Raw genomic sequence first — 144179 nt, 5'->3', positions numbered from 1 at the left:
TAATAAGTACATATATATATGGTTTGTTATAATATATACTGTTATGAATTCATTTGAAATAGGTCATTTCGATGACGAACATGTGATTTTAATATGGAGTTTGTTAAACGTTTTGTCTTCGGACGTGTTTATAAAGTATGACATGTATATGATATAGTGGATTATATATGTATCGTATAAATGGGAAATAAATACACATATATATATAGTTTGCTATATAATATACTGTTATGATTTTATTGTGATGATGTCATTTTGATGACAAGATTTTATCGAGCATGTGATTTTTGGTGCAATATGATGTGTGATTATTGTACGTGATTTTAACATGGAGATTGTTAAAATGTGAATTGTCTTTGGACTTGATTTTTGGTACAATATGATGTGAGATTATTGTACGTGTTTGGCAAGTCGGAACCTAGCCTTTGGCCGGGTGAAAGTTACGATACAGTTAGAGCTCTAATCTGTCTGCCGGACATCGGGTAGCGAGGAGGTTGCCCGATGTTGGACATAGGGTAGCGAGGAGGTTGTCCTATGTCGGGCGTAGGGTAGCGAGGAGGTTGCCCTATGCCGGGCGTTGGGTAGCGAGAAGGTTACCCAACGTCGGCGGTGTACTATATGAGGGGTAACAGAGGCGTACCAACACTCATTAGTACTCGTATTATAAATGCATTTGGGCAAACAGAAGGGTTGCCCAATTTCTCATGAGTATTTTCATTTTCATATTTTCGGGACAACCAGATGGGCCGTCCATTGACTCATGAGTGCATTTATATTTGTTAATTGTGGATTGACATATATATTGTTATGCGAGTTATATTTGTTTTATTTTACTCATACGAGCTGTAAAGCTTACCGGGTTTGTGTTTACAATCCCAGTGCACCAATTCGATGGTGTAGGGGATACTACTGCATGTGTCGATTAGTGGGAATCGAATGACATCTCTGGTGACTTGAAGTCGTTCATTATCCTGCTTGTGGTGAGGTTCTATTGTGGATTTGTGTGTGAATTTGTGAGGATTTATTTATGGTTTTGTGAGAAATTGTGAGGATTATTACATTTCCATTTTTATATAATATGGATTATAAATTTGGGTTGTAATAATTGGTTTGTCTGAGTTGTATCATTAACTCAGTAATGATCCGCTGTGTGCATTTAAATGATTTCGATTTTATTGGAATTATTTAGTGTTTAACGACTTTGAAATTTGAGTTTTGATGCTCGAAATTTTGGGGTCGTTACAATATGATTGATATATATATATATATATAGTGACCCTGTAAAATTTTTATCCAATTCAGACCTTATTTAACCATCGGAATTTCCGATAAACTGAAAACAACACTAATATGCCATAAGGGAATACCTATTACCAAAATGCGAACACCAAAACTCGTTTGTATATCTAAAAATCACATGATTTTTGTCACTAATTGTGTGCGATCAAACCAAGGAAACTCATTTGACAAAGCCCCGGTCAATGAGGATTTTAATATGTAAAAACGCCTCTTTTTTAGTTGACCGTTGGTACGAACGGTCAAACCATGTCCAAAACGGATGAAATTTTTACGGGGTCCCGAAATATATATACCGATCACATCTGCTGGTGTTGATCGACCATATTTCGAACTAGAGTTGGCGATCGCCTAAATGTCAACTAATGTATTATAACCTTTTATATTAGGTTTAAAATAAAAATATCACATTATGAAGCGGCTATATGAAGGAAACTTCTCGAGATCGATTGACACCAGCCGATCTGATCAGTATATATATTTAGTGACCCTATAAAAATTTCATCCAATTCGGACCTCATTTGATCGTCGGCATTTTCGATAAATCGAAAACACCACTAATATGTCCTAAGGGATGACTTATTACAAATATGTGAACGCCGAAAGCCGTTTGCATATCTGAAATCACCTAAGTTTTGTTAACTATTATGCGCGGGCGCACTGAAAAAATTTATTTGGTAAAGTCCCGGTTAATTGGGTTTCAATATGTCAAAACGCTTTTTTTAGTTAACCGTTGGTATGAACGGTCAAACCATGTCCAAAACGGACGAAATTTTTATGGGGTCCCTAACATCTGCTGGTGTTGATCGACCATATTTTGAACTAAGTTGACGATCGCCGAAGTGCCAACTAATGTATCATAACCTTTATATTAGGTTTAAAATAAAACTATCGCATTATGAAACGGCTATATGAAAGAAACTTCTCGAGATCGATCGACACCAGCCGATCTGATCAGTTTATATATTTAGTGACCCTATAAAAATTTCATCTAATTCGGACCTCATTTGATCGTCGGCATTTTCGATAAATCGAAAACACCACTGATATGTCCTAAGGGATGACTTTTTACAAATATACGAACGCTGAAAGCCGTTTGCATATCTGAAATCACCTAATTTTTGTTAACTATTATGCGGGGCGCACTGAAAAAAATTTATTTGGCAAAGCCCCGGTCAATGGGGTTTCAATATGTCAACACGTCTTTTTTTTAGTTGACCGTTGGTACGAACGGTCAAACCATGTCCCAAACGGACGAAATTTTTACGGGTTCCCTAAATATATATACCGATCACATCTGCTGATGTCGATCGACCATATTTTGAACTGGAGTTGTCGATCGCCAAAGTGTCCACTAATGTATCATAATCTTTATATTAGGTTTATAATAAAACTATCATATTATTATGCGACTATATGAAGGAAACTTCTTAGAATTGATCGACACCATCCGTTGTGATCAATATATATATTTAGTGATCATTTTAAAATTTCATCCAATTCGAACCTCGTTTGACCGTCGGAATTTCCGGTAAACCAAAAACAACACTAATATGCCCTCAGGGGGACCCATTACCAAGATGCGAATGCGGAAATCTGTTTAAATATTTGAAATCACCTAATTTTTGTCATCGATCGTGTGTGGTCGCAATGAGAAAACTCATTTGGCAAAGCTCTGGTCAATGGGGTTTTATTATGTGAAAACACCTATTTTTTTGTTGACCGTTGGTACGGACGGTCAAACCATGTTCAAAACAAATGAAATTTTTACATGGTCCCTAAATATATATATATCGATCACATCTACTGGTGTTGATCGACCATATTTCGAACTGGAGTTGTCGATCGTTGAAGTGTCCACTAATGTATCATAACCTTTTATATTAGGTTTATAATAAAACTATCACATTATGAAGCGAATATATGAATGAAACTTCTCGAAATTGATCGACACCATCCGATGTGATTAGTATATATATTTAGTGATCATTTTAAAATTTCATCCAATTCGGAACTCGTTTGACCGTCAGAATTTTCGGTAAACCAAAAATAACACTAATATGCCCTAAGGGGGACACAATACCAAGATGCGAATGCAGAAAATTGTTTACATATTTGAAATCACATAATTTTTGTCATCGATCATGCGTGGTCGCAACGGGGAAACTCATTTGGAAAAACCCCGGTTAATGAGGTTTTATTATGTGAACCCGAACCGAACCGAATCGAAGTTTAATATCAATTCAGTTTCCAGTTTAAGCCCAAAATTGAACCGTTTGGACTGAATTTCACCCCTATAATCTAGTTTTCATGACTCTAGGTCTTGTTTCTTTAGAAATCACACAGAAATAGTAAAAACCGAGAAAAGCAGTTGTATGGGTATACAAACCAAGACTCAAAGAATACCTTTGTGTTTATGAGTTTACGTTTAGTTTAGCTTCGCATGAGTATATCGAGAAATTATACATTAATTTTTCTTCTTTTGGTATAGTTGTATTGGGTCTCTATGAATCTTTGTAAAATACGTACTACGAGATCATGACAAAGATATATACAGACACTATTACCGGACTGCACTATTAGTCTATTCCCTAGCTTGTCAGCTTAAAAAAGAATTTCAGTCATATGTGACAGTCATCGTGTATGATCAAAGCTAGACTAGCTCAAAAGAAAATTAAGAAGATTACGGCCAACCTGGGTAATCAGTAAAAGATAGGGTAAATTATTGTTTATTACTAAATTAAATTTTAAATTATAAAATTAGAAAAAAAAATCACTTTTAAATATTTTGCTGACTATTTTTGCATTTTTTCACTATTTTCTTCTTCTTATTATTCCGGCCATAACTTTGTCGTCCGGCAATGGATTTGAGCGTGGTTGGTACCGTTGGAAAGATTTTTTTTCTTTATAATTTGATATCATACCCACTCCGAATCGACCACTATATAAAGCGCATAAACCCTCTAAAAGGGGGTGCCTCCGTCCATGGTGGTGCTCTAAGCTTTTCCGGAGAAACCGAAGCCCAAGGTTCCATGATTCTAGCTATTCGCTTCATTCTGAGCATAATCATACCGATCTCCTTTGAATTTTAACATAATTTCGCATATTTACAAATTTCTCTCGGCACCTAAAGAATATAGTCACATCAGGTGTCACACTATTAGTCACACTAGTAGTACAGACATTGTGATTGTTAGTGTGACTACCATTACAAATACTAATGTGACTGTCATTGTGACTGGTAGTGTAATTGTCACACCATGTGTCACACTAGGAGTCACATTTGTAGTTATAATGTTTTCCACTACAAATCACACTTACAGTTACACCACTAGTCACATTAGGTGTCACTTGCAGTCACACTGATTGTTACAATAACAACATTGTGATTGTCATTGTATTTGGTAGTGTGACTACTCGTATATTTGATAGTGTGACTTTCCGTGTATCTAGTAGTGTGACTATGTAGTGACAAGAAGAATAATAATAAAAATAACAAACCTTTGTAACTGTTATGTGATCTTGAATTTCTCAAATTTAATTCATACAATCCAAATATCAATTTGTCACACAAGTAGTCGCACTAGGAGTCACATTGGTAAGCACACCAATAGCCACATTAGGGATCACACCGATAGTCACACTGGTGTATGAAAAAAAAGTGGCGCATAACAATGTTTAGGGTTTAGAATCCTCCAGCGATCAATCTCCATTGCACATTTTCAACTCGAGATCAAATCTATTATTCCTTTTCATATCGCCCAATGTTGCCAACTCAACTTTGCGCCTTCGACCTTGTTCTGTCACTGCGCATGCGTCGCATTCCTGCACCTCCGTAGTGGCCTATCACCGCACCTCAACATCTTTATGTCACCGCGCCTCAGGCGACAAACCTCGTGCCTCCAACCTTATTTTGTCAAGACGCCTTTGTCGTTGTCCCCGTGCCACCGTTGTCGCTTATCCCCTCACCTCCAGTCACGGCGCCTCCGCAGCCATCCAGTCACGGTGCCTCTGGCAACGATCCCCACGCCTCCCAAGTTGTATGTCCCATTGGCTAGATCGTGGCTCTATGTAAATCCGGTTTGTAATCGGTTTTGATTTTTTTTTTAACAAATCAGTTTTGGTTGAGGATAATGGCACAAATTATAAATATGTTCAATATTATGTGCAACGCTTTAAGGGTTTTAAAACAAATATTTTTTTTATAATTTTCAAACAATTGATGACTTTTTTATAATTAAAACACTCTGATGTGATTTTTTTATGATCTACCCAAAAAGATACTATATAGTATCGATCAATTTAATCAATCAGTGCAGACCTCTATAGTTCAGCTCACTGCTCACACAGATTTGAACCTTAAATTTTAGCAACCAAGGATCGATTGGTCTAGTCGTCCAAACCCACCAAATATTCGATAAAAAAATGATTGACCAATAAATACAAAAGTTATGAGTATTTAGTTTGATAGGTTAGATTATCAATTCATATACTAAAGTGGCATGATGCTCCGACGGTCTCAACCATCCCCTTCCCTGGTGTTGGTTACTATTTATGAGTCATCATATCCACCGGCACCAAAAGTTTTTATATTTTTTAATTTTCTTAACTTGCTTTTTTTTTTCTGCCCTAAGAGAGTCAGTGGCTCGTGTGAATAGAACTGTAGGGTGATGGGAGTTGGGAGCACGTACACTTGCCTAGTTAATTTTTGGAGTAGTTGAGTAAATTAGTCCATATAATGTTGTATCTTGATAATTTTTCATGTTAAACGAAACTAATAAGAAGATACTGATATATATTTTGTATGATATAAATTTATAGCACTATAGGCAAAATAGAACATGACTGACCAATGGAATGAGAATTGGTCGGTCATTTTATTAATTTTCTTATAGCGCTATAAATTTCAAAATGAGATTAGGCAGCTTGGCTTAGGGGCAGTGCCTTCGCTCGACCTATGGATGGGGTGAGGTCCCGCTGCCGACAAGGTCGACGCCGGATCCTATGGACTACAATGATGAATGTGGACGACAAGGGACGCTAATCTAGATTGCTAGTGGTTGCTAGTCGAGTTACTGATCGAGTTGTTGTTAACCGATTGGGTGGTCGGGTTGTGGTTCCATCGACTAATCGAGGTCGGTTGATGGAAGCAATAACTGTCGAAAGGAAGCTGATGGCAGTGGAGGGTGGTGGAGACCAAATCAGATATGTTGCTGGGAAGCTAACCTGGATGGGGTCTTGGGCTTTTGGGCTTGAGACTGAGCTTGGGCTTGGTGGGCCTTGGGCTGCTATTGGGTTCAGGCTAGCTACTGGGTCTGATGCTACTACACGCACTCCTATTATGTGGGAGTCGGGGAAGACGTAGATATGCATAGTTCGTCTTTTACCTAAAACTACTGGTCGGGTAGGGATCATTATTCCGTTCTACTTTAGATATTATTTGTTGCACACCAATTGTGGTCCTTATGTGATGGTAGTATCTTCTATAGGAGTTAATGGAATGCTTGGTTTGTGGTTGGTAGCCTTAGATTTTTGCAGTTATTCTATAATGAAAGCGTCTGTCATTAGTTTGGCGTTTGTACCATAACTTATCTTGGTATGAGACCTCTTATAATGTCATTGAAGTTATCCTACCTCTTCTTTTGGAGAATGTTAAGAAAAAACCACATCCAAATCTTAAGAAAAGAAGAAAAACTTGTTGTGCAAAACGAGTTTGTAAGAAAACAGATTATTTCCAATCAGGGTTTAAGTTTCCTTGAAGAGATGTACTCCATAATCCTTTTTCTTCTCAAAAATAAAAAATCTCATTAACATTCTATTCCGGCTAGCCTGGCTTGAAAACTTGGTTCTAAAGCCATTTTTGTTTTCCTTCGAGAGAGAACCCCCCAAAAAAAAGTTGAGAGCTTTTATTCATACTTCTCAAAATGTCACATACACCTCATTTTTTTCATACAATCTTGATAAAGTCGACGCATGTGAAATTAAAAAAACATTAAAAGTACTAATATAAAATAAAATAAAATCAATATAAAATCCTCTTCACGTACGACATAAGTCTTAAATATGAGAAATTTTCTTCCTAACCTAAACATGGATTGGGAAAGAAATGCTCATATAAGAGTTCAACATTTATTCTCTATGTACCGAGACCGCTTTGATTATTTCAACAAAATTTATCCAAGAACAATGTATCTAGAATTATTCACAATCGATGTATAAATAAAATTTTATGTTAGTTTCAAAGGTTATGTAATCTGTAAGCATTGACTCTAATTTAATTTTCGAAAGATGGTGTGCACATTGTATTGATAATAATTCTTATTATTTTTAGTTTATGTTTATAATGACTTTATTTTTCAGTTCCACTATAATTATCATAACCAATAATAATGTTAAAGAACTTGAGATGAACATATTTGGTAATGTACTATAATTTTAAACAAACAAGTTAGGTATGAATCTAAACAAAACTAAGAACTTATTGAACATAAAAAAATATCAGTGTGATGGAGTTATGAATGTCTGATTAAATAAGGTATAATTAACAATTATGGAGGTATGGTACCATTTTATTGATTTAATTGGATAATAGATATTTAAAAAAGATATAGAGGTTTAAATAATATTTTATTATTTTATAAAAACAAATTAGAGGTATATTAACTAGAGGTTATTTTGTGAGGTTAAAGAATAAAAACGAAAAAAAAAAGCTGAAAATTTATAACGGCTTTTATTACCACTCCTACTCCTCCGTCCTCGTAACTCCCTCACTCTCTATTACTCTGCTCTCTCTCTCTCATTTCTTCATTTCACCCCCAAAATTCACCAAGATTTCCAAAAGTGTACTCCCACAACCCGCCATTGATGGCTTTATGAAGCTTCCCCGCCGCCGCTCCACAGATCTGCCATGGCCGCCCTCCTCCTCCCCCTTCTCCTCTTCTCCCTCCTCTCACTGACCTTCAGCGCCACAGACCCAAACGACCTCGCCGTTCTCATCCAGTTCAAGAAAAACATGGCCAACTCCGAACTCCTCAACTGGCCCGACAACAACTCCGACCCCTGCGGCCCTCCCAAGTGGGACCACGTCTTCTGCTCCGGCGCTAGAGTCTCCCAGATTCAAGTCCAAGAACTCGGCCTCATTGGCCCTCTCCCCCCCAACCTCAACCAGCTCTCCCAACTCTCCAACATCGGCCTCCAGCGCAACCACTTCTCTGGGCCCCTCCCCTCCCTCGAAAACCTCTCCGAACTCAAGTACGCCTTCCTCGATTACAACAACTTCTCCTCCATTCCCGGCGACTTCTTCGTCGGCCTAGATTCCCTCGAGGTTTTAGCCCTCGACGGCTTAAACCTCAACGCCTCCACCGGGTGGATGTTCCCGCCGGAGCTCATCGACTCGGCGCAGCTCCAGAATCTCACCTGCGGCAGCTGCAACCTCGCCGGGCCGTTGCCGGAGTTTCTTGGCAATCTTTCTTCCTTGACCGTGCTGGATCTCTCCGGGAATGATTTGAGCGGTGAGATTCCGGCGAGCTTTGCGGAGATGAATGTGCAGAGCTTGAGGCTGAACAACCCGAAAGGCGGCGGGTTGAGCGGTGGGATTGGGGCGGTGGCGAAAATGGTGCAGCTCAACTCGGCCTGGCTTCATGGGAATCAGTTCACAGGTAGTATTCCTGAGAGCATTGGCGATCTGGTTTCGTTGAAGGATCTTAATTTGAATGGGAATAAGCTCAGTGGTGTGATTCCTGATAGTCTGGCTAGTTTGGAGCTTGATTCTTTGAATTTGAATAATAACTTGTTTATGGGTGCCATACCTAAGTTTAAGGCTAAGAATGTGAGCTATGATTCGAATGCGTTTTGTCAAGACACTCCGGGGGTGCCTTGCGCGCCGGAGGTTGATGTGCTTATCGAGTTTCTTGGAGGGTTGGAGTACCCTACTGAGCTTGCTGAGGGTTGGTCTGGTAATGATCCTTGCAAAGGGTGGGTGGGAGTGAGTTGTGGGAATAATGGGAAGGTGTCTGTTATTAATCTGCAGAATCGTGATCTTAATGGTACATTGAGTCCTTCGGTTGCCAAGTTGGAGTCTCTTACTCAGATTAGGCTTCAGAATAACAATTTGACGGGTACGGTTCCGGCTAATTGGACTGGCTTGAGAGCGCTGACGGTGCTGGATCTAACTGGGAATGATATTACCCCTCCATTGCCGAAATTTGGTGACGCTGTTAAAGTGGTCATTGATGGGAATCCTTTGTTTCATAGCGATCCTTCTGACCAGGGCCCTGCGCCGGAGAGTAATGCTACATCAACAAGTTCCCCGACAGGCACAGGTTCTAATGGGAATGGGACTTCTGAACAAAAGGCATCGAAAGGGCCCAACATAGTTTCCATTGTTGCTCCTGTCACAAGTGTTGCTGTTGTTGCTTTGCTTGTCATTCCCTTGTCCATATACTATTGTAAGAAGAGAAGAACCGGCTATCAGGCTCCAAGTTCTCTTGTAATTCACCCGAGGGATCCATCTGATTCAGATAATACGGTTAAAATTGTGGTTGCTAATACCAATGGAAGCACTTCGACCTTGACGGGAAGTGGTTCTGGAAGCAGAAACAGCAGTGGGATAGGTGAGTCTCATGTCATTGAAGCTGGAAATCTTGTCATATCAGTTCAAGTTCTTCGCAATGTGACAAAAAATTTTGCCCCTGAGAATGAGCTTGGTCGTGGTGGTTTTGGGGTTGTATATAAAGGAGAACTGGATGATGGGACAAAAATAGCAGTGAAAAGAATGGAGGCAGGTGTAATTACTAACAAAGCGTTGGATGAATTCCAGTCTGAAATTGCTGTTCTTTCAAAGGTCCGACACCGTCATTTGGTATCGCTGTTGGGTTATTCTGTTGCAGGAAATGAGAGAATGCTTGTGTATGAATATATGCCTCAAGGGGCTCTAAGCAGGCATCTTTTTCATTGGAAAGCCTTTAAACTAGAACCTCTCTCTTGGACGAGAAGGCTAAACATTGCCTTAGACGTTGCAAGGGGGCTGGAGTATCTTCATAATCTGGCACAGCAAAGCTTCATACACAGAGACCTCAAGTCATCAAACATCTTACTTGCTGATGATTTTAAAGCAAAAATATCAGATTTTGGATTGGTGAAACTGGCTCCGAATGGTGAAAAATCTGTTGTGACCAAGCTTGCTGGAACTTTTGGTTACTTAGCACCAGAGTATGCTGGTAAGCTTTCTATGAAATTTCGTTATAGCCACTTAGTATTAAACTTTCATGCACATAGTATATTTATATTTAGAAACCAGAGCATTCAGTTAAGCTGCATTTTCCTAAAAAAATTAAAGAAAAGTAAAATACTCTATGCAGTAGCTAATGGGGTTTGAACCACCAACTTCTTGCATAGGGATAGTGTGAGCTATCAACCAAGTTGTGATTGATTTTCGTGTAGGAAGTATGCAACTGGAAGTAATGTGAAATAATAGACAATTCCAATATAAAAAAAAATCAATTTGAAAAAACTTTTCTAACGTACACACTTGATTTTCTGTTATTTTCCTTTGGAGATCGTGCATACCCTACTAACTCTCAAGTTTCCCACATGTGATTCAGTGACAGGAAAAATTACAACCAAAGTAGATGTGTTCAGTTTTGGGGTTGTGTTGATGGAGCTATTAACCGGAATGATGGCGCTTGATGATGATAGGCCTGAAGAAAGCCAGTACTTGGCTGCATGGTTCTGGCACATTAAATCAAATAAAGAGAAACTGCTGGCCGCTATTGATCCAACCCTTAACATAAAAGACATGAAAGAAGAAACATTTGAGACCATTGCCACAATTGCAGAACTAGCTGGCCACTGCACTGCAAGAGAACCCAGTCAGAGACCAGATATGGGGCATGCTGTGAATGTATTATCCCCGCTTGTTGAAAAATGGAAACCATTTAATGATGAGGATGATGAATATTCTGGCATTGACTATAGCCTCCCTCTCAACCAGATGGTGAAAGGTTGGCAGGAAGCAGAAGGAAAGGACTCCGGTTACTTGGACCTAGAAGACAGTAAGGGCAGTATACCAGCACGGCCAACTGGGTTTGCGGACTCTTTTACTTCAGCTGATGGTCGGTAAAGGAGGTACTTTGTTGCTTTCCTTCTCAGAGGTTGATTTCCTACTTTTGGTAGGTGTGTTCTTTCTGTCTGGGGATTAAATGCCAATACGATTTTTCTGGTGTTAGTGTGTGGTGGTTGGTTGAGTTGCAGATTTCAGTAGAGATCTCAAGTGTAAGCCAATTTATGCTTTATGTTTTAGTACTGTATATAGAGAGGTATTCTGAATGAGAAACTTTTCCCACTTATCTCTTAATTTGTGTATTTTTCAGTCCTATATCTGGATTTCATCAGAATTTTTCTCTACTCGATATGATGAATTAAGTTGTTGATAGACCAAACATTCACCCGCGCCTCTGTTTCTACGTACATTTCCCTGAATTAGCATACTCAGTTCGTCTAGAAAGGAACCATTCTTAGGCTTTCATTTGTTCACTATACCAGAAACTTCAAGCTTATTACAGCAATTCTCATTCCATGTCACCCCTTCCACCTCAAGGATTCCTTCTTCTTTTTTTGGCAACCTTATATTTTAGATGGAGTGATACACCTTGAGGCTACTCGTATCAAAAGTAACATTTTATTTGGACTTGTGGCAGAGGAAGACATGTGATTTCAACTGATATATGATTCTTGAATGAAAATGTGAGGTGGTCTGGGAATCTAGGACATTATCAACAACAAGGCACTATAGTCTGATTAGTCTCAATAGTTCAGGACATGAGATAAAAAAAAGTTCCAAGAGAGACCCAACTGCTATCTTGATATGTTTGAAACAAAATCGAATACCAATTCAATTAATTGAGGCTATAATCAGATGGTCCATACATATAGATACACCCTAGCATAAACAAAACTAATAATTTTGAGTTTTTTATGGAACACTTTGTTATACAGACTCAACAGCTACATTATGACTAATGATATTAACGCAAACAAATTAGATACCACCCGTCCACCAACCTAGATGACAAAGGATGTCATAGTCTTCATCTTCAATTTTGTTTGTCTAAATCTATCCTCAGCTGTTGAACGCCATTTTTCTACCGGATTAGTTGGCAACTATATTTCTTTTTCTTCTTTTGGTGTGGGTTGAGGTTTGTTTAGGGGAGGGCATAAAAAACGGAAATCCAAATCCCATCACGATCCTGTCTCGTTTCATAATAGTGGGATGAGACGTGAGATAAATAATTTCTATCCCGCTTCGTCCCGTCCCGTCTCGTCACACCTTTAATGAAAACTTAAAAATTCTTATATATTTGTATCAAAATGAAACTAATTTATGTTCTTAATAACTTTAAAATTATATCAACTAAAATAATAGTGGTAAATTATAATATTTTGAATATAATAATTTTTTTGTTTAAAATTCATTATTGAATGTTACTTTGTTAATGAAAAAGTAAAAATATAGGTTTTTATTTAACTTCATAGGTGAGATTTGTCCCGTCCCGTCTCGTCCCGATCCCATCCCGTCCCAACCGGGATTAATCTCGAGTGTGATGCATTCTTAAAAACCCTCGTCCCGTCCCGATTCAAAAGAGTGAGATGAGACGTAGGATGAGCCATGTCCCGTCCCATCCCGTCCCGTACCCAATACCCACCCCTAGGTTTGTTAACGACTGACATTATTGAAAATAGTGGTAAATTATAATATTTTGAATATAATAATTTTTTTGTTTAAAATTCATTATTGAATGTTACTTTGTTAATGAAAAAGTAAAAATATAGGTTTTTATTTAACTTCATAGGTGAGATTTGTCCCGTCCCGTCTCGTCCCGATCCCATCCCGTCCCAACCGGGATTAATCTCGAGTGTGATGCATTCTTAAAAACCCTCGTCCCGTCCCGATTCAAAAGAGTGAGATGAGACGTAGGATGAGCCATGTCCCGTCCCATCCCGTCCCGTACCCAGTACCCACCCCTAGGTTTGTTAACGACTGACATTATTGAAAAGATGATAAATCTCGAAACCAACCTACAGTCTCAGTTTTGGACATATTGTTGGGACGCAGTCTTGGGCTCTTGAACACTTCACTTTCTCTACTCTGTCGTAAAATGTAAATGTGTGAGTCTATGACTCTCCATTAGATGCATGTCACTCACTACTGTGTGATCAAATAGCTTCTCCCCAGGAACAGCCTCATCCATCTTAGTTTTCAACTCTTTCTACCTTTCATAGAAGGAAACAGAAGGACCCCTCATGAAGCTGCTCTTCATGTTTGTGGGCTCATGTGTTCTCAATTATGATTAGCTCATATGGGGGGTGTCATGAAGCAATAGTACATTCTCTACATTAGCATATGCAATTATGCTGCGGCCTTTGTTAGATCAAATCCGATTTAATAGTTTACGGTCATATCGGTCCCTAACATTTGAGGAAGATGACATGTTTGAGGGGGTCAGGGTTAACGTGCAGGCCTGATTGAGCCAAAGAGTGGTGAGCATTATTAGTGCTTGTGATCAATCAATGCTAGAGTGAAGGTGTTATGTGATATGATTGTTGATTTGTATAGTGCATAGTCACGACTATTTCCTTTTCTCACAGATGGCCAATTGTGTCTCGTTTTGTTTTGTTTTGTTTTGTTTTGTTTTGTTCTTATTCTTGAACTTGAAACTGCCTTTATGGGAATCAGATCACTGACGGTTGATGCTAAAAGAATCTGTGAAGCTAGACCATTGAACATGAACTGAAGGTTCTTCTTTGATGTGCTGTCTGATGGGTGAAATGGATAGGAATGGAAAATGATGCTTGGAATGGGATTGAAAGGAATTGAGGATAGAAACAGTGCTTTTGTGGGGTGTGAAATTATTGGAATCCATATCCGGGTATCTCATTCCAGAGCCTATCTCAAATTACATGTTGATTTCTATCATGGAAATAAAACAGATTTTAATCAGAAGTCACAATTAAGAGGCAGTCTCTTCAAAATTCTATGGATACACAATTTACATTATCGAAAATCTTCAAAAGGAAAGTAATACTTATACCGTGATATGTTTGAACACATGATAAACTGAAAAGCTCTTGCATGAATGTAGCTGCCTCCCTGTACAGGAATGAAATGAGGCGTCAGGGCAATGCAAATCATCATCTTTTTTTTTTGTAATGCAAATCATCTTTAGGAATAAAGGAAAACAAAAAACTAAAAAGGAAGAAGGGAATATTCATATATGAATAACAAGTTAACAAGTTGCATGTTATCTGAAATCGATGAAAATCTTGAGGTTTATAAGGAGCATGAAGTTATAACAGCTATACAGTTGTGGTCTGTATTTTACACTTGATCAGGATGAAGTTACTCAATTAGGATTTATCATCTAACGTTTTACACTTGTGGTATGTATCTTATAAACAGCTATACAATTGTTAAACAATGACAAACGTGACTCGTTGACCAACTGTACCGATACTGTCTCAACTTAGCCACCTCACAAGTATTGGATTTTAATCACAAAAGGCATAAGTACAATTAAGTATTATTCATCCACTTATAAGCTTTATTTTATTTGTCACTTTTTAGATGTAAGATCTCTCATTTCCAACACACCCCCTCACGTGCAACCTAATTTTTAGGTATGCACTTGATAAATTAACATCTCACACATTGTGACGAAATAAACTAAGGTCCAGTAACCAACGACACTGGGTGACCATCCAATCGAAAACGCTCCGATGACATGATAATAGAACCTAACTCGGGCCCATGACAAAGTGACATCTAACTCGGGCCTACGACAGATTGGAGGCGCGACTGAAGAGAAATCTGCTCTGATATTATGTTAAACAACGACAAGCGTGACTAGTTGACCAACAATACCGATACTGTCCAAACTTAGCTATCTCACATGTGTTGGGTTTTAATAAAAAAAAAACTCGGTACAATTGGGTATTATCCACCAATTTATAAGATTTATTTTATTTGTCATTTCTTAAATATGAGATCTCTCATCTCTAACAACATTATAGTAGAAGAATAATATAACACATCAAGCTAATCTCTCTACTTTAAAAATATATATCAGATTGGAGCAGGATATCCAAATTTCGAATCTCTTTAACTGCAAAGTCTCCTAACCCATACAATGGGCTTAAAAATGAAGATACTAATGTAAGACAAAGCAAAAATGGGGCTGCGTGTAGATATTTTAAGAAACAGACGCGTCCTTGGAATTGGAAGGTAACAATGTTTAAAGCTAATGGTTCAGATTCTTTTGTCTCAGATATGAAAGGTGTTCCCTTTCTTGGAACTCTTTAGTTCATGCCTGGAGACTGAAAATGAAAGGTCGTTGTTAGCATATTAATATCTCTTCTCCAGCTTAATGAAACCAGCAATAACTTTTTTCAAGGAGCTGCTTGTTGTAAGCAAACCAATGGCCTTCTTATTTCTCTCGAAAACTTGATGAACGCCACAATTTGAGACAAATATTCTGTATTGCCTTTTTCTTCCTCAATGCTTCTGTAGTTCATGAACTAGGAGAATAGAGATTGAAGGGATGATGAAGATAGAGATATGACACATCAATGCTCCACGACACTCGTATATTTTCATCCGTTTGAATCCGATTTCTTCACAAGTGAAAGCCATATTTGATAGGGTTTAGACAGCATCTCCTAAGACAGACTTGCAGAAAGACTTGTTACATGAGAGGCCTTGGTGAACATAAGGATATACTTACCCCAAGACTCAACAAGAATATGTAAGACTGTAACTAATGGGATATCGATTTAGTCTCTTGGCCGGGTTCCAGCAAGCAGATATTACTTTTCTAAAGCAGCTGTAGCCACTAGCTAGTGCATGAGAGACTTGCATATTTCTGTTCTAACCATGCGCGGGGCAGCAACTAGCAACTGCACAAGACCTACATGTAAGGAGGGTTGGAGTATAAGATAATTGTTGGCTGAAATCTAAGAGACTAAAATTTCTAAAATAAAAAATCCAAGAAAATAAATTTAATGAACAAGAAGCAGGGGTTTATGAGTTTGTCTTGTTCTAATCCAGATAGTCAGTATCAAGTATGAAGATGTTAAAATTTAGTACCTATAAGTAAATGCAAGGAACAATTACTTGAGCAAGAGACCACTACGGAAAGCCTGAAACAGTGAAACAATATGAAAAGTGAAACCAATGATTAAGAAATAAAATGCATATGCAGGTTACATAGATTACCTCCACTGGAGAGAAGAAAGCTACTGCATCTGGGTCAATAGAACCAGCGGGATGCAAGCATATTATAGTCTATAGCTCTGATAACAGAGTTTAGCTCTGGTTATTTCAATTTAGACACCTTCTTTTTCAAGCTGACTAAAACCTCTGATGGTGTTCTGCAATCTAGTACGTAGCTAATCGTGATTGTGTGCACGTAAAAAAAAATAAGATGGTGAAACACGCAGCGTGAATAAAAGTAGCAAAAAATAAACAAATACATTTGAAACGCATCAATAAGCAGTAACTATATATGTGCAAAGAGAAAATAACTAATCATCTATCGGAAGTAGACTCTCTTGATAGCTCACGCTCTCACACATGCCCTCAACCATACAGAAGCTACATTTGTCATCTTTGTGAAGAATCTTCACCAACGCACGCTCATTCCTGTCGCCAACAAGTATTTTGAAAACAGTACTAGTTTCCATAACCCAGACACCGCGTATGTATCTCCATCGCTCCTTAGGAGGATCCGAAAACTTCAAGTTAAACAACTTAGTCCATGAGTCAGGCATATCATATTCTCTCATGACCCATACATGAATGCCTCGACTGGCTTTATTTAGAAAACGAACAAGAAGCAGGCATTCTCTAGCGGAAAGTTGAATAATGTCGTTGTAATCTCGCCGTTCGTTTTTTTCATACAAACCCTTGGGCGGCAACATTTTCTTGAATTTGTGATCCTTTCGCTGAGCCAAATCGAAAGCCACGATGTCAAGACGATAATCGAGCCAATGAAGTGTCTCTTTCCAAAGAGTCCCCTCAGCAGGTGATATATCCAAATCATTGAACTCGAGTATTTCCCAAGCATTAGCTGTGGACGAGAAAATGGCGGCCTCATAATCATAAGGATCACCATAATAGCCAAAGTATGTAACGAACACTCTGTAGTCGTCGGTAGCCGGCAAATAGCCAACGCCACAAAACATCTCACGATCATGTTTCACACCAGTGTCAGGTAATTTGACTAGTTTCTTAGAAAATCCGGTTGAAGGGTTCCACATATAAAACACTTGCTCATCCGAACCAAGAAACACAAAACCATTGCAAGAGCCCAGTAGAAAGACTTCACCGGCGGCTGGCTCTGGCTCTGGCTTTCCAGCAGCAAAGGAACAGTCTCCCAAATACGGCGTCTCCAGATCAATAGATTCCACCCGAGGAGAACCCTCTATGGAGTATAGGAGTCTACGAGTTAGGGTTTTGCGGTCACGAGCGGCTTGGAAATGGAAATTGGCGAATTTTGCGTCCGAGAGAATGATGGAATGGAAGTGTTTGGAAACGCAGGTGAATCGGATTAAAGATTTTACTGGAAGCCAGCAGAGAATTAGTTCTATCACCTCTTCCCGTAATTCGGGTAGCTTTGCTTCCTCCATGGCACTGTGGCATGTAATCCATATATACAGAACTATGAGATATGTACTATAATTTATAGGTGTCTGTCATTGTAATTCTCTATAAGTATGGAATCCTAATTCTATATAAAATAGAAATTCAATTAAATTACAAACATCACTATGTGCATTATTAGACTAAGGCACGCATGTTGTTCACGTAGTAAGAATGTAAGATTATTTTCTACAACGAAAATCGGCCGGACCCCAAAAACGAACTATATATCATCGGGTTGATACAGAGTAAACGGATGCACTGATTGCTTTCTTACTGGATTTATAAATCATCCATTAAAACCCCGTCAATACTTCTTGTTAAAGAAGAATAAAAACTCAAGTCATTTCATCAGATATGAATGCACATCAGAGAAGTCATATTTTGGATATGATCTTATTCAAACAACGTACATTATCATATTACATGCCACGTACAGAGCACGAGTACGTACGGGTTTATTCCAGTTAATATATAGAGCTTAACTGAGCGGCCAAATAGAAATTGACCGGAACTTGAACTAAGTTTATTTTTTTGCAAAAGTAGCAGACGCATGCACACCGTGCTTTGCAGACTCCCATGTCCTGCATTGCTTGTCACAGTGACGGGTATTGCCACAATTGCCAGACCATGTAAGGCTTGGTTTTTGAACAAGCCGGCATCCCCCTTCTGCAAGTGGCAATGCTGCAAGAAAGATCGAAGAAAAGCTAGAGCGAGTGAATATTGATGGATGAGGGTTATTAGTCTGCAATACATATTAAAAGAAAGGAAATACAGTTTACGTACTCATTATATATGCATGTTTACTTCATATTTTGAGTAGATATATATATTGGAGAAACTAAGAGCGTGATTACTCACCCATTGAAGCAATAAGAAAGAAAACAACTAGAAGAGCTTTGGTGGGACGGAAGGCAGCAATTGCAGGATTTGCAGAAGCCATCTCTCAACGCTTAGTGATAATGAGCTCTGATATCTTCTTTGGACTTTGAACTCTCTATAGCTTGTTGTTCTAATTTGATAGTGCAAGTGGTAATCAGGATAATCATCCAATTTTTATGAGTGTGTTTTTTTTTTCAACTTTTCGTCCATAGTTTATTATGCTCACGGTGGTTTGCAACTTTTCATTTCGCGTTTATTTACCAATTATGTATTTATCGATGAAATATATATTGATCCATATCTGGTACTGGCCAGCTAGCTAGCTAGGACATTTCATACTAATATAAAAAATGGGGACGGTCATTGCTTCTGATGCTGACTCGGGACTTTTCTTGCCATTAGTTACCGTTTAAGTTCTTGCATTACGTGTTTCAAAAGGAAAAAAATATCCGTTCATTTAGGGCGCGTCTCCCAGCCAAATTTTTCTCTCTTTTAAGCTCTTGTTTTTCCCTCTAGCTCATTCTCGACACATAATAGTAATGCGCTGTCAACGATCTTGGATTCCTCGACGTGTAAATAATTATTGGTGGGATTGATATATGATATTCGATCCACAGTTAATTAACGCCCAGATTTTGCGCCTCTGCTTGATGCATGCTGCATGCATACCTGTGGAATGATATGCAGTCAATTAAGACTTATCATTTTGTATGGGGGTTAAGCATTCCTATGTGATCTGTGATCAGGGGGCAATAAATCTGAAAGATAACGTAAATGGCGGAGCGGCCACTATCTAGCTAATGGTCGTCTCTATCTTTTTAAGAAAAAATGTTTTAGAGCCATAATATAACGCCAGATTCGGCGTCATAATCTTACGTAGCATGTCACGTTACCTTGTCATGTCAGCAATTACAATAATCACAAAATGTCATTTTTGAATAAAAAGATAATTATATCCCTATTAATCAAACGACTCTAGATTATTATAAAAAAATTATTTTTGAATCATTTATTTTTTCAAAATCCTTTCAAAATATAATTTAAAAAATGATATATACAAAGTATACTTGAAATATATAAATATATATATATATGTGTGTATGTGTGCGGGCGAGCGATATATATATATATGTGCGTGTGTGTGTGGGGGTGCTTATATGTTAAGATTTATGACTTTCTTATTCAATTAATTTACATTTACCCTATATAAGAAAGTTATGAATCTTGACATATTTGTCACTAGAAGGATTACCATCGAAATAATTGAATTCAATGTGGTATTAATTAAAATATGTATACTCTAGGAAAAATAACATTTGTTACCTTACATATCTGCTTAAATCGATTGTATCATAATAAAAGAATATTATTTTTCAGAAAAAAGCTAAAAGAATCTTACCAAAAGTTTTCATCTAAATATAAATTAATGTTGTAGTTACCTTACATCGTCTGAAATTTTTTAAAAATATATATATTGTGTATATATATATTTTGAAAAAAATATATTTTTATGTATATATATATATTTCGCGCGTGCACACATATTTCAAGCTTATTTTCATAAATTTTAATTTTTAAATTATATTTTAGAAGCATTATTGTGATGAAAAATAAAAAAAGATAAAAAGAATAAAAAAATATTTTTTATAATAATTTAGAACCGTTGGATTTATAAAGATATGATTATCTTTTTATTTAAAATAATATTTTTATATAATTTTAATTGTTGATGTGACAATATGACGTGACATGTCACGTAAGATTGCGGCATTGAATTTGACGTCACACTATGGCGCCCTAGCACTCTTCAAATTTGATTAATTGGAAAACTCCAGGGTTTCCGGTAACCTATTTTATTTTGTGTGTCCATGTTCACGAATCCCGTCTTCTTTAGCTTGTACAAGAAGGATTCATTCAGGCAGTTGTAATAACCCCATTTTTTTCTCCCCCTCCGCACCCGCGCCTTCAGAGGCGAAATTTTTCTTCAGACCCGATTTTTCAGGCCGACTCCGGCGGTTTCAGGTGACCGGGCCAAACCAGATCGCTTCGTCTCCTACTTGCGCGCCTCCCTGTAGTGGTGGGTCGTGGAGTAGCACGTCAGTTTCCACGCATCAAAACCTGGAAGTCGACCCGGAAACCCGACGGTGACCCAGTTGTATTCTTCAATTTTCCGGCGAGCTTCGGCAAGTTTAGGCTTCACCACCGGTCTTAAACTCTTTGCCTCAAAGTCGTCAACAACCCCTGCAAAGGTTTTGAGCTAAATCGAAGGGTAAGAACTCGAACCAAGAAATTTCAATTCTAGGGTTCTTGTTTTGGGATTTTTCGGAAATTCCGAAATTGGAGGTTTTAAGCTTTGATTTAGACTTTGTTGTGAACTAGAAATTTGTTAGGCATGTCATTTAGATTGTGGTGGTGAAATTTGGTGGTCATTGGTGGTGGTCGAAAAATGGTGGCGGCGCGTAAAAAGTAAATGCGAATAGTAACTATGAACATTGTTTATGAACAATGTTTTGTAAACAATGAAACACAAACACTGTTCTATTGAACAGTGAACAGTGTTTTATGAACAACATTTAGCTGTAATGAAATGGTCACTTGATATTTTACGTATCGTTTTCTAAGCATTTTATCATGCTATTAGGTGACCGACGAAACGAGTGAGGGAATCACTTTCGGTGTCGTGGAAGTTTCACGCAGGAAATAAGGTGAGTAAACCTCACAATGATCATCATGATCAAAATAGTATTATAATTATTGAATTTAGTTTGAATTGTCACCATAGTCGTTGCATCACTAGTTTATAAAAATTATTTTAAAAATGTGTTTTAGTTTAAATTACATGAATTTGATCGTTTATGGTTCATGGATAAGTGAAATGCTATTTTAATAAATGATTTTGAAAAAGTTTTTGTGATTATGGACTATGGTGAATGTGAGTAAATCTCACTATAACAAGCTTACCCCTGGTAGTGACTCATATTTACGTTTTCTTAAAAAAATCGAACTATGACATGTATATAATATAGTGGGTTGTGTATGTGTATAAAATGGTAAATACGATACATATATATGGGTTGCTATATTATATACTGTTACGTTCTTATTTCCAAATGAATTATATTGTGACAATTATATTTATTTTATTTGAGCAAGAGTCGCTTTGTTGTAGTACAATAACATGGGTGGCTTGTTATTGTACGTGGTTTTAACATTGAGTCTTGTTAAAATGTTTTCTGTCTTCAGACGTGTTTTCTGTGTTCGGACGTGTTTTTTGTCTTCGAACGTGTTTTTCTGTCTTCAGACGTGTTTTCTGTCTTCGGACGTTTTTCTGTCTTCTGACGTGTTGGCAGTATCAGAACCAAGCCTTGGCTGGGTGACAGTTACGATTCAGTTAGAGCTCTAGTCTGTTTGCCGGTGTACTGCATGAGGGGTAACAGATGGGTTGTCTGGGTCTCATGAGTACTCATATTGTTTTTAGTGACATTGGGTACATATGGGTTGCTCAGTGTCTGTAAATATACTGTATGAGGGGTAACAGATGAGTACATGGGTCTTATGAGTACCCATATTTTACATGATTTTAGGTAACCAGATGGGTTGCCCAGTGCCTGTCGGTGTACATCATGAGGGGTAATAGATGGGTTGCCTGAGTCTAATGAGTACCCATGTTTTTAAATGATTTTGGGTAACAGATGGGTTGTCCAGTGTCACATGAGTACGTTTGTCTTTAAATGTTATTTGACATATTTCCTTTGTATGCGATGTATGTACCTGTTGGTTTACTCATACGGGTAGAAAAACTTACCGGGTTTGTGTTTACAATCCCGGTGCACCCCAATCGATGATGTAGGGGATAGTTCTGCAGGTGGGGATTAGCAGATTCAGAGAGTTTACTCTGAAGATTTCTTTCTTTTGTTTGTGGTGAGGATTGGGTGAATTTTACATTTCCATTGCTTATAATACTGAGGTATAAACTGGTTATGTATTATTCAAGTCGACTGAGTCATGTTGTGGACTTAGTTTCGATACACTGTTATGATAAGATGTTTTCAATATATTTGAGATTGTTTTAGAGTTTTCATGACTTTAAATTTGAATTTTTATCATTTGAGTTTCGGGGCTGTGACATCAGTACTCCTTTTGAATTCAGTAATCTAAGAGCATCCGCACCCATAAAATGGTTTTGCTCAAGCAAAAGGTTGTTCCAGAAGCAAATTTTGTTTCAAGCAAATCTATCTCATATTTTGCTCAAGCAAATCGATTTTTTCACACACCTATTTACAATTTGCTTGAGCAATTCAATTTTGTCTTGTTGTGAAATGATTAATTTTTTTACCAGATATATTTACAACTAATAATAATGTGCCACGTGTCATTATCGACTCGATATTATCCAAAATTTCCAATAAGATTTTCGACTAATAGATAATTGACAGGTGTCACTGCCACGTGTCATTGTCGGTAAAATAATTGGAGCAGATTTCCGATAAGATTTTCGACTAGTAGAGAATTGACATGTGTCACCGTTGGCAAAATAATTGGACCAAATTTCTGATAAGATTTTCGACCAATTTGCTATAAAACGTCTAATATCACTCATTCTATACTCACACCATTGTGAAGAATCCGAGCATATAACTCATCCTTCAATCTAAACACTTAGCAACAATTCCTTGTTCATCACTCTGATGAATCCTTTCAGCTTCCACAATTTTTTCAGGCGAAGACAACGTTAACAAGAAGAGGATGACGGTATGGAACAATCATTCGTGAATCAGGTGGTCATGGCGGAAGCACAACACGATGATGAATCAACACGACCAAGCGGTTCACATCGCGGTAAAAAACCGAATAGGCCACGTCATAGGCTATCTAGGGGACGCAATCTCATGGAAGATTACTTAATCGAACGTCTAATTTTCGACGCTCAAGACTTTCGCCGGAGGTACATGATGAGCAAAGACCGATTCAACATTATCATGACGGACCTCTGCAACCACGACATGTCTTGGCATCAAAGAGAAGACGCCACTGGTTTGCTAGGGCTACTTCCCCAACAAAAGATGACCGGGGCTCTACGAATGCTACCGTACGGGTCAACCACAGATCAGTGTACTGAAATTACAAGGATGGGGGAATCGACTACCCTTGAATGTATGAATGAGTTTTGCAGCCAAGTGGTTCATCTCTATGGTCCAAGATACCTCCGCAATCCAACACCGGTAGATCTCACGTGACTACTAGCTAAAGGCGAATGTCGAGGTTTTCCAGGTATGATTGGAAGCATCGAAGTGCCGCTAGCTACACGTTGACGTGCCGCCGCCAAACATTCGCCCCATTTTTGCAAAACTAGCCTGAACTTGTTGTAGTGAGACGCGAGCGCGACTCGGGTCCTCGGCTCCTTCGGAGGTTTCTCACCTTGTGCTAGCTCCCAATTTTGCATAAAATCGGCATGAATTGTCTCCCACAATTTGTCCCTCTTTTGTTCATTACCATCGTATTTATCAACGCTATGACGGACAAAAGAGATGCACATTTGTAAATCTTCGGAAGGAAGCCAATGGGTGCCCATTGTTTTGGAAAAAAATGCTAAACGAAATGAGAGAGGAGATGGAGGAAGATGTGAAATTTGTTGTGCACAAATTGGTGTGAGTTCATAACAAATTGAAGTAGTATTTATAGGCAATTTTTTTGGAGAGTTTTGAAATTTTTGGGATTTTTTTACAATTTTTTGGGTTTATTTCCGTTCTGATCAAATAGTAGCCGTTGCCAATTAATTATGGCCGTTTGATCGAAATTTATGATTCAAAATGGAAGGCCCAGATCTATTAAACCGTTGGCCCATTCGGTGAGATACGTGTCAGCCATTCATTGGCTCGCAATTTTTTTAAACTGGCGCGTGCATTGCACGCGCCTAACAGAAAAAAAATCGGCCAGTGCCTGACGTCACCCACAGGCGGTGGGCTCCGCCAAGCGGACGAGCAAACGCCAGAGCAAAACTTGCTCGAGCGATCGGGCGAGCAAATCAGCTCGGTTGACTGGGCGAGCACCTCCTCCTGCTCGCCGGTGCGAGCTTCATCTCCTCCTGGTCGAGCTCCTCCGGCCGGTCCCTCCTCCTGGTCGAGCAGCTCGCCTGCAGATGCTCGCCGGTGCAGATGCTCTAATTGTACTGATAATATCATGCAAGGTGATAAATTAGCTAGCAGTACGTATCGAAACCCATTGTTTGTTATTCAGACTACTTACTACCAATTAAAGTTAGACTTGCATGCATGGCCAGCAGGCCGGGGTTCAAACTATTGAGATTATTACGCAAGTACACGAACTTAGTATTGTTCTTGAATCTTGATTCATAAAGGTAAACACTGAATCCCCATGCAACAACTGTATGATTGACTGATCCTTCTAGCTATCAATCCTATCATGGCATGGATGGGTGATTGGGTGAGATTAGTATTAGAAGTTCTTTAGTCTATTGGATATATGGATGTGTTGGTCTACCTTGTTTACTGGTTCTTTAGTTTACCCATACTTTACTTATCAGTAACTAGTAGCCTTATCAGTAACTAGCAACTTTCATAATTTACTTTTATATCTTCCTTGTATATATGAAGTAGATATGTAAAGACTTTTGATCATCAAGAAATATCATAAAAGCTTCTACAAAAATTCTTGTGTCTAATTTTCTTCATGGTATCAGAGCGGGAATTCATGTCCTACCTATGTATTTCTTCTTGATCAAATATTGATGTCTATAATCCCATGGATGATAAATCTTTTGAGAGGTTCTTTGTTCCCTCTTAACTCTTTCCAATATTGGAATCAATCCAAATCGGCTTTCTAGCTCTGTACAGGTGAATGAATCAGGAAGGGAGTCTTATGTGAAACACCTCAGTAATTTTACAAGTTTGTGGCACGAGTTTGCTATTATCCTCAACAAGAAGCAGTCAAATATTGAAAGTGCAGAAACAAGCATACTTGGGACTGAAAGCCACTTTGCTAGCCTTCAGAATTTTGCCAGATTTCTTGTAGAAACTGATTCTGCTCCTCATGAAGAAGCTTTAGGTATTCTAAAATCCTTGTCTACTGCTCTCAAAGTTTGTGTTGTAGATGATTATTAGATTATGGACTCAGGAGTTATAGATTACATGACAAACAAACTCCCAATCTTGCATGATTTTGAAGAATTGTCTTCTAAAGTGTCTGTTGTAAATGGTGTAGGTGTTCCTGTTTTGGGAAAAGGAAAAATTAAGTTGTTTTCTAATCATATAGAGTCAATTACACTTTATGTTCCCTCGTTTCCATTTCAACTACTCTCTGTTGGAAAATTTACAAACACCTTAAAATGTCTTGTTATCTTTTCTCCTTCTAATGTCATATGTGTAGACTTCATCACAATGAAAATAATATGTGAGGGTTTCTTGTTAAATGTTCTTTATTATCTATCAAAAAAGACTTATGTTCCACAATATTTCAGTTGCTAAGATGAGTACTGTGAGGGTTCCTCTTTTAGTTGTAGTAAATAAAGTATGACCTCTATTTCAAATGGACGTAAAAAATGTCTTTCTACATAGTGAACTCGAAGAAGAGGTATACATGAAGTTGCCCCCAGGTCATTCTCAGTCCTCTAATCCTAATATGGTATGCATGCTACACAAAGCTATCTATGGCTTGAAGCAATCTCTTCGGGCATGGTATGCTAAACGTAGTTCAGTGCTTGAGACAATTGGTTTTAAGAGAAGCAACACAGATTCCTCATTGTTTGTTCGAATTGGTGCAACTAGTAAGCTTATGGTGCTTATTTATGTTGATGACTCATTGTGACAGATGATAACCTTGAAGAGATTAATGTTCTCAAGCAATCCTTCGCAGTAAGTTTGCCATTAAAGATTTGGGACCTATCAAGTACTTTCTTGACATAGAAGTTGCTACTTCTCACAAAGGTCTGTTCTTAAATCAAAGAAAATATGTTCTTGATTTGTTGAAGGATGCATATATGTGGGATAACAAACCAGCTAGTATTCCCCTGGATAGTAAGCTTAAACTTGATGCTACAAGTGAATTTTTCTTGGATGTTATTTCGTATCAAAGGTTGGTTAGTAAACTTATTTATCTTACTATTACTCGCCCTGATATTGCTTATGCCTAAGCATAGTTAATCAATATATGCATGCTCCTACTCATGTTCATATTGTCAAGCGTCTTCTTCGCTATTTAAATGACTCTGTTGGCAGAGGTATTGTGATGAAACCTAATGACAACACATACATCATGGGTTACACCGATGCCGAATAGGCGGGTAATTCTCTTGAAAAAAATCAACTACAGGTTTTTGTACTTTTGTAGGTAACAACTTGGTAACATAGAGAAGCAAGAAGCAAACAATTGTTGCTCATTCTAGCATTAAACTTGAATATCGGGTTATGACTTCTACTGCTTGTGAGCTTATTTGGATGAAGGGATTGCTGTTTGATTTGGGATCCTCAACTCGTCAACCAATACCTCTTTATTGTGATAATCAAACTATCATGCATATTGCTTCTAATCTGGTCTTTCATGAGAATACCGAGCATATCAAGGTCGATTGTCACTATATTCGTGCTCAAGTTCAGCCCAAGCTGATTGCAACTCATTACACTCGAAGTCATGATCAGTTAGTCGATATATTCCTAAGTCTCTATCCACAACCAATTTCATCACATTTTGGGCAACCTTGACTCAATGAATCCGCTTGATCCAGCTTGAAAGGGAGTATTAGAAGTTCTTGTGTGTCTATTGGATATATGGCTGTGTTGGTCTACCTTGTTTACTAGTTCTTTAGTCTACCCATACTTTATTTTCATATCAGTAACTAGTAGCCTTATCAGTAACTAGTAACTTTCATACTTTACTTTTATATATTCCTTGTATATATAGAGTAGATATGTAAAGACTTTTGATCATCAAGAAATATCATAAAAGCTTCTGCAAAAGTTTTTGTGTCTAATTTTCTTCAATTAGGTAATGGGATACGCTATATTTGTGAAGGTAAAACCACTTTCTTCTTATAGGAACTTGTCCAGTCCCACATTGGAGAAAAAGAAAGAGTGAGTACCCTTTATAAGGGCTAGTCCATTTACATTAGTAAATAGATAGTATGTGAGATATGAGAATTGTGGGCTATTCTATTGGGTTTCTCATAGAATTGCTCATAAATATATATAAAAATATATATTTAAAAGTTAAAGATGGACTCTTGGGCTTTGTTGATTAAAATCTGATTTTATTTTTTGAACTCATATGGGAGGTTCTATTTGCACCTCCAAAATTACTATTTGTACCTCTTGAATTTTTTTTTTTCGTTTTGACTTTTTCAACTCACCTAAAAAGACAATTAAGAACAAGGAGAAGATTTTTCTTTACTCAGTAAAAAGTTCGTTCAGTCTTCCGACTCTTCTCTTTTTCTTCCTACGACCTCTTGGTCTTCTCTTCTTCGTTGACAACTTTTAACCCAGAAACAAGAACAAGTCACAACCCTAAAATCTTCCATCAAGTCGTTTCATATTTTTAAAATAACATTCTATGGAAGAAACTAAAGATGAAGTAGTGGATAGTCAAATATCGATGGCTCTATCTCAATATAAGGTATGGGTTGATTAAGAAGGTTCGTGTCTACTATTTCTTATTTATATAATTGAATGCCAATATATGATTTGGTTATGCAGGAACAAAATCAAGATTAAGTTGACATTGAATCCTCTCAATATGATAAGGTTGGATTAGAAACAGAAAGCATGAAAGATTATACAAATCTATTCATGTCAAGTCAGGTAATTATTAAGCCAAAATCAAACGTAATGCTATCCATTTAGGTTTTGTTTGCAATTGTCAATCTATATAATATTTCGACCTAGTCTTGTGCCTCTGTTGTTCTACAGGACTTCTAATTTTGTTTGTTTTTGCATGTCTTGCTACTGTTTGTTAGGGTTTGGCATCCTTGTATCTTTACTAGTGTATTGTGTCTTGCATTAAACTTTTACAATTGAATACATCTTGATATTTTCATTTTGTTATTTCTTTCTCTCAGTAATATACTGATTTATGATTAATTAAATGTTCATTGCAAGGCAGGAAGAAATTGGTATATTGTAGGTACTGGAAAGAGGTTGCAAAATAATAATTTTGATTAAATATGCCGATAGAAAGAATCATCACACAAATATTCCAAGTTTATAAGAGATGAGGAAATTTAGTTGTAATCAAAGATAATCAAAATACTTGAGAAACCACAACTTAATAATAATGTGTCCTCAAATTTCTAGAGAGAAGTTGTACTTCTGATTTATTTCTTTCAGTTCTGTTGTAATTTCCCGGTAAGCAGAGCCAAATATATCTCGCTCACATCTCGATCCAAGTCTAGCTTCCTTTGCAGAACATAATCTAGCTGGTTACTAAGAGCAATTTGATTATGTAAATCTGAATATCCTCTTTTGTTTCCTTTAAGTCTGAAAGGTAAAGAGAAGAAGAAAATGGGGAAAAAAAAGAGTGCAAAATTATTTACTGACCAGCTCCCATAATTTTTTAGTCATTTGTTTTGTGTTAAGCAACATGGCTACCTCCATCCTGTTCAGAAACAAACCACATTAGAGTGGCTTGCATTATAGCTTTTTATCCTGCAACTCAAAAGAAAGTCATGTTTAGAGTGCAATTATAGCCACAAAGTTCATAGTTGTTGTAGTGCATAATTGCGGATTACATTCAGCACTGCTCAATCTCATGATTGTGGCACGAGATAGGGAACATAGTTTAACACTATTATCTCATGATTTACAGCATGATATAGTATACAATGTCGTAGTAATATCACCACTAAGACATACGCTACAATATTTAATACTAAATTCACTACTGCAGTTTAAACTCCTAGCAAAAATATATATTAATAACATGGTCACAAACACTTTTCAGATATGACATACTTCAGAAACATTTACATAATAAAAAACTCAACCAAAATAATATCAGTTGGTATCAAATCCAATCCTACAAATGATAACTGCCTTTTGGTAGTATTACAGCTTGGATTAGTGGTCAAATCCAATATGAAATATAGCTTTTTATCACATTGACATGTAGAAACTATTGGAATAGTTTTGGTAGTATTACAACTCAATATAGTGTGTTTTAGTGTTATATTTTCATCAATTAAGTAGTTTTACACTTGTTAGATTTGAGACTTTCTTATATGTTGTCCCAAATATAGATTTGATAGTTTGATACTATTGTGTTGCAGGTCTTCCCAAGTAGAGATGCCCTAATAGAGTGGGTTCATTGTATTGGAAAGAAAAATAATATGGTTATTATTATTCAAAGGTCTAATTCAGGAATGATTGGGAATAAGAAAAAGAGACCAAAAATAAAATTTTGTTGTGAGCGTGGTGGTTATTACAGGCGTATTTTAAAGACTAAAGCTCATTGTAAAAATATATAAGAGCATGCTGATGAAGATAGTAAAAAGAAAAAGCGTCCGAAGGCTAGTGGTACGAAGAGATGTGGGTGTCCATTTGCATTGAGGGGAATCAATGATTTTGGGGATGAATGGACATTGGAGGTAGTATGTGGTATACATAACCACCGTCATGCTCAATCTCTTCATGGTCATTCCTATGCTGGACGTTTATCTAAGGAAGAACATGCAATGTTAGTGGATATGTCAACTAGCTTGATGAAACCCAAGGATATCCTCATTGCTCTGAAGAAACGAGATCGAGAAAACGTAACAACTATGAAGACCATATATAATGTCAAAGCAGCATATCGGACAAAAATTATGGCTGGAAGATCGCAGATACAATGTTTGCTACATAAGTTAAGGGAACACAATTACATTGAGCACCACAGGAGTGAAGGTAATATCATCACTGACTTATTTTGGTGTCATCCAGATTGTCTTAAGATCTTACGTACATTTCCATATGTTCTTATTATGGATTTCACATACAAGACAAACATATATCATTTTCCTCTTTTTGAAATTGTTGGGGTAACATCTATTGAGAAAACCTTCAATGTTGCATTTATTTACATGTCAAGAGAGGCAGAAGACAATTACACATGGGCTTTGAGTAGATTGAAGACTTTTTTGTTTGATAACTATACTCCAAATGTTATTATCACTGATCGAGAACTAGCACTAATGAATAGCATCAACAAAGTATTTCCTCATGCCCGACATCTCTTGTGTAAGTGGCATATTAACAAGAATGTGATGAAAGAGTGCAAGAAGAAGTTTGCAAGAAAGGAAGGGTGGGAATCATTTAATAGTGCTTGGAACACTGTAGTTGGTTCTACAAGCGAATATGAGTATTGGAAAAATCTCAAGGATTTAGAGTCTAAATTCAGTTCATATCCAAGTGCAGTAAACTATGTGAAAAACAGTTGGTTAGACAAGTACAAAGAACGATTTGTGGTTGCATGGACAGACAATTGCATGCACATTGGTACCACTACTTCGAATAGATGATCCTCATGCTCTGATCCATTATTTCTAAATTTTCAAAACATACTTAATCTGTGTCTTATGTCATTAATTTGCATGCTCTTTTTGTTAGGGTGGAGAGTGCGCATTCAAAGTTAAAGAGACAACTTAAATCTAGTCAGGTGGACTTCAATAATTCATGGGATAATATACATTCATTGATGGAGTTGCATCATACCGATATTAAGGCTTCTTTTGAGAAGAGTCGATGTTTCCTGCAAAATAATTTCAAACATGACTATTTGTAAGAATTAATAAGTTATGTATCAATTGAAGCCTTAAACAAAATTGTGTGTGAAGCTGAAAGGTGATTTGAATTTCAATGATTATATATATATAGCCACTATATATTAATGTATTTTATACTTATTTGAATATGTTCATCAAATACAGGATCAAAAATATCAAGGACTTGGCATTTTGTGGTTGTGCTATACAAACGACGAACGTTTTGCCTTGTGCACATGAGATTGTTGAATTCAAACGTTTTGATAAGCCTATTCCTTTTGATGTGATTCATGAGCATTAGAGACAATTGGGTGTTGGTCAAACCATGCATACTAGTGACGGGATTGACGACCAAGAAAAGGTTCCAGTTAAACAACATATGGTTCGATTGGAGAAGTGGGTTGAACAACAAAACAATGAAAGAAGGCGGGAATTTTTGATAAAAGTTGATGAGCTGATGAATCCTGGTAGTACGTTTCTTAAAGAACCTGCAGAACGAGTGAAGACAAAGAGGCGTCCACGTGTTGACACTAGTACTCACCGTTTGCCATTAGCATGGGAGATTGATAATGTTCAAATTGATCAGGTTAATAATTCACCCAGACCCACAGTTTATGAAGTCATGCAAGTTGTTCCTTATGGTCCTGTTGTTTCTATTCATCTTAATACATCAAACCATAAACCGAAGGGTGTTCCAAATAAAATTGAGGTACAAATTTCTTTTATCATACTAATTAATTTAATCATTTTGTAAAATTTTGTTGACTAACTCTTTTACTTTACAGAACCAAAAAAACTCCCAATACACAGTCCTTACAAACAAATATAATTGCCAATTTTCGAGTTGGAATGCAACCATATATTATCGGTGCATATGATGTTGAATCTGATGGTAATTGTGGTTATAGAGTTGTTGCGTCTGAGATGGGATTCGGTCGTAAATCTTGGCGTCGGGTTCGTAAGGATTTATTGTTCGAATTGGATAGTATGCCGCAATTATATGAGATACTCTTTGGTACTGAACATGTTCAGAAGGTTAGAGATGCACTTGGCCATCTTATGTAACGACCCCAAAATTTCGAGCTTAAAAACTCAAAATTCTAAAGTCGTTAAACACCAAATAATCTCAAATAAATCGAAATCATTAAAGCGTAACAGCGGATCACATCTGAGTTTAAAATATGACTCAGTCAAGCCGATTATTACAAACCCAAATGATAATTCAACATATAACAAATGGAATTGTATAATCCTCACAACAACCTCACAAATAAAATCACACACAGAATCCACGCTGGAACCTCACCACGACTGGATGCGATCGACTTCGAGTCTTCGGAGTCGTCACTCAATCACCACTACTCAGCACCTGCGGAAGTATCCCCTACACCATTGAAATTGGTGCACCGGGATTGCAACACAAACCCGGTAAGCTTTACAGCTCGTATGAGTAAAATATTAAAATAACTCTCGTCTCATAAAAGACACAACTCCACATCAACACAGTATAATGAAAATCATGAGAAAACGAGCAACCCATCTGGTTACTCTAATACTTTCACAAAATGGTAACTAATGAGCGCTGGTACACATCCGTTACCCCTCACTTAGTATACCGCTGATGTTGGGTAACCACCCGCCACCCAACATCCAAAACAAGCTGAGTACCCATGAGCAGATAACCACCCGTTACCTCCATGCAGTACTATGGCAGACAGACTAGAGCTCTAACTGTATCGTAACTTTCGCCCGGCTAAAGGCTAGGTTCCGACTTGCCTCACATGTACAATAATCTCACATCATATTGTACCACACATCACGTCCGAAGACAAATCACAATATTTCACATTTTCCGAGATAAAATCATGTACAATAATCACTCATCATATTGTACGTTTTAAAACTTTCACAATATATCATAATAAAAATCATAACAGTATATTATATAGTAAACTATATATATTTGTATTTATTTACCATTTATACAATATATACATAGTCCACTATATCATATACATGTCATATTTCATAAACACCTGAAAAATTACGTACGATAATCTCACATCATATCGTACCATTAAAATCACACATGCACAATTTTTCTGTCACCGAAATGACTATTTTTAATGAATTAATAACAGTATGTAATTTAATGAACTATATATATATATGTATTTATTACCATTATACTATATATATACGTAGTCCACTAAGTTATATACATGTTGTAATTCATTAAATAAACACACTTGCAAAAATGTTGAATCACCGCGAGGGTAGATTCGTAATTCAGTGAGATTTTACTCACCTTATTGACTCGAGCGTAATTCCACAATTCGCGATGCTAATTCCTTTCCTCGATTTAACGATCACCTTAAAAGAATAAGAAAAGAATTTAGAATCGTTTCGTGAACCTTTAAATGCCAAAACAGTAATATACGGTTACTGTTCAGCAATTTTGGTTTATACGAAGTTACTGTTCACTGTTCACTATTCACGGTTACTGTACAATACTCAATTAATACGTATTTCTGTACGTATAAATATTATATACGTATTTATGTACGTATAAATATTATATACGTATTTTTGTACGTATAAATATTAAATATGTACTTCTGTACGTATAAACGTTAATACGTATTTATGTACGTATAAATATTAATACGTATTTCTGTACGTATAAATATTAATACGTATTTATGTACGTATAAATATTAAATACGTATTTCTGTACGTATAAATATTATATACGTATTTCTGTACGTATAAATATTAAATACGTATTTCTGTACGTATAAATATTATATACGTATTCCTGTACGTATAAATATTAATACGTATTTTGTACGTATACGTACGATTTAAATGTAAATACAACTCAGTAAATAAAATTTACTAAATTACCCTTTTACAATTTACTTTTTACATTTACTGAAAGTAAATTATAATTACATTTACCGAAGGTAAAAAAATTAATTACATTTACCGTAGTAATTAAAATTTACATTTACATTTACCATTACACAGTAAATTACCAAAATACCCTTTCAGTCAAAACTATTTACACCGCCTCACACGGCGGCACGTGTGGCACACGCGCCACCTCCGGCCGGCCGCGCGTGGGGCCCACGCGCCGAGGCTAACCACGGCGCGTATAGCGCCACCGCCACCACCAAACCTCTTCTCTCTTCCTCCGCCACCTCCACACGGCATCACACCGTGCTTAGCCCCCCCTTCAACACGCTCCACGCGCCGCCTAAGGCAACCGTACCTCTCCTCCTTCCTCCTCCGTTTCTCCTCTTCCAATCCACCATCAAAACCTCCCAAAACATCAATTAGCCACACCAATCCATCAATATAGTAAAACCCTTACCTCGACGAAGCTCTAGGACCATTGGTGAGTCGCCGGAGATGCACCCATGAAGGAGACGTTTTCTGCCGAATCTCGGGGTAGCTGGTGGAGCTCCGGCGCTGCGTGGGGTGGCGTGTCGAGCTCGGGGTTGACCGCAGGGTGCCGTGCGACGCTCGTGGTGCCGGCGGTGTGCCTCACGGACGTGCGGTGGTGGAGATCGGGGAGGGAGGCCGAAGGTCTCGGGAGAGAGTATCGAGAGGGAGAGAAAACGAGAGGGAAGAGAGAGAAAAGTGAGAGGGAGGCGGAGAAAACTGAGGGTTTCCAAAAGTGGAAACCCTAAACACAAAACATTCTATTTATACTCGTTTCCAAATCGGAAACTAACTTCCGACGTTAATAACTTTTACCTCCGACGTCCGATTCGAATGCGTCACATATCCACGAACTCGTATCGACGAGCTCTACAACTTCCGTGAAGAAAGTTTTCACAACCGAGCAACGGATTAAAAGTCGATATAAACGTTCGGAAATGTAACGTTTTTTGAATTAAACGTTCCGATAACGTATCCGTTACTCGTTTCATAACGTCGTAAACAATCTCATCCATTCTAATTAAATTTCACAACTTAATAAAATTAAATTCAATTTCAAATATTGTTTGAATACGAGGGTTATTACAATCTACCCCCCTTAAAGGAAATTTCGTCCCGAAATTCAAGCTCACTCTACAAACAACTGTGGATATCTGGTCATCATGTCTGACTCTAGCTCCCAAGATGCATCACCCTCGTCATGGTGACTCCACAACACCTTGACTAGCCCAACTTCTCTCCTCCGTAGCTTCTTTGTGGATCTATCCAGGATACGAACCGGTTCGACCACAAATGTAGCATTTTCCTTCACCTCAATGGTGCTATGATCAATCACATGTGACTCATCTGGTACATACTTCCTCAACATGGAAATGTGGAAGACATTGTGAACACCCGACATACTAGTAGGCAAGGCTAGTCGATAAGCTAGTTCGCCCACCTTCTCAAGTATCTCAAAGGGCCCAACGTACCTCGGTGCCAACTTTCCTTTCTTGCCGAATCTCACTACACCTCTCATAGGTGAAACTTTCAAGAACACATGATCACCGACCTCAAATTCCACATGTCTCCTCTTCAAGTCTGCATAGCTCTTCTGTCTACTCTGAGCGGTCCGGATTCTATCTCGAATGATCGAGATCTTCTCCGTGGTTTCCTGAACCACCTCTGGACCCATCAGTGCCTCATCACCAACTTCGGCCCAACAGATCGGAGATCGACATGGTCTACCATAAAGTGCCTCATAAGGTGCCATGCCGATGCTAGAATGGTAGCTGTTGTTGTAGGCAAACTCAATCAATCTCAAATGATCTTCCCAGCTACCCTTGAAATCCAACACACATGCTCTCAACATGTCCTCCATCACCTGATTCACCCTCTCCGTCTGTCCATCCGTCTGAGGGTGAAAAGCTGTACTCATATCCAAGGTAGTGCCCATCGCCTTCTGCAAACCACCCCAGAACTTCGAAGTGAAACGTGCATCTCTATCGGAAACAATAGAAACTGGAGCACCATGAAGTCTCACTACCTCATCCACATATAGTTTCCCAAGCACGTCCACTGAGTACTTCATCGACACTGGGAGAAAATGAGCCGACTTCGTCAATCGGTCGACAATTACCCATATGGCATCGTGACCCTTCCTCGATCTAGGCAACCCGGTCACAAAATCCATAGATATCTGCTCCCACTTCCAAAGAGGAATAGTCAGTGGTTTCAACATGCCAGCTGGTCGTTGATGTTCTGCTTTCACTTGCTGACATGTAAGGCACTTCGATACAAACTCTGCTACATCTTTCTTCATACCGTTCCACCAGAATTGTCTGCATAGGTCCTTGTACATCTTGGTGTTCCCTGGATGGACGGTATAGCGTGAACGATGTGCCGTACGAAGAACCTCCTCCCGAAGATCATCACAATCTGGGACACACAATCTTGCCCCAAACCTCAACCCTCCATCGGGTCCAACTCTCCACTCAGAAGGACACTCATCAAGCGTATCAACTACAAGATCCGCCAACTTAGCTCGTGAGAGTCTATCCTGCGCCTGACCCTGTATGATCCTCGTGATCAATGTGGGTTGCACTGTGACACTACCAAGAAAGACCCTTGGTTCTCCTCCCGATGGTACCAAGTCAAACTCTGATGCAGCTTCTAGCATGAACCATTCCTGGACCATAAGTGAAGCTACTACGCCTCTCGGTTTCCTGCTCAAGGCATCAGCCACCACATTTGCCTTCCCCGGGTGGTACTCTAATGTGAAGTCATAGTCCTTGAGGAGTTCCATCCATCTCCTCTGCCTCATATTCAGCTCCTTCTGTGAGAACAAGTACTTCAAACTCTTATGATCTGAAAAGAGTTGAAATTTCTCACCATACAAGTAATGTCTCCAAATCTTCAGGGCAAATACAACTGCCGCAAGCTCTAGGTCGTGTGTCGGATAATTCTTCTCATGAATCTTCAACTGTCTCGAACCATAAGCAACCACTCCTCCATGCTGCATCAACACACAACCCAAACCTTGGAGCGAAGCATCACTGTAAATGACATAACCACCACCACTAGAAGGAATTGTCAACACTGGAGCTGTGGTCAGTCTAGTCTTTAGTTTGCTGAATGCTTCCTCACATGCATCCGTCCACACGAATGGAGTATCTTTCTTGGTCAACTTGGTCAATGAAGATGCAATACTAGAAAACCCCTCGATAAACCTCCTGTAGTATCCTGCCAAACCGAGGAAACTACGTATCTCTGTAGGGTTCTTTGGACGACTCCAATTCTTTACTGCCTCTACCTTTGCCGGGTCCACTAGTACTCCATCTTTTGAGACAACATGACCAAGGAATTTGACCTCTTCTTTCCAGAACTCACACTTCTCTAGCTTGGCATACAGTCTTGCCTCCTTCAAGGTCTGCAACACTGTTTTCAGATGCACCACATGTTCTTCTTGTGTCTTGGAGTATATCAGAATGTCATCCACAAACACCACAACAAACTCATCCAAGTACGGGCTAAATACTTGGTTCATCAAACTCATGAAGACAGCTGGTGCATTCGTTAGACCAAATGGCATGACGACAAACTCATAATGTCCATACCGGGTCCTGAAGGCTGTCTTCGATATATCTTCTTCCTTCACTCTGAGTTGATGATAACCGGATCTCAAATCAATCTTAGAGAACACCGTAGCACCTTTGAGCTGATCGAACAAGTCATCAATCCTAGGTAAGGGATACCTATTCTTGATGGTCACCTTGTTCAGTTCTCTGTAGTCCACACATAACCGCAGAGAACCATCTTTCTTCTTCACGAACAAAACAGGTGCTCCCCAAGGTGAAACACTAGGTCTAATGAACCCTTGGTCTAATAGCTCATCGATCTGCACCTTCAGCTCCTTAAGTTCATTCTGCCCCATTCTATATGGCGCCTTTGACACAGGTGCTGTACCGGGTACTACATCAATGCAGAAATCTACCACTCTTCGAGGAGGTAGCCCCGGTATCTCTTGGAACACTTCACCAAACTCCGATACTACCACAATGTCTGTGATAGTCACTTCCTGATCCACTGACTCCACATGTGCCAAAACTCCTGATCTCATGGCGTTGTCGGACTTGAGGCAACGATAACGAAACACTGGCTCTCCAGGTCTATGAAAGGACACTACCATGTCGAAACAATCAATCACAGCATGCTGTGGTCTCAACCAATCAATCCCCAAGATCACATCATAAGTGTGGTCCGGAATCACAATCAACGAAGCAGAGAACTCTCTACTCCCAATCAATATAGGACAAGCTTTGCAGATTGTCTCTAACTCGAGTGACACTCCAAGGGGTGAAGTGACACATAAGGCGTCCCCGAGAGGTGTAGGAATCAATCCTAGCATCTCCAATACCGAACTAGCAATGAATGAATGCGATGCTCCCGTATCAAACAACACTCTAGCAAGGTAGTCAAAAAGTGATAATGTACCTTCCACTCCCGTGTCTCGCTGACCCACTGCGAACACTCTAGCTTGGCCTGCTGGTAGCTGTCTCTGCGGCCGTACCTGTCTACCCGGAAGTGGTCGGGTACAATCTCGAGCTATGTGCCCCACCTGCCCGCACCGGTGGCACCCTCCTCTCTTCGGTTTCGGACATGCTGAGGCGTAATGTCCCATCTCATTGCAGCCATAACACCTCACCGCTGTTAATGGTCTGACTGGTGCTGCCCTGATAGCTAAGGGTGGTGCCCTTGTCGGGGCCTGATAGTGGGGTCTTGGCCTCTTCCATGACCTATCCTTCGGTCCTGAGTGCTCGCTGCCTGTATAGACTGCCTTGCCTTTCCCCTTCGCATCTCTGTTCCCCACATCACCTGCTCGAGTCTTCTCTGCTTGCTCCAAACTCATAGCACTCTCAAATATCTGCTCCCGTGAAGTCAGGCAAAGGACTGATATCATGGTCTTGTACTCTTGTTTCAGCCCACGTAGATACTTCTGAGCTAAAGCAGTCGCACCCATAGGCCTGACATACCGATACAGTTGCGAGAATCGAGCATCATACTCTCTAATGGTCATGTCTCCCTGCACCAATGCCAGAAACTCCAACTCTAAGTCCTCCTGTACTGAGGCTGGAAAATACTTCTCTTGGAATATGGTGGTGAAATCTCCCCATGTGAATGTAGACACATCCACAGTCTGTCTCATGCTCTTCCACCAATCTAGAGCATCACCCTTGAGAAAGAATGTAGCTATCTTTCTCTTCTCAATCTCTGTGCACTCCATCAACTCAAAATAAGCCTCCATACCCTCGATCCAATGGTCAGCTACCATGTGATCTAGTCCCCCATGAAATGTCGGAGCTGACAGTGCACTAATATCCTTGATCAGCTTCAACACTCGACCGTCATCTCTAACTGCAGGAGCTGGCTCATCCTGCTCCTCCTGCGGAGCAGCCTCCTCATAGAGGTTCTCCACGTTGCGGACTCGACCTGTGGCCCTACCTCGACCTCGGCCTACCTGCTCTACCTGTGGAGCAGCCTCCTCATAAAGGTTCTCCACGTTGCGGACTCGGCCTGTGGTCCTACCTCGACCTCGGCCTCTCGCCCGTCCTCGGCCCTGTCCTCGGCCCTTGTCACCGTTCATCACCTTCAAAAACAATATACTTAGTCAATACTCAAGAAATCTCGAACTCAGCCAAAACAGATCCAAAACAGATGAATCATCGAAGTATCATCACAATACTCCCTAGAGGACCAAACCGTGAGGTATGGCTCCTAACACTCTCGCGTACCCGACGACATATCAATACCGAGGAGCATGTGATGGGAGCCCGCCTGCAGTCGGATCATCGCTCCTGGATGGTATTGATAATCGCCAAATACGCATTTAGGCTCTGATACCAACTGTAACGACCCCAAAATTTCGAGCTTAAAAACTCAAAATTCTAAAGTCGTTAAACACCAAATAATCTCAAATAAATCGAAATCATTAAAGCGTAACAGCGGATCACATCTGAGTTTAAAATATGACTCAGTCAAGCCGATTATTACAAACCCAAATGATAATTCAACATATAACAAATGGAATTGTATAATCCTCACAACAACCTCACAAATAAAATCACACACAGAATCCACGCTGGAACCTCACCACGACTGGATGCGATCGACTTCGAGTCTTCGGAGTCGTCACTCAATCACCACTACTCAGCACCTGCGGAAGTATCCCCTACACCATTGAAATTGGTGCACCGGGATTGCAACACAAACCCGGTAAGCTTTACAGCTCGTATGAGTAAAATATTAAAATAACTCTCGTCTCATAAAAGACACAACTCCACATCAACACAGTATAATGAAAATCATGAGAAAACGAGCAACCCATCTGGTTACTCTAATACTTTCACAAAATGGTAACTAATGAGCGCTGGTACACATCCGTTACCCCTCACTTAGTATACCGCTGATGTTGGGTAACCACCCGCCACCCAACATCCAAAACAAGCTGAGTACCCATGAGCAGATAACCACCCGTTACCTCCATGCAGTACTATGGCAGACAGACTAGAGCTCTAACTGTATCGTAACTTTCGCCCGGCCAAAGGCTAGGTTCCGACTTGCCTCACATGTACAATAATCTCACATCATATTGTACCACACATCACGTCCGAAGACAAATCACAATATTTCACATTTTCCGAGATAAAATCATGTACAATAATCACTCATCATATTGTACGTTTTAAAACTTTCACAATATATCATAATAAAAATCATAACAGTATATTATATAGCAAACTATATATATTTGTATTTATTTACCATTTATACAATATATACATAGTCCACTATATCATATACATGTCATATTTCATAAACACCTGAAAAATTACGTACGATAATCTCACATCATATCGTACCATTAAAATCACACATGCACAATTTTTCTGTCACCGAAATGACTATTTTTAATGAATTAATAACAGTATGTAATTTAATGAACTATATATATATATATATGTATTTATTACCATTATACTATATATATACGTAGTCCACTAAGTTATATACATGTTGTAATTCATTAAATAAACACACTTGCAAAAATGTTGAATCACCGCGAGGGTAGATTCGTAATTCAGTGAGATTTTACTCACCTTATTGACTCGAGCGTAATTCCACAATTCGCGATGCTAATTCCTTTCCTCGATTTAACGATCACCTTAAAAGAATAAGAAAAGAATTTAGAATCGTTTCGTGAACCTTTAAATGCCAAAACAGTAATATACGGTTACTGTTCAGCAATTTTGGTTTATACGAAGTTACTGTTCACTGTTCACTATTCACGGTTACTGTACAATACTCAATTAATACGTATTTCTGTACGTATAAATATTATATACGTATTTATGTACGTATAAATATTATATACGTATTTTTGTACGTATAAATATTAAATATGTACTTCTGTACGTATAAACGTTAATACGTATTTCTGTACGTATAAATATTAATACGTATTTATGTACGTATAAATATTAAATACGTATTTCTGTACGTATAAATATTATATACGTATTTCTGTACGTATAAATATTAAATACGTATTTCTGTACGTATAAATATTATATACGTATTCCTGTACGTATAAATATTAATACGTATTTTGTACGTATACGTACGATTTAAATGTAAATACAACTCAGTAAATAAAATTTACTAAATTACCCTTTTACAATTTACTTTTTACATTTACTGAAAGTAAATTATAATTACATTTACCGAAGGTAAAAAAATTAATTACATTTACCGTAGTAATTAAAATTTACATTTACATTTACCATTACACAGTAAATTACCAAAATACCCTTTCAGTCAAAACTATTTACACCGCCTCACACGGCGGCACGTGTGGCACACGCGCCACCTCCGGCCGGCCGCGCGTGGGGCCCACGCGCCGAGGCTAACCACGGCGCGTATAGCGCCACCGCCACCACCAAACCTCTTCTCTCTTCCTCCGCCACCTCCACACGGCATCACACCGTGCTTAGCCCCCCCTTCAACACGCTCCACGCGCCGCCTAAGGCAACCGTACCTCTCCTCCTTCCTCCTCCGTTTCTCCTCTTCCAATCCACCATCAAAACCTCCCAAAACATCAATTAGCCACACCAATCCATCAATATAGTAAAACCCTTACCTCGACGAAGCTCTAGGACCATTGGTGAGTCGCCGGAGATGCACCCATGAAGGAGACGTTTTCTGCCGAATCTCGGGGTAGCTGGTGGAGCTCCGGCGCTGCGTGGGGTGGCGTGTCGAGCTCGGGGTTGACCGCAGGGTGCCGTGCGACGCTCGTGGTGCCGGCGGTGTGCCTCACGGACGTGCGGTGGTGGAGATCGGGGAGGGAGGCCGAAGGTCTCGGGAGAGAGTATCGAGAGGGAGAGAAAACGAGAGGGAAGAGAGAGAAAAGTGAGAGGGAGGCGGAGAGAACTGAGGGTTTCCAAAAGTGGAAACCCTAAACACAAAACATTCTATTTATACTCGTTTCCAAATCGGAAACTAACTTCCGACGTTAATAACTTTTACCTCCGACGTCCGATTCGAATGCGTCATATATCCACGAACTCGTATCGACGAGCTCTACAACTTCCGTGAAGAAAGTTTTCACAACCGAGCAACGGATTAAAAGTCGATATAAACGTTCGGAAATGTAACGTTTTTTGAATTAAACGTTCCGATAACGTATCCGTTACTCGTTTCATAACGTCGTAAACAATCTCATCCATTCTAATTAAATTTCACAACTTAATAAAATTAAATTCAATTTCAAATATTGTTTGAATACGAGGGTTATTACATCTTAATTCTGGATTCGCTATTGAAAAATATTGGATGTGCTTCCCAGAAATGGGACATCTAATTGCAACTTGTTATGGTGTGGTGGTGATCAACATATCAGATGAACAATGCATAACGTTTCTCCCATTAGAGGACCACCAGAATGGACATTTGAGTAGCAATGAACTTAAAGAGATTGGAATCGGTCATGTGAATAAAAATCACTATGTACATGTATGTCTTAGAGTCAAATACATGTATTGATGGTTTAAGTTTCCTTCAATAGATGCTAACATGGTGCTTCCTTTTTTTCAGCTTCAATTGTCTCCCGGACATCCACTGCCATATCTTGCACCAAATTGGGAGAGGAATGCAGACCCTAAAGTTATACATCTGTATTCAAAATATCATGACCGTTTGGAGGAATACAAAATATGTTGTCCTACTACCGTAGTTCCAGGAATTTTTATTATTGATGACTAAATATTGTTCAATAGTCATTTTGATTGAAATGTACTTTGACTAAAGATATGTGCATCATACATATTTGTTTATTTATAATATATAAGACAAAGGCATGACATGTGCAATCTATCACATGAGAAGCTTCACTTATTCTCCTAAACCTATCAATGCTTACATCAATGTAACACTGAGGACGCAAACGATAATGAAAAAAAATAGAGTTGTCAGAGTTCATTTGTTTAAGGTTGTCTAAAAACATAGAAAAAAAAATTAGAATAAACAATTACAAGGAGATACAAATAGCAAAAAGTGAGGTACAACTAGAATAAATTAAGGGTGAAATAGATAAAACTTAGTTTAAATGGAGGGAGGGTATAACAGTAAAAAATATGAGGTGTATTTAGTTTTTTGGTTTTGCTAAAAGTAATTGGGAGGTGTTAATATCAATGGAGGTACAAATAGTGATTTTAGAGGTGCAAATAGAATCTCCCAACTCATATTTTTAGATTAAAGAGATAAATTCAAACAGTTGCAATTGTTTGGACAGTTACGTTGTTTGCAACTGTTGCATCTCTTCATCCGACTGTTATATAAGAATGTTGTCACTCACGAAATCTCATTCTTCTTCTTCTTCTTCTTATGTTATTTCTGAAACACAAAGTAAATTCGCCAGAAACAAGTTCTTGTTCTTCTTCTGTTATTTCTGAAACACAAAGTAAATTCGCCAGAAACAAGTTCTTGTGCAAGAACTTATTTAGATTGTTGTATCCTCAAGATAGACGTCCAAAACTACAACACAAATGGGGGCGAATTTCTTTCTTAGGACACTGCTACACGGGCCTCAATCTGTTCAAGTTAGTGAAATTCAATTTCAATTATTTCAATTTCGTTTGAATTGTAGTTTATAAGTATTGATAGTTTTATAATCGTAGGATTTATATATAGAATTTGTATGCCCTATACTGATTGGTTCTAACACTTCTCTGTTAAGTATTTGGAATAGTAAAAAATGGTGGCTTGATGGATGTAGAAACTACAGCAGCAACTTACCTTGTTGCTAAGTATCTTAGTTAATAAGAATACATGAGCTGTAGAGTTTTGGTTAAAAAAACACCTCTGTCACTGCCTCTATCTACTATATATAGAGGTTCTTGGTTGAAGTTGAGGGTACACGCTAGTGTTCTTCATTTAGAGAGAAGGAGCAGAGAGAAAGAGGGAAATATGTTTAGAGAGATTGAGTGAGGTTTCTCCTAAACACATGTGGTCTTTCCTTTGTGAAAGTGCGTGTGTGGTTTCTCCTGTTATTAGAGAGAGGGTTCTGTCATTTGTGCTCTCCTTATTGCAGAGAGATCAGTTGTATCTTTTGCTATCATAGAAGTCTTTTTCTGTTTGCCTAATTTTCTGGTGCTTCATTCACAGATTATTCAATTCTACTTCAGTTGCAATTTAAGTGCCTCATACGGTCATACCACTAATTCTTAACAATCTTATGGCGAACAATGTCCATTAATATGTCCGACTGACTTTCCTCGTTCAACACCGATCATAATCATAAGTTTTCTCCAGGCCGGCAAGACTGGTTTACTGAATTCGATTATCAATTTGGATGTAAAATATTACGTAATTGATCGACTATGTTTACAGACTGCAATGCATTTTGGAAATTCTTTGCGTAGGGCATGCTAGTTAATTATCCAGCTGATCGATAACGCATGAAGTGAGAAATCATCCTTAAACTCGTTATTTAAGTTGAAGCTTTTAAAACAAGGCATATGTAAAGATACGTATATAGTAAACCATGATCTTCCGCAATATGCTGCAACCAGCTGCGAACTTTCTCAATTTGACTTTCAGAAGTTAGCTTTCTCTATCTGAACCTGTACTCGAGCACCATTTGTGTTAAGAGGGCTTATTATACAAAATGAGATTAATTAATATCTCTACATGTAGTGTGATATATCGCCGGCGAATTTTCTAAACTTGCAAGTCTTGGACTGCAATTCTGCAAAATATGACGAGGACTTTCTAGCTAGAGCTATATAGCGAGACTAAAAATACTTGGAAATTGTTAAATGATCACAAGTAAGACTTGATGTATATACCAACAGTTATCTCAGTAAAAGTCTATATGCCGATTGAAATTTCCTTAGAGCAGAGTAACAATTAAAATTCGATCAGGCGGGTCTTCTTAACTAATCCAATCGTTCATTGGTGGAAATGATTTAAGTTTTAGGCACCTTCTTTTCCAAGCTCTATAAACCTCTGACGTTGCGTTTTCAGGAAAAAAAAAATCCTCTGACGGTGTTTTGCCATTTAGTAGACGAGGATGGGAAATAAAAGTACAGTTGAGCAAAAAAATAAACAAAATAGTTTTGAAATGCACGAATGAGGAGTAAGGAAAAGAGCAAAAAAAAAGACCAATCATCTATCCGAAGTAGGCTCTCTTGATAGACGACGTCACGACAGAAGCTGACCTTATAAAACTACAATTGTCTCCGTTATGAAGAATCTTCACCAACACACACTTAAGATCATTCCTGCCGCCAACAATTATCTTGAAAACAATACTAGTTTCCATAACCAGACACTGCTGCCACTGTAATACCATGGCTCCTTGGGGGCATCCGAGAACTTCAATTTAAACAACAGTCCATGAGCAAGGCACATTATATTCTCTCACGACCCATACATGAATGGAATGAGATCCTCTCCTAATAGATTTTTTCCTAATATTACCTAATAAACAGATCTTGGCCATCCATTATCAACCAACAGTCAGGATGAGCCCAATTGTTAAAAATTTATCCTACCATTCTCTCACCTAATTCCCCCTCTCTCTCTCGGCCCCAACTCTTCGTTTTTTTTAATAGAAAGCTTGCAAAGTTGCCATTACATGAAATAAGGTTCAGACATCAAGATAGAGCAAAAATATGAAACTAGTTGTCCAAAAGGATTGAAGTTCAAACATATTGATGTTACTACAGATTCTAACAGCAAACATAATGTATCCAGTTCTTCCAGAGGCTGTATTCCACACGTGCAATTCAATGTCTACTTAATCTTCTTCTTTGGCCTCAGCTGGTTGCTGTGTCCACACTTCTTCTTCCTGCAGTTGACATCACGGGGGTGAAGGCGTGCATAGCACTTGCGGCAGATCATCTTCTCTTGGTTGTACTTCCTAGCCAATGCCATGAGAGAAGGCTCAATAATACCACCACGAAGCCTCAGAACCAAATGCAGAGTTGATTCCTTCAATTCTGGATGTTGTAATCGGCGAGAGTACGGCCATGCTCGAGCTTCCGGCGAAAATGAGCCTCTGCTGGTCCGGCGGGATACCTTCCTTGTCCTGGATCTTGGCCTTGACGTTGTCGATGGTGTCATTGGACTCGACCTCGAGGGTGATGGTCTTCCCGATTAGGGTTTTCACAAAGATCTGCATCTTCTCCGGCTCTGTGTTACCCTCTCTCTCTTTCTCTCTGCGGCCCCAACTCTTCGTCATTTCTCTTCATTTTCTTCAGTAAATTAGATCTGCAAGGATAGAGGTCGGCGAGGTAGATGCGCACGTAGTTGAGCGGCTGGTCGAGAGTAGGAGATCTTGTTCCTCACGAGGTTGCAGTCGAAGTGGTAGAGGCAGAACCGGAGGTAGGGGAAGGTGGCGGTGACGACACAGCGGAGGTCGTCCCGACGAGGGGCGCGCGACGACGAAGTGGAAGACGATGTTCTCGGGACAGGTGGCGTGCTGGAGGATGAAGAAGACGCCGACGATGGAGGTAGGTCATGGTGATGTGGATGATCGAGGGGTTGTGCGACCGGGCGTCGAGTGGGGACCACGCCGTCCGGGGCCAGCCGCAGCCATTCCAGAATGCCGGAGCTTCTCGGAACTTTGGGAGCTCTACGGCGGCAGATGTAAGAGAGAAGAGAATAAAATGAAGATCAACCTGCAGAATGAGAGAATGAGATCAACCTGCAGATATATTTACAACAGAAAATGAAAGTGACGAAGAGTTGGGGCTGAAAGGGGGGAGAGAGAGAGAGAGGGAATTGGGTGAGAGAGGGGGAGGATAAATTTGTAACAATGGGCTCATCCTGACTGTTGGTTGACAATGGAGGGCCAAGATCCGTTTATTAGGTAATATTAGGAAAAAATTTATTAGGAGAGGATCTAACTTAATGCTTTTTTATTGTTGTGTTGGATCCACAATTAATCCTCCGGATCCTTAGGATTGGTGTATTCTTTCTTATACTTAAGAATTTTTATTCTAATTTTAATTAGTCCATACATGAATACACTGAGTGTCTTTGGACAGAAAACCAGCAAGATGCAGACATTCTCCGGCAGAAAGGCTAATATGTTGGTATTCTCGCCAATCGGCATCGTCATTGAAACACTTGGGCGTCAACGTTTTCCTGAATTTGTGATCCTGTTGCTGTGCCAAATCGAAAGCGACAATTTCATCATTACTAATACCGGGCCAATGGAATGCCTCCTTGAATAGAGTACGTTCCATATTAAGGAGTACATGATATAACATCGGTGTCCAACTCAAGTACTGTTATCCAAGCATTAGCATTGGATGAGAAAATGGCAATCTTATCCATGTATTTATGATCAAATCCAAAGCCATCATAGTAAGAGTAGGATACGAATAATCTGTAGTCATCGCTGCCTCGCTGGCCGGCAAATAGCCAACGCCACAAAACATAGCGTGATCATGTTCGAATTCCACGTCAGGTAATTTTTTGGAAAATCCAGTTGCAGGGTTCCACATGTAATATACTTGATCATCAAAAACAAGAAATACAATAGCATTACAGGAGCCCAGTAGCGAGACATTTCTGGCGGCTGGATGATGGGAAGGATACTTAAGCTTTCCAGCAGAGGACAGCGTCTCCAGGTCGATACATTCCGATTGAAGTCCTACGGAGGAGATGAGTTTAGGAGTTAGGGTTTTGCGGTCACGAGAAGTTTGAAATTGGGTTTTGACAAATTCTGGGTCGGAGAGAATCATGGAATGGAATCGTTTGGAAACACAGGTGAATCGTATCAAGGATTTCACGGGAAGCCAGTAGAGGATTAGCACTATCATCTCTTCTGGTAGTTCGGGTAGGAGGAAGCATAGAAAAGCATGCACATATCAAGTACCTTTATTTATAGAGGATTTTAATGTACAATAGGGCAACTGGAGATTCTGAATCCCTAATTTTACGTTAAATATGAATTCTAGATTAGTATACACTCTTGAAAAAGAAGGAATTCTAGATCAGTATTCTTGTTAGATTTAAGGCACACTTTATGTGGCCTAAATAATGACCCAGTCTCTAATGCTCGATGGTACCTACGTTAGCTGTTTGATTATTTAAAAATGGATAGGAACGGAAAATAATACTAGAGATTGAGCATAGAATCTGTGCTTTTGCGTAGATCCTAAGGCTTGTTTTCTGGCTTTGCTGTTTACAGGCCTTTTCAGACCTCTGTGTCACAAAAATTGCAGGCATAGAACGAGTAACTCCAACCAAACTCCTCATCCTTGGTACAATCATGATGAACATTTTCCTTTACGTGGAGTATCTAAATTTACATGTTGATTTCTATAAGCAAATACAATAGATATTAACCGAAAGTCACAATTGAGAACCTACTACTGATCAAAATTATGATCACATACATTAATTCTCTCCAAAAATCTAAGGATACATTTGCAGGAAGGCAGATGTCTTTCTACGAGTCAAAACTAGTTAAGACACAGACGTGCTACGTCCTCTGCCACAACTCATGTGCCCAACTAAAAAGATCACCTGCATCATAGGAAATCACTTAGCATATTGAGGACAAACAAAACTCATCAAATGATGTACAACTGATGAATGAAACAGCAAAAAGGAAAAAAAGAAGAAACAGGAAGCAGAATAATTCAGTTTAAAAAGAGTGATATCTAACCAGTAACATGTTATTTTTGGTACAGAGTCATCACATTTCTCATAATAGTCTGGATGTAAAATGATTAAGCTAATCGTTTTTCTTTTAGGACATGTAAAAGTTAAAAACTGTGACAGTTGTAATTACTTGACGATCTTTACCTACCCATTTGGATAGGACAGTCACAGAGTGGAAAGTGCAAAAGTAACAACCAACACAATCGAGATAATAGTTGAATCTGTATCCAGGAACTTTGAAAGATAGATAAGAGTGGAGTCTTAGCAGTCAAAGTTTCAAACTGAGAGTAGTCATTAAATAAAATCTGTCGGTAAAAGTCTATACTGAGTGGTTTTGATCTCTTTTCATATTTTCATATACCAGAGTAAAATTCAAAATTCAGGAGGAACGTGGAAGCTCTTTCAATGACAAATTAACTTCTGGCTTTCAATTCCATTATGTATGATGATGGAAAATTTACCTTAGTAGTATAGATCATTTCCTCCGTAAAACAACCCACATGGTAAGTCTCCGTAAGATTTGGACCGAAGGATATGTTCGATGTGGAGATTTGCCGGTAAGGACGATTAACCGGAGGTAACAGCAACGCTGATTGACGGTCCATAGATAGCAGTCGCTCACACTTGCTGCGCACAATAGAAGAAATTAGTAGCTCCAAAAATACTAAAGAAAATCAAAGATAAAAGATAAGGTTGTACCTGCAAACTTTTGTAAATAGAGTTTGGTAGCTGCAGATCCAAAGCTGAAGAAACATGTAGAAAGTTAAGACATAATTGTGTAGATTCAGCCGCCATGAAAGTTAGTAAATCCAGTGAGTTAAAATGAACATGATAGAGACTCACCAAAAGGGAATATAGAGCTGTTTCAGCTTGCGCTCCAAGAAAGTACTGCAAAGCCAAACCAGCATGTTCCTGCAGTAATAATTGATGAGTAATTGAGTAGAGGCCCGGCTGCATAAGAAAAATCTTCAAATGAAAAGTAAAGCTTAAACTGTACCGTGATATGTTTAAACACATGATAAACTGAAAAACCTCTGGCATGGATATAGCTGCCTCCCTGTTCAAGAATGAAATGAACAAACACAATCATCAGGGAAATGCGAACTATCTTTAAGAAGAAAAAAAAGAAGAAAAATAGTAGAACAAGAAAAGTGAATATCCATATGAAGTGGAGCGCAGCAAAGTTGCATAATAATTGGGTCTGTATCTAGTGAAAGTCTTACGGCTTGTTAAACAGTACAGAGTAGATCACTCTACTATCCAACCTTAGGCCTGATCAACTAATTATATCTAACATGTTAAATGGGCTCAGTATATCTTTGTTTTGTTCTTCTTTTTTTTTTTTTGGTCTGAAGAGCTCAGTGTGTCGAAGACATGGTTGCTCAACTGAGTCAGGATTCATTAACTGACATTTCATACCTACTTTATGGTATGTATCCCGTAACAGCTAGTACAGTATAGAAGAAGGAACTACACAATACATCAAGCTAAACTTCTCTGCTTTCAGAAATATATCAAATCAGAGAAGGAGATCCAAATTCTGAATCTTTGCAAATCCAAAATCTCCCAAAGAAGTCAAATCTGATAGACAGACTACTGCAGGAAAGCATGAATGCAACTATGGTTAAGCACCAAGAAAGATAGGATCTTAAGAAATATAATAGTTTTGGAAAAATAACCATTATTTTATAGCTGCTGCAATTTACTACAACAATTTTTACAGTTATCAATTCTCCTATAGATAAACAGCTAAAAAGAGACAGTGATTGAGAGAGAACGGCTTGAAATTAGAGAAATATAACACAACGGGTTTATTACATTGAAGATGCGCTTAAAATATGTTGAGCCTTTGCCAATCATGCTCTTCGAGTTCCTTCTGCAATGCGAGAACAAGAGAAAAGCTAGACAATTTTACCCCTAGTCAATACCTTGTTTTCCTTTATTCTGCTTTCTATACAGTAGATGCTACCTATTTTGCCTAAGAGACTCTGTTGGTGTTTCTTTTTTTAGAACTTGTCAGTTAATGCGTAGAGACTGACAATGAATGATCGATGTTAACAATTAACCCTCAAGCAATCCAGCCAGGTGTTTTGTATGCAAACCAGCAATCAATTATTCCAAGGACCTGCTTGCTGTAAACACCTAACCGTGTCCTTATTGCTATTGCAAACTAGACAACACTACAATTTGAGATAAAGATTCTGTAAAACCCCTTTTTTTGTTTTTTAAAGCTTCTGTAGTTTCAGAGAACTAGGAGAAATGGAGAATAGAGAATAACGGGAGGAGGAGAAGATAGGGGCAACGACATAGAAGCTAAAGCCTAATTTTATAAACTTCAGATACATAGGAACTGTTGGTGAACGAAAGACATTACACTTGCTCTAAGACTCAACTAGAATCTTTATAGCTCTAGACTCGTAGATTTTTCTTTGTGAAACTTAATTACTTTTACAATTGAGTCTTGGTTTTATTATATTTTTAATTTGTTATTACTAACTAATACTGACTTGTACAAAAAAATAACAAGTAGACTTCTGATTGGACCAAAGAGGATCTTATCAGATTAATATTGGGTATCCAAAAGCATATTTTTCTTTTTTTAACAAACTTCCTCATACTGCATGAGAGAATACATGTTATTGGGGTTGGAGTGTATGCGCTACATCTTGGCCGAAATGTTAGAGATTAAGATTATAAAAGTAATAATTAACCAACGATTTATTAAATCAGTGGTTATGAGCCTTGACTTGTTTTAATCCAAATAGTCACTATCAATTCTACTACTGGATATCGAGATGTTAAGACCTATGGTCAGCAGTCATGTCATGCTCATATAAGATCCGGAACAACTATGAGAAAACTACTCAAGCAATATGAAAAGTGAATCACATGATTAAGTGATAATAGATTACCTCTTCTGGAGAAAAAAAAGCTACTGCATCTGGGTCAATAGAACCAGCAGGATGCAATGATACTACAGCTCTGAAAACCGAAGGAAACAGCAACTCGATGACAGCAACTTTATCGACCGCAACATCAGCCAGTGGAGTTAATCGTAACTTACTGGAACTATGATAACCATGGTCCTTTACTGTTTCCAGTGGACTCTCATTTACTGGCAGTGAAGATGCTCTTTTCAACCAATCCAACCGTTCATAGGTGGAAATTTTCAAGTTAGGCACCTTCTTTTCCAAGCTAACTAAAACCTCCGACAGTGTTTTGCACTCTAGTAGCTCTTCTTGACTGTGTGTCGATGATGACGGGGAAACACATGGTTTCTTTGAAACCGGTTCCTCACACTGACTGTCCAATCCATCATCCAGGTGAGGGAAAAATCTTCTTTTCTGATCAGTGAAGGCCTTGAGAGCCAACCTGTATATCATCATCATTCAGTAAAAGCCTTCTCAGTCCAATCCTTTTTAATCAAATTATAAAACTAAAAATAAACTAACTATAAGTCTTCTATAATAAACTGCTTAATAATTGAGACAATGTGCAATATGAAGACCATGAATTCAATCAAATTTGAGGTCAACCTGGTCCGGTCCACCGCAGAGGCGCCGGCCTGGCCGGCGAGCTGGCGTTTCCAAGCATAGGCGACGACGGCGCCGTCGGGACAAATCAAGGGCATGTGCAAACCCCACGAGTTACTTCTCGACCGGAGAGAATCATTCAGCACTCCAGACTCCTCCAGCTGCCTTCCTATCAAAACCAAATCAACCGCTGCATTCTCAAACCCTAGCTCATCATCCCTATTCAAAACCCTAAGAAAGAGAAGGTACCTATGGCGCGGAGGTCCTGGAGGTGCTGGCGCATGGAGGCGTCCTCGTTCAGGAACAACTGGAGCGGCCTCGTGCTCTGGTGAGGCTGCGCCGCCATGAACAGAGCTTCCAGTAGGCGGTCGGCGCCGAGCCTTATGTCGGCGATGAGTCGGCCGGCTTCGCCGAGGCGGTCCATCGCCAGTGCCACCTGCTTCGGCGGCGCCTCCGCGGATGTGGATCCTACCGAAGGCGGCGGAGTAGGAGTCGTCGCAGTCGTCTGCGGCGGCGGCTGTTGTTGCATCGTCTGAGAGCCCCGAAAATGTAGCAGACCGGGTCGATCAGATCATATTAAGTCAAGGCACACTCTCCATTTGTGTTTTTTGTAAATACATAAAACGGGTCGACCCGGAGAACCCGAATCGTGCTGCGTTTAATAACAGCCGTTAGATGGGAAAGGGGCTTTCGGCTAATGGACGGTGTAGATTGCCTTAATTAAAACCTAAAGTGAATTCAAAGCCGGAGCAGAAGAGCCACTTTCTTCTAATTTTTACGGTGGTTCTCTTCTCCATAGCAATATCGGAGCCTTCACTTCCAGGTTTCAACTTTTTTTCTTCTTTAATTTTTGTTCTGTGTTTCGGTATTTCATACTGATATGGGATTGGCTCTCTTCTCTTTGCTTTTGCTTAAGTGGGTTTTGTTTTTTTTTTGCAATGGTTTCTTTGATTTTCGAACTGTGCTGCACTTGTGTTTATATAGAACTGAGGGGTTTGATTGGTTTCATAGATGATTTATGTATGGGTTTAATATGCTTCTGGGAGTTCTGGGTGGTAATTAGTTGTGTGAATATAGAGGTATTTGGCTAATTTTAATTGTGTTTTTTGTCGTGTGAGCTGTAGAGATAGAAATGGCACGCTCTAAAAATTCCTCAAAGAAGCAGCAAAAGCGGGGTATCGACTTCAAAGTAAGTTATGAACTATGTGTCAATTTGTGCTGAAAGTTCTACTTAAGAACTATGTTTCGTATTTGTATTTTATGTATTCAATCTTATTTTTTCGTTGCAGAAAATAAAGAGAAAGATTGGCAGAAAGTTGCCACCAGCACAGAATGCTACTAATACTGAAATTAAATCAAAAGGTATAGACTTGTCCGTTTTTGTCTGAGAGTTTGGTAGATATATCCATCAGAGGCAATGTGGCTCCTGAATTTATTTATTTTTATTTTGTTCAAATTGTTGTATTGAATGAGCGTCTAGATTCTGGAATGCGTATTAAAAATCTGGGTGATTATGATCAGCAATTGTCCTCCCCGAGCAGAGTGTGGCATCAGAGAAGTCAGGTTTAGCAGTGAACAAGAAAGGCTTGACTTTAAAAGAACTTCTTCAACAGACATCTCATTACAACTCAAAAGTCCGTAAAGGTAGTTATTTATTATTTTAAGATTTAATTTGATATACTTCAACTCAAACCAATAAAGGCAACAGTTTCCTTATTATCTGTCATTTGGAAAAAAAATATATATCTACTTATTTAAGTAAGGTTAAGAAACCAATAGTGATCCTTTCCAAAAAAAAAAAATACAACCGCGAAAGTTCAATTGAGTTTCTCTCTCAGCATCCAAAGAAGGAGTCAAGCAGATTTAATGTGTATGATTAACGCTGCATATGCCCAATTCTTTACTATTGAAAGTCTTTTTTTTTCTTGCAATTTTTGGATATAGAGCATAAATATGATTTATGATTGCAATCTTTTTCTATGATCATGTGGTCATCTGGGCTGGTGATATTGTTATCAAGGACATTCATTTGGTGATTAGTATATGCTGTGTTCATTTGAACAAGTTACTTTCTTTCTGATTCTTATGTCGTTAGGAAGTATATCTCCCGCATGTTTCTTGTAGTGTATCTACTTGTAATTTTAACATTCTAGGTTTTCTGTAGATGCTTTGTTGGGTATTAAGGATTTATTCCTCAAGCACCCAGAAGAGTTGAGATTGCACAAGTACGCAGTTATTGAAAAACTGCGTGAACGCATTGGTGATGATGATAAACTTGTTCGAGAAACGCTGTATCAACTTTTTAAGTCAGTGATATTCCCTGGATTTAAAGAGGTAATTTATGGTTTTCTAGTTTCTTTGACTGTTTATAAGAAGTAGGTATTAATGTGCTCTGGAAAATGTAAAAAGGTGAACGAAAGACGGTTATATTTGATTGTTCCCAACGGAGAAGCTTTTGGGTGGTCGAGTGTGCTGTTCACTCTAAATTGTTATAAAATATATTTATCAACTCATCGTAAAGCTTTATCCAATTATTGCCATGTACAACGTGTGGGGGTGTACCTCATAAGTATTTATTTCTTTATGAGGCTTATTTTGTCTTTCTTTTATGTTATTGTTATGAATCTTCATACTGTAAAAACTCAATAGCTCAAATTATATGCAGCTCATTTTGTTGGACATACAAGTTATCTTTTTGCTTGTCATCATCACTTTATTGCCTGACACTTTCTGTTCTTTATTTTTCTTATCCAGGATAATCAAGAGCTTTTTGTTTCCTTGATGATGGCATATATATTTAACTCAATGACAAATTTAGCAATTGATGTTCGATTGATGGCTTTCAAATTTTTGGAGCTTGTTATCCAGTACCATCCACCATCCTTTTTCTTGTATGCTGAAAAGGTATGTAAGATTCTGCTGTGACAAGTTTTATGTAGTGCTTTTATTAAGGTATTTGCTAAATGGGTTATTTGGAAGTAAGCAACTTGATAATTACTGGTCCTGTTTTGGTTATTGACTGTAAATTGTTAAAAGTTTTGTTGCTCTCATGCTTATTTCTTGTTCTCGTAGGATGAAAATTTAGTTTATTCTTACTTGTCACTGCTCTCTTGTGTGTTTAGGGATAAGTAATTAAAATTTTTTTGGCCGTCTGTTTGCTTACTGACAGATTCTTCAAAACTTTGAGGATATTTTGCGGAAGAACCAATTCTTTTTAGAGGACAAGAGCAAGCTGAAGACTGCTCTTTCTGGGTTGGAGAGATGCTTGCTACTGCTTCCATGTAACAAGAAAAAAGTTGGCTCATGTGAACAGGTATTTGTTTAGTTTTCTCAAGTTTTGAATGCTACTTTTGTTCGGTCAAAGAATACTGCACTTCTTTAATGTGTTTGTAGATTGTGTGCATCATGCACCGTTTGTTGTCCTGTATGGCGGCATTTCTTCATTCCATGTTGCTTCTCAAAGTACTGCTGGCATGCTTTGTTGCTATTAGTCTTGCTGATTTGCTTCCTCACCATTGTTGATGAACCATTAACCATCATAGTTCTCTGATTTTCTCCTATGTTTGCATTGATGCTTTACTTTCTCGTACGTTTTGAATCATATTTTCCTGTTATGATAAGTCGGGAAGCTTCATGCTTGTTACAAATTTTCACCAATTTCTCCCTTGTGGTTAAACCAAGAGATGGAGGGTAGGCTAGTATCTAATGGTCCCCTTCCCGATATAACTAGTTAAAAGTTATTGATTGTACCGTCGTGAGCATGAATTTTACGTAGTACCTGGAATATGCCCATATATTGTTTTTGAGTCTTAGTATGTGATACTTTTTTAAATGTATTTGGTTGGTAACTGAGACGAACTTGGATATAAAAGGGTTTATTGTGATAGAAATGTCTTATAGTGAAGGTTAATAATTAATTGACAAAAAGGAATTTATTTACAATTGAAGGCTAGTAATAAGATTGTCCAAACGAGAAATATGATTGTTCAAACATGTAAAAAAAATTCTGATGACTTGTGGTAATACCAAAAACAGGTGAGTTTTGAAATTATCTTTTAGACTCATTATGTGTATGTCATGCTTTATACTTGCACTGGTTACAGTCTCTAATGCTGGATGAACAATTTGCATTGGAAAAGAATCTTTAAATTGTGCTTCTTTGTTATGCATATGATTTTGTCAGTGCAATAATATTTGACTATTTACTTAATAGAATGATGCTGGACAAGAGATGCTGCACGCTTTTGAGCCTGATGTGCCTACAGAATCTTCTGGTATGTCAAAACATGTGTGCCTTGTATCTCTAGTGTTATTGATAATGTTTGAGGGGTAGTGTTCTCACAAGACGAGTAATCACAATTCACTTTGGCATTATTACCTAGTAATCTGCTTTTAATTCCTTACATTTTATAAATAAGTTCAGTGAGGGACAAGCATTTAGGGATCCAGTTTATATCTGTTGCTTTTACCCTCTATTGGCCTTCATCATCTCTCTCTTTCTTATTGTAGGGTTTTCTATCATCATCCCAAAACTAAAAGACCTGGTTCCAGTTCTAGTAAATTGTTTCCAAGATTTTATTCCTACAGTACAGACTGGTTCACATCTTGAAGTGCAATCATATGATTGTATGTTGTCTATACTTCACAGTATAAATCATGCAATCCGGTTCTTTGTTTATATGATTGAAGAGGGTATGTCGGACTCACGACGTTCTCATGGGGAGCCTGAAGTGGCTATGTTGGGTGGAACTATCTCCATGACGGTAATGAAGAAGTTACTTGTTCTGTTTCCGCTGAACATGAGAAATCAACTTTCTGAGAAGGTGAACCAATAAATAATTTTTACAACTCATCGTTTAACCTGCCTGCTTTTTGCTAGTGTCTCTTGGTTGGCTGCGTCACTTGCTTATGAATCTGTTTTATGATAAGTGATGGCCTGCCTATTTTTAATGTTTTAAGAAATCTATAATATTCTCAGTATATCTGTGTCTCAGCTACGATGAGTTTCGGAATTGTTCTTCTTTCTTCATTCTATCTAATTTTTTTTCGGAATTGTATGCTGAGATATATTTAATAATACATCTGTATTTTCACTCAGTGTTTTCGTTAACATCAGCCTTTAATAAGTTTCATAGTGTAAGAGTTGGGACAACGATAATACTATATTATCTACTTGACATGTGTACATTTTTATTGATCTGTTTCTTGTGTTTCTTTCAATTTTTGTTTGTATTTTTGGTTCCTATTACAAAACTTGTTCAGGTTTTAGTAGAAGGTCGTATCATATTACAAGATGTCTTGTATTAAGATATGGGAGTATTTTATTTGGTCAACACCTTGGCAACTTTCATTGTCTTGAAATCTATATGTAGGAAGAAATGATCTCTGCTTTGACATTCTTCTCCAGCTCATTTTCCTCTTCGTGAGGAATCTCTCTGTTTCTCTTTACTAGATATATGTCGATTGTTCTTTCTCTATTGCAACTTAAATTCTTTTCTACTTATTGGCAGGATGATGTCAAATATTTTGTGCTGGACAGTGCGATAACAGAAATATTTCTTCACTTAAGCAAATGGATCTGCCCTCCTGGTATTCTGTTGGAGAAATTTTTAGAATTTCTAGAGAACGCGCTGCTTGGAAAGGTTTGATCTTGCTCTGTGAACTTTGATATTATTTTAAGTTCATGCTGTTGGAAAGGCAGGTCTGCTTAATTGTGCAATAATCAGATATATCCATACTTCAATGGTTTTGTGCATACAAGTAATGGTTTGGTTCTTGTCTATGACTATGTTGCCTAACAAAAAAACCTAAATATGACTGCTTTATACTGTAGTAGTGCAACTGATAGAGGTAAACTAATTTTCAGGATCCAAGTTCAATGCTAAATTATTGTTCTATAATTACGCTTCACTAGTTTTGTATTAAAAAAATGCAGACAGTAAGACTAGTAAATCAGATAGACAGTAAGCTAAAATGAGTACACTTTACATGGTTTCTTTAATATAATGGGAAATTGTTGCAGATTTGTGGTGACAGACGCTCTAGTAAAGCAATCCAGGAGAATCATCTAATTTCACTTCTTCCTTTTCTTCCGAAACTTGTTTCACAAGTGCCAATCGACTGGAAGTTTCGTCTTCTTCAGGTGATCTGTCCTCTCATGACTATATTTTGTCAAATAGATTCTTTGTCTGCACAATTTTTGTGTTACGATATTAGATTTTGGTACACAATAAACTTGTTACAATACTGAAAATTTTGATATGATGTTAAGTTATCATCCCTGACTGTGTGCAGGCTTTTACTAAGGCATTCAAGGATTGCAGTCCTGTGTCATCTTTAAAGTTAGCTTGTCTTTCCACTATGGAGGAGATGGTCGTTCCTGTAAGCTTTCCGTACCCTTTGGTTGAATCAATCCAAGTTTGTTTTTTAGTCTATCAGATAGAGTTTCTAATGCACTGGAAATAAATAGATCGGAGTCATTCTTCTTTCTCTGCGCCTCTATTTACCTATGTGATTAATTATGATATTTCTTTCTCTGACAAACTGTAGAGACAAGGCATGGCATACCTGGATCCACGGGATCCTGAGATTTTGAACTTTCAGATTTCCTGGATAAGAGAGCTTCCAATATTGCTAATCCTGCTGGGTGATAAGAACACGTCCCATTCTGAGGTCATTATTTAACCTTGTGAAAGAATTGGCAGTGAAGTTTGAAACAAGAAATTGAATTTTGACAATATTAACTGCCTTATCTTATATCTTTTTGTTTGCATCATATATCTTTATGTCTTGACCGGATCCACAGTATCACCTTTATTATGCTTCCCCGCTAAAAGATCCTGCTCTTACTTAAATGCTTTTGCAGGTTGTGTTACACCTTTTGCTTCGCCTGGGACAGCGTGCTTTCATGAATTATTCCTTTGCATTGGAATATGACAACATGCAATTCTCGCTGCAAGAATTTTTCAGCATACATCAAGATGATGGTAAAGAAATATAACACATAGCTTATTGATTAATCACCCATGTTCTTACAATTAAGCCCTTATGGTACTCTGTTTTGTTCTTGAAGGAAATATGACATATGGTCCCTTTCTAAAGCTACCCAGAGAATGTCAGGAACTCTCTCTTTGTTGCCTTCGTTATATTTCTAAATTGGATTCGCATCTGTTGGGGTCAATAGCGTATTGTTGCCTATGTAAGTATTTCATCTGCCTCGGTTTTATTTAATGCTGTCTAGAATTGTTTGGTTTTTTATGCATTGGGCCATTAAGTCCACTGATGTTCTTGCCTTGTTAACTTATGCATGAACATTCTACTTTTAAAAACAATTGTGTAGCATTACTAGTAGTAGTACCAAATATATTCCTCACTGCATTGGATTTTATTGGATTGTCGAGCTATCCCTTGTAGCAAGAATCAGGAAAAACCGTATTTGAAAGACAACATTCTATTTGAAATCTTATGTCGTCCGGGATATATGAACAGTCTTGAGGTACTGAGGGGTGCTTTCAATATTTAAATTTTTTTTTGTAATTTTTTATACCCATCCATCACAGGTCCAGAACTGGAACAATCTGTAGTAATTCGTGTCGTAGAGATCCTGCATTCAGCTTATAAATCAGGGCATATTCAAATTTCAGATCACTTTAGTTTCTTCATCACTTTGCTCTCTCGCTTCAGTGTTTTCCCAGGTACCTATTATCTATCTCCTAATTATGTTATAGGTGGCCATTCTTTGATTTCTAAACCTATGCTGCCTTATCTTTGCAGAAACTGTAAATGTCGTAGAGAAAGAGGTGAATATCTCGAATAAGGGGACTTTCAAATCAATCACCAACATTGTTTGCTCATGCCTGTCACAGATGGGCGATAGTTCTCTTGTTCTTACAGTACTAGAAAAGATGGTACTAGATCAAATGGTGAGTTGACTATTGCTGTACATCAATATCCTCTGTTTATTTCCCCATTTGTTGACTCTTGTTGACAGTTCGTTCAAAGTTATGCTTTTTTTGTTGACTCTTGTTTGTATTTGTGCTTCAGTTACAAAACCTGCCGATAGACAATGTCTGTGCTATGCTTAGGATGCTTGTTGCCCTGGGCTCTGAAGATACGAAACTTTCTGAACAAGCTATCGTCAGTTTAGTTGAAATTCTTCCGCGATATCTTATTGACATTGTGCTTGTAAGTTTCCTTCTTTTTTTTTTGTAAAAATACACGCAACTTGCCGATAAAAAGAAACAACACTTGCTTATTATTAGTTTCATACTTGGTTTTTGTCGCTTAAATGTTGCAAATATTATTCATTTTCATTTGCATTGTAGTCAAATGCTCCTTTATCTACATCAACTGTTCCATGAAAGCATTCACATAGATGATTCTTTACTTAAAATGAAATTTATTAATGCTATCTTTCTTTTCTTCCCTTTGATCAAGTTTAACTGCAAATGGGCAATATCTGAATTTAGTTTCATAATTATTTTATTTATTTATTTTGATAAGAATCGAGACTCTTAATAAGTGGTATTGCACAAAAGATTTATGTTGTAGGTGATTCTAGAACACAAACTGTATAGAAACCACAGCAATCTAATCTGAAAACACAGCAGGTATTGAACTCTCAATAAACTAGGACAACAGTTCAACCCAAAGAGAAGCTCTGAATGGAATCCAAAAGATGACATGCGTAACTGTTAATAAATAGGTTTGGATTTAGCAATATATTTTTATTGCACCATGTGGTGCTAAATTATTTCTTTATGTTTCTTATGTGACGTGCTACATGTTGTGCCATCATGCATGCTTCTCCTTTGAGTCTATTCTATAAAACTTTGGGTCCTTTTTCCCTGTTGGCGTCATAATTCTGTCAATTTTTTGCCTAATGATGCAGTTCATTGCTGATGATGATGAGAAGGCCACTGGGTCTGTTTCTTCAAGTGCACGCTGTTATTATCTTGTTCCTTGCTTTATCTTATTTGTGAAAAGTCACAAACTTCTGGGTCTTGTGTTGAAGATATTGGGGTCATGGATTGAAGAAAGTATGTCGATTATACCTGGTGGTCATGCCCACTACGAAAGAGACAGTTCCAGCAGGGTTGAACTGATCGTTTCGGTTCTTCTATTATTGCATAAGGATCATAAACTTCGGCAAATCATGTCTTCATTTGAGGCAGAGATTGACTGTATTTTGCAAAGCATCATCTCTGTACAGGTATTTGAGTTTCCACCCTTCACATAACCTCTATGTTCTAATAATCTTGACGATTTCGTTTGGGCACATGAAAGTGGGTCTTCAAGTGTCAACACTATTAAATAGCATGAGGGAAAAAGTATCTCAAATGTAATCTGCTCATATTTATGTATATGTTGCGCACACAGGTGATGGGACCCAATTTCTAATTGTTGTACTGAGATCTTTATTATCTGTTTATGCAGTCCTCGGAGAATATCAGCATGACCCTTCAAGAAAAGCACAAATTGAAATGCGCACATGATAGATTAAAGAACACCATGAGTTCGCAAACAGTTTAGAAGAATCTCCCTAACCTTTACCTAACTGTAAGTCCTCTATTTTATAACTATCATCAATTTTCATATGCTTGTTAGAATTCACATTACTGTTTAGTTTATTCATTTTGGACATTTATGATTAGGAATTTGGAAGAGGACAGCTGATCAATGTTCTCCTGGGAGTAGTTTTGGTCATCTCAATCTGCGTAGCTTAGCTACTTGAAGGCACGAAATGGATGCATGTCTCTGTGATGCACTTTATTTCCACACTACTGGAAGAACAGCATACAAGGTGTATGTTTTGGGGTTTGTGGGTAGGAGGCTAAACCAGAGTCTCACATCTCATTGTACATTATTTTGTTATAGAACAGCAGACTTATACATATAGTTGGTTTAGTTTGCAATATCTTTCTGAACCCCCCGCTTGGAGGTTTTGATCTGAACATTTTGTATCAGCTTTTATTTTTATTAGCTCTACTTTGAATCCAAAGATAATATTATTATTACGATCTCAGTAGATATCAGTTGCTTGACTCTAACAAATGGTTGGTTTAACATTTTGGAATTTTACGTAAACTAAAAGGAGTTTTGGGTAAATCACTCCATCTTTAGTCTTCAAGAAATTTTGATTGTCTAACCAAAAGAAGAAGAATAAGCGTGAAAGTATAATTGTAGAGAAGTCCCCATATTGAAACTATTTGAGTATTTGATAACGAAACTAGCTTACTTGATTGAATTTCTTCAATCAAGTCTACAAAATTTGCAAATTGCTGCGATAGGAAGCTTAGGTCAAATACTTGGAGATGGTACTTGAACCATGTCCGCCTGGTAGGATCAAATTCCATCAAGGAAAAACCAGTAAATTAAAGAGAAATAAGCTAAATGAGATACATATTTTTCAAAGAGTTATTACAATGGACGAAAGTTTAAAATGTAAATATTCCGGTGGCTATACAACCCGGGCTACCCATTAACATATGCTCCACTCGATCTCATAATAATAATAATTAAAAGGATAAATAGCTCATTGGAGAGTTAACCATGGTGGTGGTTTTTAGGGCTAATTGCTGCTTCCATTTTTGAATTACACTTGAACCTCAATAAATTAATATTCAATAAATTAATAATTTTCACCGGTCCCTATTTGGGACCAGTGTTATTACTAGAAACATCGCTAAATGTATAAGATAATAATTTTTTTTTAATCTCTTTACGTCTCATTAAACATATAAAGTACTAATAAATTTAATAAAATTTAAAAACATTAAAAAAATTAATAATTGATCAAATATTTAAAAGAAATACTGAAGAAATTCTCATAATACAAATTAAGGAAAGTAATTATTTAAACTTTATAAGAGAGTGTTTTTGCGGTGCGACTAGGCCCAAAATCAATCGAGAAAATGATCCAAAAACGATTTTGGTGTGATTGGTTTGACTGTAACATCAGCGATTCACTTGTAACAATAAAGATTTGCTTGATTGTAACTTGATTTAATAAAATTTAAAAAAAATAATTAAAATGATTAATAATTGATCAAATATTTAAAATAAATTCTCATAATACAAATTAAGGATAGTAATTATTTAAACTTTTGTAAGAGAGTGTTTTGCGGTGCGACTAGTCCCAAATCAATAGAGGAAAGGATCCAAGAACGATTTTGTTGTGATTGGTTTGACTATAACAGTAGTGATTCACTTGTAACAGCAAATATTTGCTTAACTGTAACAACATCTATTTTCTATGCTTAACAAGAGTAACGAAGCTTAGAAAAGGGGTGTGGTGAGGGAGCTGGATGCGTGAGAGTTTAGTAGAGAGAGTATTGCATGGTTTTGGGTAACAACTAAAGCAAATTGGATAAAGTTGGGTTTGAAGAGATGAAGCATGATCTCTTCCTTGAGGTTTTTGGGTTTCTGTCCCTTCTGTTTGTTGGTCCTATAACAAGAGTAAACATCCCTTTTTATATTGGAGTTGGGGAGAAGAGAACCCTTAAGGACTGATGGTTTGGGGTGTACCTCTTCAGTATTGAGGGAAAAGACTTCAAATGGTGGAATCAGATTCGTGAAAGACTATGGATGTTAGGGGCGGTGACACAGGAATAGCTAGGACGGTGATATTGCAGAGCTTAGGTTATTGTGCCTATGAAGGAATCTGATTCCTTAAACGTGCTCAAAGGAGGTCACAAAAGATTGGAAATTGAAGAGATTTTGGAAGATATGGGATGGTTTTCCTTTTCATGAATTCAAGAATGTTTATTGGAATTGACCGAACACAATCCCAGCAACAATCTAACCAAAATGTGGTATTTGTTTAGGGGAATGAGATGACTAGCTGGTGGATTTTGGGCTGTTTTTTCTAATGGGTATTGGGCCTTGGAATAGCTTAGTGGGATTTGGGCTTGATTTGGCTCGTTCCTCATTCCTCTACTAACCCATGTAGAGACTTAGGTTTCATAAAGTATGAATTTTGGCTCCCAAACCCAAAATTGTTGACGAACCTTGTCTAAACGATGGGCCTCATAGGCACTGTTACCTTCCACACCACATCCCTTTGTGTAAACCCCAAAACGTAATTTGGGTCTACCAGAATTGCATGACCTTCTTAAACTATGCTTGGCTTGATATTAAACTTGGCGTGATTTTAAGACCATGGACTCAGATCTCTGCATGTCAGGCTTTGTGGAAAAAGAGGCATCAACATTAGCCCCCTTGATTATATGGGCCGTGAAAGCATGAGAATAGACCATATAATCAACACTAAATATTAGACCCATAATTTAGATGAGTGCAACTCACTAGCATGTAGCGTCATCTCTTAGTCAAACTTAGCGGACATGTTTCTTCGTCTCTTTGACGCTGGTAATAGTCTTTCCTGGAACAGCTCGACTCTCTGCTCCACGGAATTACTTTGATGGGCTTCTAGTAGTTTGATTGCGTCAAGCCTTTGGTAAAGTAACTAAATACTGATTAGAATATTCGCCCGAGATCGAGAAAGAAATAAGATGGAGATTGTTCAATATGCATGCCGAGTCGGGCTCTCTGTTGCTTGGTATATGCATCTCTTTCTATTTTAGATGTGATAATAGCATGGGTCATCATTAGCTCCTTCTTGTGTTGTAGTGCATATTTTAGTTTTCGACATCTTTAATTTGCTGCTGTGATTGGAATCATTGGATATCATTTCTGCAACATTGATTAGTTGCAGGAAATATGAATGATAAGTTAAATTGATGCATTGAGATCGATTATGATATCCAGGTGAGCATCATTTCAACAATGAAGTATGCTTGCTTTTGATTCTTTAAAGTTGTGATCTTGAATACAAATTGAAGCATCTTATTGGTCTTTTCTTTTGGTTGAAACCATGCTTACTGGTGGGATTCGATTTTTGCTCAATCACTTTTGCTTGGCATGGATTTGCATTGGTTTATGTGGCTTAATCTTGCTTGATTAGTTTTGATGTTGCAAGAAATTACTTTTGTTTGGCTTGGCCTTGTTTGGGCATGTTCTAAAGCATGAGGTTCTAAAGAGAGATGTGTTTCATAGTTCTCTCTTATAATTTGCTTGGCCTATGAATTAGGTCTTCTAGCATTAGTTTGGCATGATGATTGTTTAAAGGGACAAAGTATTTGTTGCTTGATAGGGAGATGTATTTAAAAAAAAAACATGTATTCATAGACCACAATAATTTTTGCTTGTCTAACAGAGTAGTAAATTAACATGAGGCCTTGTTATTATTGCAAAGAACATGATGTACGTATGACATCATCAATTTCACTCTAGAAACAAAAGTCATCTTGTTGCAAAGCTTTGCTGTCATTTATAGATTCTTGTCTCCAAATAGCATGGCTGAAACCTATACTCTCAAATTGAATATGAAATTGTACAAAATGATCAAAACTAACAAGGAAGCCTGAGCTAGTTACATTCAACATAAACTCCTTAAGTTGGATTGTAGGACTGCATATATGAACTTATTTGTAAATCACCTAGTCTCCCCAGCAGAGTCGTCAAATGTAAGAAGGTGTTTTTGCGGTGCGAGTAGGCCCAAAATCGATCGAGGAAATAATCCAAGAATGATTTTATTGTGAATGGTTTGACTGTAACAACATTGGTTCACTTGTAACAGCAGAGATTTGTTTGACTGTAACAACAACTATTTTCTATGCTTAACAAGAGTAACGAAGCTTACAAAAGGGGTGTGGTGAGGGAGCTGGATGCCTGAGAGTTTAGTAAAGAGAGTATTGCATGATTTTTGGTAACAACTAAAGCAAATTGGATAACGTTAGGTTTGAAGAGATGAAGCATGATCTCTTCCTTGTGGTTTCTAGGTTTTTGTCCCTTTTGTTTGTTGGTACTGCAACAAGAGTGAACATGTCTTTTTATATTGGAAATGGGAGGAGAAGAGGGCCCTTAAGGACTAATGGTTTTGGGGTGTAGCTCTTCATTATTGAGGGAAGAGACTTCAAAAGATGGAATCAGATTCGTGAAAGGCTGGTTAGGGGCGATGACACAGGGATAGCTAGGACAGTGATATTGCAGAGCTTAGGTTGTTGTGTCTATGAAGGAATCTGATTCCTTAAACGTGCTCTGAAAAGGTCACAAAAGATTGGTAATTAAAGAGATCTTGAAAGATATGGGATGGTTTGCCTTTTCATGAATTCAAGAATGTTTACTGGAATTGGCCGAACACCAATCCTAGCAGTAATTTGACCAAAACATGGTTATGTTTAGGGGAAGGAGGTGACTACCTTGGTAGATTTTGTGTTGTTTCTAATGGGTATTGGTCCTTGGAATAACTTAGTGGGATTTAAACTTGATTTGGCTCATTCCTCATTCCTCTACTAACCCATGTAGAGACTTAGGTTTCGTAAAGTGTGATTTTTGACTCCCAAACCCAAAATTATTGACAAACCTTGTCTAAATGATGAGCCTCATAGGCACCATTACCTTCCGCACCACATCCCTTCGTATAAGCCCCAAAACGTAGCTTGAGTCTACAAGAACTGCATAACATGCTTAAACTATGTTTGTCTTGATATTAAACTTGGCGTGATTTTAAGACCATGAACTCGGATCTTTGCATGTCGGGCCTTGTGGAAAAAGAGGCATCAACAAACTTACCATTCTAAAGTTACTTTTAGGCATGAAATTATACCAAATTTGGAAAGGAGTTTCTATTCATACCTTTAAAAACAGTCTTTTGACCTCCTCACTTAGTAGACTTCCCTTTTATTTTTACAAATACTTAAATGTTATTTAGATCTCCGTACTTTTTCGAAAATTCTCATAATCAATATATCATTATTAGATATCAAATCAATATACTATCTATTAATTTCTTTCCAATTCTACTTTTATTCATTATTATAAACAACTCAAAAAATTCTTAATAATTACATAATCTATCTTCTCAAATTAATTTTCTCTTTCACTCCTAAATTCATGATTAATAATATTGTTATTTTTTTATTCATTGATTTGAAACTCACCAAATCAATAAAATCAAGATGAAATTTTTTAGCATCAATTGAACAATTTTTTCTCTTAGATCCTAACCGACGTTTATCAAAAAAATTATGTATCTTTTCAATTAATACATAAAGATTAATAATGTTATGTATTGTGTTTTTTTTAATAATAAAAAATGAATTTTTTGTAAATGTATTTTTCCATTCTTAAATGTATTTTTCGTAATTTCACATGCATTGAAAAAGTCAAAATGAACTTAAGAAAAAAATGAGGTCTAAGTACCGTTTTAGGAGGTATGAATATAAGCTCCCAATTTGGAAAGTAAATAAATATAGTCCTTACTAAAAATAAACGTAGTAGTTAAACTAAATGTATCATCAATTCAGCTAGAATAATAACAAAATTCTCTATAAAATAGTAATTTAATTTGTCGATAAATAAATAAATTATTCATTAATCGATAATATAATAATCTCACTGCAATAATAATTTTTTATGGTTCTGACATTATTCATATATAGAGGTTTTTTTGTAGTAGAAGCAGGGCCGAAACCGTAGCCCCTAACCTTTTACTATTACTGAAAACACATAATACAAGGGGGGGACATAAAACCTTAACCCTAAATTACAACAATTCAAGAGAGAAAACCCTAAAATCACAGCAAAAATCTCGACTAAATAACTTATGTATTTCATTAGACAGCTCTATTTGCTTTAAAAGTTTGGCAACATACCAGGAAGATGCTACTCACATGGAGCCATAAGTTCCTATTCAAATAGTTTTCCCATTATATTGCCCCTGAATATAAAATTCGATGATCCTATCACTAGGAGGAAACGACCAATTGACAATGCAAGGTACTCGTTGTCTTCCCAGGATAAACTCGGCACCGAGGGTGCTCAATCCGAGACTACACTCACCCCTACTTCTCAAGAAAATGAAAAATACAAGACCAAGAAAAGTAAATTGCAAGAAACATAAACCAAAGAACTTCGGATACGATCCAAGTTCAACTTATTTGCAAGCAAATCCCAGCAGCTGCCAGCCAACATTTGCATCGAGACAACACACGTACAGTGGTCATTATCCAGATTCTCACCATATACTATAAAATAAAAATAACTAAATAACCAGCTAAGAACAAAAACCCACTAAAGAAGACCCAATAGCCTAGGACACTAGACCACCAATCCGGCAAGATTACCCGACTCAGAGATGCACCGCTAGTGTTGCCAGAATTATCTCATAGATACCATAAGAGCTTGTCACATCATTGCACCAAAATTCCCCACATATCTTGGCGGCTAAATCTCCCTCATCTCCGATCCCAATAAGGAACCTGATACACTACAAGATCGAATAGCCCGGCCACCCTCAGCCCCATAGGGGAAACACAACAAAGTTCCACCCAAGGAACAAAATTTCCCCGATATTTCCGATATATCCTCCGATATCTCCCTTTTTCAAAAAAAAAAAACGATATATCTTAGGGGTAAATATCTTATTTTTTCCCATATCTGCGATATTTCTCCGATAATATAAAATATCTCCAATATTTCTCCGATATTTACGATATATCCGATATATCTTCGATATTTTAGAGAAATATTTGAAAATTTTCACTTAAAAAAATTAAACTCAATTTAAGGATGTCTCAGACTCTCCTTGACCTGGATTTTTTGATTAATTAATCAGCTCGAACCTCGAGGGATATAAAAAATAAGACTAGAAGAGTAGTCATTCAATCGGCTAATTTTCAATTTTTCGTAAAAGATATCGAGAAGATGAGTGAAAGTTCAAGTCTTAACTCTTAAAAGTCAAGCCATATCAATGACCAGTGCTCTCATTGACCTTGAGAGAATCCAAAATAAAGGGCCACAACATAGTCTCACACTATCATGACGATCATAAGATAATATCCAAAATTTTAGTAACAAATGTTATCCTCGAGAAATATAGAAAGAGTAGTAATATTTATCTCCTTGACGTCCTCTCAAAGGATATCTAGATAAGGAGTGTTCGCCTTGAGCACTATTGGGGAAAGTAAGAAAACATGAGTCACATTGTAGTCTTTGTCTCCTAGAAGTTCCCTCATACCTTCATAGATTGCTAGCAACCTGTGAACCCATCATGGAAGGATGATAATACTGAAATTTAACATGCATATTTTAGCACAAACGGCTTTCTCTTCTGCTTGTGAAAGAAAATGAAGTACTTTTTCTCTTATTCATACAAAGAAAAGGAACCGTCGTGCATATCAAAAGTTGGAAAAACTCGTATACTACTACTATAACACGAAGTTACGACTACGTGATAAACAAGCAAAGGATAATGTGATCAATGAAAACAACTATATCGATCTACTTCATGTTGTTATGAACCACTTCAGAATGACATTGATCCTCTTCATGATTGGATTATGCATGCACACCTCAATGATGAAAATGGCAACCCTCCTCCACATGTCGTAGGAAAGACAACTGATTTTGGAATTGATGTAAACAAGGTATTATCTGATGAAGTTGGAGACCCGGGAGATGGTTCTGATAATGCTAGTGTGTGGGGCGGTGTAGCAACACCAGATAGTTCAAATAGTGATGATGATGGTGGTGGTGGTGGTGGTGGTGGTAATGGTGATGGTAGTGGTGGAAGTCGACAAGGTGGTGGAGATACAAGGTTTGAATATGGACAATTTTATGTAGGTGGATAATTTGAGCAGTTTACTTGTGAAAGTAATTTTGATCATGTTACCCAAGATGAGAATCATGGATCTAGAGCAGGCGGTCATGGTGCGCAACAGAAAAATAGGTGCAGGAGGAGGACAAGAGGAGTCATTGATGATCAAAATATTTCATCTGATGTTAGTTCAGTTGCCTTAAGTTTTGATTCTATCAGTTTAGGCACATAGCACAGTGGGATGTCAAACGAATCACATGAAGGTAACTATCAATCTGGTCATCCTATTTACAATTATGGTCAGTTTGGAGACGTTTATGATCAATTATTAAGTTGGGTTCATTCTTACTATCACATTTTCGGAGAAACTATTAGTAGCTTAAAAGAGGTATATGACTATCATGTTAACCATTACAATTCGTACTATATGGTTCGTATGTCTTGGGCAAAGTATTGTAGTTTTGTTGACCAACGTGCATCTTTTTAAGCACCTAGAGCTTCTTTCTAGTACTAGATAAAATTAATAATTGTATTTGTTTGTATGTAATTCAATAATAAATAAATAAATAATTTCGGAAGAAGAACGATATTTTTTTTCCAATATATCTGATATCTCTATTTTTCAAAAAAACGATATATCCCCCGATACCGATATTTTGAACCTTGGTTCCACCTAAGCACCTATGAGAAGTCCTTCCAAACACCATCACCGCCGCAAAGCCTCTCCTCATCCCACCATCCAAATCGATTTTGATATGAGATGGATCTTGGAAGAATCATGTCGCTCACATTTCTTTGGATTATTCTACATCTTTTGGAACATGTGCTCAAACGTTGAGCAACCATAGACCACGAGGCCCGTTCGACCATGCTCGTCGCACGCCGGTGAGACGAAGGGAGAGAGCGGCGGAGAATAAAATATCTTTTTATCAAACCAGGTTTTATTGTAGTCTATTTTAACCCAATTTTTTTAAATAATGTACCCGGACCCATGACCCGACCTGACTTGTTTCCGGGTAATGAAGCTAAAAGCGGGAAAATAGATTTGACGGACCTTCCCAAAAGTTTGGGCGCCAAATCAAAGTAAGCCAACTGATAATGACTGTAACCCAAAACTTTCCCAAAACCCACAATAACAAATCGTCTCCTTCATTTGATGCGATGCAATCAAGGATCAGCACCTTCTTCAAACCCTCTTCTTCTTCTATTCCACCCAAACCTGCCGACCCACCTCCCATTTCCGACACCGATGACGACGAACTGAGCATATGGGAAGAGAAGCAACACCAACAGCTCTCCACCTACAAGCGAAGAACTCCAAACCCACAAAGGTATCTATCTGCACAACCCACTTGTAATCTCACCTTAATTCCTCATTTGTCTACTTGGGCTTGCTATTATCTTGTCGTTTTAACCAACCCTTTTGATTCCAGTTGGGATAAGCAATTGGCAAACACACCCATTTCAGTTGTCGGCTCTCCGAAGCCGGAATCCAATGTACCGGGAATGACAGTGGTCAAGAACAAGAAGAGAAGCTATGCGCAGTACCACTTAGACTTGGGGCAGTCTGATTTTCTTCTCAAGACTTGTGCCGAGTGCGGGGTCATGTATGTGACTGGAGATGAGGGGGATGAGAAGGCTCACAAGGGATTTCACAATGACTATACTCGCGGAATTCAATTCAAGGTGCGAATGCTACATATACAATTGTGTGTTGGTTTCAGCTATTGTTTGGGTGCTTGTTATATTGAGTTGATGATTCGGGTTTTGCAGGGTTGGAGCAATGAGAGGATTGTGCAAGAGCCTACAGTTGGAGGAGGTCGGATACTAATGGTGTTGGATGGTGATCCTCCTGCTCAGAGGAACAAGGTTCAAATTCTTTTTGTTGATCTAGGTTTAGGATGCTTTGGGATTGTTAGAACCTTAGATAAGTAGGATTGCAGGAAGGAAGCTTGAGAATTTGCTTAAGAGGACTACCATTATGTTGTGGCAGGTTGAGAAAGTTGTGACCATGATGGAGATTGAGCTTGGCAGTGGGTGGATTCTGCCCAAGTTATTTAAGGTGACTGTGAATTACTCTGATATAGTAATGAGAGGTTTTCTTACACAAAATGACTTGAAGTGTTTGAAGTGCTATTAATATCTGCATTAGTTGTTGAAATTTGAGTATTCTTCTATCTTTGAATGATTACAAAATTAGTGATGACCTGTTATTTTAAAACAATGCAAATCTCTGTAGTTCCTATATACTTTGCATTCCTCGACCAGGTAATTTGAGTCTTTCGGTTTCTAATGCATATTTCGCATTTATATCGGTAAAGAATTTCTTTTGACATATTTAGTTGAATAAGAATGGTGCGGTATCTCTTTCTGTACGACATGATTTAGTAGATATCATTTCCATCACAACTCTATCTCCAACCTTATGTTTGCAGGTGTATCTGTTTATCTTGTCCGCAAGAATCGTAGGCTGCCTGGTTACTGAACCTATAACAAAGGCACACAAAGTTCTGTCATGTGCAGTTGATGGAAGATCAAGTTCTACTAGTGTAACGACAAATAGAACAAAGTTAACTTCTCTCCAGTTTGGGGAAATCAAATTTCACAGGGAATTCATAAGAAAAGCTCCTTCTGCTCCTGAACCGTTGAATGAGTACTTCACTGGTGCTATCATTTGTGAAAACGAAGTAGTACCTGCTGTCTGCGGCATTAGAGCCATTTGGGTTACTCCAGCGAACAGAAGGAAACGCATAGCCACCCAGTTATTGGATGCCCTGAGGTGACCTATACACTCTGAATCCTTGATCTTTATTCTCATGTGTTATTTTAAAGGGACTTCTTTAACTTTTTTCTTTTAGGATCTCATCAAGTGTATGGTATCTAAAACTCCAGGAAACAAGGATTTTAGGAAATATGATACAATATATTTGTCTTCAATACTGTTGGTGTATTAGTCTATCTCTACCCTTTACAACATATAACCAAAAGATTGATATACTAGCTCAATGCATGTTCCATTAGCATTTGGTTAAACTCTTATTCTTTTTCAAACGCAGGAAAAGTTTCTGCACGGGACTTGTCCTTGAGCACTCTCAGTTGGCATTCTCTCAACTAGCATCGGCTGGAAACGCATTGGTATCAAATTACATTGGCGGTGAACAATTTTTGGTGTACAACGCCAACAATGTGGCCTCATGAAACGTAGAAATGGTTGTAGTGATTGTAGTCTGCGCTGAACAGTATTGCCTGAAGATCTACCCACAGTCAGATGCTACTAAATATTGTAATCAAAATTCCTTCAGACATACACATTTGTTAAATGGTTACTGTTGAATGAAAAGAAGTCCTGCTCTCCAAGTTTGCATTCTCACTTTTCAGTCTGACTCCAATCGATCAAGTTCATTTCTTATTTTGTTGAAGCAAATACAAGCTATAATCACTCTTCAAGCACCTGAATGGTTTAGCAGGGTGTATAACCAAGTTGAGTGGATTTTATGACGTGAATAAGATGAAACTTCTGTCTTAGTTAATTTCAAATTAGTAAAAACTTTCATTAGTGTCAAAGTTCCAGCGACACAAACAAGAACTCTACTGCAAAACTCAACAACAAAACGTGCATCAGTAGTGAAGATGAACCAAACTCGCTAAAAGCTAAGAGCACGATCTCTTTCTCATTCTATAAGGAATCTATAGAAGTGGAACTGTGGAAAAGAATCAAGAGATATCTCTTAAAGTTGTTCCAGGAACCCTAATTTTGGAGATATTGAATAAAAGGTAAAGGCTAGTAGAGAAGTCAGTAGGAATGAAAAATCACAAGAGGCACTGTTTCATTAAGTTTCTCTTCTGTTTCCCTGGGACTTGCAGCCTCTAGTTAATTTTCTCCATCATGCGCACCGGTATAGTAGTATAGTACCCTCCACAGTCCACACCACTCTAATTCTGAATCATTGAATTGGGCGCCGGAACAACTCAATGATGGGAGAATCAACTTTATGGTGTGAATAATGAATATGACGAGGATGATCGATGGGCTGGAAATTGCCATGCACCTAAGCACCTTCGGTGTTAGCTGCAAAGGATCATAAAAGGACGGGAAAATAGTAGACTTTAAAGTACGTGTACTTTTAAGTTTATAGTTTCCCTCCTTTTAAAAAGGATATAGTGATCCCACTCATAGCTCCTCATTTAGCACCAAGACCTCCCCAAGCATAGTAGAAATTGAATTTGTATAAGTACCAGGGATGTCAAGTTATAAACGAGGAGGAGGTATGAATAGAAACACACATTTAATAAAAACAATAATATGGTCTTATCTTCCCTCATGCACATGTACGAGTGTGAAATGACCTAACTCGAGCGTATTCGATTCTATCCAAGCACTTCTATCCAATTTTATCTATATTTTCTGTTGTGTTTTTACCATTAGCAGTTGCTTATGCAATATGTTGCTTTTTATATTAAACCAGTTTGACTAAAGAAGGATAATTGATAACTATACTAATGGTACTAAAAGTGTTGTGGACAAGCATCAGAAAAAAATATCAGCATAGTTTTCCTACTGTAATGCTACACAAAAACATATCTAGCGACTTTATGTTTCATCTTATCATTAGGAGGTTGCGACCATTAGATGAAGTAAGGAACTTTCCGTCTCATTATGACAAACCAAGCACACAAAGTGCCAACACCGGGACAACGCCCACTTCTTCTTAATTAAAAGTAGTAAATCATTAAGATCTATACAAATAAAGAATAAGAAAACAAAAAAACATTATTTTCTAGATGGGCTTATTGCCTTGATTAACCCATGCCAGACCTAATAAGAAGACCCCCAAGCCCAAGCCAAGGGAAGAGAGACCACGGATTTCCATAATTGGCTGACCCAAACCCATGACCACCAAAGCTGTCGGACCATTCGTTGCACCACCATACCAGAGATGTCTAACCTTTGCCATCAGTCCTCCATTCTCAACACGGAAAGCTTGAGAACCGTATATCATATCCAAAAAATCGCAACCTCTCAGGACCAAAACATGATATTGATAGAGGAGATCCACCGCACAATACCCATACAGGGTTGAAAAGCCATGTTTGACGGCGGCAAAAAGGTTAGTTCGCCGCCGAACAAGAGAGATACTAGAGGAGTTTTGCTAGGTTTTGCCGTTCTCGTTATGTAAGTCAAATTTACTTAATTAATAAATCTAAAGATAAGACATAATTTGCCAAAGCTTTACATAAAATAAAGTTTCTTTATTACTGAGTTTATAGCGGTAGTGATATAAATCGAATTATTATTAAAAAAATATATAGAATTATGTATCTTTTTACTAAACACATTAGTTTTCTTTCAATGCCCTAATTACAGTACATTTTCACCTTATTGTTTTAGCATTTGATTTAGAAGTCTGTTCCTCACAATGTCACATACACACACAATGAACAATTGCATTGGTGCCTTCATTTTCTCTCGGCCTTGGGTTGTTGCCATTCTTGCCAAGGCTGTCTTAGGGCGCGACGATACTTCAAATCAATAACAGAGTTTGTACTCTGATCTATTACAACATTGCTCCTTCACTAGTTGCATATGGCATACCCTTGCCATATATCTCGAAGAAATTACAAGAAAATGGGGTTTTGAATGTTTTTCTTCAACCAATTAAAATTTAACTAAGAGTTACCTATTTTTTGTTAGAGGAAAATTCACCAATGATCTCTGAACTTTTGTGACATAGTCAGTTTGATTCATGACCTTTAAATTTGATTAGAATGGTCTCTCAACTCGTGTTTTTTTATCAACTAGATTTATCCTCTAATTTATGTCATTGTTCTGTTAATTGTATGACGTGGATCATGTGTGACCCCCACAAAAGGGGTAAATGACGTTTGTACCCATAATCTCGATCATAATCAACTTCCCGCCAAATTTTGAGTTGACCAAATGAGTTTAGGATTGAGAAAATGAGGACCTGATTAGTAGGGATATTGAGTGAAAACGAGTTTATGCTTTAATTTTCAGTAAAATGTCTCATTTGCCCCTTTTTGTGAGGGTCACGCATGATCCACGTCATAAAATTAACAAAACAATGACGGAAATTGAATGAATACATCTGGTTAATAGCAAAACATGAGTTGAGAGAACATTATAATTAATTTTAAAGATAAGATATTAAATTGACCATGCCACAAAAATTCATAAACCGTCAGTTACTTGTTCTCAAAGACTTTTTTCTTGGGAGTATGTGACATAATTTTACTCAGCTTGCCTGCCAAGCTTCGCATATTTTTCCTATTTTCGCTATTTTCTATCTCTCACAATTGGCATAATGACAATAATAACCATGACGCAACAAGAGCGACAGAGATAGAAGAATTACCTACAAAGGGTGATATAGGTATTTACAATTATTTAGTTTCAATTTTTCATAAAACGAAAATATAATTTTTTTGAAGTTGCTTGGTCCCCAAGTTTTTCATTCACCAAAAAGGCATGCGCTCTGCCAGATACGACCGGATTTCTCCAAAGCCTGGCCTTTTCCAACTCTTATTCCTCAAATACCCTCACCACCATACCGAATTTATCGTTCTACCTAAACCCCCCACACCTCCTCTATATAAACCTCTCCTTGACCCTGTTCAGTTCTCTCCTTGACCAACCCCAAACCATCAACTCGCCCTCTGGATTATTCAACAACCTCCCAAACACTCATCCAGAATCTGACGTCATCACGATGATGGAGGCCATAGGAGGCATCGCTTTTCCGGTCGTGTTCTGCGACGGCGAGAGCGAGTCGGAAATCGGGAGCATCGCGGTCTACCCGACAATGGAGTTCAAGAGGTTCCAGGCGGTGCTGAGCCAGAAGATCGGAATCTCGCCGAACCAGTTCTCCATCTTCATCTCCTCGCCGGAATCCCGCCGGAGAATCCCCGTCACGAGCAAGGTCAACTTCAGCGTGATCTCTCGCGAGACCAACTGCTTCTTCCTCGTCGTCCTCAAGCGTACCAAGAGCGACCGTCGCCGGAGAAACAGCCACCTCGAGACGGCGTCGTATTACTCCCCCAACAACCAAGTCAAGAACCCTCTGGAGAATGCCGTGTTCCTGAGGCGCGGCGCCGGGACCAGCCACGGCGTGCTGGGCCTGCCGTACGCGGGTCGGGTTGAGTGGGAGAATCGGGTCAGGGAGCTTCAGATTGAGAAGGAGAGGTACTTGATGAACATGGGCCTGGCGAGGGCTTCCGGGTTTGGGCTGGCCCAGAGCGGCGGAGGATACGGCGGAGGCGTGGTGGTGTGTGAGGAATGTTCCAGAGCTGAAGAGATGGGGACGGAGGTTGGGTTCCATTGGTGCGCTTACGACCCCGTTGTGACTTTCGGGTTCAGATCGCCCGCGGGTCCAATTTCCCGACCCACGACCCCTAAAAAGGATCCGAATTGATACAGATAGGACCTTTCGGGTTCTTCTTGATTTCCTGGTTAATTAATGACAAATGTTTGGGAGATGCTAAATCCTAATGATGTGAATACTACGCCCGTCTACGCGGTTTGGTATACGGTAGGGATTGTGTACCTTACCATGGCTTAGTTTACAGCAAAGGCAACCCTTGTGGAGGAGGATGCTAGACTACTCGACGGCGTCGTTTAGGAGGTGAAACTGTGAAAGTGTGGTTTTTGGTGTGACTTGGTTCCTACCAGAGTCCTTTTGTGTAAAGGTTTGCAAGTGAGGAATTGGCAGGTTGAACCAAACCAGTAGTGGAAAGAGTGTAGGGTCTTTTGGAGTTAGTTTGGCCTCTTCTTAATTTGTAGGTTTGAATTAGTCTTTTGAGCTTTGCTTTCAATGTGATTCTCCAAGCTCGAATTGAATCACTGTGTTGCTACCTGAGTTGGAAAAAATATTTTCTTTGCCTTTTTCTTGGATGAGTTCCTATCCATCTATATCTAATTAAATGTTAAAGCATGCAGGTTCCTAGCTGGATGACTTTTGTTTGAGATTATTATCTATATTGACTCATTGAGCTTGTCTCTTTCTACTTTGCAGATTTTACTTCGTGTTTATACTTTGATTGAAATTTTATTTTCATGAGAATTCTATTTTCATTAATATAAATTTTAAAAATTGAGAATTATTTTGTTTAGAAACTATTTTCTAGAATTTGAAATATGATTAGAATTACATAGAAAAGATTGGGAATTAAAGAATGACTCATCTTTTTCATAAAAATTAATAAGGGAAAACAAAGTTTAAATTCTTTATCTTTTCCCGTATAATTTGCATTATTCTAGGAATTTCACCTTAAATAGGATAGATTATCAAATTTATAAAATTTAATTAAATTTCTCATTATTTTCTCTATCCAAACACAACATAATCGAAAGTTGGACATTTGGTTGGATATAACATTTCTCTCATGAGCTAGGATAACTTCCTTAACCAGTGGCACATAAACAACCTTAACCAAATAGGCGTTAGTGAAAAGAACGTTGGGACCGTATCCAGTGACCATCTGGTATGCACTAAACGCTTGGCAAGTTGTGGGTTTGAAACGAATAAGTGTCGCTGCATGCAACATCATTACATATCCCCATGCAAAAATCGGCAGGTTAGTACCCATAACCAAGTCCGAGCTCTGCTAGATCGTGCAGTGAATGAACATGAGGAATAATATGTTCAACGATGATCCCAGTAGACATGCAAAATGAAATCATCAAAGTCGTGGGGGTGAACTCTCCAACGGTATCCATTCAAATAGATTTGAGAGGATAGGAAGGGTGGTGAGCCCTTAGGATGATGATCATAGCTAAAAACTTTAGCGAATGCAGCGTTTCTTGTGGAAAGCAAAGCGACGTGTGACTAACGCGTCGATGCTCTTAACGTATACCATAAAAATACCGAAAAATGTCCGCATTCGGTTGGATAGGGTCCACTAATGTCACCTTAAATACTTTTGTAAGAATGGAATGTTCTCGGTTGGAGCCTTAGCAAATAAGGACTTCCTTGAAATCTAGCAAAAGAATAAGCTTTGCAAAATGAGCGATGGGCATCAAAGATTGCCATGGAGGCATTAGAAAACACGAGAGGCATCACAAGCTCCTATGAAGGAAGGGATGCCGCCACCGACGGCCTTAATGCCATGGAGCCGACGAAACTTGGCCTCACCGTGTGGAGCATGGGTGAGGTGGTCCTCTAATCGCTTCGTGAATATGAAAAATAGATGATCATGTGAATTGCAAAGAACTCGAATCATCATATCTTGTTCAAAATAACAAAAAATGATCTTGTCAAAACCGATAAGACAGCAAAACTGAACCCATGATTCAAAGAATCTTGAGTTACATAAAGCTACTGATGCAGGCAAGCAAATCTATGTCTGCAGGCTAACAAAGCTACTGTCTAAGTTTGAAAAAGCTAATGTCAGTGAAATCTGACAGATTTATTCCTCTCCATTCCTAACACAAATATCAAGATGAAAATCCATCATTGGCATGTATGGCCTTTAAAACTTAGCAAGGCACAAAGATATAGAACACAATCTCCGCACGAGATCTGTAAAACAACTACCTGCGCCATAGGACAGTGTGGGTGGTTACGTAATTAGCAAGACACTCGATTTCACGGCGGGACATTCTCAAAATGAAGATTAAGAGAGTCAACGACGCGGTGAACTTCTTTAGACAATACGCCGTAGGATATTGTAAGAGGGGGGATTGAAACAAATGACAATCCCATCGAATGTATCACATGGCAATAGAACTACATTCTTCAACTTTAGAGTTGGAAAAATATGGTATTGGAGCAGTTGAATACCAAACAATTTGGGTGGTAAAAACCATCCAATTGGTGTGGGTGGTCACCAATAATAATAAAATCGTTTGAGCTATGAAACGACTTGGAGAAAACCGGAAAATTAACAGGAAAGCCATGTCAAAATAACTCAAAACCGGATGAAATTTGGACTAGGAAAACGTGGCAGCAAGGACTGCTAAAATATGCCGGAAAAAATGACGAGAAACGACGAAACAAATCGTCGGAAAAACTTGTCGGAAGCCGGCGGCGGCCGGAGCTGGCCGGTATGGAGGCCGTAACTTCAGGTCCGACAGGGAACGCCGTCCGAAACCGGATGGCGGTGCCGGAAACGCCGGCAAATGGCCGGAAGGCGGCGAATACGTCGGCAAAACGTCGGTAAAAGTTCCGAAAACGCTGGAACAGTAACCGGGAAAAACGACGTCAATTTTGACGTTCCGAGTTCTGTTTTCCAAATTTTAAGGTCCAAAATCACAATGTAGTAATATTGGGGTCCCATGTAACCCAAAAGCGGCCAATTTTAAAAACCACGTGAGTTGTAAACGTTGACCATGCATGCTAAGCTAAAACAAATAAAATTCTCACAAGTTTATCTTGTAAACAAGAAATACGAGAAATTTTATTGAATATGCCAATATTTAATACAACACAAGCAAGCTTTCAATTCCAATAGACGACTTAAGCTAAAGTCGAGCAATAATCATGACAATGCCAACGTCATGCTTGAAAAATAGTAAGCAGAAGACATAGTCAAAATAGAGTGACTAATCAAAAGTCCGTAGCAACAACAATCTTGCATATCGGATTCGGCGGAGCCTTAGCCTGAGGCTCAAAAATGTGTTTACTTGAGAATGGAAGAATGTTACGTTTCCATCTCCAAAATGCCCTCAAGAAATAGATACAGGTGCCAAAAATGACATGTGTTTCTCGGATGTGGAGCATGTTTCAAGGTCAACTCTGGTAATACAACGTCATAGACATTTATTGAATCACTTTAAGTGTGTCCCATAAAATGTGTTATTTTTGGGATCTTTTGTCAGCAAATAGTACTGCTTCAGAGTAATGAATTTCAACTCAAATAAATGAGTACGTAGACCTTGAGATTATCATTTATAGACATGAGTTTAAGAAAACTCAAACATTCAAATAACAGTCGCAATGGCGACGCATCCATAAGAAACGAGGGTTGTATAGGTTTCGAATAATCGAAATATTCAAGTATGTAACCGGAATTAGGAGGGTTGTGATGTATATGGTCACAAAATAATCGATGCATATCGGCGATTCTCATGATCACACCCAAAACAGCGGTGTACTCAGACAACCACACGAAATCGATTTCTTTCCTTTAAATAATAACATGACTCCCCCAGGACCGCCACACGAAAAACGTCGACCAAGAGGGGAATCATATCCCTTTTTGGTCTCATCGGCGTAATAAGAAGGCCGGAAAAGAAGACATAAAAAAGGCTAATAGCGCCCGATAATTTATATATATATGTTAAAAAGCACCAACTTTAAGAAAAACATACTTGTTGGTTTGCCAAATAGACCGAATATAAGTAAATTGCTCTGCAAATCGATCGTCATGCATGAAGTTGCTTGATGAAGTCCTTTTCGATCTTCGTCCGATGACATAAAAATTTTGGGAGGATACGATCAAAATCGTATGTAGATGACAAAAGTATCGTCCATCTCGGCATGAATATCATCACCATAGTACGACGAGCAATGATTTTACCTATACGAGCACGTGAAATATCGTTAGAAATAAAAACGTGCAAATGAACATTTAAATAATGAAATAAGAAAAAGGAAAAGGAAAAAAAAATATAGTATGAAGCCCAAATGGCTATTGTGCTCGGCAGGACATAGGCCCAAAAGGATAGAGAAAACGAGAGTGGCTTCTCTTGAGCGAAGAGTTTGCTTGTGCAGTTCGTGTTTCTTGCGTAGATATGCGGGAGGAGCAATTTTGAATCCTTTAATGCGGGGTCCTGCGGGGAAAAAAAATATTTGTGCGGAGCGAATGCGGAAGAGACCCTGCGGGGCTGCGTGCAGGGGCTGTAGGGGCTACGTGCAGGGGCAGCAGGGGGGGTCGCAGGGGCTGCAGGAGCTGCGTTGCGGGGCTACAGAGGTAGCAGCGGGGGGGGGGGGGGGGCTGCAGCGACGGCGAGCAGGGGCTGCGCCGACGGGAAGATGTCGGAGGCCGGAGACGACGGCGGCCGGCGGTGGAAAAGAGAAAAAATTTATAGGGCTCTAAAAGTTCAGGGTTTTAGGGCAAAGTGCGTGATAACGTGTTTCAGGATGAAATAATTGTGTATTATTGAATGATATGGGGGCCTATATATAGGCATTACAAAACCACAATCCCGTAGGATTCGAAGTTCTAATCTATTACGGAGATGCTAATCTATCTCCTAACAAGAAACCTATTAGGCTAAGACACACACAAGGGTAGAATAGTAATTCTCCCGGAACAAGAATTATTTTGTTTAGAAACTATTTTCTAGAATTTGAAATATGGTTAGAATTACATAGAAAAGATTGGGAATTAAAGAATGACTCATCTTTTTCATAAAAATTAATAAGGGAAAACAAAGTTCAAATTCTTTATCTTTTCCCGTATAATTTGCATTATTCTAGGAATTTCACCTTAAACAGGATATATTATCAAATTTATAGAATTTAATTAAATTTCTCATTGTTTTTCTCTATCCAAACACAACATAATCGAAAATTGGACATTTGGTTGGATATAACATTTCTCTCATGAGCTAGGATAACTTCCTTTAAAGTTAGAAATTTGTTTAGAGCAAATCATGGAGTCATTAAATATTTTAAACTCCCTTAATTTTGTTTACAGAAAATAGTCAAAGTGATAACATATGGTCTTACTTATAAATTTTAAATTAATAAATAAGTAGCGACCATTTAACACGTGACCTGAAACTGTGACTGATAATTTAACGATTGTTTTGTATTTCACACAAACTTACAAATCAACACCGGTCATTTGATTCATGAAAAGTTAGAACAAATGACCTAAATATTGAGTCAGGCTAAAAGTTAGAAATTTGTTTCGAGCAAATTGTGGAGTCATAATTGTCGTGAAAATATTTTGGATGTACTAATAATTGAGTTACCAAAACAGTCAAAGTGTCTAAATTGACAGCGTATACTTTACATTTGAATTTCAAACAAACGCCAACCGTTTAACATGTGACTCTAAACCGACAGTAATAATTTACCGTTCGGTCTATGAACAAACACAATTTATTTTACACGTGAACTCTCTAAACTGACACATATCGTTTAACTCGTGAACCATTTACCGTCCGACGACTAGTTTCTCCGAATTCCGACTCTAGGATCATGGCATGTTGAGAGCCCTATGCTTCAAGTAACGAAAAATAGAGCAAAAAGGTGACAAATAGGATTGGGGAAAGAGGTACAGCTTGAATAAGCTGAAGCCAACATCACCATACCTCTTCTCCAGTTCTCCCCCTCATGACACTTATCAGTCTCATCAGGAAGTCGTAGCAGTCCTACTCTAAATAGCAGATACAGATAGAGAGCATCCCTTTGCGTCGATTTGGTGCCTGCAACTCCTGCAAACGTATCAGCCTTTCTTTTGGTACACCTCTCACTCTCTCCCCGCCTAACCCTTCCCACCTCCCCTCTAATCCACTGCCACGTGTCAAATCGTCCAAATGTCAAGATCATAAACGCGAGTAGCTTCCACTCTCCTGCTTCGGAGAGTGTAAAATAATAGAGCAGCGACGGGGCTATACGGCCCGAGTAGTGGAGGCACGACGAGCTGAGCAATACGGAGTGGCGCGTGCGGAGTGGTCACGGGTCGTGGAGCGGGAGGCCCAAACAGATACAAAGGCCTTGTTTGGTCCCACAATATCCTCTCTAGCCAAAACAGAGCGATTAACTTCTGAATTAAACTACCCAAAATAAACATTTTCATTGGGAAGCCAAACAGGCCGCTAGTAACTCATTCTCCCACTCTCCTTTATTAGATGAGAGGGAGAGCAACACAGTATTACAAAACTCGGAAAAAAAAAAACCATCCCGCTTTTCTGAAATTCTCCAGCTTTGAAACCCAGAAAAGCCTTCTGGTTTTTTCTTGTGGTCTCTGAGATTTTCAGCCATGGCCGAGTTTCCTCCTAATGTTTACGACGCTCAACTGTGGCTTCCTTCTGAGACTTTCTTCAACGACGTCGTCCCGTCGTCTCCACTCCCACCGCTGCTGCAGAGCCGTGTCTCCTCCACCACCACCGACGACATCGCTCGTCGCCTTGCCGCTCTCACTCTCCTCAAACAACGTCGCTGTCTCGGCCTGCACCTTCAGGTCAGCCTCTGTTTTGATTCTCTTTCGCACACGCGCCTTTACTAGCTTCTTTCTTCTGCATGATCAACTGAAACATGCTTCGTCTTTGTCCTCCCAGCGGTTCAGACCCCCGGTTCGGACCGGCCAGCTTGATTGCCAGTACTGCCAGAGTTATCTTCCCGGCCTCGGCAACGCCAGTGGAGCCTACCTTCCCGGGACTGAGCTCTATCACCACAACCCGTTCCCGAACCCGGTCCAGCTTCCGGTACTATACTGAGCCGGAAATTTAATTTAATTTTTTTCTTGTTTTTCAAAATGGCTCTTGGTCTCGTCTTTTCAAAGCTTTTTCGCTCTTTACATCTTTTTATGAGTAAATGAAGGAGTTGTTACAAAATCTGATGATGAAATTTCGATTAATTACAGGTTAGTGATGTTGGCCTTGTGGAACCTAGACCTAGGGCTTTGAGCAGGCTTCATAACCAAGTTCAAATCCGAAACCAAAACCAAAACCAAAACCGCATTCTCCAATTTCAGGGAAATGGGATTGCCCCAATGCCTGGTGTCAAGAGAGTTTCCGGCGGCACCGGTGTTTTCCATCCCCGGGTTGTGGGCTCAACCACAACCATGGTGGCTCCTGAGGTCAAGAAGAAGCCTGGTGAGTGATTTCATGGCATTGTAGTATATTTGGTAGTGCCATGTATTTGGGTGTGTTTGTCATTATATGATTATATTTGTCAAGACATGTGAGGATATGTATAGTACTGTGTTTTAAGGTAATTTTGTTGAGCATTTGGGAGTAATTGCATAATGCAGATTATTTTTGTGCTAATTTACCAAGTTCTGTGTTTTATTTTATTTTATTTTTTATGGCTGTTCTATATTTTTGATAAAGGTGAAACTTCATCATTTGCTTTCCTAGTTCAGAAAGGTTGTTGAGTGTGGTGTTCATGAGGTAGAAGCGAACCCTTTATTAAATTCTTTGCAGAAGTGAGCCCATTATTGTGTAGTATTGGCTGGACTTCATTGATGGTTGTTTCTGTTTCTGTTTATGGACTGGTGGGGAATATGGGTTTTCTTGTCAATGTATTTTCAAGTTTCAACTCATCATAACTCTGTTAGCTGAGAATTGCAGGTTGTATGTTTGTCTGCCCTTCTTGCTACTGAAACTTCTTGTTATAGGTAACAATGAAAAGTCCATTTAAAACATTCCTTGAATATGTTCCATTGTTGCTATAGTTCCTTGAAGTTTCAAATCCAATCCTAGAAATAGTCCGAGAGCCAATTCAAGCCATTATGTCTATTACTTGGAAATGGTTGTTTTTCTTAGCAGTTACTTGGAAATCATCGATGATTGAGAATTTAATCTTCTCTTGTAATTTTTGTTGATCAACGGTTAATGATCATTCATGTTGGTATTCGTAGTCCATTTATGATGAAAGTATTGAGAGAATAAATTTGTAATTGATATCACTCGCATGAATTATGTCTTACAGTTTTGTTTTGGTTAATGTTTGAATTACAGGGTCAAAAAATAGGCCAGAGAACAGAGGCATTCAGCAAAGGAACTCAATGAATAAATGCGTTAATATGGGCGAAGAAAATCACCAGCTATGTCCTGATGTTATATTACCTCAAGAGTGGACGTACTGAGCTCAATTAGTACCTTCCTGTTGTGCAAAGTGTTGTTGTAGTCTCTTAATAGAATAAAGTTCCATCAAACTAGAATAGAAGGTCAATTATCTGTTGGGTTTTGTGAAGCAGGAATTGAAAGAAGTGTAAGGGTGGAGTTGAATAAGTTTAAGGGCCTAGAGAGTTGTTCCTCCTCGCTCTGTGTTGTGTGTGCTTAGTCTAGGAGCGTTGTAAAAATAAATAAAGGCAGGGACTCAATGTTAGAACTTAGAAATATGGAGATTGATCTGCTAATTTTCTGTTTCTCAATATGGTCCATGACTCCATTTTCATTACCAACATCATTAGTCTTGTATATGTTTTCACTGTTACCCCTTCACGTCCCATTTGGATCAGTCGATCAGAGATTTTTTTGAATACTTTTTTTGAAATTCTTGTATGCACGGCATGCAATTATATTATACAATGTTAGCTGTTGTTGGCAATATACCGTGTGTATATAAAAGTCATCGTTGAATTTAACTATTAACAGTGGGTCGTGTATATACAAGCCGTGAACCGAAGGCTTTGTGTGTAATGTTGGGTCGAGGTACTCATGTATATACAAGTCGTGGATGTATATAAAAGATATCGAATTTAAGTATTTATTTGAATCCGCGGCCGTTTAAGTGCTAGAAAATAGTTGTTCGTCTACATACCGTCTAATATTTTTTCGAACCTTGATATTTAACCATTCAATTTGTGTATTTGCAGTTTTACAGTTAAACCGTAAATATACATGGTGTAAAACTATCTAACACATGGTGCACCGAAGACTTTGAGTAACTTTGTCAACAAATCCGTGATATAAAAGGCGATTGTTTGTTTCTTGGGTCCGTGTCCGTCCTCTTCTTATTTTCCGACGAAGGACGAGAATGAAGAAAGCGATCGAACTTCATCTCCACCACCACCAGTGATATCAGCGCATTCTCTCTCTCTCTCTCTCTCTCTCTCTCAGACTCAGGTCTAACACGACGATGGGGGTTCCACAAGCAATGGAGGCCGTGGCCGCCAGAGCAGAGCTCATACGTGAGACTCTCCAGAAGAGCCAGACCGTCACCGACAGCATGGTCGCCATTCTCGGCTCCTTCGACCACCGCCTCTCCGCCCTTGAAACCGCCATGCGTCCCACCCAGGTCTCACCCTCTCCCTCTTTCCTTTTTCCTTCACAACAATGCCATGATCTAACTGCCAACAAAACGCCGCCGTTTTGCCAAAATTTTATTTCTGTCTCAAATTGGGACTACAAATTTAGGATTCTGATTCAAATGTGTGCATGGTAGATAAGAACGCATTCCATTCGGAGAGCGCATGAGAACATTGACAAGACATTGAAGCGAGCAGAGATCATTATGGGCCAATTTGACCATACACGCAAGGTTAGCCAGCCTCTTCATCTTCTCAAATTATATAGAATTCAGAATGTGATTCGTAAAATTGTGTTTTGTTGGTTTCAGGCAGAGGCGAAAATACTGAGAGGGCCACACGAGGACCTCGAAAGCTATTTGGAAGCCATTGCTCAGTTGAGGAGCACCATCAACTTTTTCAAGGTCAATAAAACACTCAAGAGTAGTGAGGGTGTCATTAACCATGCCAATAACTTGCTCAACAAGGCAATCTCCAAGCTCGAAGACGAATTTCGACAGCTTCTCGCAAACTACAGGTTGCTTATTTTTTGAACTCCAAGATCTTGCATTGCTTAAATACGGTATCAATTATTGAACTGAACTTTATCTCTTTTTGTGTTTCAGCAAGCCGGTGGAGCCTGACCGTCTGTTTGACTGTCTTCCCGACTCGCTAAGACCATCCGCAGATCAGTCGGGGAAAGATGGTAATGGGAAGTCTGAGCAACAGCAGAGGAGGTTACAACCTGTCATTTACACGCCGCTGACTCTTATCCCCCCGAGGGTTCTGCCATTGCTGCATGATTTAGCACAACAAATGGCTCTAGCTGGCCATCAGCAACAGCTGTTTAAGATTTACAGGTAACTTAACTCATGTTGCAGCATTGCAGCTCTTTTTTGTACTATTGTTTTCTTATAGCAGTTTTCATGTCATACATGTATTAGGGACACTCGTTCTTCAGCTTTGGAGCAGAGCTTGAGGAAACTAGGTGTGGAAAGACTTAGCAAAGAGGATGTCCAGAAAATGCAGTGGGAAGTTTTAGAGGCTAAGATTGGGAACTGGATACATTACATGCGGATAGCTGTAAGTAATTGCCACTTTTTTTTAGCTCATTTGGTTGTTATTTTGTTTGTATGTGGTAGTTTCTGTTGTAGTTGCTAAATAGTGCGACTGGTTTGAACAGGTAAAACTACTGTTTTCTGGGGAAAAGAAAATATGTGATCAAATATTTGAAGGTGCTGAGTCGCTCAGGGAACCATGTTTTGCTGAAGTTACTGGAAACAGTGTCTCTGTGCTTCTTAGTTTTGGGGAGGCTATCGCAAGAAGCAAGAGGTCACCTGAAAAATTATTTGTTCTTTTAGACATGTATGAGATAATGCGAGAACTTCAGTCAGAGGTATGCAACTTTTTGGTGGAGAACTAGACCATGCAGAATATACCACTATGTCTAGAACACTTTCAGGGTTGCTTGAAGTATATCCTGTACGCTAATTCATAGGGATAGAAATCCGGTTGGATACCTAAATACAAGCAATTGTTTTCTAGTTTCTGAGGACACACACAGAGGCACAATTAGTTGCTTTCACACTCAAAAAGCGATCACATTATGGGCTGCTTTCCGGCCATTCCAAGTCATTATGTTTAGTTTCTTTCTTGTGGCCTCAGTTTCCAGTGGGTTATATAGGTGGAGTTTCCTTAAGTTTTAGTGAAATCGGGGTTGTGGCTTAACATATGTAGATAAGATGGTCAGTGGGGTAAACTAAACCCAGGATCTAGGAAACTATATACACGGGATCAAGTGTAACAGTAGCAGAGAAAATTATATGGATATTTTTATTACGCAAGGATACGTAGAAGAAGATATAGGTTTGGCCTAATTTTTGTTATTAATGCTGATCTTATGTCGGCAGAGTAGTAGTAGAAATTAAAACAATTGATGGTTTGTTACGAAAATTTATAGATTTTTATTTTTTCAGATTGAACTTCTATTTGGAAGTAAACCGTCCATAGAAATGCGGGATGCTGCATTGAGTTTGACGAAGCGCCTAGCTCAGACAGCCCAGGAAACCTTTGGTGATTTTGAAGAAGCAGTTGAAAAGGACGCCACAAAAACTGCTGTTCTTGATGGAACTGTCCACCCATTAACAAGCTATGTGATAAACTATGTGAAGTTCCTTTTTGAGTAAGTAGTTATACATTTACTTTTTTTTTTCTGCGATTGATTCGCTGTTTCATGAGCTTGAATGTTTTCAGTTACTTTTGATGAATGTTACTTGGATTGTACGCATGGTGAATGTCTATGAGGACATCATTTAACTTTCGAGTTCATGATTGCATATGTGTATAGTAGTTAAAACATCTGTTGGCTGAGTTATTCACTTGTTGGCTTTGTTTTATTTTCTTATATAACTTCTTTTCTCCCCTTTCAAATGTATGGGCCTTGTCGACATTACTGTGTGATCGAACATTTGGCAAAGTTTCATTGTTCACACATATATCTGACAAATTTTCATCTTCCACAGTTACCAGTCTACACTTACACAACTCTTTCAAGAGTTCGCTGATGGTGATGGTGATGGCCAGTTAACTACTGTAACTACAAGAATTATGACGGCTCTTCAGAATAACCTGGATGGAAAATCTAAGCAGTATAAGGATCCTGCTTTGACTCAACTATTTCTCATGAACAATATTCACTATATAGTGAGATCTGTACGGAGGTTTGTTTCCTATTTAAATATCTTTCAGTTTGAAAGATGATGATTCTGTTTGCACGCTAGTATGCCATTTGAATGAATTATATAAATAAATACAACAGGTCGGAAGCAAAGGAATTGTTGGGGGATGACTGGGTGCAGATACACCGAAGGATTGTGCAACAGCATGCGAATCAGTATAAGAGGGTTTCTTGGGCAAAGGTTCTATTTCTTTGTTTTCTGTCCTGTACTTTCATAAGCTTCTGTCCTACTACTGGTAACAGGAGTGAACATGCTCCGTCATCAAATGATGTTTTCTGTGCATAGTCATCGTACGTGGGTTGTTTTATTCCCTGCCGCTGGGAATTTAGTGAATTCATAAGCTGTGTGCTTCTCTAATATATTTTTATTTCTGTTTTCTTATCAATTGTGCAGATTCTGCAGTGTCTTACTGTCCAGGGCACAAGTGGTGCATCTGATAGTGGACTTTCTAGAGCAACGGTTAAAGAGCGGTTCAAGACCTTTAACATCCAATTCGAGGAGCTTCATCAAAGGCAATCACAGTGGACAATTCCCGACAGCGAGTTGCGAGAGTCTTTGAGGCTGGCTGTAGCTGAAGTTCTTTTGCCTGCTTACAGATCATTTGTTAAACGTTTCGGGTATGTTTCTTATATCTGAATTTTATTATTTAAGAAATATAATATCTTTGTGGTATTTACCTTGATGGGAATCGTGTGGCAGACCGATGATCGACAATGGAAAAAACCCGGGGAAGTATATAAAGTTCAGTCCTGAGGCTATTGAGTCCATGTTGAATGAATTTTTTGAGAGCAAGACCTGGAGTGATCAAAACCGTAGATAGTCTGTTTCCAACGCCAGGCGCTAACACTAATTCAGTTTATTGTCATTTGTAATGTATAGTTCATCAAAGTTCTTGTACTGTATATGAAAGACAAAATTTTCAAAAAATATATTTTCTGCTACCAAATGAGGGAAGTTGAATTTGTGAAAAATTCTTGACAAGAATTTCTTCTTTTAAATTTGTTTTTGTTATGATGAATTTACAACTGAATGGAAAGGAAGGACCACTCATTTCTTGGTGTGAAGTAGAGCTTTTTCTCTTCACAAGCTTTGTGTTCAGGTTGGCAAAAGCGAGTGGGTTTGGTCAAGGTGAGCCCGCTTGTACTATTTTCTCCTCTTATAAGTTTGATGGTGCAGAAGATCTTCTACAGAACCATTACAGTCTCAGTACTTGCAGAGTGAAGTAGTTTGACAGATTGATAGTTTAACAGTTGTTACCATAATTGATTGACTATGCGAAAAAGTTAGTGAACAAGACTAATTGCGATTACTCTGAATAGAGGTAAGTAAATTAGAATCGCAAGATTCTGTGTCCAATGCAGAAATCAATAATACATGTTACAGAAATATTGATTTTAATACTGCAAATTCCGGGGGGATGTTACACAAAACACTCAAACAAGGGTGAATTCTGGAATCAACCGCCGCTTCGTCTAACCACCCATGTCGTGGACAGGTGTTGCACTTACGGTTGATTTCTTTTAACGTCAAAAAATAATAATTTTGTTTGGAATTAGCACGACCCGGCGATCAAATTCTTTTTGACAGATACGGTAAGATGGAGTAAGGTTAATTGAAAATTGAGGTGGGTAGAATGGGGGTATCTCTGATCTCTCCACCTCATGCGAAGCACACCCGATTCAATTTAGAATCGCGCTCGGAGCACAGGGCACGTCGGAGTAGATCCCATCCGAAAGTAGAAGACAGGTATTCAGATCTTGGACCTCATATTTTGCATTATTTCCCATAATCGAGTAATTGATTAATCTCGTTCTTTGAAATCCAAGTTTTAGGTTCATTATCAGAATCTGGGCACGCTGTTTAGTGTTTACTGTCATTGTACTTGGTATTAGGCCAGTCGGTTTTGCTTGAATGTTCACCGATTGATACAGCATAATCACTTAATCACATAATGTGATTAGATATCCATTTGTTATTCTGTCTATTACGATCTGTGCTTGTTGCTGATATGACATTGTCGATCGGCGTGTGGATTCTGTGTGAACAAGTCTCGATTTGATATGAAGTTTTGAATATGTATCTGATTTTGTGGAATTCTACAACAATTTTCATGTATACGATATTGGTTGTAATAATCTTGCATATGAGGCACTGGACGACGAAAACAGCGGTCTGCGATTCAGTGACAAATTGTATCCGCAAAACCTCAAATGGCTTTCCACCACTGCCATCAAGCCCCGAGAGCCAGTTGGTCTCAGCACACGTGTCGTGCCTGAGGATCGCCATGCCGGTCGACCAGCTGCCGAAGATCGACTAGCAGCTCCGTGCAGTCACAGCGCATGGTGGACAAATACTTTGCGATGAGGGCCAGCAGTGATTTTCAAGTCATGGATGAGAAAGAACTGGACTTGTTCATGGTTAGACTCAAAAACTTCAAACTGTTTCCTCTTGTAAGATTAAAATAAATTATAACAAGTTAAGCCTTCCATTTTGGCAGTAATAAAAGACACCTCTACAGAAAGCATGATAAGCATTGCTGTAATTGGTAAGTGTTCAAAAACATAGAAGTTGGAAGCATTGATGTAATCACAGGTATTGCAGAAGCATGTCGTAGAGGACTGTACAATTTCCTAAACTTACATGGATACCGAACGCTCATGCATTTTACTAAACGTACAAAAGTGATCCAACTATATGAAAGAAATCTGAGCCAACCATATATCAGAGTTAACGATGTGGTATATCAATCAATCAATGCATATATTATAGCCACAGTTTATGAAATATCTACTCTAAAGCCTAATATTAGTTGATGGGATGAAAATAAAACATGAATGAAAACTAAATGATTGAAGCTTGAATGTAGAAGAAGGACAAAAAACATAATTAAGCCCTCCATAATTTCGTGGCATGATTAATACAAAATTAATTGACAAAGTACTGACATGAATGAATACTTAACTAGCAGAGAAGAGTTTGAAAGGATTGGTTCCTACCAATTTCAGACTCCACAAAAGTTTCTCAGATGAGAGTTCTAAGGATCTACATAAATCAAAACACCAAACATACCAAGCGAGCCCAATATTCAAGACAAAATTTATCAATTGACATTTGGACGAGTTCAACCAAGATCTCAGACACAGAAGAAATCTATGATTGATACAAGCCACAATCAAATGATCACATATTATCAATGCCCTGACCATAAACATCAAAATTCAAACTCCCGAGCAATTTCAGCTTTAGAGCCAAACACCCACTAGTAATTAAACTCAGATTAATAGAAGTAACATTAGAGTCAGAAAACAAACTTGTTCCCAATTTCAGTTACTACTCTAAATTAACTCTAGAATTAGAAAAAGGTAAGTAAACTCATATCAACAGAAATTAATTCATATGATTCAAAAACCAAACTGTATTCAAGTTCCAATAGCTCTACGACCATCAGTCCACATCTATAGAAAGCACTGTAAACAAGGCTTTCACTAAAGAATGTTCAAGCAGGAGTTGGAGAAAGATTTTACAACAGATTGGCTCAAGTAATAGATCTTAGATTTCATGGTAAACACTTGAAAAGACTGCGAGATAAAAAAGCAGTAACCTGTTTACAGTGCACGATAATTTTGTTAAGAGGAATGATCTGATATTCCCACTAAAGCAGCTAATACTATTGAGACCTATTTTCCCACTACGAATTCTACTCTAAGTTATACTAAAAACTATGTGAATTCTACTTCATATTGGGACCATTATGAACTCTGGCAACTCAATATATCCCAGCAGACAAGTAAAACTAGGGTTATATAGGCACCGTATCCAATGTAGTGGTTCATTGACAGGCAAGGTCATTCCTTTTGCTCCCATGACATACAGAACACACTACATAGAGCAATACAACCTACAAAATAACACACTCTATGAACCTTGAAACAACTATGAATTACCACAAGTCCCACTACATATCTCAGAAGACAAGTAAGACATTCACTGTAGTGTTTCATTTATCTCTTTACAAAAATCACTAGGGAAAGTTTTCCATTGAATTCTCAAATGGAGAGCCAAAAGTATAAGCACAAAGTGATGGCGGGGTAAAGGTTTGAGCTTTTTGATTGGTTTAGTTGGAAGAGGGTATTGAATTTGGAATAGGAAGGACGGCCATAGATGGAGGAGGATTTGGGGGTTTTAGTGGCTGTGTCTGGAATGGAGTGAGATGAGTGAGTGCAACCTTATCTTTCGATCCCCAGTTCTGAATATCATCATGTGTTTCGCACGAGATCCACTGGGCGGTAACGGAAATTGTTTTACCGCCGTTACTGTTCATAGCTCACCGTCAGTTCTGGTCAAGGAGACAAAGGTGGTTAGACGAAGCGATGGTTGATTCTAGCCGAACCCCTCAAACAGATAGCATACGTGCTTTGTTACAGTAGCAGTACTTGCCGATTAAAGAATACAATGTTCAAAAGCTTCGGTCAGAAGCTTGAAGAGTTGAATTTTTTTTCAATCCCTCTTCGAAAAACCATGTGTCAATGTCCAGGTCTTCCTTACCTGTTATATTTTGAATTGATGTTCTCTGTGTATGTTCTCCTTAGATGTTTTACATATGTTAGTATTTAACAGAGAAGCTGCAGCTAAAGGAAACAGAGATGGCATCTATATTGGATACTGAAATTTGGGCATCACAGTTAACTTAGTACATGATCCAGAAAGTGGTAGGAAGGTTTGGATGATATGGATGTATGGAAGTTTAGTGCAAGGCCATGGTTTGTTGTGGGTGATATGAATGAAACTATGAGTCCGAGTGAAAAGGAAGGAGGGGCTGCTTGGAATCCGAGCAGACATCAGTATTTGGAGGAGTTCTTGAACTCGAATGATCTAACGGATATTGGGTACTAGGGCCAGAAATTTACCTGGGTTAGAAAAGAAAATGGCGTGGTGGTACTTCAAGAGCGGTTGGATTGTGCTCTGATCAGTATGGATTGGCCACTTCTTTGGCCAGATACTTCTCTAATTCATCTCCTACGATTAGGATCAGACCATAACCCTCTACTTCTCTGCTGCATTGGAGAAAAAGTTTGTCCTCTTGGGCCGATGAGCAGAAGGTCGTGAGAAATGATGGGCCAGTCAAAGTCTGGAATAAGAATCTGGGTCGTTGCTGTGCAAAACTTAAGGAGTGGAGCAGGAAGAGTTTTCAGTGAACTAACAGTGAGTTGATAAAGGAATGCCTATTGGAACTTGATGACCTCTAATGCAATCAACCATTAACCAGTGCAGACAAGCAGAATGAGGTGAGCTCTAAATTGAACGAATTATGGGTTAATGAGGAGAAATATTGGCACCAGCGATTAGATCAAGGGATTCTAACTCCCGATTCTTTCATCTTACCACTCTCTAGCGCCGCCAAAGGAACAGGATATTGAGGATCAAGAACTCCGACGCAACTGGCTATTGGGGGAGGCTATGATTAGGAGGGAGTTTGAAACCCAATTCTAGTGTCTTTTCACCAGTTCGGGCTTGAGGGATTGGGGTCAAGCACTGAGTGGAGTTAAGAGGGGTATTACAGCTGAGATGAACTCTACTCTCCTTGCTCCTATGACTGGATAAGGTGAAATGTTCCATTGATCAACTGGGGGTTCTGAAGACACCAGGGCCCAATGGGTTTCCGGGTTTATTCTATCAAAAATACTAGAGGATTGTCAATGATGTAGTTTTCAAGTCTACTACTGATTCCTAAAGGGTAGGGTTGATCTCCAGTCTTTGAATGTGACAAACATCGTCTTGATTCCAAAGGTGGAGAATCCTAAAACTACTTCCCAATTTAGACCCATCAGCCCATGCAATAATTCATATAAGATTCTCTCCAAGTTTCTTGCCAATCGCTTACAGGTGGTATTGCCAACCCTCATCTCCCCAAACTAGAATGCTTTTGTTCCGGACAGGCAGATATAAGACAACCTCTTACTTGCCCATGAATCATATCACTATTTGAAGTCTAAGAATGAGGGAGGTAAGCGTGAGTTAGGACTCAAGCTTGATATGAATAAGGCCTATGATAGGGTTGAATGGGATTTTCTAGAAGGGGTTCTTCTTCGATTTAGGTTTGATAGGAGATGGGTTGATCTTATCATGTCTTGCGTTTCTAATGTTTCATTTTCTATAGTTCTAAATGGCAGGCCAGGGAAGATCCACTATCTCCTTATTTATTCATGTTGGTTAGTGAAGTCCTATCTTTGAGGATTACACATGCCGTTAAGGAGAAGTTTGTGGTGGGAATGAGAATTTGTAGGGGCAATCCTATTATTTCTCATATGTTCTTTGCAGATGGTCCTCTACATTGGGAAATATAATGCAGCTCTCTCTGATTTTCAAAGAATATTGCCTTGCATCTGGTCAAGAGATTAATGGGTCTAAATCAAGTGTTTACTTTTCTCCCATACCCCTAAGCAAATGGCCTACCTTTTCTGTGAGCTACTTGGCTTTATGGAAGTACAAGATCCTGGGACCTATCTTGGACTTCCCACTATTTGGGGGAGGTAAAAAAAGACTGCCCTAAATTACATCTCTGATAAAGTGAAGTGCAAGATGAGGGGTGGAAGGAAAAATCTCTTTCCTTAGCGGGTAAAGAGGTTCTCATTAAGTCTGTGGATATGTTTATGCATGTTTATCCTATGACATGTTTCAAACTACCTAAAGGATTTTGTGATAGTTTAAACTTTATGATTAGAAACTTTTGGTAGGGCAGTACTGAGAAAGGTAACAAGATTCACTGGAAGGCATGGAACCATTTGGGGAAGGCCAAATGTGATGGGGGAATATGTTTCAAGGACCTCCACCATTTTAATATGGCTCTATTAGCAAATCAATGTTGGAGACTCATGACTGAGCCATCTTCACTTTGGCCTAAAGTTCTTAAAGCTCGTTACTTCCCTAAGTGTGGATTTATGCAAGCTGTCAAAGGTAAAAGACCTTCTTGGAGTTGGACTAGTCTACTTGAAGCAAGAAATGCTCTTATGATGGATATCAATTGGTTAATTGGCAGTGGTAAGTTAGTTAGCTTCTGGAATGATCAATGGCTTCCTCCTCCGGCCAAATGTCCTATACAGACCGTGTCTACTGTTGTTGCCCCTCAGAGCAGTACGATTAACTCTATGATGAATTGCGAGAACAGAACTTAGAATCTATCTAGTGTTGCTAGTGTTTTACAACCTGAGATGATGCATATCATCTCTAATACTAGATTTGGTCAAACTAGTGATGAGGACAAGCTAGTTTGGTAAAGATGGAGTTTATTCAGTCAAAGCAGGGTACTATTGGCACCATAACAGAAATGCTTTTGTAGAGACTTTGAATCCGGGTCCCTCCCACAAATAGATAAGAAAGTGTGGAAGTTTATGTGGCATCTGAACTCTACCCCCAGAGTTAGACATTTCATCTGGAAGGTTATGAACAACATATGGCCTAATTTTAAGAACCTATTCCACCGGAAACTTGCTATATCTCCACTATGCCCTATATGTCAGTGCGAGGAGGAAACATTTACTCACATACTACTACTTTGCCCTTGGACTCAAGCTGTTTGGTTTGGAGACTTTATTGGTTTACGAATCAATAAATAAGCCATATCTACATTTGATCAATGGTTCATCAACTGCTACAATGCTATTCCTAGTTCCAGAAATAAACAAGAAGTCATTACCTTAGTTTGCTACTTGCTATGGTTGATCTGGAAGTCAAGATGCAGCTTTGTGTATAGTGGAACACCAATATCCCCAGCTTATGTCATCTCCACTGCAACCAACCAGGTCAGGGAATTTCTGGTTGCTCAGGTGGTTACTCCTCAGGTTCATGCTCTTGCATCGGAGCCTCAGATTGAGAAGTGGTCTCCTCCTGCCACTTCTGTCTTCAAAGTTAACTGTGACGCCTCATGGAAGCCACCTGACTCCGCCGGATTGGGAGTTGTGATTTGTAATGATCGGAGAGATTGTGTAGCTGGGCTATCCAAGCCAATGCAGATTAGGGATGCTGATTCGGCTGAAGCTATGGCCTTGTTGGAGGCATTTCCCTTGCTGGGTCGTTGTGATTGACAAGTGTAGTCCTGGAATCAGATTCAAAGCTTACATTCTCGGATCTGAAGAGTAAAACATGTTCTAACTGGAATGCATTCCATATTTACAGTCAGATTCAAAAAGAATTCACTGGATTTGACTCTCACCTGGAATTGGATTCCTAGAAAAGCCAATGGTGCAGCGCATGTTGCTGGTCGGCTTCACCTTCGGAGCGAGGGTCCTCTTACTTGGACATCACAATCTCCTCTGTCTCTTTTTTTTGTCCTGCGCAACGACGGCCTCACGGGCCCTCCTCCGCCAGAATTTGCATTTTACATTTCTTAGCTATGTATTGCATGATGATTGATTCTCTGTGTTCTAGATCGGTTTGAGTTAGTGGAGAGCATTGACTTTTCACTTTTGGGTTGTATGCTGGCCATTGCTCACTTTGGGCTTGTTCCTAATGAATTATTCATTTCCAAAACAAAAAAAAGGTACAAGCTCCACTTGATATCCATAATATAGCATTCTTCATATCAATAGAAATATTGTTAACTAAGTAGCACAGACACGGACACGATTCGATACGTAGACACGGCATGTAGAATTTTTTTGGACACGGACACGTTAATTAAATATTATTTTAATATATATATATTTATTAAAAAAATTAATTTATAAATTTGAAAGTATTTAGAATTTTTAGATATATATTAGTATATATATGTCAAAATGTGCATTAAATTAATGAAAACATAACTTGTTAGAATGACTAATGACTTGATAAGTACCTTGGATAACCAAGGTTCAAATCCCACCACAAACATTCTTATTTTTATCACGAATTTCTCTCCTTATATATATATATATATTAAAGTGTGTATAGATATAACAAAAATTGAATCTGTTGGAATGACTGAGGAGTTATTGAGTGCCTTGGATGCCCAAATTTCGATTCTCACCATAAGCATTTTCACTTTTATTATGAGGTAGTACGTGTCCGAGCCGTGTCCAAAGTCAGTCCGTGCTTCATAAATTGTTACCCTTTCATTAGATGTAAACAAAGCAGGACTGATTTTTTTATCTTCCTCTTTCTAGCAATACAATGAGGGAGCTAAAATTTGCACTCCTTGGCTACCCCTTCAGCTCCACATTGTTACCCTTATTAAATTCCTATGAAACAGAGCAGGAGAAAAGGTACATATGCCCCCGATGCCAACAATAACCTGCACCACAAAGATTGTGAAGCAAGTACTCTGCCCAGCCGCTCTATTTCACACAACAAATTTCTTGGTCCATTTCTTCGTCATCAGAGAACCAATCCAGTACTCAGAGCACCAAAGCTTGCATGCATGTGCTGAAGTTTTGACTGAAATGTTCCTAATCTTTCTAGGTATCTCTAATTACCAAGTTCTTGACTACTTGTCATGATTTTATACATCTCCCTCACCGGAATTTACTCCCCATGTTTAGTATGTATTACCGAATTGAAATTCTGCAATACATAGTTACATATGTATGTTTATCCTTATGTAACTATGTATTCAGAATTTCCCTCAAATATTTACATAAGGATAAACAGTCTTTGAGTAACACATGACAATATATTGTCAAATAATAAGGAATTATAGAAAATTAGTCCAAAGGCTAAGAGGAATTACTTGTTAGAAGAGCTTCAATATATAGTTCTATTCCAAGTACTAGTAGCATATGGGGTTCCTCTTCATACTTGGATTAGGTTCCCGACTCTTATAAATTCATCGATCTCCTTGATCTTGAAATCGTAAATTAGATATAGACGGGCTGATTAATCTTCGGAAGTCAATCTAATCTCTCATTAAACAAGAATCAAATCATGCAAAACAGTTTCAGCGTCCGAGTAGGCAAGACCTTCGACTCTCTACCTGGTTCATGGACCCTTGAAGATGAGAAAATCGACGGTTGGGAATGTAACAGAGACAAGGACAGCCCTGAACACGAATCTGAGCTCAACCAACAACACGACACTATTTCAACGGATGACTTCGGTAACGAGCTAAAGAATGACCTCCTCGACTTGTTTGACGACGAGTATTTAGTAAAGGAAGAAGAGGAACAGCTACATGGTCAATCTGCTGAGTCTGTTTCTAACCCTAAGACTAAGCCAGATGATTATGATGACGAGCAGTGGGAAATTAAAACCTCAATTGGATTAGACCTCACACTCGAGTACGAGGACGAGGAAGATGGATATGACAGATTTGCTGTTGGATTGAAAGGCTCTATAGATCCATCTGATCTCTATGAGTACGACGATGACAGTCATGAGACGGACATTGATGAGGTCCCCAACATGCTCAATGGTTTTTCTGAAGACTCACTTGAATATGGCATAAAAACGCTTTTGAAGAGGATGAGCATTGATGACGATTTAATCTCATCTACAAGAGAAAAACGTGTTCGATTTCACCACGAAGGGGACCATGAAGTATCAAAAGATCATCGATCTGCAGCAGTTCCAGATTACATACGTAATCCATCAAGATATACACATTATACGTTTGATTCATCTAATGACATGGATGATATATCTAACAATCAAGCCTTTTTGAACTTCCGTATGCAACTATTAAGATTGATGAAGTCAGATACTGTAGAAGCCGGAGATGATACTTCTGTTGGTGATTCAGAACCGTTAGCATTGGTACTAAGAAAGAAATCAACTGGTGCTAGTAAAGAACTTGCTCCTGCAAGAATCAGACCAATTGCTTTTCTAGACAGTACGTAATGATTGTGAAATGGAGGAAGAAGAACCGGTGACAGGATCGAACTGCGGAATAGCCCGCGTGCCGAGAACTAGCCGCCGGCAGCTTCGTAAAAACACCAGCTTAGAGTTGGATGAGTAGCATCTATCATTGTTACGTAGAATTTTGCATGCTAATTTCTAGCTTCTTGTTTAGCGTTTAATAACATATTTTTCTAGGACCAATCTTGTTTAGCGTTTATGCATGCTAATTTAGTGTTTATTTTGTTGAACAACGTATTCGCAAATCTAAGTAATTAAGGGACTCATATTCACTTTTGATTTTTGAACTAATTAATTTGTTTTCAAGATCGCAGACTAGTTTAATAAATAGACATGTGAATTAGCGAATAGTCCTTTTACTTTGAGTATCTCTCAACGTATATGTAGGACAGGCAAAATGGGGGCTAGGTATATATGTGATCTACAAGCATGCATAATGCATGCAGATCGACTGCTACATTATGCATGCAGACCAGCTGCACATCAACAACAACAAGAAGCTAGCTGTTTACGCTGTAATAATCCATCGTATGTCTACGGTCTACCTCTACTAGCTGCATATTAACTCATTTCCCAACCTCTTATCGGCTATCGTCGACAGATAACATATTTTGACATATTCAAATTATAATTAAATTATATGATATGAGTACAAAACCAAATATCATATGTATAGCAACCGATCGTTACTTTAGTGAATGAGATTAACTTACCATCATCATGAACAACAATACCGTGATCCATTGTGCCTTAATCCAAAGTCGCAAGGTGTTAGGCAATGTCTTCTGTTAATCACTACTCTCTGCTTTCTCAATGAACAGAAACTTACGCAAATAACTCGTAGTGATAAAAGAGACGTTTACCATCTATATATAGAAAATCTTTAACCCTTAAGAGTCCTTCCATTAAAGACATCTTGTAAGTTAAGTCATCTTATTTAGATTCCTGATTCAATACTGATTTGTAATCTTGCTTCTAGACTTAAATTATGATTCCTTACCATAATGATATAATACGAACTAGATTTGATACTATCTTTGTTTCCATGTAGAAATAGATTATGACATTAAACATGATAATCATATAATATGTGATATGTCCAAAATTGATCTAACAATCTCCCACTTGGACAATCACTTCCGGTTTATGAAAATCAAGTCCCTTTAATGTCAGAAACTATACTACCTACTGTAGTGCGCGTCAGAAACAATTGAATCAAAAATCCCATCACAACATGGTCACCTTGCAGTTACTTATGCAAAACAAGAAACAAGTTACACTTTAACAAAAATGCAGAGTTTCTTTGCTACAACATAAGCTCCTGCAAAATACATATGTCCAAATCCTCAATATTGAGATATATATATAATGTGTATTAACAAGTATAGAATACATATATATCAAGTCCTACCGTATGTTCGAAAACCATAACTTCAAGCAATAAACTGGACACCAATGACTTTATAACTTGCTTGAACCATATCATCATGTTAAACATGATTAAAGTCATCTGATATGCAAGTATATATACAACTGTAACTTATTTGTATAAGTTTTCAGAAACTAATGTAAAGCTACAGCATGACATAACAATTCTGAAATATCTCAAGACTTTATTTAAAACAAAAAAAACTCTTATCACAAGGGTAATTAAAATAAGAACTCGAAACTTGTAAATTTTTAGTTTGCTCCTACTGGACTTAGCTCCCACTGACCTCAAGCATCTAAGTTAGGCAAAATGCCTATGCTCTCTATGTGTTTCTTGAACACTTTAACTGGTAATGCTTTTGTGAAAGGATCAGCTAGTTGTGAGTTTGTATCTATGCTTAGAACCGCTAACTCACCCCTTTTAACCCTCTCCCTAACACTGTAATACTTTAAATCTATATGCTTGGAATTACTAGATCTCTTATTGTTCTTGCAGAAGTACACAGCTGCCTCATTGTCACAAAAAACTTCCAATTTGTCTTCCACAATGTGACTGAGTACTTGAGTCTGCTGTAGAAAATTTCTTATCCATACCCCTTCACACACTGCTTCATATACTGCTATGTACTCAGCTTGCATGGTTGAGGTTGTGATCAATGTCTGCTTCATGGTTTTCCAAGCAATAGCTCCTCCTACTAGCATGTACACGTATCCACAAGTGGACTTATTTGAATCAGGGTAATTCCCTGCAAAATCAGAATCTGAAATAACCTTCAAATCCCTGACTTGTCTGTAAACTAGCATGTGATTCTTTGTCTTCTGTAGATACCTTAACACCTTTTTCCCTGCAACCCAGTGTTCATAATCTGGATTAGATTGAAACCTTAATAACATCCCAACTGCAAAAGCTAAGTCAGGTCTTGTGCAAACTTGAGCATACATGAGGCTTCCAACTAATCTTGCATAAGGCTTTGACTTCATGTTCTCCTTCTCAGTTTCAGTTTGTGGCTGTTGACCTTTTGTGAGCTTGTCAACTTTAGACATTGGAACTTCTCCTCCAGATCACTGTTCCATACTAAATCTCTTCAGAATTTTAGAAATGTAATTTTCTTGGGACAATCCCAACAGTTTCTGTGCTCTATCTCTTTTAATCTCAATCCCTAGTACATATGATGCTTAACCTAGATCTTTCATGTCAAAATTCTTTGACATAAAGCTTTTGGTATCTTTTAGCAGTTTTAGATTGCTGCTAGCCAAAAGTATATCATCAACATATAGTAATAATAAAATAAATTGATCTCCAACTGTTTTTAAATAAACACACTCATCAACTAGATTTTCAGTGAAGCCAAAAGAGGAAATCACTGAGTCAAATATCTTGTACCACTTTCTGGAAGCTTGCTTGAGTCCATAAATTGATTTCTTTAGCTTGCAGACTAAATTCTCATTCACTGCTTCAATAAATCCTTCTGGTTGTTTCATGTAGATCACTTCATCAAGCTCTCCATTTAAGAAGGATGTCTTGACATCCATCTGGTGCAGCTCCATATCATAGTGTGCAACTAATGCCATGATGATCCTAAAAGAATCTTTACAAGAAACTGGAGAAAAAGTCTCAGTGTAGTCTATGCATTCTTTCTGCGTAAAATCCTTTTGCAACTAACCTTGCCTTGTGTCTTTCAATGTTTCTTGTTGCATCTTTCTTGGTTTTGTAAACCCACTTGCAGCCAATTGCTTTTTGTCTTGGATCAGCTTCAACTAATTCCTAATCTCCATTTTTCCCCATTGACTCAATTTCAGATTTCATAGCTTCTTGCCACTTCTCTGACTCAACACATTCTGTAGCTTGAACAAAATTTGTTGGATCATTGTCTTCTGCAAAATCTTCTACTACGACTTCCTCAGTTAGATAACTGACAATGTAAGGACAATCCCCCCCCCCCCAAATTTTGCTTTTCTAGCTCTTTCGGATCTTCTAAACATAGGATTTTGAGGAGGAGCTGGAATTTGATTATTTTGAGGTTGTGGAATTAGATTAGGTTCTGCTAGAGGTGCAACTGCAGCAATGAGAAGATTCTGAACAACTATATTGTTTTCTGGATTGTCAATATGCATTCCTTGATCAATTTCATGATCATCTGCATCTTGATTTTCCCTAATGATGTCATCTGCTAATTCATTATCATTATCAAAAGGTAATGTATTTGCTAAATCCTCATCCATCACAAGTTCTTCAAAGTCTGAGGATAAATCCTCATAAATTGTATTGTGAATTTTCTCATTTATGAATTTTACTTGATGAGTTTCAAAAATTCTGGGTGGGTGTTTAGCAGAATATAGCTTGTAACCTTTAGATTTATTTGGATAACCTATGAAATAGCAGCTAACAGACTTTTCATCAAGCTTGCTCATTTTTGGATTATAAATCCGAGCTTCTGCTTGACAACCCCATACATGACAATGAAAAAAAAAGACTTGGTTTTCTACCACACCATAATTCAAAAGAAGTTTTCTCTATGGCTTTACTTGGTATTCTGTTGCAAGTATAATTTACAGTTTTTAAAGCCTCTCCCCATAAGAATTTTGGCAACCCAGTAGTACACATCATACACCTAACCATATAGGGGTGGCACTTAAGACCGAAAAACCGAAAACCGAACCGAAAAAACCGGACCGAAACCGAAAAAAACCGAACCGAACACAAACCGAACCGAACACACGAAAAACCGAACCGAACCGAATTAATCGGTTTGGTTTCAGTTTGGGCACATAAGAAACCGAACCGAACCGAAAAACCGAATTATTTATAAAATAATGTCGTTTTACGTTTATCTTACCGAATATTTGTTTTGATTAATGTGATTTTAGGTTTATATTATATGTTTCTCTTTTGTAGTGTTATATATGTATATATAATCATCTATGTTTATATGTATGCTCATATATGTATGTTTCAAATAAGTTTGCTAAAACAAACACACACATATATATACAAGCGGATGTGTAATTACTAAATCCGCCTCAATATGAAACAACTATATGAAGGAAACTTCTCAAGATCGATCGACACCAGTCGATATGATTGATATGTATATATAGTCACCTTGTCAAAATTTCATCCAATTCGGACCTCGTTTAACCGTCGGAATTTTCGGTAAACCGAAAACAACACTAATATACCCTAAGAGAGGACCCATTACCAAGATACGAATGAGAAAAGTTGTTTACATATTTGAAGTCAGATAATTTTTGTCATCGATCGTGCGTGGTCGAAACAAGGAAACTCATTTGGCAAAGTCCCGGTCAATGGGGGTTTTATTATGTGAAAACGCATGTTTTTTTGGTTGACCGTTGGTACGGACGGTCAAACCATGTTCAAAACGGATGAAATTTTTACGGGTTCCCTAAATATATATACCGATCACATCTACTGGTGTCGATTGACCATATTTCAAACTGGAGTTGTTGATCGCTGAAGTGTTCACTAATGTACCATAACCTTTATAGTAGGGTTATAATAAAACTATCACATTATGAAGCGACTATATGAAGGAAACTTATCGGAATTGATCGACATCATCCGATGTGATCAGTATATATATTTAGTGACCATTTTAAAATTTCATCCAATTCGGACCTCGTTTGACCGTCGGAATTTCCGGTAAACCGAAAACAACACTAATATACCCTAAGGGAGGACCCATTACCAAGATGCGAATGATAAAAGTTGTTTACATATTTGAAGTCACATAATTTTTGTCATCGATCGTGCGTGGTCGAAACAAGGAAACTCAGTTGGCAAAGCCCCGGTCAATGGGGTTTTATTATGTGAAAACGCCTCTTTTTTTGGTTAATCGTTAGTATGGACGATCAAACTATGTTCAAAACGGACGAAATTTTTACGGGTTCCCTAAATATATATACCGATCACATCTACTGGTGTCGATCGACCATATTTCAAACTGGAGTTGTCGATCGCCGAAGTGTCCACTAATGTACCATAACCTTTTATATTAAGGTTATAATAAAACTATCACATTATGAAGCGACTATATGAAGGAAACTTATTGGAATTAATCGACACCATCCGATGTGATCAGTATATATATTTAGTGACCATTTTAAAATTTCATCCAATTCGGACCTCGTTTGACCGTCGGAATTTCCGGTAAACCAAAAACAACACTAATATACCCTAAGGGAGGACCCATTACCAATATGCAAATGAGAAAAGTTGTTTACATATTTGAAGTCACATAATTTTTGTCATCGATCGTGCGTGGTCGAAACAAGGAAACTCATTTGGCAAAGCCCCGGTCAATGGGGTTTTATTATGTGAAAACGCCTCTTTTTTGGTTAATCGTTAGTATGGACGATCAAACTATGTTCAAAATGGATGAAATTTTTACATGGTCCCTAAATATATATGTTGATTACATCTATTGGTGTCGATCGACAATATTTTGAAACTAGAATTTTTTTAAAATCAAAAAATAAAATTTTTTTTTTAAAAAAAAAAAAAAACCGAAAAAAACCGAACCGAACCGAACCGTTCGGTTCGGTTTTCAGTTTGCAATATTGAAAAACCGAATAGTAAACCGAACCGAACCGAACCGAAGTTAAATTTCAGTTTGGTTTACGGTTTGACCCCAAAACCGAACCGTTTAAACCGAATGCCACCCCTATAACCATATTTAGAAGGGTTCTATTCTTTCTCTCTGCAACACCATTTTGTTGGGGATTATTGGGTGTTGTATATTGAGCTTTAATTCTATGCTATTGCAGATACAAGGCAAAATGACCCTTTTGTTGACATTTTTCTGTATATTTTCCATAAAATTCCCCACCTCTATCTGATCTTACTGTTTTGATCTTTCTCTATAGTTGATTCTCTACCTCAGCCTTAAAGATTTGAAAAGCTTTAAGTGCCTATGATTTTTCTAAGAGTAGAGATATCTAGAGAAATCATCAATGAATGTAATGAAATACACGTTTCTACATATAGTTTGGTGTTTAAATGGACCACAAATATCAATGTGTATGAGTTCCAACAACTCTTTACTTCTTACTGCAGTCTTTTTTCGTTTGTTTGTCATCTTACCCTTAAAACATTCAATACAATCATGAAGGTCTGAAAAGTCTAACTCGTTTAAAATGTTGTTCCTTACTAATAGTTTCAGTCTCTCTTTGGATACATGGCCTAATCTTCTATGCCATAAATATGCAGATCTTTCATTGTTCCTGGTTCTCTTAACACGAGTTAAGGTGCTAGTACTTTTAGTGTTATTTGTTTCAACAAAAGAAATATCTTGTTGAGATATTGAACAATTTAACTTAATATGATCATCCAATATCATACCAGAACTAATTTGCTATTTATTTCGAAAAATAAGAATTCATTTATTTTCAATCAAAAAGCTACATCCAGCTTTAACCAATTGAGAAACTGAAACTAAATTCCTTCTCATGGAAGGTACATAATAAACGTTATTCAAAACTAGAAATTTTCCAGATCCTAAATCAAGCCTAAGACATCCTGCAGCTTTTACTGCCACCTTCATCCCGTTTCCAACACGCAAGCTAACATCCTCACTTCTTGGAGTCATGGTCTTTTTGAACGCCTGTAAGAAATTAGTTATGTGAATAGGTGACCCGGAATCAATTCACCAAGATTGTGGATTGATATTAATAAGATTAACTTCTAAAGAAAAAACTGTATTAGAAATAATCTTACCCTTTTTAGCTAGCCAAGCATTATAGCCAGTACAATCTTTTTTCATGTGACCTACTTTCTTACAAAAGTAGCACTTGAATTTGAATGGTTTGTTATCCTTTGGCCATGTGGTTGCTGATGTCTTAGAGATGATCTTGTTAGGCTCAAGCTTGTTCTGTGGATGTGACTTCTTTTTCTTAGGCTTTTCAAGCAGGTAAATAGTTGGGGTTTGTTTCTTAATCCTCTCCTCCTCATCAGAACAGATGGCTATTAGTTCATCTAGAGTCCAGTTTTCCTTTTGAGCATTATAGCTAGTCTTGAGATGGTCAAAACTGCTTGGGAGTGTGTCCAGTGCATGATGCACTGGCAATGTGTCTTGTACTCCCACCATCATCTCTTTAAGCCTATTGTTGATATTAATCAACTTTAATAAATGCTCCCTAACTCCTCCAGTTCCTGAGTATTGCAGGCTATAATATTCCTTGTTTAGCCTAGCTATCTCAGCTTTCTCACTCTCCTTGAACTTAGCTGACACGGCCTCCAGAAAATCAGTAGCAAATTCCGGCTCAGCCACATATCCTCTAATGCTTTTAGACATAGACTGCCTAATAACATTCTTAGCCATCATGTTTGAATGCATCCACTTCTTATAGTTAGCTTTTACTGTAGTTTTATCATCTTCTGCTGGAATTTCTGGTCTATCCTCTTGAAAACAATAGCCGATCTTGTCATTCATGGTGATATAGGTTTCTACAAAATCCTTCCAAGCTCTAAAGTTTGACCCAGTAAGCATTAAAACACTGTTGAAGGTGAGGTAGGTGCTACCTAAAGAACAAAAGAAAATTTTGTGAGTTCTTAGCTTTCAGTGTTTTCTGTTTTGTCATACAATGCCAATCAAGACAAGCATAAAACAAAAACACCATAAAACAACACAGTCATATACTTGCATGTAATTCAATCCATAACTTTAATCAACACTAAGCAATACTTTTGAGCAATTACTTAACATTATGTAATTTTTTTCAATAAGCCACACAAGATAAAAACATGTTATCCAAAGAATCAAATCAACATCTTTAGACAGAAGATCTAATTCCAAGTATCTGAATTTATTTTCATCAAATATGCTTACTGTTGTCTGTATTCTAAAATCATATTTTAACCACTTCTTTGGAAGAATAAAACATGAATTTAAAAACACAAAACACAACTTTTCAGTTTGTTATCTTGAAAATTTCCTGCAGATATCAAAGAATAATGCTTTGTGCAATATGTTCAATTATACCAACAGGAAACCACAAACCAATTTTGAGCTTACAACTTTGTTTTCTACCCAGATAATCTTTATAAGAAAACTAAGCTCTGTGTCATGTAAACCTTTTACAATGTATAAAATTGGGAGATTTTAAACTTCTGTATACATTGTCCATCAATTACAATACACACATAGAATGCAATCATTCAATTCATTCAATTCAACCTTAGAGTATATATTTGTATAGAAAATTAAATTTCCCAGCCATACAAGAACCACACGTCAACCACAATTCAAGTCTCTAAGCTACTCTTATATGCACGCTGGGTGTGCTCTAGGTTTCTTATTTATATTCATATACATATATATATATATATATACTTCATATAATCTGCCTAAATTGAAATCAGAAAACCTTTAAGAAAAACCTGTTTTGCTTTTTCCCCAAATTTGCTGCAGTTTTTGTAGCGGAAGCATAGAACAAAATGTTTTTTGTTTTTTTTAATAAGCAGCAATTCCCTTTGATCTTCTTATCCGTAGCAATTTGGGTTATGAATCCCGTAAGAGACGTAAAGGTTTCAATCTCTTTCGATCCAGTCGTCTTCCCATATCCAGAAGCTTAACGTTGTGAAAAACACAACGGCTAAAATTTTTTCTGGGTTGTTGTTCTTGAGTTCGGATTTGGTTGAGACCGGATTCGCGTGTTTGCAACCGGTTCGACCCGTAAAGCAAAAATCCTCAATAGTAACGCTCGCGACTAGCAGTAACGCTCGCGACCCTTCGTAACGCTCGCGATCCTCAGTGACGCTCGCGATCATCAAGTACATGATTTTTTTTATTAAAATCTAAAAATGATTTTTAGCTATGCAAAACTGAAAATTTTTGTGCTCATAATCGCTATGATACCATATGTAAATTAAATTACATGATATGAGTACAAAACCAAAGATCATATGCATAACAACCAATCGTTACTTTAGTGAATGAGACTAACTTACCATCATCATGAACAACAATACCGTGATCCATTGTGCCTTAATCCGAAGTCGCAAGGTTTTAGGCAAGGTCTTCTGTTAGTCACTACTCTCTGCTTTCTCAATGGACAGAAATTGATAGAGCGTTTTGTTAGAACGTCTATAAAATACCTTGAAAGACATCATCGTTAGTATAGAATAAGCAGGGATCGTTCAGTCCAGGGAATCAAAAGGGCCTCAACACTTATCATGTTATTGGGGGATTTGATTTGGATTCTAAAACTACAACTTAAACTAAATCCTAAATTACCTATATACAATTGATCAACCATTCATCACATAACCAAAACACGAATTCTACTCAAGAAACATGTATAACACGTATAGAACAACATATAAGTAGCAAGTATTTTCGATTCTTTTTAGTCCATTTCAATTCCAATTCTAATTAGAGTCCGAAGCGGTTCATCTAATCGTTAAGACTTCTTAATTATTTAGAATCAACGAAGCGTTCAATCCTAAACATATGCTAAAAAGAGTTCAACATAACGAAACGTTCTAATTAAACAACAAAGTAGCACATAAGCACAATAAGTCGAATTGGAGACATGTAAGCAAGCATGGCGTCACTCATCTTGATTAAGCATGAAAATTCCTAGAACTATCACAACCCTAAACAAGTATCAATAATTGAAACATGAAGCGCATATTCAATCAATGAACACTTTGGTGAATTAAATCGCAACCCTAGGAGAACCATGGCCTTGGCTTCCTCAAGCATTGATTTAGATGTACGAATTCAAGGAATTAATTGAAATAAAACCTAAATTAATTTCGAAAATCCTACTGCCCATAGATGCTACACACGGCATAAACACATATTCAAGAGTTCATACAATTAAAACATAAAACCAAAGAAGTCTGAATTTATGTTCTTCATATATGGAACCGAAAACAACATTCAAGAATTCATACAATAAATTCGAAAATTGCAGAAAACCTAAATAAAAATTACAAGCCATAGATGAATCACACATTAGAAACCTTCTAGGATGAAGCAAGGATGAATTCGAATTGGAAGAGGAGGAAGATGAGCACGGTTTTGTGGTGATGGATGAAGGTTTTTGGCTTGAATTTCCTGGATGTATTTGGGCAGCAATTCGGCTGTGTTTGTGAGAGAATGGTGATGCATTTTATGAAGGGAGGCCGTGCCTTATATAGAGGAAGGAGGAAGAGAGGGGCTGCTAGGGTTTTTGATGGGCTGATCCTCTATTTCTTTTTTTTCTTTTTTTTTCCTTCTTTTCTTCTTCTTTCCTTTTAATTGCCGGATGTACCTTCCCTCATTTGAGGCTGCATACTTCTTCCTTTTCATCACATTCAGAAACTAAATTACTTCTTTCCTTTTTCTCCTTTTGTTTCCTTCTTCTCCTCTTTCTTTCCTTAATTTCCAAGCCATTATCTCTCATTTAATTCTGAAATAAAGAAAGAAAATAATAAATATAAATCACAAATGTTACAGAAATGTCGAATAATAAAAATCATAACCCAACTAGGTTTTTTAGTTCGACAAGGAATACTACTCTATAATACTCTCGACAATTTATGCGTTTTACACCAATTTTAGCACCAAAATGCAACTAACGCCACCCTAGACTCCTAACTCGACTCAATGACTCAATACTACAATAATAAGGGCTAGTAAAGTACAAATGGAGGTAAAAACATGTTAAGAACGTCGCACAAAGTGCTCCTATCAGAAACTTACGCAAATAACTCGTAGTGATAACATGGACGTTTACCATATATATATAGAGAATCTTTAACCCTTAAGAGTCATTCCATTAAAGACATCTTGTAAGTTAAGTCATCTTATTTAGATTCCTGATTCAATACTGATTTGTAGTCTTGCTTCTAGACTTAAATTAGGATTCCTTACCATAATGATATAATACACGAAATCATTAAGAACTATATTTGATACTATCTTTGTTTCCATGTAGAAATAGATTATGATATTAAACATGATAATCATATAATATGTGATATGTCTAAAATTAATCTAACAAGTCGTAATATGCATCATGCATCCTGTTACTCTTTTTTTTACAAGAATACGCACTGTTACATATTCGGTAGTTAATTAATTTGTTTTAACTATAGTAGCCTTCTCTCAGGCGCATACACACACACGGGGAAGGCAACTGGGATTTATCTTCTGCCTTGAGAGAGTGATGTGCTTTTGATCGATTCAGTAGCATTATTCAGTGTGTGCTTAGTGATTGGTGATATTTTTGCTTTCTTAAGTATGATTTCTGTGATAGAGTTTCGATCAGCTTTGTGATATTTGTCAAAATTTTAGTCGGACCACTGCACAGTTCAGACTAATCCTTTTGTTGTTTTCTGTGACTTGGCTTCAATCAATGAAACTTGACTGGTTTTCAAAAGAATTAATTTTTCTTTAGAAAAGAAAAAAAGAAAAAATTAGTGCCTTCAAAATCTCCAAACGTCGCATTGGTTGTCCCCCAATTAACGTCTAAGTTTTTAACCGCCTTTGCATATATATATTTTCCCGAACACTTGATTGTATTACATTTCCTAAAATACTTGCTTCTAACCGCTGCTTCTTCCTCATCTGTTTCTTCTCCCTGGCCATCTCCATCTCTCTATCTGCAAACCAACAACAGAGTTACCATTAAACTATATCAATTTCTGTACACACTCATCAACAACGTACTAAATCCGTTGATCTCTAACCGAGAAAGTATCCCTTCAGAAGGTATATAGATCATCCCATATTCAAAATTTTCTATTTAAGTTCTCTTAGTGAGAGTAATTTCTTACGTAATATATATATATATATATATATATATATATATATATATATCTGTGAAATTCAAGTCTTTGTTGCCGTCAGTATATAGAACATGATCAGGCCTTGGTATATAGCCTCTTTTTCATAGTTTATTAGAAATTAATGTATTTGAGAAGTGCATGAAGAAAAAGTTTTTTTTTTATATCAAATAAGAATCACTAAAAATTCTATATGCCTTTCAGGACTAATTCTTCTGTTATCTTTCTTCAGTGAGATTTATTTATGGCTGTTTCATGGTGCAAAGATTCTCCAATATTCAATAAGATTCGTGGATGTATCCTGCTTGTTGTGATAGTAGCGACTCTTGCAACAGCCATCGGATTTACTCTTTGGTTCATAGGAAGCTATGTGGACTCGAAGTCCGGTCCGCAGACACAACCTCTTGTGCTGCGTTTAGATGTTTTTTCTTTATCGAATTTTGAGGTTTCCAATTCATCGTTATCTGCCGAATGGGATGCCAAAATGACATTTGGGAACCAAAATAGTGGCCTAACTGTTACAATATACCCTTTTGAGACTTTCGTGTATTACAAAGAAAGTGAAGACGCTCTATCATGTGCTTCAGTGGATGCAATGCATATTCCTCCGCGAAAACAGAAGACGGTGCAGATCAAATTTGATTCAACAGGCTGTGAAGGGAACCAGCCATTTATCGAGGATCGTGTGCTGAAGGAGCTAAGTGAAGATCATCGAAAGAGTGGTTACTTGAATTTCAGTTTGAAGATGCGTATAGATGCTTCGTATACCATGAGGGAGCTCTTGGGAATGGGAACACAAGTGACTATAAATCCTAATTGTACGGATTTGAAGATCGAGATTGCGCAGCCGCAAGGTGAGGGAGAGATCATTGGGGGAAGAAAGTGCACTGTTCCATTGCCTAATTGATCTTGTATTGTTGATGTACATGTTTATAATGTTTGAACCTTGTTATATATCCTTTATATATACTTTTAAATATCATGTTGGAATTTAAGGAAGGCATTGATCTAGACATGATCGATTCCAGTTAAAAACTTACCTTTAGATTAGGGCTCGTCAACGGACCGGGCTGGGCTTTATAAACATTTTCTTTAAATAGCGGGCCGAGCTTTTACAAAAAGTCTAAAATCCAAACCCGCCTATATAAAGCGGGCCTTGAGGGCTTTTACCTAAATAGCACGGACACGGTTGTTTGGTCGATTGCTTTCTTCTTATGTTCTTCTTCTTCTTCTTCTTTAATCTCCGGTGGGTCTCACGGTTCTTATTGTTGTGGAAAGAATCGGGTACATATCAAAGGGTTTTTTACCTCTGTGATTGGGTATAGCTATAGTATGAAGGTTTGATCTTGGGTGGCGGCGGTGGTTATGGTGCTGAGAATGAAACGATGGCACGAGGGTTATGGGAAATGAAGGGTTAGTGGACATTCTTGATTTGTATTCATCACGTGCCTTTAGGTCAAGTTGTGTCCTATTTCAAAGGAAAACAACTTTGAATTCCAACTACCTTGTAACTTTGATCTAGTAAATTCAAAAACTATTATATGAACACAAGTTTTAAGGTTCTTTCTTTTGATTAATAATTATATTGATTGTATATTAATTAAGTGTAATACAATTTTTTTATTATACATATAAATATTAAAATTAATATTTTATTAACGTGTCTATTACGTGTCAGTGTCTAATTTTTTTTTCATTTCACGAGTCCACGTGTCGAATCGTGTCCAATTCGGACACTCGTGTCCGTGTACGTGCTACATAGGCTTTTACAAACCGGGCCGAATAGCCCATCATGAATTCGAACGGGTCGGACTTTGTTTATAAATATATTTATGATCATACTAATTTATTTATTTTTGGGTTTGGAACCCGGAAAGTCCGGGAGGCTCATCCCCACGCCTAAATGAGTTCATTGAAATAAAAAATGCAAAATACAAACTATAGGTAATGAGACCATGAGGGCACCATATAAGCCAATATCAGTTCAAAGTCATTCCTAATTACTACATAGATGTTTGAACAAAATATTTTAACAAGTTTCCAATTACATACTAGTACTACTAAGAAGTCATCTATTTATGCATGCTTGATGCTTCCATGATATATTAGAGAAGTGTTTATGTGTGTATTGAAATGAAAGAAAGGTCAAGATTATATAGGAGTGGAAGATTGTAACTCATAAAGATAATAATAACATCATAGTGTTACAAACAAATTAATAATTTATAACTACTATAACCCCCATATATATTATGAACATGATATATATATATAATATTTAGTAATTCATTAGTTTGTAATACTCACTGAATGCTTTGAAATTGAAACGTATGTTCAACTTCAAAATTTAAAATTACTCAATATAATATTGTATTTTAAAATTCAACAAAGATTTTAATAAATTTAGATGCATGTTAATATGCTATACATGTAAGGTACCAAACATCCTTAATCGATATATTAGATCTATCTTATTGCATATTCTATATATATCGTGTGCTTAATTTATATATATATATATATATATATATATATATATATGTTGTGTACCTAATTGGCATCACACACAAGATTATTCTCTTTTTGAGAAAAAAAAATATTGTAATCACTGCAAATATGTATGTATTCTAAATGTGCATAAGTTTCATTCGTCACTACTTTGAAATTTATATTCTTATTTTTTCTTTTTTACTCTTTTAAGTACGGAAAATTTACTTGATTAATAGAGATATGTACTGATATTTATTATTGCAGTATTATTTGTATATATAAATATTTATTATTCAGCATATTGACATAATATATGATGATATTATTTGTATATAACTATATATATCATATATTTATGGGCTTTCATGGGCCGGGCTCGGCGGGCTTTTACGAGCCAGGCTCGATGGGCTTTTGGCGGGCTGGGTTTTTCACCCAAAAACCAAGTTCGGTCTCTATCCACGGACCGGACCTATAACAGACTTTTATGCGGGCTGGGCCAGGCTTTAGGCCCATCGGGCTTGCAGTCCTTTATCGGCACACTTGATCTACGGGTTTAATGATGAGGCTTAAGTCATCTACTATAAATTTTCCATTGGCTCCATTCATAGATGAGGTGTGTGGATAACGAAAAAGGGTGTATGAATAATACTATCATAAAGTTATATCCAACATAAATGGTCATATAAACCTTGACCTATTTGAGACAGAACTTAAATTTCATATCATTTTCTAAAAAACATAACATTAATAATTTTATAATCCCATTGTATAACCCTTTCTGCTACTCAAAGATAGAAAAAATAATAAATAGGAGACTCCTTTAGCTTCCGACCTCTTCACCTTCTATCAGCCGATCGACGAATGGTGAAACTAGTCTCCATGTACTCGATCCCATGATCAATGTCCATCGACATCTTCGGGTTCTCTTTAACTATCGTATATTTCTTCTCCTCCGGATCATATACGAGTAAGCCGCCCAACCTAGCTATCAAAATCTTGCCGTTCTCAAAAATATTCAGCGTCCAAAACCCGTACCACTGAGGAAGACTCTCGAATGAAATTTCTGCAAAATTGGTCCAAGACTCCTCAATCCCATACTCGGTCATCTCCCAAATTGTGAGTTTAGTCTCTCCATATTGCAACAGCTAACAAAGATAGAGTCTCTAGAAGTCCAAACATGAGTCAATATATCATGGTTTACAAGACAGGGTAAAGACACCCTATGAAGCATGGATACGTCATAATTGGGGTATGTCCGTATCTTACCCGTGTCGGATACGGGTATGGTCTTGATACGCCATATACACGTATCCATGGATGAAAAAAGTATCCTAACTATGTAGTTCAAAGTCAACTCAGCAGATACGGTCCGGATACGATTTGGATATGTTTAAGGATACAATTGTCATTTTATAGTTGATAAAACCTAATTGCTTCAGCCTTTTTGTTGCTTCGAAGAGAGAGTTGATACCGAGAGTTGATCCGGCTTCACTCCATAAAGAAATCCCTTCCCTCGCATATCTTCGATTCTGAGCAAAACCCCATATTCTCTCTCTCTTCTCGTCACCTGAAAAAGGTACAACTCTAGTACATGTTATGTACTATAGGACAGATAGGAACATGTTTGTTATGTACTTGTAGGACACATCAGAACATGTTTGTTACCAGAAAATCATTTTTACTGTTTGTTATGTTCATGTAGGACAAATCGAAACTTGTTCAGGATATCGGGCTTTGCGATCTAGTGCCTGTATACTGATCTGGCTTCACTTCATCTGCAATCATCGAACGAGTACTTTATAAGACCCTCATTGAATAATCTGACAGTTGTTCGGGTACTACTCTAAGTCAATTTTACTTGCCAAGTTTAAATTGAATTAACTGTGATTGGAATCGAAATGAGGACGTGAATGAAAAAGCAAAGATTTTGAGATTGTTGAATTCACTCTTTATTGAGACGTTTATTTTACTTTTTGAAACTTTCTTGTTCATCTATGAACTTGCTCTACAAAATTATTCCTTAATGCTTTTTCTCCATTTCGAGGTTTATATAATATTATTTGTCTTCAAAGCTTTCTTATTCTAGCCATTGTTTACTTATATGGAGGCTTGTTAGGCTATGTTGGCACATGTTAGCATTTCACATAGCATTTCAAGAATTCAAGCATCTGGTTCTATTTAGCTTTCTTTGCAGCTTGCACAAACATCAATTTCAATTTACAATGAAGTCCTGCTTTGCTGAAATTATAGTTGATTTCTAGTTATGTTTCTGGTAGGATATACGATTCGGGCATTCTGAATAGAATTGTGACAACTTGGAGGGTCATAGTTCATAGACATGTATTGATTGTACCATCAACATTAGGGTATGCTACATCTTTACAAGTTTAAGCAACAGGGTAACTAATCTGATATACTAGCAAGCCACTACTAATTCAGTTAAATCAAAATTAATTACGTGTTAGCTTGTTGAGAGTTCATAGCTAGTCTCTTACTCACTTTGACACCTAAGTCTCTAAACCTCTAACCAGTAGTATAATCAATTTAGTAGCAAATTTGTGTAGCATATTAGTGTATCCATCTTGAGCTACAGAAATGAGTTTCCTTTGATTGAGTGGATAGCTACTAGCTAGGATATTTGTCGATCAGGAAATTGGTTCTGGTATGCGTTTTATTTTTAATGGGGAAAAATAATATTATATGTCTACATCCTTGTGCACTTTCATAAGACTTCTCATCTACCTATGGCTCTGATTTTATAGTGAGACTGACATTATTATGAAATGTGAGATTTAGGTGTTTTAAATTTCTAATTGCTTTTGATCAAATTCTAGAATTTATGATATATATATATATTAAATATTAATTTATAAAACGTATTCAAAACACTACATACTAGAAAAAATGTATCATTGTATCATATCGTACATGTATCCGTACGTACTGGTGCATCATAGAAGACACCAGCTTCTGAAATTTCTCCTTTGCCAAATCAAAGGAGATTATACTCAATCTTGATGGGCCATGGTCGAACTCAATCCAATCGCCGTCATCCTTGAAGGGATTCCGCTAGTAGAGACGCTCTATCCAATGCAGGGCTCCATTTAGTAAGCATATCCCCCGCCACATATATTTTTATGAGTTTGAACGTCATTAAAAGTCCTCCATGATTTTGAAAATAATGCAGTATGGGCTACACATTTAGAAAATTCTTGTATCCACCCCGTGAATATGAGCATGTCATTAAAACTGATGACGTGGCATAACATGAGCGACAATTTTAGTTAAATATAAAAAAATTTGATTGACTCTGTTGTAAGTGTGTAACACTTGCCTTTAGCAAATATGAGGTAAATCTCCACTGGGTGGATGGAAGAACCTCCTTACAAGTTTTGCCTTAGGCTTAATGAAATAAGCTAGAATGATCTTGTACCTTTCTGTGCTTGAATCATAGCCGAAGCCGGAAAACATTATTTTCTTAACATGAGCTTGCTTTGGTAATTTGTTAACCACTTAACCCTTCCAGTACAAGGGTTCCATAAGACAACGTAACCCCATTGTAACAGAATACATATCAAGCCATTGCAAGAACCCACAATTGTCGCAACCATAGATTGTCTGGAACGGCCCTGTATTTGTAGCCTCGTAGGTGCTTTTACTGTTCATAACGATCTGCTAATTTTAGATTTCTGCCCTCAACAGGATCAGGCCGGCCAACTTTCAATAAAGCTTTGCAGTCTATGGAGAGGGGAGGCATCAATGAAAAAAGGATACTCCTCTCGGCATAACTGAGATGCTTCCTACTAAAACTAGAAGAATCAGATATGAAAGCACACCATGACTTGCACACAGCACGAAATCGCAACATGGACTTAGCTGGTAGCCTTTTCAGTATCTCGATGATGATATTGGTTTTTAAGGAACCAGAATCAAGCGACAGGTAGTAGTGGTCGTCATCTAAAAGAGGACGCGTACATTTGAGCACACCGCCACTGCCAGCAGGGGCAACGAGTTTGCAGTAACGCACTTTCGTGGCCATAGATCGAGCTCAATGGGAAAACCCTAATTTTTTTTTGCCACCGTCTCTATGAAATACGCAGCGGGCAGCCCTAGACTTCTCTATTTTATATAGAATTATTGATATGAGAATTAGAGTTGTATCCGTATTAACTGATATTAGAGTTTCTGTTTCAGGATGAAATAATTGTATATTATTGAATGATATGGGGCCTATATATAGGCATTACAAAACCACAATCCCGTAGGATTCAGAGTCCTAATCTATTACGGAGATGCTAATCTATCTCCTAACAGGAAACCTATTAGGCTAAGACACACACAAGGGTAGAATAGTAATTCTCCCGGAACACTCTCCCTTGTGTCGCATGCTTAGGTTGCATGGTGCACAACGTTGCCTCGGTAAAAACCTTGTCAAGCAAAACAAAAACCGCTTGGGTAAAACAAAAGCTTGATCGAAGGGAAAAAGAGCACAACGCACCAACTACTTAAGGATCTTAACATGTGATGTAGACTCCCCCTGAAGTCTACCGAACTTTAGAGTTCCGATAAACGACGCATGCCAATGCTCTTCACATGTTTTACAAAAGTAGATTTAGGCAAAGACTTGGTGAACAAATCCACAACATTGGATTCTGAACTCACTTGATTGATCTGGACATTCAAGAACTTCTGTTGTTGAACGTTGTAGAAGAACTTGGGCGAAATATGCTTGGTGTTGTCTCCCTTGATGAAACCTAACTTTGTCTGCTCTATGCAAGCAACATTATCTTCATAAATACACGTAGGTTGATCAGTTGTAGAGACTAATCCACAAGAATCACGGATATGGCGAACGAGTGATCGTAGCCAAACATATTCTTTAACTGCTTCATGGAGAGCGATGATCTCCGCGTGATTCGAAGAAGTAGCAACAAGAGTTTGCTTTCTGGATCTCTAACATATCGCCGTATTCCCAAAGGTAAACACATAACCGGTTTGAGAACGAGCCTTGTGCGGGTCAGAGAGGTACCATGCGTCGGCATAACCAACTAACAAGTTGTTTGGAGTCTTTGCATCGGGGGAAGGAGCTGCCGGGGACCGGTTGCTGCTCTCGGCACCGTGCACGGTCTCCACACCATGGCGGCCGGCGGCGTTGCTGCGGCGTACGGCAGCAAGGCCGGGGTTGGCGACGGCGGTGGTGTGGGGAGATACCGTGGCGGTGTTCTCTCTGTAATAGGGATAGAACAATCCCATGTCAAGGGAACTTTTCAAGTACCGAAACAAATGCTTGATTCCATTCAACTGACGTAGCGTAGGCGCGGAGCTAAATCTAGCTAATAAGTTCACTGCGAAAGATACGTCCGGTCTAGTGCATTGAGCAAGATACAATAGTGCCCCAATAGCACTAAGGTATGGAACTTTAGGACCAAGAACGTCATCATCATCCTCTTTAGGACGGAAGGGATCCTTCTTGATATCTAGACTTCGGACGACCATGGGAGTAGACAATGGATTGCATAGATCCATATTGAAACGTCGAAGCATCTTCTGCGTGTAATTTGACTGATGCACAAGCTCAAGGCCGAGACATAATTTCGTCCTCCATAGGTCTTTCATCTCAAATTCCGACTTCAAATAAGATACGGTCTCTTCAATCTCATCAAGAGTACCGATTATGTTCATGTCATCAACGTAGACCGTAACGATGACGAATCCGGAATTTGTCTTTCGTATGAACACGCATGGCCATAGTTCATCATTCTTATATCCCCTTCTCACCAAGTATTGATGCAACCGATTGTACCACATTCTTCCGGATTGCTTTAACCCGTACAATGAACGACGTAATCTGATTGCATGAGCACTCCGTGGTCTGGAGGCACTTGATGGAGGTAAAGGTAGTCCCTCTGGAGCTTTCATGTACATCTCTGCGTCAAGATCCCCATAGAGATAAGTTGTGACCACATCCATAAGCTGCATGTTTAGTCTTTCGGACACTACCAGACTAATAAGGTAGCAGAAGGTAATGATGTCCATAACAGGATAATAAGTTTCTTCATAGTCAATGCCAGGTCGTTGTGAGAATCCTTGCGCCATGAGTCTTGCCTTATAACGCACGATCTCATTCATCTCATTACGCTTACGAACGAAGACCCATTTATGTCCAACTGGTTTGACATCTCTTGGAGTCAATTCAACCTTTCTGAAGACTTATCTCTTCGCTAATGAGTCAAGTTCTGCCTGGATTGCTTCCTTCCACTTCGGCCAATCTGCTATGCGTTCGCATTCAGCTACGGAGCGAGGTTCAACGTCGTCTTCAGATATGATCTCATGTGCGACGGAATAAGCGAAAACGTCATCAATGTATGTAGTGGCTCGGTTTTGGACCGATTGCTCACTTGTGTAGTTCACTGAGATTTCGTTGTTCTCTGGCATCAAACAAGGTTCCATAGCGTCCCACGGTAACACTTGAGTTGATTCATGGACATAGCTGTAATCAGAGACAACTTCATACGATGGTGATTCATCGTTGATGACGCGTTGTGCCTTAGTCGTTCGCTTCTTTCTAAGTTTTGAATCCCTAGAGTTTATCGGTCTCCCCCTTTTCCTTTGAGGAGCCGAGGCCGAAGCTGCTCCATGCTGGGCCATCTCAGCATTGTCGCCACAAGGGGCGCCGGCAACACCACGGCGTACGGTGGTGCCGCCGCCGGCCGCCGTCCCACTGTCAGTGGCGGTGCCAACGTTTCTAGGTCCAGGAGCTTGTTTTCCACGCCCGTATTTTGGGACATCCAACCGTGCCGGTACATTTGCAGCGGGTATGTTCGTTCTCGTCACTTTAGCAATATCTACAAAGCCGTCGGGCATCGAATCCGCGACTTTCTGGAGGTCGATAATGCGTTGCACTTCTAATTCACTTTGAGCAGTGCGGGGATCATAATGAGACATAGTGGGGACACACCACGTCAATTCCTGACGTTCATTTGGAATGATTACATTCCCATCTCCGGTGGTTGGTTCTAAGTAGCGGATAATCGTTGGGGAATTATAGCCAACATAGATACCTAATCGTCTCTGAGGACCCATCTTAGTACGTAGCGGAGGCGTAATAGGCACATAGACAGCGCAACCAAAGATGCGTAAGTGTGAAATATTGGATTCATAACCAGTGACCATCTGGTACGCACTAAACGCTTCGTTAGCCGCGGGTCGAAAACGAATAAGTGTTGCTGCATGCAACACTACATATCCCCACGCAGAGACCGGCAGGTTAGTACCCATAACCATTGCCCGAGCAACAAGCTGAATACGCTTGATAGTAGCCTCTGCTAGACCGTTCTGTGAATGAACATGAGGAACGAGATGTTCAACTTCGATCCCAATAGACATGCAGTAATCATCAAAAGTTTTGGAGGTGAATTCTCCAGCATTATCCAAACGAATGGATTTAATAGGATAGTCGGGGTGGTGAGCCCGAAATTTGATGATCTTAGCTAATAACTTAGCAAATGCAGCATTCCTTGTGGATAGCAAAGCGACGTGTGACCAACGCGTCGATGCATCAACCAATACCATAGAATATCGAAAAGGTCCGCATTCTGGTTGAATAGGTCCACAAATGTCACCTTGCATACGTTGTAAGAATGGAATGTTCTCGGTCGAAGCCTTAGCAAAAGAAGGACTTCCTTGAAATTTAGCAAGAGAACAAGCTTTGCAAAACGAGCGATGGGCATCAGAAATTGCCATGGAGGCATTAGAAAGCACGGGAGGCATCACAAGCTCCAGTGAATGAGGGGATGCCGCCACCGACGGCATGAACGCCGTGGAGCTGCCGAGTGAGGCATGCTCGGCCACACCGTGCGGTGCACGGTAGGCACGGCCTCACCGTGCGGGGCACGGGTGAGGTGATCCTCCAATCGCTTTCGGGACTTGAAAAATGGATGACCATGTGAATTCTTAAGAATTCTAATCATCATATCACGTCCAAGGTGCCCGAGACGGGCATGCCAAAGCATATAAGAGTCTGAATCACAAAAGTTGCGTTCAACCGCATATGATTCAAAGATTCGAATGGAACTAAGATACAAACCATTGCCAAGACTCTTCATCTTCTCTAAGATGCGGCATTGGCCTGCTTTCTCAGAGGTAACACAAAGATATTCCTCTCCATTCTCAACATAAGTATCGAGGTGAAAACCATTGGCACGTATGTCCTTAAAACTTAGCAAGGTGCGGGGAGACTTCGGCGCATAAAGAGCGTCTACGACATTGAGAGTCGTACCATTAGGCAACATGAAAGAAGCATTGCCTCTTCCTTGAATGATGGATTTCGAGCCAATCATTGTAGTCATCGAAGAAGTCGAAAACACTAGATCCGTGATCAACTGCATGTGCCGTAGGACAGTGGGTGGTTCCGCAATCAGCTAGATATTCGATTTCGCCGCGGGACATCTACAAAATGACAATTAAGAGAGTCAGCGACACGGGAACAATTCTATACAATACGCCGTAGGATTTTGTAAGAAAGGGAATCGGAACAAAGTGCGATCCCATCGAATGTATCACATGCCAATAGTACTACATTCTTCAACTAAAGAGTTGGAAATCATGGTATTGAAGCAGTGAAATACCAAACAGTAAACTAGGGTGGTAGAAACCATCCAAAAATAGTGTGGATACACACACAAAGAGTGCCGGTGAGTGCATATAACAGACTTGGAGAAAACCAGAAAACAAACCGGAAAACCATGTCATGAGGACTCAAAACCGGGTGAATTTTGGACGAGGAAAACATGGCAGCAGGGACTGCTGAAATATGCCGGAAAAATGACGAGAAACGACGAAAAAATCGTCGGAAAACCGGTGGCACCGATTGCCGGAAAACCGGCCGGCGGCTGCAGGAATTGGCCAGTATGGAGGCCGGAACTTCAGGTCCGACAGGGGACGCCGGCAGGAACCGGGTGGCGGTGCTTGAAACACCGGGATTTGGCCGAAAAGTGGCGAATATGTCGGTAAAACGTGCCAGAAACGTTGAACAGTAACCGGGTCCGGCCAAGGGCAAAACGACGTCGTTTTTTGACGTTCCGAGGTTCGTTTTCCAAATTTTAAGTTCCAAATTCACAATGTAGTGCTATTGGGGTCCCATGTAACCCAAAAGCGTCTAATTTAAAAACCACGTGAGTTGCACACGTTGATCATCATGCTAAGTATAAGGTAAATAAAATTCTCAAAGAGATCGTCATGTAAGCAAGAGAATGAGAAATTTTATTGAATGTCAATCTTTAATACATCACGCATGAACTTCTAATTCCAAAATCAAAAGACTATTACAAAGTCAATGAATATAACAATGGCGGTCGGCCATAATAATACTTGAATCATAAAGCTAAATAAGCTAAAACGACTAGTCAAAGTCGGGAGTGTCCATGGTAGCGGCCGGAGGCCTAGCCTTAGAGGCAAGGGGCTCGGACTGCATGGAGATATGGTGAGTCTCGATCTCATGGTCCTCATCCACATGATTCGATTCGGGTTGTAGAAACTTCTTGTAGGCGGAGTAAGCCTTGATCATATCTTTGCTAGCGCGACAATCGCGATTAAAGTGCTTAAAGGAGCCACATTTGAAGCATGGAAACTTGCCATTACCGGAAGTGGAGGCATGAGGAGGCGCACGGCCTCCTTGAATTTTGGGACGGGGACGGCCTCCTCAGAGGGTGCGGCGCCGCCACCATCACGGGTCCAAGTATTGGATCGAGGCCGAGACCGGCCTTGTTGCCTCCCACCACGAGAGTTGTTGTTTTGGTGCTGGTATGGAGCGTTCCTTGATTGATTCTTTTGTTTATGAGCTTTCCCATAGTTAGACTGTGGCGTAGAAATTCTTTTAGTGCCAACAGGTCTATTGTCGCTGTTGAGGAGGATCTCAGAATGTCTCTCCTTCTTAGCCAAGAGCGCCATTAAGTCGGCGAAAGACCGGATCTTCCCTTCCTCTACATGAGTGCGATACGTATGAGCTTGAACCTCATAGTTGATTGGAAACGTGTTCAATGTCTTATTGAGAAGATCTAGGTCGGTCTTGATGACACCAACGGTGCCAAGATCGGATTGCAAGCATAGCATATCCTGATTGAAATCATCCACTCTCTTATAGTCCAATAGACGGATGTTATCCCATCTAACGGTCAATTCAGGAAGAAGCTTATCATGAACGTTGTTGTACCGCAAGCGTAGTTTGTCCCATAATTCTTTAGGATCTTTTATGTTCAAGTATTGCCTCTTGAGAGTTGCATGGATGTGACGTCTCATGAAGATGAGAGTCTGAGTTTGAGCCATGGGTGGGAAATCAGCAAGAGGGTCAGCAAATATGCCTTCGATCCCTCGGCTCTCGAAAGCGAGCTCCATGTCGGAAACCCAACGGTGGTATTCCTTTCCTTCTAGGTCAAGAAGGCCAAATTCCGGTCGAGATGGCGATGACATCTACAAAACAAATACGGAATCGATTAGATTCAAGTATAATAGGAATTAGAAGGGGTGACGTATATGGTCACAAGAAAAATCGATGCAAATGGCGATACTCATGATCGCACCCAAAAACAGCGGTGCACTCAGGCGACCACACGAAAATCGATTAACTTCTCTTTCAAAACAATCGTGACTCCCCCTGGACCGTCACACAGAAAATATCGACCAAGAGGGGAAACCCATCCCTCGATAGTCTCATCGTCGTTATAAGAAATGCCGGAATTAAGACAAGAAGAAGGCTAATAGCGCCCGATATAATATATATATACGTTCAAAAGCGGGAACGTTTATGAAAAATTTACCTTTGAAGGTTTGTAGTATACGGGAGTAGCTTCTCTTGAGTGAAGTCCTTGCTTGTGAATTTCGCGTTTCTTGCGTGAATATGCGGGAGGAGCAATTTTGAATGTTTTGATGCGGGGACTTGCGGGGCAAAAAGATGTTTTTGCGGAGCGAATGCGGAGGAGACCCTGCGGGGCTGCGTCGCGTGCAGGGCTGCGGGTGCTGCGTGCGGGGCTACGTGCAGAGCGGCAGGGGGAGCTGCAGGGGCTGTGTACGTGGCTGGGAGCAGGGGCTGCGATGCGGCGGTGAGCAGGAGGTGCGCCGGCGAGGAGATGCAAAACTATCAATTCGGCAAAGATCCAAAAATCTAATAAAACAATCTGAAAATTTTGATTCTTAATACAACACAATAATCCCACACAAACATCATACTACAATTTTTATAGACAAAGTATTGTAAAAAAAATTAAAAACGAACAAAACCGTGGAGATGAGTTGCGAGAATTACACGTTGTAGGAACCTTGGAGGTGTGTCTTCAATGATGATTTCGGTGGAGATGGAATTTGTATATGGGGGAGAATGTATTGTTGTTTTGGTGAAGGATGTTTGAGGTAGTATTTTGGTAGAGTTTTGGCTCTTGAATGCAAAGGAGAAGTGATTTTATTTGAGAGATGAAGCCATGTATATATAGAGAAAAGAATGATGGTAGTTGCATCTTTCCTTATATTATAATGCAATGCTTTAATCCCTTAAATCATGTCATGTTTTGTTCCCTAAAACATGTCATACTTTAATTCCTAAAACATGAAATGCCTTTAATGATCATCTTCTATTTAATTGTTGCATGACATGGCTCCATCTTTTTTTCTTTAATTATCTCTTCAATCAAATCTCAAAATAAGAAAATAAAATCATAAGTAAGAGATAATTAGTTTCAAAACCTAACAAGGATTCCTAGTCAAACTAGGACTCTAGACCAATTATGCGTTTTAAACTCATGTAAGCACAAAAATGCATCCAATACCGCCCAAGACTCTTATTACGAATCAATGACTCAATAGTACAACAATAAGGGTTAAGCAAAGTACAAATTGAGGTAAAAACATGTTAAGAACGTCGCACAAAGTGCTCCTATCAACTACCCCACACTTGGCTTTTGCTAGTCCATTAGCAAAATAAAACTAAATAAGACACTATTGCCCCTAAATGATTCCCTCAGAATCTCAAAACACATAGTTTTCAAGTTTAAGCATTTGAATATAAGCACATAAATTATAAGTTTCATAAACATGCTTCATAGTATGAATAAGTCAGATACGAGACAATAAGCATTTAAAATGTTTAGTCAATCCAATCCTCCTCACAAGGCATACTCTCTTCTTTTCACTCAGATTCATGGTTATCATTCAAACACAAGTATATGCAAGAGAAAGGATATTAAGACATCAAATGACTTGCATATTTCAACAAATGAAAGCACTTTGTGAATAACATAGGAAAACCTCATTTAACAACTAAGTGCACAAATGGACCAAAACCATATGCTTAACTATTGTGATCATTTCCACAAACCAAGATTTGCTCATTTTAAGAGTCATTAGGATCATTAAATAAGGTAAATATTTAGGCGTAGCTAAAGGCATGGAATATCAAGGAATTACAAAAGTAATCCTATAGACTTAGCAGAGTAAACATCATCCTCATGACACCACACACCATCAGGGGCCGAATATAACAAGTTGGGCAGAATCATCATTCTAACCACAAAGTGAACATGAACAAAGGTCAAGTAAAAAATTTTAGACCTTCAATTACAACTCAACTCCAAATCACAAATGGAAGATAACATAACTTTTTTTCTTTTCTTGCCGAGTTCATCATTCTTTTTTTTTTTTTTCGGCAATACTTGCTTAAAAGCTTGTTGATTTTTTTTTTCAAATGTCTTCCACCCCACACTTATTTCATGCATCATCACAACATCATCTCAATAAGAATTCTGCCAAGTCTATAGGACAAGGTAGATGTAACTATACTAAGCATGGAGATAACATAGGTGATGAAGAAAATGCTCAATGTAGGTTCAAATGTGATTCAACTAAGGGGTCCCCAAACATGGCACATATAGGGATACATGATTGTTTGGCTAAAGTGGTGGTATTCCTAGAAATGATCCATAAATCATTTTCAAAATCAGAGCATTTTATGACTTAAAAGTTTCAACAATCACAAAAGTGAGTTCTAGTAAATTCTAGAGTCCATTAAAAGCTATGACACATAGTTATTGAATATGCAAAGAATAGTGATGTTCATGAATAACTACAAAATTTCAAATTACATCTCATGAAAAAAAAAATTACATATAGGCTCAAAAACTCACAGGTTGTTATGCACTTTAAACTGACCAAAACATGTATGTCATAATCAATCAATCCAAATCTCACATGTTCATACCAAATCCAAATCATCAATGAAACTTATAATTCAATTCGTATGAAATACAAAACCATCATCTATGTATTTTAGAAACATAATCATCCTAGACTTTAGGGGCATCCTAAGACTCAATAAAGCAATAATTTTTTCTAATTCATTTTTTTGGATTATTATTTTTATATCATGACACAAACAATCAATGAACTTGCAACTCTACCCCACACTTCGAAAATTATATTGTCTTCAATGTAAGCTAAATAGTAAGAATGTAATTCACAAGCATAGAATAAGATCACATATCAACACATATACAATTCAACCATAAGAGTGAAGGGATTAGAAAATTTAAACTCTCGTAGACGACTCCTCCACATATACGGTTGAAATGGGTTGCCTCCCATGCAGCGCTTGAGTTTTATAGTCTCTCAGCCTAGACTCTCTTATGTTCATTCTCCGTTAGGCGCATCTCTCACAATTGTCTCATCATACGTGTGTTCATCAAATGGCTCATAGTAGGGCTTAAGTCGATGCCCATTCACCTTGAATGTCTTCCATGTTGTATCACTTTTAATCTCAACTGCACCATGAGAAAACACGTTAGTAACAACAAATGGGCCAACCCAACGCGAACGAAGTTTCCCTGGAAACAACATAAGCCTCAAATGGAATAATAGAACTTTCTGGCCCACTTGGAACTTCTTTCCTCTAATTATTTTGTCATGGTAAGCACGAGTTTTCTCCTTGTAAATCCACGAAGCATCGTAAACCTCATTCCTAATCTCCTCAAGCACATTGAGCTGCAACTTTCGATGTAGACCTGCTTCATCCACGCTCATGTTGAACTTCTTCACCGCCCACCATGCTCTGTGCTCTAACTCCATTAGAAGGTAACATGTCTTCCCATACACCAATCTGAATGGTGACATCCCAATAGGCGTCTTGTACGCAGTCATGTAGGCCCATAATGCATCATCCAACCGATCACTCTAATCCTTCCATGTTGGACCTACAGTTTTCTCCAGAATTCCCTTGATTTCTCTGTTGGACACTTCTGTCATGCCACTTGTCTGAGGATGATATGGTGTCGAAACTTTGTGGGTTACTCCATACTTCTTGAGCAATGCCTCAATTATCTGGTTGCAGAAATGAGAACCTCCATCACTTATCAAAACAAGTGGTACTCCAAACCTGCAAAATATGTTAGTTCTCAAGAAACCTGCAACCACTTTTGAATCATTAGTCTTGGTGGCATTTGCCTCCACCCACTTTGACACATAATCAACAGCCAATAAGATATACAAGAATCCTCTAGATGAAGGAAATGGACCCATGAAATCTATACCCCATACATCAAAAATTTCGACATTAATGATAGGAGTAAGGGGCATTTGATCTCTTGGACCAATCTTACCTGTCCGTTGACACCTATCACAAGAAACACAAAACATGTATGCATCTTTGAAAATAGTAGGCCAATAAAATCCACATTCAAACACCTTCAAAACTGTTCTACGAGGCCCAAAATGACCTCCACATGCCTCATTATGACAAAAGTTAAGAATTGACCTATGCTCATTTTCTGGGACACATATCCTAATGACTTGATCACTACATTGTTTCCATAAATACGGTTCATCCCACATATAATGTCTAGCCATTTTCTTCAATTTAGCCTTATTAGCATGCGAAAGTGTACTAGGAAAAGTCTTAGTAACTAAATAATTGACAATGTCTGCATACCAAGGCACACTTACCTCCATCCCAAAGAGTTGCTCATATGGGAAAGTCTCACGTAGTGGCTCTCTTTCCTCATCTCGCACGATCCTACTCAAATGATCAGCCACCACATTCCCACTTCCCTTCTTATCTTGAATCTCAAGGTCAAATTCTTGAATCAATAGTATCCACCGGATCAACCTGGGCTTAGCATATTTTTTAGTCATCAAATATCCTAAGGCTGCATGGTGAGAATACACAATAACCTTAGAATGCAAAAGATATGATCGAAATTTTTCTAAAGTAAAGATTACAGCCAAAAGCTCATTTTTAGTAGTCGAGTAATTTATCTGGGCCTCATTAAGAGTCCTAGACGCATAGTAAATCACTGCAGGCTTCTTTTCTCTTCTTTGGCCCAACACTGCTCCAATTGCATAGTCTGAAGCATCGCACATCAATTCGAAGGGCAGGTTCCAATGCAGAGGACAAATGATGGGTGCACTAGTCAATAACTCTTTCAATTTCACAAATGCTTTCTCACATGCATCATCCTATATGAACGACACCTCCTTTTGCAATAGGGTACACATAGGTCTCGCCACCATGGAAAAATCCTTGATGAATCTCCTATAAAATCCTGCATGAGCAAGAAAAGAACGAACCTCTCTCACTGTTGTGAGAGAGGGTAAGTGATGCACAATATCAACCTTAGCCTTGTCTATCTCAATACCCTTAGCAGATATAATATGTCCCAAAACTATCCCTTGATTCACCATGAAATGACATTTTTCACAATTAAGAACTAGGTTAGTTTCTACACACCTTCTCAAGATTAACTCTAAGTTCTCTAAACAAGCATCAAAGTCTTTACCATAAACACTAAAATCATCCATAAAGACCTCAATGATATTTTCGATAAAGTCAGAGAAAATAACAAGCATACATCGTTGAAATGTACATGGTGCATTGCACAAACCAAAAGGCATGCGTCGATAGGCAAAAGTGCCAAATGGACATGTAAATGTTGTCTTCTCTTGATCCTCCGGATGAATGCATATCTGGTTGTACCCACTGCACCCATCTAGAAAACAATAGAACTCGTGTCCAGCTAATCTCTCCAACATCTGGTCTATGAACGACAAAGGAATGTGATCCTTGTGTGTTGTAGCATTCAACTTCCTATAATCAATGCACATCCTATGACCGGTCACCAACCTCTGGGGTACCAACTCATTCGCCTCATTTTTCACAACAGTCATCCCATTCTTCTTAGGCACAATTTGCACTGGTGAAATCCACCGACTGTCCGAGATATGATAGATCACTCCACAATCAAGCAGCTTGATCACCTCATCTTTCACGATTTTCATCATTGGTGGGTGCAATCTCCTCTGAGCATCACGTGTAGGCTTGGCGCCATCCTCCAAAAGTATCCTATGAACACAAGTTGGAGGGCTGATCCCCTTGATATCCGCCAAAGTCCATCCAATAGCGGTATTGTTCCTCTTAAGCACATCAATTAATCTAGTTTCTTGCTGCTTACTCAGTGTTGATGACACAATAACTGGTAGAGTATCATTCTTTCCAAGGTACACATACTTCAAATGATTTGGAAGCTCCTTCAAATCTAACTTTGGGGCTTGTACCACAGATTGTAACAATTTATTAGTGGAAATGGGAATTGACAAGAAAGAGGGATACCTTTTGTATGGTTGAGCTTCAAGCTCATTCACTATTTCAAAAATTTTGGGCTCAAAGTCAGCCCACTCCTCTCTTGGGACACGGTCCCCATGCTTGTTAAATTCGGCCCCTTGCTCCATAGCTAATTGCTATGCTTCCAATGTCTCTGACATAACCTTTGCAATAGAATCATCCACAGAAAAACACGAGTTAATGTCAGAAACTGGGTACTTCATTACCTCAAAAATGTTGAAGCTGATAACATTTCCATCAAACTCCATCGTCAAACTCCCATTTGCAACATCGATGCATGTCCTTACAGTTCTCATGAACGGTCTCCCCAAAAGTAGTGGAGTTATCTCCAAGGGTGATACCTCCATGTCTATTACATAGAAATCTGCAGGAAAAATCAAGTGTCTGACCTGCACAAGGACATCCTCAACATACCTCTTAGGGTACTTGTTAGATCGATCTGCTAATTGGATAATCACATTATCATTCTTCAAATGTCCTAATCCTAGTGATTGATAAACATTATATGGCATGACATTTATCGAAGTACCTAGATCAAGCATAACATTATCAAATAATGTGTTACCGATTTTACATGGGACAGAGAAACCTCCCGGATCCTTCATCTTAGGGGGTAGCTTCCTTTGTATGACAGCTGAAACTGTCTCATTCATCTTCACTACTTTTTTTTCCCTAATTTTTCTTCTTGAAGTGCAAAGTTCCTTAAGAAATTTCGCATATTTAGGGATCTGCTTGATACACTCTAACAATGGAAGGTTAACTTGCACCTTCCTAAAGACCTCTAACACCTTCTCATTAGATTTACCCTTCTTGCTCTTTGCAAACCTAGAAGGGAAAGGTATATACGAAATAGGATTAGTTTTAACTAATTCATTTGAGTTAGCATTTGTACCTTTGTGTGTTTCATGGATCAGCACACTCTCCTTCTTGGAGGTAGCTGGATCTTTCTCCAAGACATTCATCATAGCCATCTCGTCACCCTCCTCAAGAACATGGGCTGTTTGGGCCTTCCTAGAAATACTAGGCTGCTCCTTTAGCTCGAGCCCATTCCTTGTCATGATAGCTTGGGCTTGCTCATTCTTTGGGTTAGGTATGACACCACTTGACAACTTTTCTTGCTCAGAAAAACGGCCCATGAAGTCTACTACCTGGCCCATATGCGTTTTTAGCTCCGCAATGTCCTTGCTATTCACTTGTTGACCCACCACCAAAGTTTGAGTCACGGTATTCAATTGACTTTGTCCAGCAACTAAAGATTTCAACATCTCATCATAATTAGGAGTACTAGCCATGTTGGGAGGTGGAACATTGAGTAGTGGAGCTTGTGGCCTAAACAAACCAGCCGGACGAGGCCCAAATTGCATAGCATTCTGTTGTGGCCTTAGTACATTCTCATTATTAGACCACCGAAAGTTTGGATGATCACGTAGGCCAGGGTTGTAGGTATTCGAAAATGGATTGTACCTCTGACCTCCTTGATAACCAAGGGCATTGACTTCCTCATACCCTCTACTATAAGCAACTTGAGGACACTGATCAGTAGGGTGCCCATCCGTACAGATTCCACAAACTTGAGCTCCACTAGTCTTCATGAAATGACTCCTCATCTTGGACAACTTATCAACCTTGTCCTCTAGAGTAGAGCTTGAACTCGAGTTGGTCTCATGTACCTACCGTGTAGAACTAGCAGATGTTCCAAATTGTTGGTTGTTCATAGCTCTCTTCTCCAAAAGATCTTTTGCTACTACATTGCTCTTGTCCAAAAATGATCCACCAGCAGCTGAATCAAGGAACTCTCTTTCCATTTGTAGCAATCCTTCATAGAAATACTGAAGCAACATACCTTCTCTAATCCCATGGGCTGGGCATGATGCTACAAGAGATTTGAACCTCTCATAGTAATTGTAGAATGACTCATCTGGTCCTTGCTTGATTCCTGTTATCTGCTTCCTGATGTGTGTCACCCTTGATGAGGGAAAATACTTCGACAAAAACTCATTAACCATTGTTGTCCATGAAGTAATCCTACCAGCAGATACCTCAAACAACCACTTTTGAGCACGATCCTCCAATGAGTAAGGAAACACTCTCATCTTCACAATTTGAATGTCTGCTCCTCTAAGGGACATAGTCTCACAGTTAAACTGGAATAGAGTGAGATGTTGATTGGGGTTATCTCCTAAGAGTCCATGGAACTTAGGCAAATGATGCAGGAACCCACTATTCAACTCAAAATCACTCGTCTTGCCCTCCTCTGGAACAAGGTACGCTATGTTAGAGGATGATGTCCCCCCAATTGCTCCTTCTACTTGGCCATTCTGCTCTCTGATCGATGCCATTTCTGGTTTTGGAACTAGGTTTTCCTTTGTTCGGCTTTGAACTGTGGGCACTGGATTAGGTAAATCGAAATTCAATTGGCCCAAAGGACACGGACTTGTCAACAATTCTAACTCTGGATCCTCAAAGAACAATGGATTGAGCCGACTGCAACTTAATGAACCTGGAAATGGCGAAATGAACCCAAAGTCTCTTTCTTCGTGAAATGAATCTGACTCAATGGAAACGTTATCAAACTGAGTTTGAGGCTGAATTCTTTTCAGGCGTGCACTAAATTCTTCGGACCAACCGCTAATCTTGGACATTCATGAGCCTGAAAAGAACAATTTTTAGTAACTTTACAAAGTATGAAATACAAGTATAAGTAAATACAAACTTTTTTTTTTCACTTTCATTTTCTTTTCTTTGTTTGTTACGGATTGATTGTTTTTTTTAACGAAATCTACAATTGTAAAGTATTACTAAGTCTAATTGATTTTATTCACACACAATCCTAACATTTAACGTACGTGGAGCAGAGGAGTTAACTGTGCAATGGACTGAAATAGTCTCAGGTAAGGGTCTTGCTTTATCCGATATACCTTAAAAGTTACAATATCATTTTCTTTTGAAACTATATACATCTATTTATATAAAGTTATTTTCTAAGTTATAAAGTGAGGTGGACGTGCGGCCTAAGTACGTCGTCTAGACACAAACTCATTCCTTTGTTTCAGAATGCTGGATAGCTATAATCAGAGATAGTCACAAGGCATGACTCATTTGTTGAACACCACGGGAGCCACATCCTTGAAATGATGCTTTCCCAATCGACTCCATTACTGAGATGTATGTCAGTCTTTGGGCCTCTGAGATTCAATTTTGTAAACCTTGAAACAGGATAATGAAAATAACATGCCCCTTACTCAGCTCGGAATAACTTTGTGTGTTAGATTGACCTCAAAGTGTTAATAAAAGTCGCCCTCAATCCCAAGTGATTTTAGCAAGGTACAAATGGAGGGTTAAGGCTAATATTAACAAAATGGACTTTACATATTCCGTTCACTTTATAACTTACAATAAACTAAACATAAATAAACATTTTAGCTTCCTTAAAAATTTATCTAAGTGTAACAAGTATCATATATGCATACTATAACAAAATTAAAACATTTATCACAAAAATATAGAAAAAACAATTTAATTAATTTTTTTACTGTGCATACTTTACTGTTACTTATTACTATTCACATACATATATTTTTTTAATTTATATTTTTTCGATTTACTATTTACTGTACACAAAATTTATTTTTACAAATATAAAGTGTTTTTTTACAATTTATAAGTATTTTTACACTTTACAAAAAAAAGTAAAAAAAAATTACAAAGATTTACTTTTTTTTAGATGTAAAAAAAACTTATAATTGTTTTTACTGAATGTTACTGTTCACCGTATTATTCACAGGAATTTATTTTTACAAATATACAATATAGTACAAAATTAATACTTCAAAGAATTGAGATTTTCTCAATTCCCCGGCAACGGCGCCAAAATGATAGAGCGTTAATTAAAACGTCTATAATAAACCATGTAAAACATCATCGTTAGTATAGAATAAGCATGGATTGTTCTTTCCGGGGAATTGGAGGGAACTCTAAACTTTTAGTGTTAACAAATAATGAGGGGTTTAAGATTGATTATTAACTGCTAAAATAAAACCTAAATTACTATTTACATGATCGACTTCTCTTTAACAAACTTAAATCAAATTTACCATTACACCACATAATTATAAGTTCGAACCTATCATGCATTCTAATTTGACCAATTACATACTTTTTAGACACCAATACAATTAGAGCCTTAGAGGATCATCTAATCGTGCAAGATTTTAATTAACATTTAGATTGACTTAGGGCCTAATCTAAATTTGCATGCAATCAAATTCAATAACAGTTAGAGTAGAAATCAAACCAGATTACATTTAAGCACCAAATCTTTGTTGGAGACATGTTTCATGTATGGCGTCACCCACCATGGTTTCACATGCAAATTTCCAGAATTTTTACCACTTTTAATCAACACAAATCGAACCTACTTAGGGCATGATTCGATTTGTGTCAATATGGTTGATGAATCTAGCACTCAAACACAATCTTAGGGAATGCATCGAAGCACTAAATTCATATGCACATATCTGAAAATAATCTAAAAGTATGAGAAAGATGATTAGAACACAACAATAGAAATACAAACTCATTAATTATGGAAAACCATCAATTCGGCAAAGATCCAAAAATCTAATAAAACAATCTGAAAATTTCGATTCTTAATACAACACAATAATCTCACACAAACATCATACTACAATCTTTATAGACAAAGTATTGTAAAAACATTCAAAAGCGAACAAACCCGTGGAGATGAGTTGCGAGAATCACACGTTGTAGGAACCTTGGAGGTGTGTCTTCAATGGTGATTTCGGTGGAGATGGAATTTGTATATGGGGGAGAATGGCTTGTTGTTTTGGTGAAGGATGTTTGAGGTAGTATTTTGGTAGAGTTTTGGCTCTTGAATGCAAAGGAGAAGTTATTTTATTTGAGAGATGAAGCCATGTATATATAGAGGAAAGAATGATGGTAGTTGCATCTTTCCTCATATTATAATGCAATGCTTTAATCCCTTAAATCATGCCATGTTTTGTTCCCTAAAACATGTCATACTTTAATCCCTAAAACATGCCATGTTTTATGTCTTTAATGATCATCTTCTATGTAATTGTTGCATGACTTGGCTCCATCTCTTTTTCTTTAATTATCTCTTCAATCAAATCTCAAAATAAGAAAATAAAATCATAAGTAAGAGATAATTAGTTTCAAAACCTAACAAAGATTCCTAGTCAAACTAGGACTCTAGACCAATTATGCGTTTTTAACTCATGTAAGCACAAAAATGCATCCAATACCGCCCAAGACTCTTACTACGACTCAATGACTCAATAGTACAACAATAAGGGCTAAGAAAAGTACAAATTGAGGTAAAAACATGTTAAGAACGTCGCACAAAGTGCTATTATCAGAACTTTTGGCATGAGTATAAAGTACGTACCAGATTCTTTTATATTTCTTCTCTATGACTAGGAGATGTAGGCGAGAAGTACCATATATGCATGATTGCCTTCGTCTTGCATCTTTCATTCTCTCATCATTATGCGGTAATATTTGGTCTCATTGAAAAAAAATTGTATGAAATTCTGTGAGACTACCTACATATAAGAAATATAAGAGCTACATATTTGTAATGAGCATATATATAGAATGTGTAATGTGTATTCATGTCAGCAACATAAAATAAGGATTATTTAAGAAAACAAAATTGCTTAGTCATAACTACTTCTCTAGAAGTTGTTTTCCTTTTTCAACTAGAAGGGTAAAAAAGTGAAGCTAGCTAAAAAGAAAATTTAATTTATAGAAATAAAACCTATAAAGAATGTTGAAATAATTCATTTGGGTATAGATTTAAAAATTATTTGGCTGTGAGGTTAACTTCAAATGAGGCTCCAAAGATGGGTTTATATCTAATTTTCTCTAAATTCATCCCTCATATTTCACATAGATTCAATTTACTTACCTGCTAATGATTGATAGATCAAGGGTGAAGCCTTAGCATCAAAACTCAAAAGGTTCTTTCCCCATATCGGAAAATAAAATTTACTTATTACTAGCTCAAAGTTTGGAAAATTGTAGCGCTAGCTCTAAGAGATGATGGTTTCACGATAGTTCAAAAGAAGGACCGGAGTTGGTCCACACTCCACACTGACATTGCTGATCGATCGATGGTTTCTATTAATTTCACTATTTCTAAATTCAATTTCTTCCTTCCCATTCGGCAAACGACCCAAGATTGGACTTGAGATTTTGAAACCTAAGGCGAGTTTCATAAATAGTGACTCTAAAAACAACTTTTAAAGTTGTTGTTGGGTTTTAATCTTGTTTTATTATTGACCAAATACCAAATATGTAGATAATATATTCCAAGCGTTTGAAATTCTTCCACAATGAAATGTTTTGTATAGTACAATGCAGACACGCTCACTTCAATGACGTTGTCTCACGCGATGAAAGAGATCGATCAGCAACGTTGCGGAATCTTGCGTTCCATGTAGGTGATAGGATATATTAGATCGATCAACAAAAACGTTGCAAAATCTAGTCTTGCGTTTCATGTAGGTGATAGGATATATTGGTACTTACAATCTGTGGACAAGTATAAGACTTAGGGAGCATTCTATTCTGGTCCAGTACAACCGTGGTCTAACGTTCAAGTAAAAAAAAATAAACAGTGACTAACCTTTTGGTCCAAATAAAATGTTGACACGTGTCCTCCGACAGGTTTATACCACGATGGTCTTAGACCATTCCAAAACACACCTAAGACTTAGACTACGTATATTTTAGTTTTGGAAGAGTGCCCTACGCCATAATATAACGCCAATTCAGGTGCCGTAATCCTAACTGGCATGTCACGTCACATTGCCACGTTTTAACAATTAAAATTATATAAAAATATCATTTTAATGAAAAGAAAATCATATCTTTGTTAATTCAACAGTTCTAAATTATTATAAAAATATTTCTTTTATTTTTTTATATCATTTCTTCTTTTTCATCACAATAATGTATCTAAAATACAATTTAAAATTTTGAAAATTACGAAAATATGCTTGAAATATGCGTGTGCACGCGCGAAATACATATATATATATATATATGCACAAAATATATTTATTTTAAAATTTCAGACGATGTAAGATAACTACACATTTATATTTAGATGAAAACTTTTCGTAAGATTATTTTGGTTTTTTTTTATGAAAGGGAATATTCTTTTCTTAGGGTATAATCGATTTAAAATGATATGTAAGGTAACAAATGTTATTTTTCCTAGAGTATATATATCTTAATTAATACCATATTTAATACAATTAAGTCGATGGTAATCTTTCTAGTTACAAATATGTCAAGATTCATGACTTTCTTATTTATTTAATTTAGATTTATGATTAATTAAAGGTTATAATTAATTAATACAATTACCATATAGACACCTCACACACACACGTAGATATATATATATATATATATATATATATGTTCCCGCGCGCACACACACACACACATATATTTATATATTTCAAGCATACTTGGTATATATCATATTTTTATTATATTTTGAGAGGATTTTGAAAAATAAATGATAAAAAAACTACAATTTTTTTTATAATAATCTAGAGTCATTGGATTAACAAATATATGATTGTCTTTTCATTCAAAAATGACATTTTAAAATTATTGTAATTACTGACATTGCAAGGTGATGTGGTATGCCACATGAGATTGCAGGACCGGATTTGGCGCCATATTATGGGGAAGCAAATTTGCCGATCACCATTCTTATGCCACCTTTTTAAATTCAAGACATGTGTCCAAATTGCTCAATTATTATCTAAATATGAGTTGGGAAAACACATGTCATGAGTTTAAAAAGGTGTGCACAAAAATGGTGGTCGGCAAATTTGCTTCTCATATTATGGCACCAAAACATTTTCCTTAGTTTTAGATGTCTTATGAATGGTGTATTACTGAGATGACTAATGCAAATTTCTTTCTTGTTTTAACTTTCATGGTGAAAGATTTATAGCTTACTAGCTAGTTGTGCCCCATCAGCATTTTTTTTTCTACAAATTAGTTAATTAGCTAGAGAGATATTCCATATTGGAACATGTTAACATGCATGATCATCATCGTAGCGAATGTTCACTACAAATTCAGGAGCTAAATTCGTGGGATCGAGCTTCTCGTAGTCTTGTATTCCGGTGTGTTTGTTCAGTGGGACCTACACACAACAAGCTAAAGTCAAAGGGTCAGCGGTGCGCCGGCCTTCGACCATTCGAAACTTAAGTTAATATCTAGAACGGAATAAATTCGAGAGTTAAGGACTTACAAATATGTTACTTCTTTTAAGTGATTTCGACAGCCTATTTATAAGTGCACTGGGGAATGTATCTGACCCTTCCCTCCATGTGGGAATGTGTGCCAGTACATTGTATCTAGCGCTGAAGGCGAGCCACTGTGGGTGACGTTAATGGCGATGCCCGAGCGAGCAGATGGGTTGCCGGATCGACATTTCTGCTAGTTGGGTTTCCCAGGTCTCCGACCACCGGTCTAGTGACCGGAGCAGAAGGAGATTAAGCCGGAGATCACTCCATTCATGGGGTGGCGTTAACAGTCCTCAATCATTTACTTAACATAGAAATGCTAATTGTAATCACATTGATCCCACGCTCTTTACGCGTACTTCGTATCTCACCTGCCTATTTTTGTAGTCCCTCCTCCGTTCTTCTCCCTTCAATTCACATTTCCAAATTACTCCTGTATCTTCTCTCTCCAAGGATTTACTTCTTGAGAGAGGGAGAAACCATATATACCCGGCCGGCCATATATATATGGCTTCTGGAGCAGAAAATAATCAGCCCAGAAACCAAGAACAACATTCCGGCCGACTCTCCGAAAACGACCAACCTCCTGCCGTATCCAACTACCCCCCATCAGGGGGTACCAACTACCCTCCTTCAACAATGAGCTACCCTCAGCAACCTTATTCAGGGGCTCCCCCTCAAGGCTACCCGGGCTACGGCTATAGCCCTTACCCCCCTGCGACCTACGCACAGGACCCTGCTGTGGCCTATTACGCTACGCATCAATATTCACAGGCAGATGAAGGAGGCAACGCCTGCTTCCGCTGCATCTGTATGATCATGATTTTATCACTCATGTTAACCGTCATCGCAAGCATCATCTTCTTCTTCGTCGCCAAACCCGAACATACTTCCTTCAAGGTGGACAGCCTTACCGTCTCCGACTTCAACGTAAACCCGGCAAACAAAGTCGTTACAGGAAAATGGGACGCCAAAGTGTCCGTGGAAAACAGCAGGACGAGACTCAGAATCGAAAAGCCGGAGGCGAACCTGTACCAAAAGGAAACCTGGTTAGCCGGCGGGTCGTCCCCTATGCCGCTCTCCCCCTATTGGGACGACTATAGTTGGGGGAATGCTAGTGATGAGCTGGAGTTTAAGTTCGAAGTCAACAATGGCTCGGCGCCGGCGGCAGACATGGACAAGGAGATCAGAGAAGCGGGAGGCGTGACTTTCAATTTGATTTTTAATTTGAATTATGAGGAGAGGTCATCTGGGTTATGGTGGCATATAAAAAGTGGGAACATGAAAGTTACGTGCAAAGATTTGAAGATTGGTTTGGCGGTCGGTGCAAACAGTGGAACGCTTACCGGTGGTAAAAAAGATTGTGATGTTTCCGGTTGAGAGAGATAAAAATTAAAATGGCCGGGTTTGAGTTTTATACAATCAAGAATGGTTTTCTTCCTTAATTCATGACCCTGCAGAGGCTAGATCTAGAGGGATGGGGAGTTGGGAGTTGGGATTTGGTAACTAAAGATGAACTAAGTGGCCCTTTTTTTTCTTTGGTTTTTTAATTTTGTAAATCTTGGAATCTGTTAATTTGTTGTAACTTTTCCCTAGCTTCTAGAAACATATATATATATATATATATATTTGATACATTACGATGAGAAAACGCATACAGTCGCTTAATATGTCACGAACTCACGTTGTTATCTTGTTTTCTTACATGAGTAGTTTTCTAATATTTTTAACCATTAACAAGAAAAAGGAAACAAAAATATTTAAGCCATACATCCGGCCAACAAATTGATACTTACATTTTTTAGCATTCTCATGATTTCGTTATGTTTATTTGTTGATACAACTAAAGAAAGATATGTTCACATAAAATCGTTCATGAAAAAGATGATGTCTGGTTATCGCATGGCCGGCCCTAGGGAGGGCAAGCAGTACTTCCGCACTGGGCCCAAAATTTTTTTTTTTTCCTATTTGCTTACATTTGTCGATTAATCTGCATCTCCTCTTCTTTGACCTTCACAATTGCATTGTTTCTAAGAAAACCTCACTTTTTTCATCATTTCGCCCTCTTCTTATCTCTTAAATTCTTAATCTTCTCATTTTATTATGAAGAAGACTAATTGCATGAATTAAAGAGTTCGGCTGCCAATTGTTGTTCTCCTAAACCAAATTTTTTTTCTCTACTATCTCTATAAATGGATAGACTTAATGGTGATCCTTCACAATTACTTTGATATTCTGAATTTGACGGTTTCGGTGTTCAGAGCTTCATATAATCCCCTATTCTTCTTTCTAATTTTGCCAATAAAGAAGGTTTTTTGTTTTTTGAATAAAAGGTTTTTGTACCAGGGCCCTTTTTTCACACGGGGCTTCGATTCCCTCAATTTGAGCCCTGAGTTATCGATTCAAAATTTCAAAACGGTTGATTCCTGGACCAAGATACCGAATGAATACTAATGAAATAAAAACTAGTGTCATTTCCAGCTAGCCATACCATTATACGTGAACCTAATTATGTTAAAAGCTTGAAACCGACTAAATACACCACGCTTTACCATCACTAACGATTATTTTAATAATGAGCTACAATCTTAGCCTTAGATTCATCATGCTCAACCACATATCAATTAAGCACGTGGCTTCTCACACATTTCTATTCAATCTATACTTTTATAATCCAAATTAACTAGGCTGGCTAGCTAAAACAGAAAAAATGTACCATTTTTTGAAATGAAAATGTATCATTTCAACCGTAAAATATTAACAAAATTGATATTGAGAAAATTAATAGGGATAAAATAGTTAATTATAAAACATCACATAATAATAAATAATAATAAATAATTTTAAGATGACTACCACTTATATGTTCATTAATTACCCACACATATCTTCAATAACTACCCACGTGAAAAAACCTTATCTCCACTGTGTGTAAAAGGTACTTGCATTAATCCCTATTTATTTATTAAAGTTTTAAATATTTTATAAAATAAATTTACCCCACACCCAATGGGTGTGTGTTCATTCTAGTTTTTATTGAAC

The 144179-nt window shown here is 38.2% G+C and overlaps 11 protein-coding genes and 1 pseudogene across 12 annotated transcripts; 8 read left to right on the top strand and 4 right to left on the bottom strand.

Moving 5' to 3' along the window:
* The first annotated feature begins 8087 nt into the window (after positions 1-8087).
* Positions 8088-11650, top strand: LOC126801216 (receptor-like kinase TMK3). The gene is made up of 2 exons (XM_050528694.1): positions 8088-10514; positions 10899-11650. The coding sequence occupies exons 1-2, from the start codon at positions 8204-8206 to the stop codon at positions 11414-11416; spliced, it is 2829 nt and encodes a 942-aa protein (XP_050384651.1). The 5' UTR covers positions 8088-8203; the 3' UTR covers positions 11417-11650.
* A 5222-nt stretch (positions 11651-16872) lies between these two features.
* Positions 16873-17976, bottom strand: LOC126796905 (F-box protein CPR1-like). Its single transcript, XM_050523617.1, has one exon. It carries the CDS (start codon positions 17974-17976, stop codon positions 16873-16875), a length of 1104 nt encoding a protein of 367 aa, XP_050379574.1.
* Positions 17977-46698: 28722 nt separating this feature from the next.
* Positions 46699-47318, bottom strand: LOC126797642 (ubiquitin-60S ribosomal protein L40-like; annotated as a pseudogene).
* Positions 47319-49369: 2051 nt separating this feature from the next.
* Positions 49370-53872, bottom strand: LOC126797641 (mediator of RNA polymerase II transcription subunit 27). Its single transcript, XM_050524318.1, has 8 exons — positions 53558-53872; positions 53312-53477; positions 52688-53147; positions 50773-50832; positions 50619-50687; positions 50475-50518; positions 50237-50402; positions 49370-49637 (listed from the first exon to the last, which is right to left on the bottom strand). The coding sequence occupies exons 1-8, from the start codon at positions 53835-53837 to the stop codon at positions 49578-49580; spliced, it is 1305 nt and encodes a 434-aa protein (XP_050380275.1). The 5' UTR covers positions 53838-53872; the 3' UTR covers positions 49370-49577.
* A 203-nt stretch (positions 53873-54075) lies between these two features.
* Positions 54076-63316, top strand: LOC126797993 (uncharacterized). 2 transcript variants are annotated; one of them, XM_050524798.1, is made up of 21 exons: positions 54076-54131; positions 54433-54497; positions 54598-54670; positions 54830-54952; positions 55473-55642; positions 56063-56212; positions 56478-56621; positions 57522-57582; positions 57818-58131; positions 58819-58950; positions 59331-59450; positions 59603-59689; positions 59858-59980; positions 60174-60294; positions 60381-60506; positions 60868-61002; positions 61082-61230; positions 61352-61492; positions 62199-62519; positions 62744-62866; positions 62962-63313. In XM_050524798.1, exons 2-20 carry the CDS (start codon positions 54441-54443, stop codon positions 62837-62839), a joined length of 2643 nt encoding a protein of 880 aa, XP_050380755.1. In that variant the 5' UTR covers positions 54076-54131; positions 54433-54440; the 3' UTR covers positions 62840-62866; positions 62962-63313. The 2 variants fall into 2 exon arrangements, with proteins under 2 accessions (XP_050380755.1, XP_050380757.1); XM_050524800.1 differs by having other exon boundaries at positions 54114-54131; positions 62322-62519; positions 62962-63316.
* Positions 63317-72128: 8812 nt separating this feature from the next.
* LOC126799496 (protein CHROMOSOME TRANSMISSION FIDELITY 7) lies at positions 72129-74331 on the top strand. The gene is made up of 6 exons (XM_050526707.1): positions 72129-72298; positions 72401-72653; positions 72741-72836; positions 72961-73029; positions 73403-73746; positions 74024-74331. The coding sequence occupies exons 1-6, from the start codon at positions 72129-72131 to the stop codon at positions 74163-74165; spliced, it is 1074 nt and encodes a 357-aa protein (XP_050382664.1). The 3' UTR covers positions 74166-74331.
* A 10502-nt stretch (positions 74332-84833) lies between these two features.
* Positions 84834-86881, top strand: LOC126800332 (uncharacterized). The gene is made up of 4 exons (XM_050527688.1): positions 84834-85118; positions 85216-85362; positions 85521-85752; positions 86620-86881. Exons 1-4 carry the CDS (start codon positions 84918-84920, stop codon positions 86745-86747), a joined length of 708 nt encoding a protein of 235 aa, XP_050383645.1. The 5' UTR covers positions 84834-84917; the 3' UTR covers positions 86748-86881.
* Positions 86882-87672: 791 nt separating this feature from the next.
* On the top strand, positions 87673-91567 carry LOC126799069 (exocyst complex component EXO70A1). Its single transcript, XM_050526186.1, has 11 exons — positions 87673-87901; positions 88049-88144; positions 88223-88428; positions 88517-88750; positions 88835-88973; positions 89074-89286; positions 89867-90072; positions 90413-90610; positions 90709-90808; positions 91022-91245; positions 91328-91567. The coding sequence occupies exons 1-11, from the start codon at positions 87743-87745 to the stop codon at positions 91446-91448; spliced, it is 1896 nt and encodes a 631-aa protein (XP_050382143.1). The 5' UTR covers positions 87673-87742; the 3' UTR covers positions 91449-91567.
* An 8958-nt stretch (positions 91568-100525) lies between these two features.
* On the top strand, positions 100526-101437 carry LOC126796904 (uncharacterized). The gene has a single exon (XM_050523615.1). The coding sequence runs from the start codon at positions 100526-100528 to the stop codon at positions 101435-101437; it is 912 nt and encodes a 303-aa protein (XP_050379572.1).
* A 1734-nt stretch (positions 101438-103171) lies between these two features.
* LOC126796903 (secreted RxLR effector protein 161-like) lies at positions 103172-103927 on the bottom strand. Its single transcript, XM_050523614.1, has one exon. The coding sequence runs from the start codon at positions 103925-103927 to the stop codon at positions 103172-103174; it is 756 nt and encodes a 251-aa protein (XP_050379571.1).
* A 9992-nt stretch (positions 103928-113919) lies between these two features.
* LOC126796902 (uncharacterized) lies at positions 113920-114582 on the top strand. Its single transcript, XM_050523613.1, has one exon. The coding sequence runs from the start codon at positions 113920-113922 to the stop codon at positions 114580-114582; it is 663 nt and encodes a 220-aa protein (XP_050379570.1).
* Positions 114583-141644: 27062 nt separating this feature from the next.
* On the top strand, positions 141645-142517 carry LOC126796900 (uncharacterized). The gene has a single exon (XM_050523612.1). The coding sequence runs from the start codon at positions 141645-141647 to the stop codon at positions 142515-142517; it is 873 nt and encodes a 290-aa protein (XP_050379569.1).
* Positions 142518-144179: the final 1662 nt, after the last annotated feature.

Source organism: Argentina anserina, chromosome 6, assembly GCF_933775445.1.
Source record: "Argentina anserina chromosome 6, drPotAnse1.1, whole genome shotgun sequence".
Classification (NCBI taxonomy): domain Eukaryota; kingdom Viridiplantae; phylum Streptophyta; class Magnoliopsida; order Rosales; family Rosaceae; genus Argentina; species Argentina anserina.
This window is presented reverse-complemented; position numbering and strand designations above follow the sequence as displayed.

Coding starts and splice junctions, on each gene's coding strand:
- LOC126801216 (XM_050528694.1), top strand. CDS start 8,204: ATGGCCGCCCTCCTCCTCCCCCTTCTCCTCTTCTCCCTCCTCTCACTG. Junction 10,515..10,898: donor CTTAGCACCAGAGTATGCTG/GTAAGCTTTCTA, acceptor CATGTGATTCAG/TGACAGGAAAAATTACAACC.
- LOC126796905 (XM_050523617.1), bottom strand. CDS start 17,976: ATGGAGGAAGCAAAGCTACCCGAATTACGGGAAGAGGTGATAGAACTA.
- LOC126797641 (XM_050524318.1), bottom strand. CDS start 53,837: ATGCAACAACAGCCGCCGCCGCAGACGACTGCGACGACTCCTACTCCG. Junction 50,403..50,474: donor CTATTTACAAAAGTTTGCAG/GTACAACCTTAT, acceptor TATTGTGCGCAG/CAAGTGTGAGCGACTGCTAT. Junction 49,638..50,236: donor AAATGATCTATACTACTAAG/GTAAATTTTCCA, acceptor CCTATGATGCAG/GTGATCTTTTTAGTTGGGCA.
- LOC126797993 (XM_050524798.1), top strand. CDS start 54,441: ATGGCACGCTCTAAAAATTCCTCAAAGAAGCAGCAAAAGCGGGGTATC. Junction 61,231..61,351: donor AGATGGTACTAGATCAAATG/GTGAGTTGACTA, acceptor TTTGTGCTTCAG/TTACAAAACCTGCCGATAGA. Junction 62,520..62,743: donor AAAGCATCATCTCTGTACAG/GTATTTGAGTTT, acceptor CTGTTTATGCAG/TCCTCGGAGAATATCAGCAT.
- LOC126799496 (XM_050526707.1), top strand. CDS start 72,129: ATGCAATCAAGGATCAGCACCTTCTTCAAACCCTCTTCTTCTTCTATT. Junction 72,299..72,400: donor AGAACTCCAAACCCACAAAG/GTATCTATCTGC, acceptor TTTTGATTCCAG/TTGGGATAAGCAATTGGCAA. Junction 72,654..72,740: donor CTCGCGGAATTCAATTCAAG/GTGCGAATGCTA, acceptor CGGGTTTTGCAG/GGTTGGAGCAATGAGAGGAT.
- LOC126800332 (XM_050527688.1), top strand. CDS start 84,918: ATGGCCGAGTTTCCTCCTAATGTTTACGACGCTCAACTGTGGCTTCCT. Junction 85,119..85,215: donor GTCTCGGCCTGCACCTTCAG/GTCAGCCTCTGT, acceptor TTGTCCTCCCAG/CGGTTCAGACCCCCGGTTCG. Junction 85,363..85,520: donor CGAACCCGGTCCAGCTTCCG/GTACTATACTGA, acceptor GATTAATTACAG/GTTAGTGATGTTGGCCTTGT.
- LOC126799069 (XM_050526186.1), top strand. CDS start 87,743: ATGGGGGTTCCACAAGCAATGGAGGCCGTGGCCGCCAGAGCAGAGCTC. Junction 88,429..88,516: donor CAGCTTCTCGCAAACTACAG/GTTGCTTATTTT, acceptor TTTGTGTTTCAG/CAAGCCGGTGGAGCCTGACC. Junction 90,611..90,708: donor ATAGTGAGATCTGTACGGAG/GTTTGTTTCCTA, acceptor TAAATACAACAG/GTCGGAAGCAAAGGAATTGT.
- LOC126796904 (XM_050523615.1), top strand. CDS start 100,526: ATGCAAAACAGTTTCAGCGTCCGAGTAGGCAAGACCTTCGACTCTCTA.
- LOC126796903 (XM_050523614.1), bottom strand. CDS start 103,927: ATGTCTAAAGTTGACAAGCTCACAAAAGGTCAACAGCCACAAACTGAA.
- LOC126796902 (XM_050523613.1), top strand. CDS start 113,920: ATGGCTGTTTCATGGTGCAAAGATTCTCCAATATTCAATAAGATTCGT.
- LOC126796900 (XM_050523612.1), top strand. CDS start 141,645: ATGGCTTCTGGAGCAGAAAATAATCAGCCCAGAAACCAAGAACAACAT.